This window comes from Vulpes vulpes, chromosome 7 (genome assembly GCF_048418805.1).
Source record: "Vulpes vulpes isolate BD-2025 chromosome 7, VulVul3, whole genome shotgun sequence".
Lineage (NCBI taxonomy): Eukaryota > Metazoa > Chordata > Mammalia > Carnivora > Canidae > Vulpes > Vulpes vulpes.
The window spans coordinates 31,965,063-32,108,044 of NC_132786.1; the positions used below are offsets into that span (position 1 = coordinate 31,965,063).

The 142,982-nt window shown below is 45.4% G+C and overlaps 3 protein-coding genes, 2 long non-coding RNA genes and 1 pseudogene across 13 annotated transcripts; 2 read left to right on the plus strand and 4 right to left on the minus strand.

Moving 5' to 3' along the window:
- Positions 1–2,866: 2,866 nt before the first annotated feature.
- On the minus strand, positions 2,867–20,494 carry PLPBP (pyridoxal phosphate binding protein). Of its 2 annotated transcripts, XM_025993581.2 has the most exons (8): positions 20,274–20,494; positions 18,014–18,121; positions 17,902–17,937; positions 16,999–17,074; positions 7,785–7,919; positions 5,908–6,050; positions 5,349–5,447; positions 2,867–4,231 (listed from the first exon to the last, which is right to left on the minus strand). In XM_025993581.2, exons 1-8 carry the CDS (start codon positions 20,370–20,372, stop codon positions 4,100–4,102), a joined length of 828 nt encoding a protein of 275 aa, XP_025849366.1. In that variant the 5' UTR covers positions 20,373–20,494; the 3' UTR covers positions 2,867–4,099. The 2 variants fall into 2 exon arrangements, with proteins under 2 accessions (XP_025849366.1, XP_025849367.1); XM_025993582.2 differs by lacking the exon at positions 5,349–5,447 and having other exon boundaries at positions 20,274–20,473.
- An 88-nt stretch (positions 20,495–20,582) lies between these two features.
- On the plus strand, positions 20,583–22,317 carry LOC112916121 (uncharacterized). Its single transcript, XR_012002560.1, has 2 exons — positions 20,583–21,031; positions 21,118–22,317. It is a non-coding gene; the product is annotated as an uncharacterized lncRNA (long non-coding RNA).
- Positions 22,318–25,366: 3,049 nt separating this feature from the next.
- ERLIN2 (ER lipid raft associated 2) lies at positions 25,367–42,616 on the minus strand. Of its 8 annotated transcripts, none has more exons than XM_072763528.1 (13): positions 42,495–42,589; positions 41,529–41,652; positions 41,199–41,320; positions 39,852–39,933; positions 38,642–38,688; positions 36,478–36,539; positions 36,211–36,336; positions 32,380–32,453; positions 32,153–32,211; positions 31,513–31,604; positions 30,605–30,694; positions 28,853–28,932; positions 25,367–28,460 (listed from the first exon to the last, which is right to left on the minus strand). In XM_072763528.1, the coding sequence occupies exons 3-13, from the start codon at positions 41,303–41,305 to the stop codon at positions 28,266–28,268; spliced, it is 1,014 nt and encodes a 337-aa protein (XP_072619629.1). In that variant the 5' UTR covers positions 41,306–41,320; positions 41,529–41,652; positions 42,495–42,589; the 3' UTR covers positions 25,367–28,265. The 8 variants fall into 8 exon arrangements, with proteins under 8 accessions (XP_072619629.1, XP_025849369.1, XP_025849370.1 ...); XM_025993584.2 differs by having other exon boundaries at positions 41,803–42,509; XM_025993585.2 differs by having other exon boundaries at positions 41,529–41,655; positions 41,803–42,505.
- Positions 42,617–72,202: 29,586 nt separating this feature from the next.
- ZNF703 (zinc finger protein 703) lies at positions 72,203–76,562 on the minus strand. The gene is made up of 2 exons (XM_072763529.1): positions 76,140–76,562; positions 72,203–75,116 (listed from the first exon to the last, which is right to left on the minus strand). Exons 1-2 carry the CDS (start codon positions 76,380–76,382, stop codon positions 73,569–73,571), a joined length of 1,791 nt encoding a protein of 596 aa, XP_072619630.1. The 5' UTR covers positions 76,383–76,562; the 3' UTR covers positions 72,203–73,568.
- Positions 76,563–97,386: 20,824 nt separating this feature from the next.
- LOC140599488 (glyceraldehyde-3-phosphate dehydrogenase-like) lies at positions 97,387–98,394 on the minus strand (annotated as a pseudogene).
- A 34,815-nt stretch (positions 98,395–133,209) lies between these two features.
- Positions 133,210–140,350, plus strand: LOC112916271 (uncharacterized). The gene is made up of 5 exons (XR_012002561.1): positions 133,210–133,272; positions 134,085–134,127; positions 135,751–135,861; positions 136,611–136,719; positions 139,740–140,350. It is a non-coding gene; the product is annotated as an uncharacterized lncRNA (long non-coding RNA).
- The last annotated feature ends 2,632 nt before the right edge of the window (positions 140,351–142,982 follow it).

Sequence of the window (142,982 nt, forward strand, 5' to 3'; positions counted from 1 at the left end):
CCTACAGTGGAGGGCCTTTCCCTGCCCTCCCTGGTTTTTAAGTGATTTTGCTGTCAGGGATGCTTTTCTGTTTGTTTTTCCTTCTGACACTATCTCTCTGGAGAGTTTCTGGTCAAGAGAATTATGTCGAGGCTGCAGATTGCAAGAGAATTGCGCCTAATGGGGAACAGACAGACAAGACACCTTTCAAGTCCAGCCAAGTTATCCCCCCCTCTCCCAACTTCTCATCTTCCCTTCTTGGCTTCAAAGTTGGCCCTAGTTTGTGCTAGTTTCTTTGGGACAGCTGGTGGGTAAGGTCACACATTGATTTTATTTTGGAGATTGGCAGCTGGGTCAGGCTTTGCTCTGGAGCTGGAGCGCAGGGGAACTGGGCTGGGGCATGGGTGAGGCAGGCGCTGGCAGGGAGCCCGGGGAGCACCCCCCACCCCAGCCCAGCTTGGAGAAGGCACTCAGGCCCTCAAGAGGTGGCTTCTGCTCCTTTGTGAGCTCAGAAAACTGCTTTTAAATACAAGAAAGGTGCCAAAAGACCCTTCCCCTTTGTCCCTAGCATATTCCATTTCAGCTTATCTGTGCTGGACTTTCAGGGAAAAGAGTGTTCGCTCTGGGGTCCCTTGGACACCTCAAGGGATGTTAGGGGAGGAGCTGAAGATCAGGGACCCCCAACTCTGTGGATAGCCACCCACCCACCCCCACAGCCACCACGCATGCACGGTGATGCAGACCGTGTGTAAAGGGAACACTTTCTTTACCTAGGTGCCTCTTGAGGGGAGAGGGCAGATTAGCGAAGCTTCTTGGTGGACAGTTTGGATTCTTTTGCCCTCAGTCATCAGGCTGATGTAATAGCATTCAACTGATTTCATGGTAAAGACGGTCGCAGGTCCCAGAGCAGATCGGTTCCAATTGCAGCGCTGTCAAGGCCACCTTATCAAGGCCTTCAGGAATTGGCGGGCGAGTCCTTCCCGTCCAGAGCTTTGGTGGAAAGCACAGGGCCACTTCTTTTCAAAAGGACAGAGGTGTCTTGGGTGTTAAGGATGTCCTGTGTGACCTCATTTCTCCTGTGTAGCAGTGGGGAACAAAATCCCCTGCCAGCCTGGCTCGGGGAGGGGGGGGGGGAGGAAGGGCGCAACTCTGCATGATCTGGGCTTCACAGCTCAGCCCGTGGGGTAGTTTGAATCTGGGGGAGGGATGAGTATGTTAGGGAACCAGGATGACAGGAGGAGAGGTTAATCCACCCAGGCTGGGTTTAATTCTCTCCTCCCTGCTCATCCCCACTGCTTGCGGTTTCAGAGTTTGTTCTGCATTAAAGATGTGTCAGTTCTCAACAATTACAATAGACTAAAAACATACAGTTCTTTTACGGTAATACGTTTCTCTTAACTTAAACCTATAAATCTAAGAATGTGCCACCTACCAATTATTACAATCCCGAGACAACAGAACATACCAGTGTGGGGCAGTGAAGCTCTGGACTAGGAGTCAAGAGCCTTGAGTTTATTTCTCGCTCTGCCATGAACCCACTCTGACCTCAGAAAAGGAGCACAGAACCGTCTCTGGGACTCAGTGCCCTGTCTACAAAGGGACACCACCATGTTGCCAAAATCACCCTACCAATTTTTGTGGGGGCAAAATGAGACAATATAGGGGAGAGTGCTTAATGGGCTGGTAACGTTTAAAAAAGGCAAGGAAGGGGCAGTGTATGTTTTTAGTAATTAAGAGATGCAACAGTTGGAATCTATGAGGAAATTTGCAAGGACAAAGCGTTGCTGGATCACTGGGAGCCTTTGAGCATCTGACCCTTCTAAGGATGACAGGCTGGCACCGGGCAGGCAAGGGCCCAGGCTGCGATGGAAGGGGCCCAGAGAATGCTAGGCCACATGGTGGGTCTGCCCCAGATAGCCGCTCCTGTGACTCAGGGAACTTGATGTGGGTGCTATCACATCTGATGAAAACGTGGGAGTATTCGGACCTGCTGCCTCTCCCATATAACAAATCAAAGTCATAATTTTGCTCACTTTTCTCTCTGCCAAAGGCCCATGCCCGCTGTGGGTATACTGGACAGACCTACTTTGGTTTCCTTTCCTTATCTGGGTTTGATTCACCTTCCCCTGGCTTGCCTCCTTCATTGTTCCCAATCTCTAGGCACAATCCAGAGAGTTCTTTATTAAAAAGCATAGACCAGGGCAGCCCTGGTGGCGCAGCGGTTTAGCGACACCTGCAGCCGGGGGTGTGATCCTGGAGACCGAGGATAGAGTCCCACGTCAGGCTCTCTGCATGGAGCCTGCTTCTCCCTCTGCCTGTGTCTCTGCCTCACTCTGAATAAATAAATAAATCTTTAAAAAAAAAAAAAAGCTAACAATCTTTAAAAGAAAACAAAAGCTTAGACCAGTTCACCTCTCCCAAAGTGTTCTGCAGCCACCCTCAGACCCCTGGTCCAGTTAGCAGAGAAATGTGCTATCTGGGGGAACCTAGTGTCTTTGCAAGAGGCAGTCCTATCACTTGGAAAAATCGTGTTCTCTTTGGCCTCCTTTCCTGCCCACTGAAGGACTGAGACTCAGGGTGAGGGACCCCTCCCAGGAAATCTGGCCCCACAGGCTAACCAATGCCGCCACCTAGGGGCCGCTTAAAATAGAGGTTCTTGCAGCAAGAGGGAACCTTCCTTTTAATTGCTAAAATATGGACATTTCATTTTCTTGCCTTTAGAAGTTCAGAATTCCTCTCTCATCCACGGTGTGCCTTTGGCTGCATCTATGACCCAAGGGAAGTCTTCCTCTAAAGCTCGGATGGCACGGTGTCAAGTGACAGGCACAGCTGCTACGTGTTGGCTCCAATACCCTGTTCCTGTTAGACTCACTCATTACACCAGGTCTTAGAAAATAAATCTTTTAATTGCTTTATAATTGGCACAGATGGTATAATTCAAATTCACATTTTTATTTAATATACTCTGGAACATCATGTTAGAGTTCTGACTGAAATAGTTATCATAACTGTTTTAAGTTTTACAAAATTACATTCAGCAGCAGCAGCAGGTTCTGAAAGTTGTTTCATGAAATTAAAGACTGGGGCTTAAATAAATAAGGAAAAAGATATCTAGGAACTAAACAACAGACTGAAGTCATCTGTTATGAATCTGAGGATTGTGCTTTCTGGTTTTCGAGTATCTTGCTACTTTATTAACAATCAAGAAGTTACAAAATTTTGGCTTATCAATGTAGCAGGGGAGGGGAGGTTATAGATGTGCCTGGGGAAGGGTCGCAGGGATGGGAACCTCAAAGCCAGGCCTTGTCGAAACTGCAAACCTGAACTAGCCTTGAAGCAATTTCTGGGGAGCTAGGAGATTCACTGGTCTTTGATGAGAAATCACCATTAAAAGGATAATGGTGAAGAAATCACAGCCTTGACTTCCTGTCACTGAGAAAAAGCTCAGAGTCCTGTCTCTTCAGGAGGATGTGAGAAAGGCCCAAGCCCATTTATGTTACCCCTGTGATTTTCAGGATCAACACCACAAGGTGGCCAATGCCATAAACTCTTATCTGCAATGATTTGGGTTTGGAGGGGTACCTGTACTGTCATTCCAGAGTAGAGACAGTATTTACTGGCGGGGAGGAGTGGGGGGTGGTGGAACTGGGGCCAGCAATCACTTCGCTCCACGGCAATAAAGACAATTACTCAGGAGGGGTTTGTAGGAGAAAATTTTCTATTAAGGGGGATGAAAAATGCGAATCCCTCTCACTTTGGTGATTACAGGCATCAGTGGCCACATTTTAATCTGGGAAAGGCATTCATGGGTTGGTTGGTGTTCCTGGGCAGGATTCAAAACTGAACTCGATGGCTGGCTACTGATATCTGTTCTGTGGAAATGTCAGGATTTCTCAAATCCAATCCAAAACTACTATCTGCAGTGAGCTTGTTACGCCAGATCCTAAGTACAGATGGTTCCTGTCAATACACACGGTCATCAGCATGCTCTCTCCAGGTTACAAGGAGAGTGTTGCTGTGCTGTAACACAGGGGACATCAAAATGTAATTCCAGGTGAGTGCATAGTTAGTCTTCCTGGATGGGCCCACGGGATGGGAGCCACAGCTGTTTGTGCTGGGCTCAGTGTGCTTGCGCCACTTCCACTGGGGTCTTCAGGTCTGCAGCGGACTTGTCTAAGGGAGGTTTCTTGGAGTAATCTCGCTCTCCAAAAATGGTGCTTCCTACTCGGACATTCGTAGATCCTACTTCAATCTGTGGGAAAGAAGAGAAAGCATCAAGGCCTGAGTTTAAAATAATGCAGCCAACGCTGAAGCTGTGCCTCTCATTCTTCCATGAAAAACGATAACGGAGCAGAAGAGGGTCACGGGGCAGTGGTTAACCTTGGGGTCATCCTACGTCTTGGGTGTGTTTGAGAAATAAGCATTTCCTTGGCTGTCACCGTGATTAGGGAATATGAATGCCATTTAGTTGGGGCCGGGGATGTTAGATGTCACACTGCATCTTACAGCCCACATCCCTTTCTAATGTTCCAGGGTTAGGCAGGTGAAAAAACCTTCTCTTGATTGTTTGAGCATGGGATCTAATTCCATTTTACTTATAAACACAAAGTATTTTTGCACTGTTCTCATATATGTGATTTCCCAAGAGTGCAACTACTGGATACACAGAGTGAAGTTTATACTTTCTTTTAGCACTTATCAAGTTATTTACTAGTCCTGAAAAACATATATTTGAGGTGCCAAAGCAGCATGCCTTTATCAGTATATAGTTATAGCCATTGCACTCATAGTGAAGCTACCCATAAGATTAACTTCAGACTTCATCATTATGACACTCACATATCCACGCCCAAACATTACACAGTGCACTGCCTTTTCAAAAAATTATAGTTAAGGGCTGCCTCGCTGGCCTAGTGGATAGAGCATGTGACTCTTGATCTTGGGGTCATGAGGTCAAGCCCCATGGTGGCTGTAAAGATTACTTAAAAATAGATAAACTTAAAAATATTATAGTTTAATCCCCCCCTTTCTTTTTAGGTAATCTCTACACCCACCATGGGGCTTGATGTCCCGACCCTGAGATCGAGAATCACATGCTCTACTGAGCAGGCCAGCCAGGCACCCCTTCTTATTTCTTTAGAATCCACTTATGGAATGATATTGAGTTTTAAAAAGTTATGTGTCAGGCTATAATTTCCACACATTTCATTTCAGAAAAGCAGGGAGTGGGGGATGTTGGAACAGTTGACAGCAACAGCCCTATTGCTATGATGAGGTGTTTCAAAGTTTTTTTTGGTAAACCCACTTTCTGCTGTGGCCTTTGGGACCCTCCCCTCGAGGCAAATAAAGGCACCTGGGAGGACACTTACTGCATGCTGGAAGTCCATGGACATGCCCATGCTCAGCTCCACCTGCTCAGGAGGGACACTCAGCTTTTTACACAGCTCCTCTCGGAGGGAGAGTAACACCTGACAGACAAGCGTGACATTTATTTTATTCCTGCCTTCTCTAAGGATCTTTAAAGTGGCTGAATCTGAACATCTCTGCTGAAGGTTACTGATTCCTCATTGGTTTCAAGGCCTGCCAAAGTTTCCAGAAGTTATCCAAAGAGTTTTTGAGTACATGGTTCTACTTTAAAAAAAAAAAAATCAAAAAATGATCAGCCGATGGAAATGAAGAAAAAAACTCATTTTCTCTGAAGACTGTGTTTTAACCAGGTTCAAGTGGGGCTGAGAAAGGTCTGTAGGGTTCTGGAAATCTATTTTCTCCTTTCCTTATGAGAAGAGTTCAGAAGAGGGTTATAACCCCAGACAGGCAATATCTGGGGTGTCTCTGAAGTTTATTACAACAGCCAGTCCTGCAAAAAGCATTTCGCTAAGATGCTTCCTTAGTGCATGAGCAATCCCTCCCACCCTCGGACCCCAGTACCTGGAAGTCCGGATTTGGTCCTTGACTGAGATCATGTCCAAAGCTTCCTATGGTCATCAGCCCCACAAATTCCAGGCTGGGGCACTTGGCATTTATATGTTCCACCATGGATACTGTCTCTGAAGGCAGAAGGCCATGTTTACCTTCACAAAAAGGGACAGAAGACACTTGTACCAAACTGTTTGACCTGGCCAGAGGAAGGCTTCACTTTCATCCCATCCTGATAACAAAGAAGGTGACTTTTGGGCAAGAGATACGTTTTTGGAAAAAAACATATCAAGTCCTACAGAGTAACTTTATTTTTGAAGTCTTTGTCTATGTTGCTTCCCTTCTGGTCAGGTTCTAAGTAATGATCATCTGAATCTCAGTGATCTGAGCTGAGAACAGCTGGAGCAGAGGGAAAAGAAAAAAGCATTGCTTTTTCTTGGGACTCCAAGAAGACTCATGTAGCCAAAATGCCAGATTCACTGGAGGATTCTTTTCCTAGCTCTGATTTCGTTAATTTATTACAACTGTAAATGTTTTATTTTTTAAGATTTAATTTATTTATTCATGAGAGACATAGAGAGAGAGAGGCAGAGACACAAGCAGAGGGAGAAACAGGCTCTATGCAGGGAGCCTGATGTGGGTCTCGATCGTGGCACGCCAGGATCACACCCTGGGCTGAAGGCAGGCACTAAACTGCTGAGCCACCCAGGGATCCCCACTGTAAATGTTTTAAAATGAAGCATATATCACACAGTTTTCACTATGCATTTGCAAAATGTAATGGAACTTGCTAATTAATAACTGGAGGAGGAATTTGCAGCAAATGACGTTATTGTTATGCAGTTATAAGGAATACTGATATTCTCTTTCCCTCATTTTTCAAATGGACAGGCTATGAACATCCACTTTAATCTTTAATTATAGTAGATTACAGCTAATTATCAAGAAATGATGTCACAGACTTGACCTGCAGCCAATTTCAGATGTACCTATGCTGACAACATAATATATAATCTAGGTGCACGTACAAACAATGATAATTGTTAAAATTTACAGAACACTTATATGTCAGGCACATGTGCCAAGTCCTAACAGCTTTTCACTTAATACAATAACCATGGGGTAAGTACTCTCTCCATTCTAAAGATGAGGAAACTGAGGCACAGGGAGGCTCAGTACCTTGTCCAAGGTCACACCACTGGAAACTGCACAACTGGGATTTGAACCCAGGAAACCTGGCCTGAGGGCCTATCTGGAAAACAGTGTGCACCATGTTCCTTCATGTTACAGTATGGTGAATACTGGTGCTCTGCTGGTCGTAAGCGAATGATTGACCTGTAAATACTCTTAAGAAGTGCTAGCAAGTAAGCTGTGCAGGGTTCTCTGCCAACAGCTCTACCCACATTACCACTTTCAATCCTCCTGACACCCTCTAATGTAGGCACTGTTATGACTATCACTGTCCGCCAAGGAAACTGAGGTAGAGAGAGGTTAGGTAACTTGCCCAAGGTTACAATGCTGGAAAGTGCTGGAGCTCAAACCCGAGGTCTGATTTCAACACCTGAGTATTACATGTGTAACTCTGCCATCTCTTTTAGGAGTGATGGACTTTTGGGAATTTTCAGATCTAAGTCACAGTCCCCTTCCTGGCTCGTCCTATTCTGGGCCACCAAAAAATTAAGAATTAAGAAACCACGATATATGAAAGAATTATATGTGGACTGGCTTAGACGTCACTGTGCCATCTAGATTCTACAGGAAACAGTTTTCTTAAAGGCCTGTGATTTCCTTCTAGAACCTTAGCTATCACATACTCAGGCTTGTCATTCTTTCTGACCTTCAACCATCCTACGGGAAGAAAAATCTACAGTTCAGGTCTGCTCACTTACTCTGCTCTCCGCTGGTGTTAACCTGGACCATAACCTTTAACCTTTCGGGAGAACCTTTTTTCTGCCACGAACTGTTCACTTTGTCTGCCAACTTCACAGAATCCACTGTTTCCAGCATGAAGAGATTGGGGACGGCTGTAATGAAAAAGAGGCAAGGTAATTCTTCACTCACCCTACTAGCAGCAAGAAACACACAACCAGTCTTTGACTTGGTGGCTGGGAGAACAATTTCCCAGAAAAAGAACAAGACAGTTAAGTCTCAGTCCTGCTGAGACTTATGTGACAGTTTCACTAGATGTCGGTTCCAATGTGGGCCCGCTGCTGTCTCATCAGAAAGGACCAACTGGAGAGACAGGCTGACATACTGCAACCAGGCGGCACACGCACCCCTGGGCTTCAAAAGGCTGGTAATTGTGGAGATTCCTAAGAACATGCTTGATGGGACCAAATCTCAGTTCACACTGTGAGAGCCGGGGCAAGTGACAAAAAAGGAAGGATAACCAGTGGAGGCCAAAGTGCTTCCCTGGCATGATAACGCCATGTTCTGAAACCATGGAATGGGGGTGCTCTTATTCAATAAGGACATTGGAATGACCTAAACATTGACAGCTACAGGAGCCGCTGATGTCAGCGAAACCATCTCCTTTTCCAAAGATGCATGTGACATGAAGTGTGTCTTGCTTGAGATACATGATAATGAAGACAGAAGCGGCAACATCAGCAGCCTGCTCTGATCACTGAGATGCCCCAGGCAATTTGCTAACCCCTGTACATATATTATTGCTTTTTAATCTTTACCATGGTTCATGAAGCACTATTTTTACCTCCATCTTACCAATGGGGAACTGAGGCTCAGGAAGGCTAAAGTTTATTCAAGTTTACAAAACTAACAGATATTAGAGCTGTGATTTAAACAATGGTAAACTGACACCATATTTTTAAAAAGATTTTATTTATTTATTGTGGGGGGGGGGGGGGAGGGAGAGGGAAAGCAGACTTCCCATTGAGCAGGGAGTCTGACCCAGGGGCTTCATCCCAGGATCCTGAGATCATGACCTGAGCTGTTTAAATAATTGAGCCACCCACGTGTTCCATGACTCATATTCTTAATGCTGAATTTGAGCTCAGACTACTTCACTTAAAAAAATAAAAACGTTTTTAAAGAGACAAGAGTAGATGTGCTTGGTGTAAAAAAAAAAAAAAAAGCAACATGCAATAAAAACTCAAAGCCTCTGACCCTAGAAATTCCCACTATTACTGTTGGGATGAGGATTTTTTCCAGATCTATTTTAGTGTATTTCCACCCAATCAAATACACACACATCCCAGATATATAATTTCCTGGTAATTTTTGAAATAACAAATTGGATCATACTAAATTTTTTTCCCCTAAATATCTTATTAAGATCTTAGATCTACATCCAACGTGGGGCTTGAACTTTTATAACCCTGAGATCAAGAGTCGTGTGCTCCTACCGACTGAGCCAGCCTTGCTCACAGTAAATGTTTTATGGGTTGCTTGCTTCCAGTTAGCAATACATGTTATGTTAGAGATTTTTTTTTTTTTACATCAGTACCATAAATCCACTGGTACTTCAACAACTGCAACATTCCACAGAATAGATGATCACAATTTACTTACCATTGTTCTTATTAATAGACATTTTTTCTTTTTTACTACAAAACCAAAGCTTAGACACAGATCTCTGTGCACATATACAAGTTGCTATAGGACAGCAAGAATTGAAATGATTATAGAGGAAGTACAATTAAAACTGTGTTAGATACTAGAAATCCAAAAACGCCCTATCACTTTAGAATCTTCCTGGCAAAATGTGGAGTGCTCATTTACTCATGCTCTCAAAACACTGGATATTAGCAGCCTTTTAATTTTTTGCAAACCTGTTTGGTGAAAAGTAGAACTTATTATTGTATTTTGCATTTCTTTTATTAAAGGTAAGCATTTTTCATTTGATTACTGGCTGTATATTTTATCCTTATAAATGGCCTATTCTTAGTTTTTCCCTGTTTTTCTTATAGATTAAAAAAATACATATGGTTCTTTATGCATTATGGACATTCTTCCCCTTTTAAAAAGTATTAACTACCAATCTGTGCTTCTCTTTTGCTATGACTTATAGAAAGCTTTAATTTTTGTAAGCAAATGTGCTAATTGTTTCTTTTATGGCTTCCAGATTTTATTTTATTTAGAAAGGCCTTTCATCAGTCTGAAAAAATAAACATATTTTCTATATTTTCTTCTAATACTTTTATAGTTTTGATATTCAAGTTAAGATTCTTTAATTTAGCTAGAATTTACACTGAGGAAGGGATTCTAATTCAATTATTTCTTTAATAAAAAGCTGATTGTCTTGTTGCCATTTATTAAGTATATATAGGCTTCCTACTTCCCCCATATCTGATATGAAACAGCTTTTATTTTATTTCAGTTAAAAAAGATTTTATCTATTTATTCATGGGAGACACACAGAGAGAGGCAGAGATCTATGCAGAGGGAGAAGCAGGTTCCATGAAGGGAGCACAATAGGGGACTTGATCCCGGGACTCCATGATCATGCCCTGAGCCAAAGGCAGATGCTCAACCATTGAGCCAACCAGGTGTCCCTTGAAAAAGCTTTTAATAATAATATAGTAGACTTCTGCTTCCCGACAAATTCAGGGGTCATATTTACCCTACCTGAACAACCAAATGGACAAAATACATGAAACCATGGTTTACAAGAAATGGGTATGGAAGACAGTGACCTCTGAGGGATGAGAAACAAATAAAGTGAGCCCAATTGCCCCAGGTTACTGCTTAGAGTTTTTAGAATGTGGTGCAGGGAAGGGGAGCACAGGAAGAGCGTGGACCCTGAGTTGAGGACATGACTGAGAATCTGGAAAGTAGCTAGAGTTCACAGGGCAGAATTTAGGAGAAGAGACAGCTGCACACAGAGAGATCACTGGTGATTTGTGAAGGGCTCCCCTCCAGAACTCAGCTGGGTATGGATCAGCACGTGCATGTGAGGAAATCAGCCATGGCTGAGTATAGAAATATTTGAAAGGATTAGAAGAAACAGTGCCGGGGATCCCTGGGTGGCTCAGCAGTTTAGTGCCTGCCTTTGGCCCAGGGTGTGATCCTGGGGTCCCGGGATCGAGTCCCTGTAATGGAGCCTGCTTCTTCTCCCTCTGCCTGTGTCTCTGCCTCTCTCTCTCTCTCTGTGGGTATCTCTCATGAATAAATAAAATCTTAAAAAAAAAAAAAAGAAGAAGAAACAGTGCCTGATGTTCATGGAGGGCATGGACTAGTGCTGATTCCCACCAGATAGGCTGGAATGCTCAAGATTCATGGGGTACTGGGCGTAGAGTATACAGAGGGTCTTGTCTCAGTAATGGGGAATTATTAACCCTAGACTGAGCTCTGCTGCAGTCACACCAACTAATCTTAAAAGCAAGACCTAAAAAGATCACACTGTTCCCAATAACTGTGTTCCAAACAAAGCTCAAAAATGTTTATAGGAATATGAAAATGACCAGCTCCCAACAAGAAAATTCACAATGTTTGGCTGTCCAAAAAAAAAAAAAAAAGAGATCAGGCAAAGAAGCAGGAAAATACGATACATAATGACGGTTAAACTACTCCAGACTGTCAAAAATAATAGAATCAGTAGATAGCACATTAAAAGTTATAACTATCCATATATTAAAAATTATTAAAAATTATAGAGAAATAGAGGATATAAAAAAAGACTCAAACTAAACTTCTAAGTATGAAAACTATAACATAGTAGGAGATGAAAAATCCACCAATGGGATTAATGGCAAATTAGATAATGCTAAAGAAAAGCTTAGTTACCTTGAAGAAATTACCCAAAGTTAAACACAGAGAGGGGAAAATAAATCATAAAAATTAAAAGAGCATCAGTGGGCTGTGGAATCATCTCAAGCAGATTAATATGTAATTGGAGTCCCAAAGGAGAAGAGAAGTGGGGGGCATAAAATATATGTGAAGAAACAATAATTGAAAAAATTCTAAACTTGATTAGAACTGCAAATACCAGATCCAAGAAGCTCAATGAACCCCCAAGTACAAGAAACGTGAAAAAAATTATGCCAAGGCACATCATAATCAAATCACTCAAAACCAGTGATAATGAGAAAAATCTTAAGTAGCAAGAGAAAAAAAAACATGATATATACAGAGAAACAAAGATAGGATGACAGCATATTTCTCACTGGAAACAGTGTTAAGTGAGACAGTGGAGCAATATTTTTAAAGTACTGAAAGACAAAACTGTCAAGGTAGAATTCTATAGTCAGTAAAAATATCTCTAAAAAATAAGGTGAATGTGCAAAAAAAAGTTCAATGAAAAAGAATGAAGTTGCATCTCCCTCTTCCTTAGGCTACACATAAAAATTAACTCAGACCCAAAGGTGAGATTTAATACTCTAAAACTCTTACAAAAAACAGGAGTAAATATTTGTGACCTTGGGGACATCTGGCTGGTTCAGTAAGTAGAGCATCTGACTCTTGATCTCAAGGTTGTGAGTTCAAGCTCCACATTGGGCACAGAGATTACTTAAAAAAAATTCTTTGTGACCTTGGATTTCTTAGCTATAGCACCAAAAGCAGATGCCACAAAAGAAAGAAGAGATAAATTGGAGATTACATTAAAATGAAAAATTTCTGAGCTACAAATGATACCATGGAGAAAGTAAACAGATAACCCACAGAATGGGAGAAAATATTTGCAAATCATATATGTCATAAAGGACTGGTACCTAGGCTATATAGAGAACTTTTACAATTAAACAATAAAAAGGCTCAATTAAAAGCACACACAAAGGATTTGAATAGACATTTCTCCAAAGATGTACAAATGGCCAATAAACACATGAAAAGATGCTCAACTTCATTTGTCATTAGGGAAATGCAAATCAAACCACAATTTCACATATTTTTATTACTCCACTTTATCTTCTTTGCTAACTTATTAGCTCTAACTCCATTGTGTCATTTTTTTTCATTGTGTCATTTTATTGGTTGCTTTATTCTATTTAATTTTTTTTTCCTATTTAATTTTTTAAGTAAGCTCTATGCCCAATATAGGCCTTGAACTCATGACCCTAAGATCAAGTTGTATGCTCTACTGACTGAGCCAGCCAGGTTAGCTTATCGGTTGCTTTATTTTTTAATTTTTTAAATTTTATTTTATTGGTTGCTTTAAAGCTAAACTCATACACAGTCTACTTAAAATGGTGTCATTCTTCTTCATATGTAGCTTAAGAACCTTATAATAGCATACTTCTGTTTCTTACTTTCCATTTTGTATGCCATTGTTTCAATGCATTTTACTTTTTCATATGCTATAAATCCTATAATACATCATTATTATTTTTGTTTATAAAACATATTATACTAATAAAACAAGAGAGAACAATTAGTGAAACTAAACCTAGTTCTTTGAAAAGACTGATAAAATTGATAAACCTTCAGCCAGATGGATTAGGGAAAAAAGAGAAGAAGCAAATTACCAACATCAGGAATGAGTTGACATCACTATAGATTCTACAGATATTAAAAGGATAATAAAGGGATATTACAAACAACTGAATGCTCATAAGTTCATTGCTTTAGATGAATTGGGCAAACTCCTGCAAAACATAAAGTAACAAAGCTCACCCAAGAAAAAACAGATTATGTAAATAATCTATCAATAAAATTTAAATTATAGTTAAAAACCCTCCTACAAAGCAATTCCAGGCCTCAGTGGTAAATTCTACCATGTAGTTAAGGAAGAGAATACCAATTCCACATAAATTCATTCAAAAGGCTGAAGAGTTGGGAATACTTTCCAGTTCATTCTATGAGGCCAGCATTATTCTGTTATCAAACCTAAAAAAAAGATATTACAAGAAAGTGAAAGACCAATGTCCCTTATGAATGTAGATGCAAACATTCTAAGCAAAACTTGACAAATCAAATGCAACATTATAGTAAAAGGATACTACTGCCTGACCAAATGAGTTTATTCATAGGCAAGGTTTAACATTTGAAACTCAATAAATGTAATTCAACATGTTAATAAACTGAAAAAGAAAAACTGTAGGATTATTTTAATGTATACAGCAAAAGCATTTGACAAAATCTAACACTGATTCTTGATTTATCAAACTAGGTTGATCCTCAGCAAACTAGTACAGAAGGGAAATTCCTCCTTCTGATAAAGGACACCAAGAAAAACATGCATGCACACTCTTAGCAATTCTATTCAATATTGTATTGGAGGTATTAGCTAGTATAATAAGGCAAGAAAAAGAAATAAAAGGCATCCAGATTGGAAGGGAAGAAGTGAATTGTTCACAGGTAACATAATTGTCTATGTAGAAAATTATATGAAATCTGCAAAAAAAAAAAAACAAAACCCCTCTAAACTACTGGAATAAGTAGAACTTAAAAAACTAACAAGAAACTACTAGAATAAGTAGAACTACTAGCATGAGTTTAATAAAGTTGCAGGATAGATGAATATACAAAATATACAAAAAACATACAAAAATCAACTATTATATATTAGTAACAATCAGAAATTGAAGTAACAGCTCAATAATAGTATCAGCAGATAGCATCAACATAAGAAAAAGTTAGATATAAATCAGACAAAAGATGAGAAAATCCTGCACAATGAAAACTACAAAATATTACTGTGAGAAATTAAAGGAGACCAAAATAAATACTAAACTATACCTTATTAATGCGTTGGGAGATTCAGTATTTTTACTATGCCAATGTTCTCCAAATTGATCTATGGTTTCAATACAATTCTAATCAAATACCTAGCAGGATTTTTGTTTTGTTTTGGTAGAAACTGATAAATTGGTTTATATGGAAATGCAGAGGATCTAGAATAGCCAAAAGGACTTTGAAAAAGAAGAACAAAGTTGGGGACTAACACCACTGATTTTTTTTTTTTTTTAAAGATTTAATTTATTTATTCATGAGAGACACACACACAGAGAAAGGCAGAGACACAGGCAGAAGGAGAAGCAGGCTCCACGCAAGGAGCCCGATGCAGGACTCGATCCCGGGTCTCCAGGACCACACCCTGGGCTAAAGGCGGCACTAAACCGCTGAGCCACCCGGGCTGCCCCAACACTACTGATTTTTAAGAATTATTATAAAGCTCCAGTAAATCAAAATAGCATGCTACTAGTATAAAAGATAAACAGAACAGTGGATCAAGTAAATAGTCTTGAAATAAACCCATGGATAACTGATTTTTGATAAAGGTACAGAGGAATGCAATGGAGAAAGGACAGACTGCCCAACAAGTAGTATTGGAACAATGAGATATTAAAGAACAAAAACAACTTAGAATCATACCTTGAACCATATACAAAAATTAACTCAGAGTGAATAATATATGCCTAATATAAGACCAAACACTATAAAAAATTGCTAGGAGAAAATCTGTGTCACTTGAACCATAGGAAAATATGTTTGAGACACAACATAGAAAGCACAGTCTATGAAAATCTAAATTGATAAATTGGACTGCATCAAATTAAAAACTTCTGCTCTTCAAAAGACACTGTTAAGAAAATGAAAAGACAAGCAATACAGTGGCAGAAATTGCAAAGCATGTATCTGATAAAGAACTAGTATCCAGAATATATAAAGAATTCTCTCTGAAAGGTAAAAAAATCCAATTAGAAAATGGGCAAGACTTTGATAGAGGCTTTACTGAAGAAGGTGAACAGATGCAAACACGTGAAAAGATGTTCCACATCATTAGTCATTAGGGAAATGCAAGGACAGCAGCACATACCTACTAGAATGGCTAAAATTAAAAAAGATTGACCATGTTAAGTGTGGACAAGGATGTGGAGAAACTTGAACACTGCTGGTGGGAATGTACAATGGCACAACCACTTTAGAGGACAGCCTGGCAGTTTCTTCAAAAGTTAAACATACATGATGGGTATAGGGCTTCAGTTCTGAGAAAGGAAGAGTTCTAGAAGATATAGTAGTGATGGTTGCAAACAATGTGAATGTACTTGATGCCACTGAACTGTATACTTAAAAATAGTTAAGATGCTAAACTTTGTGTTATGTATATTTTATCAGAATTATAAAAAATGTTAAACATATATTTATCATGTGACTCAACCATTCTACTCCTAGGTATTTATTCCAAAAGGTAAGAAAAAGTCCAGAAGTGCCTGGATGTCTCAGTCGGCTAGCTCAGGTCATGATCTCACAGTCGTGAGATCAAGCCTTGCACCAGGCTCCAAGATCAATGTGGAGTCTGCTTGTCCCTCTCCCTCTGTTCTCCTGGCTTCTCCCACCCCAGCACGCATGCTCTCTCTCAAATTAATAAATTAATAAAAATCTTAAAAGAAAAAGTCCATATAAAGATGTTCATGACAATTTTTCCCCCTCAACTCCATAACAATTTTGTCATAGCCCCAAATTAGAAGCAACTCAAATGTCCATCAACAGGTGAGTGGGTAAACAGAAAGGAATGAACTACTGATACATAAATCAATATTATGAGCCTTAAAATAATTATGCTGAGTGGAAGAAGTCAGACAGATAAAAGTACATATTTTTATGATTCCATTTATATAAAACCCTTAAGGTAAACTAATCTTTCCCCCCCCCTATTTTAAAAAGATTTTGTTTATTTATTTGAGAGAGTGAGAGAGCAGGAGCAGGGGGAGAGGCAGGGGAGACATGAGGAGAGGCAGAAGCAGACTCCCTGCTAAGCAGGGAACCCGATATGAGGCTCGATCCCAGGATCCTGGTATCATGACCTGAGCTGAAGGAAGATGCTTAACCAACTGAGCCACCCAGGCACTCCTATAGCTTTACATTTAAAGGGAAAAGGACAAAAATGTCTCCCTGGCTAACTGAAAAATCTTATGAGCTACAATTCCTTATAATTCATTTGAAAGACTACCATATGATACCTAGCATCTTCACGTAGGGTAGGTTTCCAAGTATAAACAACCCAGTCAATGGTGAATTCATTCTGTTGTTGGTATGAGGTTTTACTTTATACTAAGAATTAAAATTTATTTTCCCCTAAAACTCCAGAACACAAAAGGTGAATTAGGACTATTCTAAAACCTGTTCTCTTTTCCATAGAAAGTAGTATAAGTAATATAATGATAAAGAGATTTTGTCTTCATATTTAGAAATTTATCTTACCCATCAATTTGTTGACATTTTGTTTCTGTAGGTGGCCAATGAAGTGCCATTTGATCTCAGGACACGAAGACAGAATCTGAAGAGAAAAAGGTAACCATGTTTGACTTAGAATTTATGAAGGCCTTGCTGGCTCAAATTCCTTACACACACCCTTCTGACTGTTCATGTCTATGCAGAAACCACTACCACCATCTTTAGCCAGGCTCTTAAGTGAGAAAAACCTATGGCTTCTACTCTGTTTCTCTTCCTTGTTCCCATCACTTCTCTCCATCTTTTAGATATCATCCATTAAAGATGAACTGATTATGGGGCATCTAGCTGGCTCAACTGGTAAAGCACATGACTCTCGATTTCAGGGTTGTGAGTTCAAGCCACAACTGGGTGTGGAGTCTACTTTAAAAAAAAAAAAAGGATGAACTGATTAAAGCGTTCAAATCTCAAAAGGATCCAGGAGTACAGCAAGCTCCTAAATCACCACATCCAAAAAGCTGCAAAAGAGAAAACTACAGTCTTAGTTTTTTTTTTTAAGATTTTTAAAATTTTATTTATTTACTCATGACAGACACAGAGAGAGAAAGAGAGAGAGAGAGAGAGAGAGGCAGAGACACAGGCAGAAGGAGAAGCAGGCTCTATGCAGGGAGCCCGACGTGGGACTCGATCCCAGGTCTCTAGGATCGCACCCTGGGCTGAAGGCGGTGCTAAATCACTGGGCCACCGGGGCTGCCCGTCTTAGTTTTAATAGAGAAAGAAAATCTATCTGTGCAATATTTGGAGCTCAAGGTGAATGTGGACATTTCTACCGCCAGTTCACCCTGCTGTAAAACTCAACCACCAAAGTGGGTGTGACTTTCAACTGAAGGCCTAAGATTAAGTACAAACTCAAGAATTCAGATATCCACTTACTTTAGGATTTGATGCTTTTTCTAGCAGTTCTTGAACCTAAAGGGTAAAAACAGAAGGAATCAGAAGTCTGGCCATCATGACTTTTCCAAAGGCAGACTGGAAAAAGGCTTACATAGTTCTCCCCAAAAGTGCGCTGGCCATGACAGTAGGCTTCAATCACCATTTCCACAGGTTTGGTTTTGCTGACTGCTACTAGCCGGGGCTGGACGGCTGGAAGATCCTGCCAAGAGGGAAAGAGCCAAATGAGTGAACATTTAGGAATATTATTCCAGTAAGTTCTATAAGATGGATCTCATAGACTCAATCAGCACAGGTCTTCACTTGACATTGGGTAAGCTCCATTATTCCAATATTGGAGAGAGACCAGTATCAAATAATGTTGATCAGATGCCTTTCAAATGCATAGCATCCAAATTTAGTGTGTTAGCTACTTTAATATCTAATCTCTTTCAGGTAGGTAAGTAAAAGCAGTATTTCCTTAAAATGTGGTCTTTGACCAACTGCATCAGCATCATCTGGGTACCACTCCAGATCTACTGAATCTGAATATCTGGTGTTGGGAGTCCGAGAATCTGCTTTTTAAACAAACTCTCCAGATGATGCTCTTGCATACCATGGTTGGAGGTTTAAGAAGCACTTCATGAAGGGAAGGCACTACTCTCTGACTAGAGGGGATGCCACTTCTGGCTTTCAAAACCCCAAAGTTAAGTTTTGGAAACCTATTCTGGTCCTGGCATAGTGATCAATATTGCCCCCCACTCTCAAAAGTGGTCTGTGTAGGGCAGCTATGTAATTTACTGTTCATTCTAATCAAGAACGAGTAGCAGAACTGAGGCAGGGACATCAAAAACTCTGGACTCAGGATTAGACCAATATGATGACCCCCCCACTCCCTCGGGGTTTACAACAATTACATAAAAAGCAGAGCTTCTCTGCATTCTGCTTCAACCTAATCTATACAGACGCATTAAGAAATCCACCTATCCTCATGCAGCTCGGTTTTCATGTATGCCATCACCCTCTGCTATTTTTACAGAACCACTGTGTTTTCTTTTCTTTTTTTCCAAAGATCTCTATTATTGCATGTGTATAAAACGAAGCAGAGACTCATTTTTTTGAGAGGGCAGCAATGATATACTCATGGTGATTCCGTAGACATGAATGAAGGACACCAGACACAGTGGGTCCTTCGTTCATGTGGATTACTTTACTGCTTAGAAAGACCCACAAGTAAACAGGCTTAAAACAGTCATAACTTCATGTCTCTGAACACATGGAAGAAACCCTGAATGCCCTTTTCTTATGATTGTGGTGACTAATTTTATGAGAATCACTGTATTTTCAAAGGCCCTGAGGACTCAGAGCCATTAGCAAGACGTTTCCTCTTCCTTCTCAGGGATGCATTACCAGCCTTTATGAGACCATGTCATAATTTCTACCACCGTGTTGATGAATTGATGATTTCCAGAGAAAACTGAACAGACAACCCACCTGCCTGAGGAGCTTTGCTGGGAGAACCTCCCTGAGTGAGGTTTGTCAGGGAAATCCCTAGCTTCTCTTGGAGAATCCCTGAGAATCATAGAACATTAAGGCCAGCAGTGAGCTTAAAGCAGCCGGAGCTTATTTTACTGCCTATGGCAGATGAGACAACTCAGGGCCAGGGTCGCTAAGTGACTTAATTCAAGATAACATCTAGTTCGTAGCCAAGCAAAGACTCTACTAATAAAGGTGTTCCGCCCCAGGAAAGCATTCTGAGTTCTGACATTCCGAGTTTGACCTTTTTGTTCAGTTGTGTCTCACTCCACACCATTGAGCTTAAACCTACAGTGAGAGGAGTAAACACTGGCCCTCGGTCTAATGAAATCTCAAGAGGAGATAAGGGGAGGAAAGCGTTCCTGCAGACCGCCTGGGACGGGATGTCAGCTCGCCCCTGCGAGGGAGCACTGCCAACGTGCCGGTGCAGCGCTGTCTCCAGAGCGCGGCCAATCCGCCTCCGCTCTCCGCTACGAGCGTCTGCTAGCTGTCAGGCGCTGCGCACACGTGATCCGGGAGACCTGGCCTCCTGTAGGTGTCCCGGAGGTGGATGGGGCACAGGGCCGCGCGGCGGCCGTCTGCTAAGGCTGCGGAGCCCGCCACGGGAGGGGCGGGCAGCGGTCGCGATGCCGGGGGCCGGTCACTTCCTCGGGTAGTGGATGCCTTCAGCTCCAACCGAGCCAACCTCCAGAAACCCCTCGCTAGCCTTCTGGGGGCTCCGCCACCTGCGCCGCCGTCCCTGCGGGAGACCCGCTCTGCGTCACCGTGACGACCCACTCCTACGCAGGGGCCTCCCTCCTCAAAGCGGCCGCCCAGCGTCCCCGCGCCTCCATTCTCACCCGCGGCCGCCGCGCCACCGCCTGCTGCACGCGCTCGTTCACGGCCCGTAGCGCGAACCCGACTCCCAGCTCCGCCGACATGCTGCCAGCTCTCCACATCCCCCGGGACCGACCCGCGCGGGGACCCCCGCACCCCCAGGCCGAGACCGCCTTCCGGTCCCGCCCCGCTCACGTCTCGTGGGGCCCAATCGCCGCTCACCAGCCAGTCGGCTCACCCAATCGACAGCGGACAACGCGGGGGCGGGACGGGGGCGGCAGGCCCCGCCCCGCGGCGGCAGGCCCCGCCCCGCGGCGCGGCCATCTTGGGGAGGACGCCGGGGGCCTGGGGCGTGGAGCCCCGCCTGCCGTGGTTCCGCGCCCCCCGCGCCGCCCCCCGACGGGAGCCTTCCGCGTCCAGCTGCCGGAGCCGCCCCCACCGCCGCCCCCGCGGGAGCTTCCTCCGAAAGGCCGCGGCCTATTCGGGGGTCCTCGTCTCTACAGACGTCCCGCAGATGTGCCCGTCGTCCCGGCGGTCAGAGAGCCGTGAACCGAGACGTCCGCGCGGGGACCGGGACTCGAGGCTGCTAGGGCGGGAGACACGGCTCTCAGTGTCTCCTAGGCGTCTTGGAGGAACCGGTATGAGAGAAAAGAACGCTTGTTTCTCAGGAAGGCGGCGTGGTTCAGATGTGTGGTCATTAATCCCCGTGGCCCCGGAGTCCAGGGCTGCCCAGGTCGCGGTGCGCGCCGGAACAGAAGGCATCCCCGACAGGGGCATAAAAGTAAAACATTTCAATGGGTACCTTTAACCCAGTATCTCCAAAGTTAGGTCTACTTAATGAGTCTTTTTTTTTTTTTTTTTTTTAAGGATTTTATTTTTGAGTAATCTCCACACCCAAGTGGGGCTTGAGCTTAACGGCCGAGGTCGGGCGTCGCCAGCTCTACCCATGGAGTCCGCCGGCCCCGGAGACCGCTTCATGGTACTTGCTTACAGCCCGCCTCGGTTCGGGACCGCGTCTCCAGAGGTCAGCGCCGCCTGCGGCCCCGCCGCCTCATCCCGGAGCTCACGCAGAGTTGGAGCCTGTCAGTTTAAGCATGTCACGTTCACCCAGTCCTTCCTCTGTACATCTCTTCACACGATCCTGGTCACTCTAATTCCCTTTGCTCCTCCCACCACTGACTTGCCGCCCAGCACCTTTCAACTCGGGTACAAACCGACAGGCTACTTCACATTTTTTTTCTTAGAGAGCTGAGCAAGTGGGACACGCGGGGTGTTGCGAGGGAGAGAACCTTTACCAGGCTCCATGCCCAGCACAGAGCCTGACGCAAGGCTCCACCCCAGGACCCTGAGATCAAGCATGACCGGAGCCGAAATCAAGACTTGGACGCTTAACTGACTGAGCCACACAGGTGCCCCTGTGTTTTTAAGAAAACATCTTAAAAACTATAGATACCTCATCAGATCTAAAGGATGTACCCACAATCTAGGAGATACGTTATTATGACATCAGCAGGGGGTCTTCATTTAATAGATTTCATTTAATAGGTCAGTTGTCTTCTTTGACTTCTAAGGTCAACCTCCTTTCATTCCCCATATTCTAAGTGTGTGTGGCTCCCAAGAAGGCATCAGAAGAGTGACTTAAAATTTCAAGTTAGTAAGGATAGTGGTGCCAAGATTGGGCACTGGTGTCATAGAATTGACACACACTGAATCTTGGATTCCTCACTAAACTGTGATCTTGGGTAAGTTACTGAAGTTCTCAATTTTTCATTTATAAAATGGAGTCATTCCCTTCTGAGGTGCAGTGGTGATCAATCAAGACAGCATGTGCAACACACTTAGCAGAGTGCTACCCCAAAGCAAGTGCAAAGTTTCAATCAATGTTAGTTCCTCCACCCTGCTAATCTATTCAGTCTACATATCTACATAGAGGCGTTTCTCTGTAAAGGTAACTTGGGGAGAGACCAGCATGAGTAAGACAGGCTTTTTTTTTTATGGTGGATTTGTTTCTAAGATGCTTTTCTATAACCTTAAGAAAATGAAGTAAAGATAAAAAGATCAAGGTGACCCTAGTCTCATTTCACATTTTTCAATGTCTTTCCTTCTCAGCTATGCTTTTGAATGAATCGGATTCTACTTTTTTCTTAGTTTTTTAGTAATCTTCTCTTCCACACTCTGGGACATCATCTAATTTAACACTTTCCTACTAGTCCTTGAAAAATGAAGGTCCACAATCACTTCATCACCTGTACTATCTTCAAATTGCTCCAACAGTTGGCAAGGGCAAAGAGGGAAAGAGATTAAAAAGCCAAATACCCAGAAGAACAGATTTTATAAAGAATTTTATAAAAAAATTATACTTTTACCATAAATGTCATCAAGCGTTTAAAACATTCACCTGTCATCTGAGGCCATGAATAATGAGAAAAACATTCATGGATTTAAAAACTGCTTTCTTCTGAGTTTACTGTGATTCTTTTGGGGGATTAAAAAAAGATAAATAGAAAATTATAGTTGCCTGATTACTTGGCTCTAAAGAGAAGCGGAGAGATAATGCCCATGTCCCAGTTTAAATGAATTGAGGTAGAGAAGCCATGACAACAGTCGCTTAGCAAACATACTGTCACATTTGGCTTTTGGTTTGTTTGTTTTTTTTTCACATTTGGCTTTTGAAATGTGAATACAGATTCTGGAATCAGAGACCTGGGGAAGACCTTTAGAGATCATTTGATCTTTCATATAGAAAGAATGACATTTAAACCATCCCAAACAACATAGAATCTCCCCCATTTCTGAAGACAGAGAAGAAAATGTTATCCATGCTAATCCCTGGATTTATTTTCTATTTGCACACAACTACTGATTTCAAATTTTAGCCAATCTTAGGTGAAATTTTTAAAAATACTCTATTTTGCAAACTAATTTCCTCTTCATTGGTCTCAGAGGAGCTTGAGAAGACCTAGCCAACTCTTATGCAATTTTTATAAATGTAAAGTCATTAAATTCCCCTTCTGCCTTTTATGGGGTCAACCTATGGGCTTTGTTTTTTACTTTTTAAATTTTGGTTTTAACATGTTTTGCTAGCCTCCTCTTAAAAATTTTCCCCCCCAAATCGGAGCCCAGAACTGGGAATTCCTTTTAAGAGGGCCACCATACCTGCTTATTTGTACATATGACATTTCCATAGATGTATGCATTCTCCATACATATTGGCTGCCTTCCAATATTGTTCCCTTTTCCCTCTCTGCGCTGTGCAATATGAAATCTTATCATCACATTTCTTTGACTTCCTACTTAGTGGTACCCACTTAAATAACTGTGTGCTTTCTAGGCTGTTTCCCCAAATGACTGAAAACATACATGCCAGGCCCACTGCTAACCCCCTCACATGAAGGATTTCATTTAATCTATTCAACCCATTTTATAGATGAAGAAACTGAAGTTCAGAGAGGTTAAATAATTTAAGACCATATACATAGGAGGCCACCTGGGTAGCTCAGTTGAGCCCCTGCCTTTGGCCTAGGGCGTGATCTTGGGGTCCTGGAATCAAGTCCCACATCGAGGTCCCTGCATGGAGCCTGCCTCTCTGTGTCTCTCATGAATAAATAAATAGAATCTTAAAAAAAAAAAAAAAAAAAAAAGGACCATATACATAGGAAGTGGTAGAGCTGGGATCTGTATCATGGCAGTTTAACCCCAGGAACTACATTCTTACCTATTCTAAGTTCATATTATTTGTGTAGTGGCTTTCAAACCAATAGAGGAAATTTGAGACACCATTAAAAATCTGAGAAAGGCACCTGGGTGGCCTAGTGGTTGACGATCTACCTTTGGCTCAGGTCGTGATCCTGGGGTTTTGGGATTGAGTCCCGCATCAGGCTTCCTGTGGGGAGCCTGCTTCTCCTTCCACCTACGTCTCTGCCTCTCTGTTGTCTCTCATGAATAAGTAAGTAAAATCTTAAAAACAAAAAACCCCACAAAATCCGAGAAAGCTGGGCTAGGGTTACAACATTTGGCAAATAAATTAATACAGGATATTCAGTTAAATGTGTGGGTCACATGAAAACATAATTTTTCAGTATGTCTCATGCAATATCTGAGACAGATACAACTTTTAGACAGAAACAACTTTTAGTTGTTTCTTTTTTTTTTTTAAGATTTTTATTTATTTATTCAAAGAGACAGAGAGAGAGAGAGAAGAGAGAGAAGAGAGAGAGAGAGAGAGGTAGAGACACAGGCAGAGGGAGAAGAAGGCATCATACAGAGAGCCTGACGTGGGATTTGATCCAGGGTCTCCAGGATCAAGCCCTGGGCTGCAGGCAGCACTAAACTGCTGCGCCACCATGGCTGCCCCAAGTTAGTTGTTTCTATGAAATTCAGATTGAACCAAGCATCATGTATTTTATTTGGCAGCCTTACACTGGGCAGCTTACCAGAGCAGAGATGGACTTTTTTACTTAATTGATATAAAAATGAGTTTTGGGTCAACTGAAAGGATCTCTACCCTAGAGGGTAATTGCAGAAGTGAATGGATTCTTTAAAATAATCAATTTCCATAACACCTATCAAGAATCATGCCATGTTTACAAATTAATAATTTATTGTTTCTACATTGATAATGGGGATATTCATCAGAATATATTTTTAGGGTCATCTTGTACTTAACTCACTGCAGAGGGATGTTTTATTTCTTTTTATCACCTATCCTAATATTAGCTATTGCTGAATTTCTCTTTAATAAAAAAGTAGATGCAAAGACTTTATTTAGCAAGACTGAAAATAAAACTAAGATATAAATTCTCACCTTTAGTATTGTCTAAAACAATTCCTGCAGCTATCAACACACCCAAGGTAATTAGTCCAGCATATGAGAGTGATTAATAAAACATTTTGCAGTTACAAAGGGGGTCAATTAAACTCTCGAGGCTTTGAAAGTAGAGTTAGTCTGACTAGTCAATCACCAGTTTACACAAAAACAGAAATAAAAAGAAATGGAAATACAAACAGAAACTGATTGGCTATTACCTCTTTTCTAAGGAAGCAATAGAAACAGTGGCTCAAACCCTACTGAATAGAACTAAAGAAGTAGCAGTTAAGTTCACAGACACAGAGCAGCCACTAGCCAACACAAAGGTTTATTCTCAACTGAGGATTGAGGTTTATCTTCAAACTTAAATTGATCAGATTGCTAGTAAATACTTGATCTCATTTTCACAACTTACTCTCTGTAAATGGCAAAGTTATCAGTGCTGAAAGATACACAGGCTTATAGAAATTACAACAAACTATTTAGAAAACAACTTTTTTTTTGGGTCAACACATTGCCAAAATTCTTTAAATTATTTTTTTCCCTCCTTCAACTTGATATGACCACAGATTCCTTCAAATTTTAGGCTTATAAAAATTATTAACAAACTTTGGCTTCCTTGCAAATATTCTGTCCTTATATTAAAAAAGTGATTAAAAACAGTACTGAGTATGAACCATTTCTGTGAAGTTTAATGAGAAACATTCAACCAAGGTGACTTTTCCTTGAAAAAAATCCTACAAAAACTGAATTTTATAAACAGTTACTTATTTTGATAGAAGTTCCATTTACAAATAGCAGCCATGACTTTATTGCCTACAAAAGTGTAGGCTGTCACATTTTACATGTTTAGAATTCAAATGTTTTAAGATCAGATTTTCCAGTAAGTGCTGAAGACACAAAGTCACACAGACTGGTTAGTTGTCCCATGCTAAGGAAACTGCTGACTTCCATGATTTTACTATTCAGGCAGATACAGATAACCAGTGAATTTAAACTCAGGGATACTACAACATATTTTTTGTTCAAAGAGGAAGCAACATTAGCATTGATGGGGTCAGGGGCAGCAGGATTTAATTTTATTGAGGCTCTTGTGGTTAAAGTGTATCTAGTGCAAGGGACAAGCTATCAGAGGATGTTAGTATTAGGCTTTCAAGTGAATAACCTGAGCAAACGTGCTTTACAGAAGCTGAGATATCCTTACTTTTTATTCAATTGAAGTAGTATTTTCTGAGGCCTAGGCAACAAGGCTCAGAGGAGAGGGAGCAGACAAATATGTAAATTGGGGATGCTGGACATCATGTGTCATGTTGCTCCTAACAAGTGATTAATGGCATTGAGACGCGAGGAGCGGGGAGTGTATCTTAATAATAGATACCCTATGTTGGCCTTGGGGGACTGTCTTCTGCAAGCACTTCTGAGCATGTTAAAATCCATCATTCCTATGAACAGTTGGTTGCTTGCACTAAGTGTGACCAGGACCAGTGGTTTGAAATTCTAAGTCCCAGATATTTGAACAGAGAAGGGCAACAGTTGAACGAAGAGGAGTTAACATTTTGTTTCTACTTAAGCAGGTTGAATACTCCCCAAACTCTTGACAGTCCTGGTGCTACTCGGGAGCAAGCTGGGCCGAATTCTGGGGCCACTCAATAAACCAGAAGTCTGGGCATGGGACTAAAAATGAGGTGGGGGATCTGTGCCAGAAAGTATCATTCATAGTATCACTGAGGGAAAAGGGGTACAGTGGTAGGTTTTTTTTTTTTTTTGGTGGTGATGGTGTGGTGGGGGGCAGCTAATAGCAAGGCCAAATCCTAGGCCGGTTTGTCATGGAGAATACCAATATGCTTGCAAGTTAAATGGAGATAACCCAACAATGTGGTACACAACTCACAATCTACATAAGCTGGACACCACTATCCCATTCACTCCAATTTCAGGATATAAGAAAACCTTTCTCTCATGTTTCTCCTCCTCCATCCCAAACCTCCCAGAGTGATGTAAATTTTCCTAATTAGAAATGGGAAAAAAGAAAAACCTAAAACATTGGAACAGATTTTGATGCAGCCCTTCTAACACAGGGACCTGGGCATGAACTCTTGACGTGTACCCTCACAGCTGTCTCTGGAGATCTGGCATTCAATCTGACGCCTGTGTGGCGGTTGGTGCCCTAGATTTAAAAAAAAATGTGCTATTTAGTGGGCTCCCTTTTTTATCACTGTCAGACCATCAGCATAAGCTCTGAGCAGTAAGACTAGGAGATCTTTCAGGTGACCTTCCTCTGCTCCCAAAGGAGCTCTTCAACATAGAATCTCCACAATAAGATGCTAGATCTCAAGGAACATATGTAGTTTGCCAGGCAGGTATCATGGTGTCTGAGAGATGGAAGATCTCACTTCAGCAGCTAGTAAGACACTTGGGTTATTTGTTCCTATCTTCCTAATGCTGAGTGGAATCAATGAACAGATTCGAGAGGGGGGAAAACCCCCCCAAAACCCCAAATCACAGAACAAGTGAAAAGTTTTAAGAGTTATGTGGTGGTGCCCAAACCCTGTCACAGGAATGTAGTCAAAAACCACCGCTCTTTGAGCCCTGGGGCAAGGAGAGTAGCGTGTAGAAAAGCTTGCAAAACCTAGCACCAGTCCTTCCTTATGAGGACTCGACAAAGCGCGCTTCTGAAGTAACTCACATATGCAGACAAAAATACCAGCAAAGCCAAACGTTCTCTGCAGCTGTTCTCCCCAGCTCTGCTGGCAGACTCACAAGTACACAGTTGCTCAGTTTCTGAGTCTCACCCACAGGCATCTCCTACCTTAGAGGCAGGGGTGAGAAAATTGGACCACAATTTCCCAAATCAGGGAAAGGAAATCACCCCAAGGCCACGCCCTCTCCTCCCACTCTGTAATGATCAAATCCCTACTTAAGCCAGCTTCAAAAGGCTAAAATTAGTGTCTGGAAGTCAAAGGTCAAACCCACGGTTCACCAATCTTAACAGAAATCATCTAACCTGCTTACCTGAATAAGACCCCAAATCATCAATCCCTGCCCTCCCTTCCCAGGAAGGGGAATAGATTTAAATCCATTTCTTCTTTTTTCACCACAGAATGTGGAAGAGAGTCAAAGCAGGTAGTGTGGGAGGGAGGAGCATCCTGGTTCATTTAAAAAATAAAGATCTTTTTAAATGTCATCCGAGGCTGTATACAAAAAACTTTCAATTCTCCTCAGGATCTGCATCCAAGGACTCATCATCCAAAATCAGCTTGTCTGCTAGCCCCTCAAACTGCTTGCCCAGACTGCCTGCAGAGTCCACGAACATGTTCGGGATGTCTTTGCCAAAGTAAATCTTGCTGTTGGAAGCAATGGCTCTGTACTTCATCAGCTGCAGATATTCAGGGGTCAGCTTCAGCTGTAAGAAACAAAGGAGAGAAGACTAGGTGGAGCCAGATTCAAGAAAACTCTGGGTGGTACCCTTCGCTTTTTACAAGGAGAGGAGTTCTGTCAAAGAAAGGTGCCCTCTCTACTCTTTCCGGCCTCTCTGTTCTATTAGTGACAGGGTACTAATGGGTTTGCGAGGTTATAGCTGCCAGTTTTCAGAGTTTCTGTGTTTCACACAATTAAACTTCTGTCGAGGCTTGGCTAAGGGAAGGGGCAACACCTGTCCTGCTCAGCACACTGCCATCACTTCTGGCCAGGAGGGGCTTCGGTGGTGGTGGTGGCCGTGGGACATCGGGAGCTCTCAAACAACATTAGCCCCACACCTAACATACCCCCTCTTTACCAGGCAGTACTGGGCTTTACCTTGTTGGCTTCGGCGAGCTTCATGGCAGTGTAGCACTCCGCATCAGCCTTTGCCTTCTCCCGGGCCAGAAAGGCAGCATCTGAGGGCAAGAATGCAGTGAGTGCAGCACAGAGGTCACCAGACCACTGGGCCCTGGGGACTCCCCCCAATTGCTTGTGCTACCATGGGGAGGTGCTCTTTTTCCTTTGTGCTTTGGTTCTCTCTTCTGTGAAATGGGGAAAGAGGCATCTGCCCTCTTTCACAAGTCGTTATGAAAATCAACCACGACAAAGGGGTGCTTGGATGGCATCTCCCTGTGGTGGGGGCTGACTACAAGCACGTCTGTTGCCGTGCCCAGCAGCATCTTTGGTGGCAGTCTTGAGAAAACACTGCCGCCAAGAGACACTTCCTGTTTCCACATGCTTACTCCTCTTCCTCTCCCCGTCTGGGAGGACAGGGGTGCAGCCTGGTCCCCACGTGCATTTTCAGAGCTCTCCACCTCATCCCTCTAGTGCTGCAGGGCAGAAGCGCAAGGAGCCCACAGGCGGCTGCACCCACAACTGAATGCCACCAACAGAAAACAGCTCGGTCCCTCTCCAACTTCATTGCCCTTTTGTCCCCCATCAGTCATTTCAAAAAGGTTCTAGGTAACAGTGCTTAAGCTGGCACGACGCTAAATAAGAGATATACATGCCATGGTCCAGACTGACACCCGTCTGGAAGAAGAGCTATTTCAACTTCGACTATGCATGCAATACACTTCCTTAATCTGCGGAGACTAGCTTTTTCTGTCAGGCTGAAGCAAAATGTTTGCTACTTGCTCACTTGCCTTGGGAATGAGGCCAGCCTCCTGTGAGTAGTATTTGTAGCAAAGAGCCTGGGAAGAGCCGCCAGCCGTGGGTGGGTGCTGGCTGCACACTCTCCGCATGACCCTGGGTGGAAAGAGTGTGCAGCCTGGCTGGGGTGTTGACTGCATGCGGCCCATTCAAGTGGCCTTAGCACCTGCTTGCGGGTTTTTATAAGAAATACAAATGTGTTGTTCTGCTAAGAGCTCCCAACTAAAGAGCCCCTGACCTGTAAACTAACTCCTGACTGGCCCCCTCACTGGGCCCCCACAGACCCTGAGAGTCCCCGTAGTGAGTACAAGTGGACAGAGCAGTGCTCTGGGCTCTGAGGTCCCAGTTTGAGTCCTAGAATTTGCCTGATTTAAGGCACCACATGAAGGAGAAGGTGAGTGGCAGGAATGAGCTGAGGGCTTAGGGGCAGGGAACTGAAAGTGAATAATACACAGAAAAGCCAGCAAAGATGACACTTGAGATGTTTCTTTCACACCTGCCTGGGTATCCACTGCAGGGGATGCTGAGCGCAGATTCAGGCCACAGCTGTGGTGTTTATAGACTTGCAAAGGGGCTAGGGAAGGCACAGGGGCCTCACCTCTTCCTTTGCTTCCTTTGCTTCCAACGCCCTGAGACCCTTGCCAGACAGCAAGGGACTGAGACGATTTCTTTTCCTTGGGCCTAACACGAGCAAGTTTGGCCACACTCAGTGGACATCTGCTGGATGAGTGAATGCCCTCTGAAGTGGAAAACTGATTGCCAGCCTAGCCCTTATTCCCCCCAAACTCAACTCAAAGCACAGAGAAAAAGTGATTTTCTAAAGAAATCATCACATCTTAGAACAAAGATGAAAGAGTGAAGGAAAAGGCTCTCCCACCACCTTGCCACAAGATAGGGTCTGAGGAAAACTCCAGCATTCACTTCACCTGTGCTCACCTTCAATTTCAGAAATCTTCTTCTCGGTCTCCTTCTCCATCACCTTCTGCCCATAGGTGATTTCTGCGACCTGGGCCACTTTTTCTGCCTCTACAGTAATGAAATTGAGAAAAGGCTCAGAGCACTGGTATTTCAAAAGCTGGACTGAGTTCCACCTTTCCTGAGTCCCTGATGCAGGGCGGTGGGGAAGCTCAGAGGGAGAACCTCAGAGGGGAACTGCGGTGGGCACACGTGGGCTGTGCCAGTGTGCACGGTATGATGACACCAGCACAAGACAGTGAACGGGGAGACCTGGGCCCTCTGGCAAAAGTGGGGAGCAAGCCCTAACCTCCCTCCTAAGTCACAAGAGTATTTCTCCCCAAGGGATAGTCTAAAGAATAAGATAAGAGTTTCTTCCTGCCATGTCACCTTGGGAAGCAGTAGTAGTTAATAATCTAGTGTAGTGGTTATGAACCAAGTTCTGGACAGAGTCCCTGGGTTTGAACCCTGTTTCTACCACTTACTTGCCATGTGACATTGTGCACCTTATTTAACCCTCTGGTCTTCGGTTCAATAAAATGAGGTTAACGATAGTACCTACCTTACCTCATGGCTGGGAGAAGTGAGGTACTTCATATTTACATGTGCTTAGAAAAAAGTACATGACTCGTGATAAGTGCTCAATAGGTGCTGGCCATTATTACTATCCATTAAGAATTAACATGAAAATTTCCGTTCATTTCAGAGATAATGGGGAGACTCAAAACTCACTGCCCCTGGCCATGATCTGACGACTTCAGCTTTGTTTCTGGGCGTATGAATGCCCCTCTTGTACCTGGCAAGGGTTTGGAGGACCTGGCAGCTTCCTGCCACCACACCCCCGCCCCCAACCTTTGCCCTGAAAGGAGGTCACAGAACCACATTCAGACCGATGAGGGCCTTCTTCCGCTCCGTCTCAGCCTCCTTCTCCACCACCTTCTGTTTCTGGGCTGCAATGAGAAGTTTCGTCTTCTCACTTTCCCTGAAGGGAAAAAAGGTATGCAGCTGTGAGGCTGCCATGGAAAAAGCTTCCCAGGACCTTCACTGTCCCCCGGAGAAGCCAAACTTTGCTGCAGAGAGGCAAACTGTGAGTTCTTACTCTCTCCTGGAAGGCTGTTGAATGTCCCAAGTAAAAGCAGATCTGTTGCAGACAGTAACATGGCTCTCTTTCTGCTCCAAAATAACTCATTTGTGGGAAATAAAGCATAATTTACCTTGGTAAAATGCACCTGCCTGCTCACTTAACCACCCTTCCCTCCCATCTTCTTTGGCATGAGCCATGAAACACAAACAATGCCCCCTGGCCCTTTTAAAAGCATCACTGCTTGAAAGGGCTTCTCCTGTGGCTCTCAATCACCGCTATGGAGTCCAGGTGATTGTCCAACACACTAGCTCCATCTAACTGAGCAATGGGCTATAAAGAAGACTCAAGAAGGGGAATAAACACCTGGTACAGCTTTGGTTCACACTGGGATGGGATGGGGTGTGGGGGAGAGTGGGGGGCATAGCTTGGGTGGAGGGAAAACTCACATCAACTCGTAGTTTCTGCGGATCGCCTCAGGTATATTGGGTTTTGTCACCCGCACAGCCTGGAGAAGGATAAAAATAGCACTGGATGGGAAGGTGAGGGTGGTAAGGGACATAAGCAGTTCCCACTTGCCCTTGGTTTTCCTGCAAAGAAAGGACATCCCTTGCGGGGGGTGGATGGGTACAGAATCCATCTTCCGCAGGAGGTTCTCCACTGTGGCAATGCTTACTTGGATGACAAGCCCGGGGGCCATGGAGGTCAGGTCCTGCTGTAGAGCCAGCTTGAGGTTTTCATCAATCTGATCTGGAATCAAGACAGACAGAAAAGGTTGTCGTTACACTTTTTAGGCAGGATGGAGGAAAGTATGGGGGTAGAGTACAAACTAAAACACATGCTCAAGAATGCACCTGACAGGCAAAAGGTCTTTCTGAGGCTGTGTGCTTATCAGAACCCAGAAATCTAAAGATTCCCTGCACATCTTTCAAAACAACACACCTCTACATTAGCTGGATGTGAGAGTAAACTTTTCTTGTGGCCTCTAGATGAAATCACCGAGGTTGCTGAAAATATCAACCTTGCCCAAAAGGAAACCGAGCTTTAAAAAGAGAAAGAACAATTCTTGCACATTTCTAGAGTCAGGCGGCAGCCTTTCCCTAGACAACAGCAGCTAAAGAGAAGGCAGGCACCCCATTTTCGAGAGGAAGGTGGAGTGGCTATGGTAGGTATTTTGAAGAGACCCAAACACAAGAAATGCAGTCATTTTAGAAGTTTCTAAAAGAAAAACAGATGCTGACGTCAACAAAAGCCCCAAGGAAGACTATTTCCATTAAGAACTCCCTCAAATAACACAGGAGGAAAATGAAAATTTACGGTTCTGGAAACGAGCCTGAGTCTTCTGATGTGTCGTTTGCTTTGGCCCTGATTGCTCTGTCTGGAATGCACGTGAGAGTCGTTTCATAGGCAAGTGTAGGAAGAGCTCTGACTGGTGCCCAACCCCCTCACCCCTGCCCGCTGTGATCCTGCAGCACCAGAGCTTCCCTCTCAGCTGGAACCTTCTCTTTCTGACCCCCTGCCTGCCAGGTCCTCGGTAAGATCCTTGGCGACACTGAGAAGACTCCACAAAACCAGGCTGGGACATTCGACTGAATCACCTCCTTCACTGTCAGCTGCCACCTGCTTTAAGTGGCTTCTTGGTCACTTGTGCCCAAACAGGAACCTCTGAGGAACCGCAAATGGTTCTTTAATAGATGATCTTTAATAGATGCCCAGACCAGACTGAGGCCCATGGAAGTTCAGCAATGTGCTCAAGCTAGTTCGTAGCCAAATAATACACTGTTTAATTACTATGCCTTAATTTTTAGGGCTTAAAACAACACTATCCTCGACTGTTATCTCAGTAAGCAAGGGATTTTAACGTTCTCATGCACTGGATATCCTCTCACAAGCCTCTTAGCACAAGGGAGAAATGGCCTCACAAAGTAGCACCTCAGACCTGATACATGTTTAACAATTTGACAGCTGTAAATAAACATTACATTTCAGATTTTCTATTTTAAAGGGGATACCAACCAAACTTTGAGACATTCTGTGCCTTCCCTAAGTTAATAACAAATAGTCATTTATTAGACCAAATTACATCTGAGTTAAAGCAGCCGGATGCCTGTGGTCCTGGGCTCATAACTTTCTAGGAAAATCTGGAAGAAATATTTTGCTAGGTGCTTTATTACCAAAGTAATATTGGTAATAAGTTGTTTGTTTATACATTATAGTTATATAGATAAATCCAGATTAGGTTATGTTACACAAAAAGGTTGATGCAGATCAACTTCTGAACAAGAACTATGTAATGTTTTTTATAAAATGGGCAAGCGGATGCATCCATGTAAGCACTGATGAGAATCACACAGTAATGTGGGAAGTCAGGGCTGTGAGTCCTGAGAGGGGAGAACTAGTGGAAAACTTCCCATATTTCAGGAATCGGATTAGAGACGTGAATTCCTCCTTTATATACACAGATTCTAAGCAAGACAGTGTTTGCTTGCAAAACTTAGAGAAAAAAAATTCAAAGCAAATACATTTTTCCAGCATCTCTGTACAAGAAGCTTCACTAAGCTACTAAATTTATTTCTCAGGCAGTAAGAAGTTTCTTTTTTTTTTTGTTAGCTTTTTTAAAGCTTTTTTTTTTTTTTTTTTTAAGATTTTATTTATTTGTTCATCAGAGATACAGAGAAAGAGGCAGAGACACAGGCAGAGGGAAAAGCAGGCTCCCTACAGGGAGCCTGATGTGGGAGTTGATCCTTCCTGGGATCACTCCCTGAGTCAAAGGCAGATGCTCAACCACTGAGCCACCCAGGTGCCCCTTAAAAATTTTTTTTTTAAGTTATCTTCATATCCAACATGGGGCTCAAATTCATGATTCTGAGATCAAGAGCTGCATGCTTCACCAACTGAGCTGGCCAGGTACCCCGACAGGAAGAAGTTTTCTAATGCAAAAGAATCTCATAGTTTCATTTTTTCATGGAAATTAGAGTCCTTTGTCTTTTGTTGTTTCAAATGCTTTAAAATATTCATTTAAAAGTTCTAAAACAATGGCTAGAGAAATCTAATGCTATTTTATAAAATGCTTTCAGTTTGAGGTTAAAAAAAAAATAGCAAATTGGGGCACCTGGGTGGCTCAGCAGTTGAGTCTCTGCCTTGGGCTCAGGATGTGATCCTGGGATCCAGGATTGGGTCTCCGCATTGGGCTCCCTGCGCGGAGCCTGCTTCTCCCTCTGCTTGCGTCTCTGCCTCTCTCTCTGTGTCTCTCATGAATACTTTTTTTTTTTTTTTTTTTTTTAAGATTTTGCCTTTTTACACAGGCAGAGGGAGAAGCAGGCTCCATGCAGGGAACCTAACGTGGGACTTGATCACAGGTCTCCAGGATCACAACCTGGGCCAAAGGTGGCACTAAACCACTGAGCCACCAGGGCTGCCCCTGAATAAATAAATTTTTAAAAAATAGCAAATTAATGAAATTTTTCTTCAAAACACATTGAATCCAACCCTGTACAGTGAATTTAGACTCACTTTCTACTGCAGAAAAATTAAAAGTGATTCTGATGATTTCTCAAATTGGAAACACAGTGCAACAGGCTAATGGAGATCGCTGGCAGTACCGGGGTTCCTCCTCCTGTCTACTCTGTGAAATGTTCTATCAGGGTCCTTTTGAATGAAGATTCTTGGGAAAAGTCACTGTCCCGTCTTAATATCCAGAATAGTTCTAGTACCATTTACTTTTAGCACTGGCCACTAGAAAACTTCTGGCAGCAAGCGCCAAAATACATAAACACTAAAAACCACCGAAGATCTGTAACAATACTGAACTGTTTCTTTGCTTGCTGCTAAAGTCAGGCTATGTTGACTCTGACTGGCAAAAAGGTCAAAAAGTGTTTACTTAAAACATATGGATTCTCTTAAGTGTTTTCCTATTCATTTCTACCTGTATAGGCTTAAAGAAACTAGGAACTTTAAGAAGTTATGGTCCCTGTCCCACTTCTAGAATTAAATGTGAAGCCTACCATCCTCCTCACCTTTCCTGGGTGCCCTTCATTCAGCGTGGCGTACGGAGAAGCACTCTGAAGCAAGAGCCAGGGGAGGCAGGTTCTAGCCTCATTCCTGCTACCAACTAGCTTTGCAATGTTCTCTGTGGGCCTCAGTCCCCTTATCTGAAGATGAGGCTGTTGGGCTGGATAATCTCTAAGGTTCTTCTAGAACAGACCCTATCTTCATTGCAGAAGGCTGTTTCAGGGACAGTAGGAACACCCTGCCTTCCAGTCCTCTGATCTGGGCCAGGAGTTCTCTAGTCCACCGTGATCCCCATGCCCAAAGCTCACCTGCTTTCACAACCTTATGCCACTGTCATCAACGTTTTCTAGGAATTCCGCATGTAACCTGTTCCTGAGCACCAGGTTCTCTGACATTTCCTGTTCCCCTGAACCCATCCTCCCCTAGCATAGCTCAGAAGCAGGCGGTGGGGGAAACAGCTGCTGAGGCCTGCTGCGGCCACCAGAGGCCTTCTTACCAAAGAGCTCAATGTAGACCTCCTGAAGCGTGTGCACACTGCAGAACTGGTTCAGTTCATGGTGGATCTTGTTGAAGATGAGGGCCTTGTCGTAGTCAGCAGTATAGTTCTTCACTATGTCATACACTGTGAGGGAAGGAGGGATTGCGGAGTAAGAAAAGGCAGGACTCTCTTGCTCAGACCCACCCAGCAGCTCTCCCTGCCGGCGGGTTCGGGGACATGCTAGGCAAAGTAAGCTGAAGGTGAAGGTCAACTGGAAAAATGTACCTGCATTGGGGACCAAGAAGTTCACCACTTCAATTCGGTCAAAGTAGATCATTACACCACCACTGTTGGGGGAAGAATGAACAAAGAGGTCACCAGTAGGCTCTGGAATATAGTGCAGTCTCTGGGTGATGGCATAAGGTGTGTGACTTGGCAGCAAAGGAGCAGCAGAGTTCATGGGAGGCCAGAAGCCAGGATGGATCTCCAAGTAGGAATCTTCTGAGCTTAGAGAAAGAACACAATCTCCCAGAAAACCACACCTCCTGGGGTGCCTGGGTGGCTCAGTCAGTTAACTGTCTGCCTTGGGCTCCAGCTGGAGTCCTGAGCCCTGCATCAGGCTTCCTGCTCAGCGGGGAGTCTGCTTCTTCCTCTTAGTCTGCCCCTTCCTCCTGCTCATACTCACTCTTGTGCATTCTGTCTCAAATAAGTAAAAAATAAAATCTTAAAAAAAACAAACAAACAAACCACACTTCCTAAAAATATCTCCATGAGGAGAAAAGTGAAACTTCTGGGGTGCCACTAAGAAAAGAATAGTTTATATCTTTTGAATCTGCAATGCCTTTTGATTAAAGCAATCAACTGAAGGGAAATGTCAAGGAATTCTCAGAGCTTAGAAGGCCACAGTGGAATTTTATGGTCACCATTTCTCACTTTGTCTTCACCATGACTTTGGTTCAGCACTTCCCCTTCCCTGCAAATATTCATTATAGATAATTTTAAGCAGACAGAAATATTGAAAAAATAGTACATCTACTGTCCATACACAAACACCTATATTGAGCAATTAACAATTTTACCTTACAGATCTGCATTTTCATGCTGAACATTTCAAAGTTCCAGTCATGATACTCTTCCCCCTTAAAATATCAGTAAGCAACACTCACCAAGGAATAATGACATTCTCCTATGTAGTCTAACTCTGTTCCCAAACCTAAGAAAATTAGCAATAATTCCTTAACAGCGTCTAATACCCAGTCCTTATTCCAGTCTCCCCAATTTTCCTGTTATGGGCTGAATTGTGTGCCCTTCAAAAATCAACTTGCTGAAATTCTAAATAAAACCCCCATGTGACTGTATTGAGATAGGGCCTTAAGGTAGTAATTAAGGCTCCATGAAGCCATAGGTGGGGCCCTAACCTGATCGGCCTGGTAAAGGCAAAGAGGCAGACACCAGAGATTTTCTCTCTGTGTGCATGGAGGAAAGGCCACGTGAGGACACGGCATAGTGGCCATCTGCAAGCGAGGAAAAGAGGCTTCACTAGAAACCAACTTTGCTGGCACCTTGGACTCTGAGTTTCTACTCAGTCTGTGGCACTCTCTTATGGCCACCCGAGCTGACAGTCCCCCTGTGTCTTTCATAGATGGTATTCTTGAACCAGGTTCTAATTAAGGCTTATCATTGCTTTGTTAATGTCTTTCATGTCTCCTTTACAACCCAAAGCTCCTCCTTGTGATGCAATCAGGCCATTTGTCCTGTGTGATGCCCTAATCCTGGATTTGCCCTCCTTGAATGTTTCCCTGTGGTGGTGTTTGTTACTCTATTCCTTTTTTCTTTTCTTAAAGATTTTATTTATTTATTCATAAGAGACACACAGAGAGGGGCAGAGACATAGGCAGAGGGAGAAGCAGGCTCCCTGTGAGGAGTCTGATGCAGGACTTGATCCCAGGACCCCAGGATCACGCCCTGAGCTAAGGGTAGATGCTCAACCACTGAGCCACCCAGGTATCTCTCTTACTTTATTCCAATTTAGATCTTTACTTTCCAATCAGACTACCAGACTGGTGTTCTTTCCAATCAGACTACCAGACTGGTGTCCAGACCCCCCAAGGTCACCCTCCACCTTTACGACATTCTCCATAGCTGGTTATGCTAAATGTACCTTCTTCTATCAAGTCATTTATCTGCTAAAAGCTTCTGGTGGATCTTCACGTGTCACAGAAAAAGCCAAAACTTAGCACAGCATTTAAGGCCCTCCCAAACCTGTCTACCTTCTGTGATTTTCCCTACTGCACTGCACTGCCTAGTCACATTGGCACCTAGCGAGCCAGAAGGCAGGGAACTTGGTGGAACCGCCCAGAAGGAATGCTTCTCTTTTCACAGTCTATAACTGTAGCCAGATGGCCCTCCCGCTGATGCAGGCTTGACTGCTTCACTCCAGGCACCTTACCTAGTTCCGCATGGCACGTTCTTCACCTCATCTGTCTGCAGTGTGGTCTAGAAATAGAAGAGACATAAAAGGATGTAAGATGGGCAGTGCTGAGCAAAGTAACTTAGTTTTGGAATCCCAAATGGCCTGGTCTTTGAGGTTAACTGGGTTGAGCTTTGCCCTTGTTAAACATGAACACTCAGCCTAATCTTTATTTACACAGAGTGTGAGGCCCAGACGAACAAAGGTACGTAAGCCCAGCTTCACTGTAAGTGAATCATCACATGAAAAAGCTGAGTAAAAATGGTTTAGTGAAAACAACCCTGGATTAGGAGGCTTAAGACCCGTCTTTACCTCTGCTATCTTCCTTTACTAGTCTCAAAACAAGAGGATTCTGTATTTAACCTGGCTCAACCGCTTCTAAGAATTACTGTTAGACTCCTGAGATCCTGGGCATAAATGCACTCTGAAAACCATCAAGCACAGGAAATGGCAGAAGAAATGAACGGAGAATGCTGATGAGGTGCTCCAGGATATTTTCCTGGGTCAGTTTAAAAGTCATTTTCTAAATCTCCTTAACCCTTGTAGCTGGACATACTTCAAAGATGGCTAGTCTAACTTAGCCAGGCTTTAGATCTATCATAACTAATCCTACTCCTCCTTCAAATGTCATTTCCCTTCACCAAGTCCAACTTTCCTTTCCCCTAACCCCCCAAATTATGTTTACATCTATGAAGTTCAAATAAGAACCAGCAAAATTACTGTGTTTCATTTCCATTTATCTTGGTAGCCTGTGATTTAAATACACAGACACACACATCCTACTTCACCTTCTATACATTCGGAACTGATTCTTCTCTGGCTCTACCTTGAAGTGAAAAAATAATTCCCAGCTGGGAGTGATGGGCCAATGCAATGACCCATTCAGCTATTTCAACAGTCAAATAAAGCTCTAGAGTATGTGGTTCATGGAGCCTCATTCTTTATATATATATATATATATATATATATATATATATATATATATACACACACAAACACACACACACATATATATGTACATATACATAAACATATATATCTACAGGACATAGATCCTATCAAGGAATCCTGTATATATGATTCCTTGAAAAGGCATTATACTCATGTAATGGGAAATAATTCCAAATCATGTGTTGGTAAACACCCCAAACCTGCAGTGGCTCAAACACACCCTACACACCGAGTTTACCTGCACAGACTTATATGAGGTGATGAAAGGAAGCATGAGATGGAAACCTGGGCCGCTGGTAGAAGTCAGGAGGGCTCCACCTCTGCAGAGGAGGAAGAGAGAAACAGTTTAGCAAGAGGTATTGATCACAGCAATACTATTTGCACTGACCTTCTCTATAGTCCCATACATGTTTCATACAGTGACACGTGCCTGAGCCATGTCCACAGACCCCTTCCTCTCAGCTTGACCCTCATATTATAGGAAGCCTGATAGTAAAACATAAAACCATTATTCATGCTTTTGCAGCAGAAAAATAGGCACATGGGCTAGGTGGAATGAAGACAGCAGGATCTCCGGCAATCCTTAACAGATGAGAAGTTTCACTTGGTCATATCCATTGAGTTTGCGGCAATCCATGGGGGCGGTTAAGTCCAGTAATACAATTATCCAATCAACTGCAGTAATGTTGGGAGTCCAGGGGCACGAACAAGCAAAAGAATAATTTTCAGAATGCTTTAAAAAACATATACATACTTTTTTTGGGCAGAATTATCTTTATAACCAAGTTATGTGTAAAGGGTAACAAAATTAATGCCTTTTTTGGGGACATATGAGCAGAATGTGGGGAGAAATAAAGCAGAGAGTGGAGCCCAATGAGGCTTCCAGAACTTGCTATTGGCAGTCCAGGAATAGGCATCTTGGGCATATATAAAGAGGAATTCATAAAGACTTAAAGCAAAAGACTTGGTCATGGAGGTTACTGGAAGGAAAGCAACCCAAGATTTAGAAGTGCTTCTTTGCTTTGTATTATAAAGAAAAAAATACACTATTTTTTTTTTTTCAAAAAAGAGAGTAACAAAATAGACAAGTGATACAACAGGTTCCTTTCTTGTAAGAACTACTATCCTAGGGTTTGCCTTGACAGATATATGTCAATCTGCAGGATTCTTTTTTCTTGAAATGTTAATTTTAATGAGTGGGTACAAACTAGTGGAGCAGGCCAGCTCCTCAAGTTGCCATCATGAACTGGTGCTCACTGGAGGTAACTTTGTGGCACCAGGATGCCTGCAAGGGATATAGGAGAAAACAATGTTTCAGGGATGATCTGCAAGCACTGGTTTCCTTCAGATTTTGTCTCTAAATCTCTATACACATTTATGGTTCACCATCCATGGCATCGATGTAAGATTAAGTTTTATAAATGTATATGAGTGTGGGTGTACACCTGTTTCCATGGTCACTGACACAACAGCTCAATCTAAAAGACTCCTCTACTCAATATTCACAGATATCCAATAGAATCGGCCAGTGACTAGGAAAGTCACTTAACAGGAAGTTGCCAGCTTCTTCCTGTCTCTTCCTTACCTGTAATACACCCCAATATGTCCCTCTTCTATCTTGTGCACAGCTGAGAAGAGAGATGCACAAAAGAAACTGGTAGCCACAGCCACAACTGCTCCCAACTGAGCCATCAGCGAACCTGTATCCTAGGGAAAAAGACGCAGGGAAATGTGTGTGGCCCGACATGCAGGAGAAAAGCCGCGACAGGAAGAGCCCCTCACTAAGCTGAGCTTCCTGGAAGTGGCTCAGACCCAGCCTGTTGAAGCCTGAACACAAGGCTACGCCAACTGGCCTCATCCTGGCTCTCAGGCAGCGTTCCCACTCCTTCCTTCACTGTGGGATTATATTCCCTACCTCCTTGAGGAGGCAGTGGCTCCAGAGACAGCCGGGCCGAGAGAGAAGCGGAGCCAACTGGGCAGCGTTCAGAACACAGCCTTCCCTTCCTGGGGACACGAATGTGCTGTCACTGGAGTCACTCCTACTAGTAAAAGGGAAGAGAGGCAGCTGCAGTAGGTTGCCCAAATTACAGAGGATGTCAAGCGACAGGCAGTTGTGGCTATGTAATTCTGGTCAGAGAATTGCCTGCCCGTCCTAATTGCCTGCCACTCCAAAGGAAACCATTATTTACTCCTTTCAGATGCTGGGGCGACAGAGGCAGCATGTGAGCAGAGTTGCACGGTGGGGTTCTCTGGCCTTCCGTCCACCTTCCCAGTTATTCCTTCGGCTCTAAGCAGGGGAGGGCTCTGAATACACCCGCCCGTACACTCGACTGGCACTTTGCACCCGACGGGCCCCCAAGCCCAGGGTCAGAGCAGAAGAGGGCTCCCCAGGGTGGGAAGACTGGGATCGCGGGTCCCAGTGAGCGCCAGCGCCAGGAGGACGGACAGCTGGCGTCCAGACTCATTTCCCGGGCCCTGAAGGATCTGGAAAGACGATGGCAACGGAAGAAGTTCCCAGTCAGGCGGCCCGGGGGCCCCCGCGCGGGGCGTGGATCCTGCCTCCCGGGGCTAACAGGACTCGGGCTCGGACATCTGCAAGGCGCTTCTTTTACCGTGACGGACTCCAGCTACCGATCTGCAGCTGCGTCCTGTCTGCAATGCCCCCCTCCCCTCCCCGCCCCTTCCCTGCCCTCCCCCGACAGAGGGTCGCGCGTCCCAAGCGCTCTGGGGCTCGCGGGGAAGGGACGGAACAGAAAGGGATGGCTTTCTCGGTCCTGACGGAGGGGGGTGGCTCGGCCCGGGGCCCGGGAGGACCGCTCAGAAGCTCCGGCCGGGAGCCGCAGCTAGGCCCAGCGCGCACTAAGGGGCGGGGGCCGCGTACCAGGCTGTCCCTCCAGGCGCTCCGTACCCGTCCGAACCCCAGGGCAACCGTAGAAACCGCCACGCCCTCCACACGCTACTTCCTTCCGGGCCCGTCGCTCTGATGACGCCATTAGTTCACGCGAGAAGAGCCCCCACCCTTAGTGCGTCAGCCCCGCCCCCGCGCTCCGACCTGTCAGAGTCCGCGCATGGGCAGCAGGCGGCGCCCGCGGCTGGGTCCGGCGGGTCAGGACCCGGGTTTAGGCTTCCCGGGTGGGGACGGTGCGCAGCCGCCTGGAGGGTGGGTGACGCGGGGGAGAACGCTAGTGGCCGCGGTGCTGAGTGACTGAGGGTGTCGCTTTCCGAAGTTCCAACTTCGGAATTTGCTCCGGATCCCTCCCCGCCCCCCCCCCCCGCCCCCCGCGTGTGTTGTTTTTCGGAGCAGGTACCAGCGAGCTGCAGCCCTTCTCGCCCTCTGCTCGCGCTTTTCTACGGCGCGGCGGAACCTAGCACATCTTTTAGAGCGTGCATTAGCACCATGACCTCGTTCATCAACAAACAGTCCCTATTTGGGATTGCCCTTTATGCTTTTTTTTTTTAGGATCCTTGGCCTTTGAGGTCCTCACGGCACTATGTCAACAGCTGAAGAAGGAATTATTCCAGTTTTAGCAGAATCTTGAGCTCAGTGAGGCGCGAGGGTGACAGTGGATGAAAGCCTCCTTGGCGCTTCCTTAACCATCAGGAGCTTAACTGCCTTTGTAACACCGGCCAGCTTACTCCGCCCCCGGGCAGGACTGTAAGCTCCTTGAGGGCAGGGGCTGCGTCTGCACTTCCCGTGCTCAGTAAGTGCACACTGGAGGCACAGTGGCGTCAGGAGCAGGATCCTGACCTCGAGTGTTCTGGTCTGAGGGCTTCACATTGTCCGCAGCCTTGGCTGTTCAGCAGCAGCACGCTGGGGCATTTCTAATTCAGCTGCTGAAGTTATTTTTGTTTGCAGGAGAGAAAGTGCACTTAATTGCAGCCCTCAGTAAATGAAAAGCTTTTACACAGAGAAGATGGCAAGATGGTGGTGGTAGACAGATTTAGGACACAGGGAAAGGAAAGCATAGGTTTTCCAGGCGTATCTGCTTGGAATTCACCCTGGGTTTGCTCTGGATGAGTCTGTGCTGGGATGCCTTGGCATTGAATGGTGAAGCCCACACGTGGCTGCCTGGTGCTGCTGCCTGGGCACTCGGTGTGCCCACCTCGGTCAATGAGGGCTCTTGTCTTAGCCTGTGGCTACAAATCCCCCCTCCTCCCAGCTGGTCAATCTCCTGATGGATCCTTTCGGGACCTAAAGGCTTTTTGTCTAGGGGCTCAGTGACATAATTCAGCTGGTCGCACTTAATACGTTTATTTAATAGTTGAGTGAATGAGTCAGAAAAATGGAAATATTGAGGTTTATCAGCCCAAGCGATGGGCCTTCATGTGCAGCATCAAGGATTTGAATTAGTTGTAATTTAAGAATTTCCTGACTGTTAAACTTTGGCATGAACTATGAGTGGAAGTTGTGGGATTCTGTTCTCAAGAAGCTTTTTGCCAGGCCTGAGCTATTTAACTGTGGCATTGCCTAGAGGCTGGGGATGAACTTCAGTAGATGGTCTAGCATTTCTGAAAATCATTTTCTGAAGGCCCCCTGTGATTTTTCTGACAATATCCAGCATTATCAAGCAGCAGGTAAGCCTGTGATGATTTGTTTAACAAAAGTGTTTAAAAACCCATTTTTAAAAAACAACTTGTGGTAAAAGAGTTGTGGTTAAGTGTAGATACTCCACAGTCAGACTGCTGAATTTGAATCCTACCCCTTCACTCCACTCCACGCCTCCTGTTAGCTGTGTGACCTTGGAAAATGAATTAATCTATCTGTGCACCAGTTTCTTTATCTATAAAATGGGGGCAATAATAGTATGAAACTTCTAGGACTGTTGTAAGCAATAAATGGCTGATGAAGGAAAGCACTTACACAATGAGATAACACTTCACACCTATCAGAATGGCTAGACTCAAAAAGACAAGAAATAACAGGTGCTGGCCAGGATGTGGTGAAAAGGGAACCCTCTTGTGCTGTTGTTAGGAATGTAAATTGGTATGACCACAGTGGAAAGCAATATGGAGGTTTCTCAAAAAATTAAAAGTAGAAATACCATATGATCCAGTAATTCCATTACTGGATATTTATCCAAAGAAAATGAAAACACTAATTTGAAAAGATACATGCACCACTATGTTTATTACAGCATTATTTACGATAGCCACGATGTGGAAGCAGCCCAAGTGTCCATCCCTGGATGAATGGTAGTGGTGTATGTGGGGTATATATATATATATACACAATGAAACGTTATTCAGCCATAAAACACAATGAAGTTTTGCCACTGTAACAACATGGATGGACCTAGTGGGTATTATGGTAAGTGAAATAAGTCAGACAGAAAAAGACAAATACCATATGATTTCACTTATATGTGAATCTAGAAACAACAAATGAACAAACAAGCAAAACACCAGGCTCTTAAATACAGAGAACAAACTGGTACTTTCCAGAAAGGAAGTAGGTGGGTGGATAGGTGAAATAGGCAAAAGGGATTAAGAGGCACAAACTTCCAGTTATAAAATAATTAAGTCATGAAGATGTAAAGTACAGCATAGGGAATATGGTCAATAATATTGTAATTATGTTGTTTGGTGACAGATGGTGACTACACTTATCATAGTGAGCACTGACTCATGTACAGAATTGTTAGATCACTGTTGTGGACATGAGACTAATATGACATTGTATATCACCTATACTTCAAGAAAAAAAGCACACACAATGTTTGGCACATTTTAAGTCTACAATAATGTTAGCTGTTGCTGCTTTAAATAGCAAATTCCTGTAACATGTTCTTGTCTGTTTGTGGATTTGGATTATTAATGTGACAGAAGGTGAGGGAAGGATAAGCTTAAAGTTATGTGGTATTGAGTAATAACCAAATGAAGGCTTATCAAAAGGAGAGATAAGGGACTCTGAAATTCTACTTCAACAGATATTTATTTACAATACAAATTTCGAAGCATTATCTAGTGCTTTCCACGTACCAGGCCCTATGCCATTCTCATTTTATATGATCTTGAGGTCAGCCCTTTGAGATCAACTCCATTTTAGAGGAGGAAGTTAAAGCTTGGAGAAGTCAAGGGATTGCCCAAGACCACAAAACTTGTATATTGCAAAGCAGAATCCATGTGATCCCAAGTCTATTTCTTCCTTATAGTAAATGAATGGGAAAATAATGATTCAACTTAAAACACACACACACGCGCACACACACGCGCACACACACACACACACAGAGTTAGCACATTTATCTCACATGTAACCTTTTAGGAATGTAGACCAGTGGTGAGAAATTGCAAAACTTTAAATTGGACCAGTTTATTTTGCAGTTGTGGGTTGGAGCAGGATAAAACGTAGTCTCACCCCAACCACCCACATCTCGCTCTCTCTGGATAGCTGTTTGTTTGATCCTCTTACTAAGCTTGTTGGTGAGAGAGCCACTCCAAAGAGAGAAGAGACTCCCTTTTTGCACAGTTAGAGCAAAATTATTAATAACCAGGTTGGCCCCAAAGGAACCAGGCAACTCTTAAAATCTTGGGTTTCATCTGTAGTACAAGATTGGACGTTGCTGGAAAAAGTTTTTGATTTTTCTTCTTTATGCTCTAAAACAGAAAATAGAGGTCTTCTTTCAGGACATTGGATCCCAGTAAGATTTTGGTGAGCTTGGGAGAAGAGAAGTGAAGAATTATGTCCTTAATAATCATGAAGGGGGTTACTTACAACATTCCCCCTCTTATTTCCAGTTGGAAAAACCAGGATTGGTTCCTTTTAAGAACAAAAGGATATTTACCTGGGGCTGATAATATTTTCTTCAAAGGAGTTTGGTAAAGGGATCAAAGGGGATTCATGAAAAAAAAATGGAGTTGGAAGTCGGTTGGAAGTCACCTAAAGATAATTTTGTGATGATATGTTTTTACAGCTTTATTGAGGTATAATTGGCCCCCAATAAAGTGTATATAGAGTGTATAACTTGATAAGTTTTGACATATGTATACACCTGTGAAACCATTACCGCAATCCAGATAATGAACACATGCATCATGCCCCCACATTTCCTCATCTCCTTGACAATCTCCCCCTCCTACCCCCTCCATGATCCTGCAACCCCCATTTTCAAGCAACAGCTGATCTTATCACTATAAATTAGTTTGCATTTTGTACAATCTTATACAAAAGGAATCATACAGTATGGACTCATTTTGTGGGGGAGGGTATGTCTGGCTTCTTTTTATTTTTTAAAAGATTTTATTTATATATTAGAGAGCAAGAGAGTGTGAGCATGTGAGAGAGAGCACAAGTGGTAGAGAGTGCTGAGCAGGGAGCCTGATACAGGGCCTGATCCTAGGACCCTGGGATCATGACCTGAGCCGAAGGCAGCTGCTTAACCAACTGAGCCAGCCAGGCATCCCTTATTTTACTTTATTATTTTTTTGGCCTGAATAATTATCTAGAGATTCGTCCAGTCATTTCCTTTTACTGTATATCAACAATTCATTCCTTTGTACTGTTATGTAGTACTCCATGGGCCAGCTATACAACAATTTGTTTACCCATTCATCTGTTGATGGATATATACATCGCTGCCTGTGACTTTAATACAATCCATTTATGTCACTCGTGGAAGAACAGAAGGCAAAGAGGAAGAAATATCCAGGGCAAGGACTTGGTCAAGGTCCACAGTGCATCTGTGGAGTGAGAGAAAGCAGCCTGCTACTCTGGGAAATGTCCAAGAGGCCTGGTGATTTAGGGTGTGTAGCTTAGCCTGTTTTGCCTGGGATGGCCATCATTTTGACATCTCTGAATCCATAATAACATTAGGAATTTTGAAAAAAAAGATCATATGCATTCTTGTCTGCATGTATTTATCTCTATATATCTTTGTTTCATTGATAGATTCCTTTTTGCAGTAGACAAAGAGGTACCTTATATACTTGGTATGTGAATCTCAGAGGATAAGGGAATCCGCGTTCCTACCTAGGCCCCTCTTTTTCCACTTGGATTCCTAATCTCATCCCTCCTGTCTCCTTGGGGACTGAGGGTTTTCCATGATCTCCTCACTCCACCATCTCTTTGGATGTGGGATGAAGATAAACTAATTGTGTTGCAAACTGAAGTCCTAGTTCCCCTTGGACGTGTTCCTTCCATGAAAGACGTCACCATGCACTCAACCATGCAAGCTAGATGCTCAGCCTATCTTCATCTGCCCTGTTCACTTAGTTACAAAGTTCTTTTTTTAAGTCATTAAAATAGTTTTTATTATGTATAATAAACTACACTAAAGAAGAAATCCAGAGAAAAGAGAAAGTTCTTTACATACAATGTCCATTTTAAACAGTTGATGTTTGTTACCAAACGTTCCATTTCCCCCATCCTTTTAATAACATGATTTTCTTTTTCTTTTCTTTTTTAATCCTCAAAATACATTTTTCTTAGTCATTAGGTGTGAGTACAGAATACTTATTAATTAACCTCACAGTAGAGAAGCCTTAGACACACCTTTCAGTGATAAAAGTTAATACCACCAGTAACGGTACAAATTAGCATATGGTGCCTAACAGTAGGATGCCATGCAAAGAATATTTGACAGATATTATGCTAAAAGATTGTAAATTAGTCACAAAGTTCTAATTGTTCCTTGACACCTCACCCTCCTCTCTGTACATTTTCCTGGTTCTAGGTTTATCGTTTCTCATGGATGGATTATTGTAAGAATCTGCTGTTAATGATTTCACTACTCTACCATGTAGCTTACCCTTAAATCAGTGCATCTTCCACACTGCACTCCATATGATCTTTGTGTACCTTTTCTGCTTACAAACCTGATCATCGGGCACCTGGGTGGTTCAGTAAGTTAAGCATCTGCCTTCGGCTCAGGTCATGACCCCAGGGTCCTGGGATGGAGCCCTGCATCAGGCTCCCTGCTCAGCGGGGAGTCTGTTTCTCCCTCTGCTTCTCTCCACTGCCCCCAGCTTATGCTCTTTTTCAAATAAATAAATCAAATATAAAAAAACCCTAAAACCTGATCATATCGAGAAAAAGCTTCCCATGTCTTAGCTAGCATGTGTGATCTTCAATGAGCTAATCCCCTACCCACACCTCCAGCTTTTTATGATCTTATTCCCTTGTTTTTTTGTGTATTTTACTAGACCAACTCTTACTCATCCTTCAAGACCCTTCTAAATGCTGTTGCTTTGTGGTGGAATGCACCCTGTGCATTCTTCTCCTACAGGACACCCTTCAATATGCTGAAGTATTCTGGTTAGGTCAGTATGTGTCACAAGAATGTAAGTATATGCCACAAGAATGTAAGCCTCTGGAAGGCAGGGGATTCTTTTTATTTATGTTTGTGTCTCCCACACCCCACCCAGAGGGTCTAACCTAATTCCTTAGTACATAAGCAGCACTCAGTAAGTGCTTGTTGAACAAAATAATAAACACCACATGACCCTTTGGGACATAAACGGGTGCTTTCAGTTACGTGAACTCATCTGAACCTCATAATAGTCCACGAGGATAGTATGACTATAACCCCATTTTACAAACAAGGATGTGCAGGCTAGATGGGGAAGTCACTTCCTCACGTGATTACCGATTCTGTACTCCTCCTTCCCCCACATTTGTGAATTTGGAAAATGTCAATGTATCAGGACAGAAATTTAGTTCAGTTCAGTAAACTTTTATTAAACACCTACTAACTGTGAGCTAGTGTTGAAAGCATGGAAGAGTGAGAGAGGCCACCTGTGCCTGCTAAGGTCCAATGAAAGGTTTCTCAACCCTGCTGCTACTAACATTTTAGGCTAGATGGTTCTTTGGGGTTCTTTTGTGGCGAGAGGGCTATCCTGTGCATTGTTGGATGTTCAGCAGCAACTCTGGCGTCTATTCCTGGATGCTACTAACAACTGTCTTTCTCCCCCATTCCCAGCTATGACAGCCAGGTATGTCTCCAGACATTGGCAAAGGTCCCCTGGGATGGTGGTGGTGGTGGTGTGACAAAATTACCCCTAGCCAAGAGCCAGCTGATAGCAAGACTCAGAAACGGGATCTGAGAATGAAAGCAAACTTTTCCAAGCATTCCAAGCATGACAGATGTTGTGGGGATGTAGTTCTGTGTAGGTTAAGAGGGTCTGGGGAGTGGGATTTGAAGGGAGAGGCTCTGAGTGTGGACTCAGGGAAGCAGAACCCAGGAGTCAAGGATGGGGGGCAGGTATTGCTGATGGGGTCTTAGAGAACCTATGAAGATAAAACCCCCTGGCTGTGGGCTGGGAGAGGTGGAAACATTTGTGTATATGTTGGAAATGTAGATCTCAGCTAACTTACTGAACCGAATTCCAGAGAGGGAAGGAAGATCTACCTTGGGGAGAGGCTGGGCTGTAAATCCTAGAGGGGAGGACTTTAATGCCCCTTAGAAATCAGGGCTGAAACACCCGTAATGTTTGTCAGTCCACATTTTAGTGGTTCTTAAGTAAGTGTGCAGGGTGTGGGGGATGAAATATGGCAGGTATTTGATTTAAAAAGCCTGTACAGATTTAATGTCCTGATAAAATGTATTAAATCTTTTAAGGTTTTAATGAATCTAGTATGTGTTTCATAAATCAAGAACTCTGCTAAGCCGTCTCCTAGTTTAATAAGAGTAAACTAGGAAATTGCTCTGAGCAGAAGCAAAATACATTTATATCACATTGAAAAGTAATAGAGTTTTAAGCTGAGGGGGTCTTTCTGGGCCTTTTAAGCTGTTTGCTTATTACATTGCTCCAACTCCTTCAAATATTAAACCCCAGGCAAACACGTGCTTAACCGTATCAAGATGTGAACTAGCACAAAGGTAAAGATTATTTGTAAGAGGGCAGAAAACAAAGCCAGAGTTTCCTTACCATGAGACCTCGGAGAGAGTTATTTCTGCACTGAAACCAGGCTTTGTGTATCTGGGTTCAAGGTGATTGGTTAAAAATCATTTTTAACTGTTATTAAACCTGTTTTCCTAAATTCCCTCACTCCTCCAGCCTCACCTCCTCAACACATTTGGAGGATTGAAGTGGTAAATGTGTAAGATACTTCTAGAATTTTACAGCTCACTGGGAGTGGCTTGTTAAGGCTGCTGGTCAGACTGTCCAGAGCAAGCATGCAGAAGCGTCTTCCCCTTGTCTTAAACCCAAGGGCTATAGTGTTTGCCTTTGTTCCCCTGCCTTCCTTTTTGTGGTGAACTCCCCCAGTCCCATTGCTCAAGCTCCCGCAGGGGTGGGGAGGAGGCTCATAGGGGTGCAGGTGGAACAGATGGGTCTCTGTGAGTAGGCTGGAGATCGAAGCTTCCTTTGTGGACGGGGCAGTTTCTGGGTGAGACGGGTGGTTCAGGGCATTTTGGGTTGGGGGTAGGGATGGAGGAACTAAGTTGGAGCTTGGGGGGGGGGGGTGGGCACTGGGACATTCCTGTGCACAAAAGCTGGCAGGGCTTGGGAGCTCTGCAGGGGAGGGAGCCGGCCCCATAAAGCTCAGTGTGGAGAAGCCTGTCCAACCTCATTAGCTGTCACGGGCGACAATACTGATCTGGCAATAAAGGCGATTCCAAACCTGTTGGTCATTAATCACCCGCCTGACAGTTGCGAATGGAAGTGGAAAAACCTCATCCCCCTCTACACTTTCCCTCCTCCCCTGGCCCAGCTCCGGGGTTTCGAGTTACTTCCCGGTATATATGGGGTTCGCTGCTGGGGGCTGGTTTCTTCCCCCCTTGGCTTTTCAAGGGACTCTTCCAGTGTGGAGAGGCCACTGGTTGGCCAGAGCCTGGCAGATGGAGGAGGAGCGAGGAGGAGAAAGGAGGTGGCCTCAGAGGTCGGCCCTGGGCTGTGACCCCTCTGGGATCCAGGGTTGGGTCTTGGCAAGCCTGCGGAGCTGGGGAAGCTTGTCGTCAGCACTCTAGCCTCGTCTTTCCACACCCTCCCCCTTGTTCCCTGGCACTCCCGTCCCTCCCTCCTTCAGCCACTAAGTGCCAACATATTTCCCAGTATGTTTCCCTTCCCCCTTCCTGCCCCCCACACTCTGTTCCCAAAAAAGCAGGTCCTGTGCTCAGGACAAGCTTTCATCTCAGTCCTTTACCTCCTACCCTGAATGTAAGCCCGTGTCCCTCCCAGGAGGCACGGGTACTGTCAGCTTCATCCCTAACAGTGGCAGGTGGTGAATAGTGACTTGCTCGGTGATAGCGCTACTTGGCGCGCAGAGGTGCAGTCAGCGGGTGGGTGGGAGGACTGGCCCAGGCTGCACTGGTGCCCCTGAAGGTGGCTGCTGGGAAGTGCACCTTGGTTGCTGGTCTGGGTTTTGTAGGTAAAGGGAGGGAAAAGGGGAGAAAAAGTGATGTGCATCTACGGACCAGACCAGCTGAGGACATATATAGCCGTGAAGTTCCTGGCATGCTCTTTGATGCCCTTGAGCCAGGCTGCCTTTTAGAGCGAGGAGGTGTAACTTCTCAATTTCGGGGGTTGTGGGGGCAAGAGGGGTGTGAATAATTAGCCAAGAATTTCTGAACTGGTAGCCTGAATATAATTGGTAAACTTCTTGGCTCTTGGAGTGGGCAGGCACAAGACAGAGTAAACGGAATTCTAACCACCTGGAAGGGGGAGAGAGTGCCTCAGTGGCCTAAAATAGTCCTCTAGTTTCCCCAGACTTTTCTGATTCCCGTGTGTACCGACTGACCCTGGCTGTGCCCACATTTGTTGGTGCTGCCTGTTCCATCCAGGGCAGGGGCCAGAATCAACTGTCCAGAGTGCCGATCCATCCAGACAACTTCGACAAAGACAAATTCCTATGACAAACTAATTGAAACAACATGGAAAAAAAGGACAGCCATAATAATAGTTTTTAGGCCTATTTTCCAATTTCCTTTATACACTTTTCTCTTTTAATCTCTGTTTTTCCCCCTAATAGGATAGCTGTTCTTACCTCCAGCTACACATTAGAATCACCAGAGGAGCTTTTGCAAAATAGTAATGACTAGGCCACATTCCCTGATACTCCAATAAAATGTGGAAAAAGAGGTGGAGCCTCTTTTCGGGCCTTCACGTGGAGTTATTGATAAAAGCTCTTCAGGTGATTCAAGTCTCAGCTGGGCTGAGAACCACTGGTGTAATATCTTTAAGCTCATCATATCAATTCATACCCCAGTACCTTTGCTTCTGAGGTTTTCCGTGCCTGGAATGCCCTCCCCCTTTCTCTCTGACTGATGGCCAACCAATGGGAGCCATATGTATCAGGCACCACTACTGAACAGTGCTGATGTCATTCAAAAGAGAGAAGCAGCAAACCATGTCCTTAATACACATGCAGACATAGTGTTTCTTTTTAAAGACAAAACAGTCCCATGCAAAATATATGTGCTATAGGATCTCAGAAGAGAGAGAAGTCAAGGAGGGCTAGAATCATTAAGGAAGATTGTATTGAGGAAGGGGCCTGGGGCTGAACATTGATAGGGTGGGTAGGGTGTGGGGAAGGGACAGCAGGGTAGGGGACTTTAGGCAGAGGGTGTGAGCAAGTGAATATTCCGGAGGCTGGAATGATCCAGGCAGGTGCTGGGGAAAAGGACAAAGTTTGCTTGATCAGATGGAAGGCTTGGCCTCCTTCCACCTATACCTACCCCTGCCACCACTCCTGCAGCAGGACGGTGAATCCCATGTGGCCAAGTATCCTTGTGTACTGTTCAACTGCTTTCATGTGTGTATGTCTCCTTCTAACCATCAGATCTGTCAGCAGCTAGAAGGCAGGGACTATACTTCATCGAAGTTGGGACCTGTCATTCAATTCAGTTTAAATCAATTCAACTAAGTTTGATTCACTATATATTTGACGAGTGCCAGCTATGTGCTTTTGCGATTCAACTAAATAGGTAAAGACACTGGCCCTCCTGAGCCTGGATGCTAGCAGGGGCATACAAGCAACAATAAATATAATAAATAATATATAGATACATTATATAGTATAGTGAAAAGTGGTAAATACCACAGAGAAAAGAATAAAAGGAACAGGATAAGGGGATCAGGAATGAGTGTTTGTGAGTGAGTATGCATGTGTGCCTAGGTGTGGAGTTATCACATGGAAGGTATTAAATAGAAGGTTAGACTAGGTCTCTCTGAGAAGGTGAGAATTGATCAAGAGCATGAGGGAAATGAAGGAGTTGGCCACATGGACATGTAGGAGAGAGAAGTTTTCCAGATAGAGGGGACAGCTTAGAGCAAAGCCCCTAAGGAGAGGGGCGCCTGGGTGTCTCAGTGGTTGAACATCTGCCTTTGGCTCAGGTTGTGATCCCTGGGTCCTGGGATCTAGTCCTGCATCTGGCTTCCCTCAGGGAGCCTGCTTCTCCCTCTGCCCGTGTCTCTCATGAATAAATAAAATCTTAAAAAAAAAAAACACCCTAAGTGGAAGTCTGCCTAATGTGCCATAAACAATGGTGGTGGTGGGGCAGCCCCAGTGGCCCAGTGGTTTAGCGCTGCCTTTGGCCCAGGGTGTGATCCTGGAGACCTGGGATCTAGTCCTGACTCAGGCTCCCTGCATGGAGCCTGCTTCTCCCTCTGCCTGTGTCTCTGCCTGCCTCTCTCTCTCTGTGTGTCTGTCATGAATAAATAAATAAAAATAAAAAAAAAATGGTGGGGAGGCCATGTGGTAGAAGGGTAGCTGGGAAGGGGGCTGGCTCATGTGGGGTCTCAGAAGCCATGCTATTGACTTTGGCTTCCACTCCAGGTGAGATGGGAGCCCTTTCAGGGTTTCAAGCAGTTGAGTAACATGACCTGACTCTTGTGCTGCTGTGTTGAGGACAGAGGATGAGAGTTGGAGTGGGCTGGAAGGCAAGGATGGAAGCAAGTAGACCTACTGTGGGATTGATTGTGCCCCACACAAGGCTACACGCAAGTAACTTGGTGAAAGAAGACCATCAAAGCATTCACAGGCAAAAGCTGCACATTATTCTTGTATGCTCATTAAGAGCTTTATTAGAAGATGCATGTTATTTAGATTTTTGCCCTGACCGTCCAGCTTATTCACCAGGCTTGGCTTCAAAAGGCATTTTTCTCACCTAGTCAATACATAAAGATTTGTCATTGTCATTGAAGAATGTGACCGGCTTTGGAGATGGTTTTCAAAGAATGCCAAATTATGTAGAGCAAGGTAAGGTATTAGAATAAGTGTGTATCATTCCAAAGTAACTGTTTCGAATGGGACAGTATTTATTTTGATATCGAATTCCTGCTATGTTCCTTAGAAAATTCTATTACTTTATAGTGTTTCTCCCGTATTTCCTCGACAAGTGAGCAGAGGCTTGGCGCTGAGCACACAGTATGCTTAGTAAGTACGTTGTGGATGGAATTAAGCCCCGGGCATGCTGGTTTGTGCTAATTTGCATGGCAGTATTAGAAATTCCGTTTGGATTTCCAGATCCAACTAATTTTAAGGGGGCAAACTACCTTTTTTTCCCCCGCAAGAGAAATAAGACCTGCATATTTAAGAGAGGTCCTTTCCCTTCCCCCCTTGAAAAGCCAAGGTGACCACTTTCCTGTGATTTTCTTACAGGTCCGTTTAAGTGAATGAGCAGCCTGGAGGGTAATCAGTTTGTCACCCAGCAAGCAACTCTGTTAAGTGGCCTCTGTGAGCCTTAGTCACTGGGAGAGCATACGGAAGAAATAGAAACTGCCATCTTTGCCCTCATGCTGCCCCCAATCTGTGGAGAAAAACAGGAACCCCCAAAACAATAGGACACATGTAAAGACATGCTGGTGGGTGATTAGAGGAAAGGCGACTCTTTATTACCCTGTTTGTGTATCATTTTAAACTTTTGAATTTATTATAATATCCATTATACAGCCCTCATAAGAATTCTCTGACTGAAATACAACCATAAACTATGACAGCTGGAAGGGGCTTTAGGGAATAAAGTGAGCCCTTTAATACAATCCCCTCCCTCTACCAGGAGGAAACTGAGGCACAGATGTGTGAAGTGCTTTGCCTTGTGTGGCAGCTGAGAGGGGCAAGAAGTGGAACCCAGGTCCCCTGGATCGCCCCTCAGCTCCCCCTCAGCTTCTAACTGTCAGAGTGGGGTTGGGTTATAGGATCCAGGTAGAGGGAGCATTTAATGAAGGTGGGGGAGCAGCCTAACTTGTTAGGCTTGGTGTGGGTGGTGGGGGGTGGTGCGGAGTGGGGCAGAAAAAGCAGCTAGTGGGAGGATCTCTACAGTTTGTGCTTCCAAGAGGAGAGGCCCCAGGCAGGGAAGATGTGGTGGCTCATGGAAAGGCTTTGGAAGGTTGGGTCACAGCAGGGGCACCCGTAGGCACAGAGTCATGAGAGGAAACATTAGCTTTTAATTATTATTTTCTGAGGCTGACCCTACCACAGCTAGGATGGCAGGACCTGGGCGATCCGGGAGGTCAGGAATGCCTGACAGAATGAAGGTCAGCAGCGGGCTGTAATTACCTAGGGCCTCTGTGATGAACAGACCTCAGCATGGAGCATTTCAGTACTGGCCACTGGGCTGGAGCAAAGACTCTAGAGCTGGGACACCCACGGAAGAAAGTTGCCTGTTCCTGCCTGCGACTCAAGCCTTTCAGCCTATAGTGAGGGCCAGCAGGGGTGAGGCTCACAGAGCCATCCGGGCCTTCCTGTGGGAGCAAGGCCTGAAACAGGTTGTCCAGCTGTCCTGCCCTGTCCTGGCTTCAAACAGAGAAGAGCAACAAAAGCAACAGGACCCACACTGATGGTTCCCCCAGGTGTTCTTGCCGTGTTCAGAGGGCCATAGGGTGTGAGGCAAGTTAGGGTGGATATGGTGGTCCTGGCCTTCTTCCAGGCTGGGAGGCCCAGCGGACACTGCTTGCCATGGCGGTACAGTGGACCAATGTCTAGGGCTTCCAGGCCTATCGGTCCCTGGGTTGGGCCTGCTACCGTGTGTGGCTTCCTGACCAGGGCATTTAGAGTTTATCAGCTTTTATCAAACTTTCACATACATGCAAATATCTGGGGATCTTGTTCAAATGCAGATCAAGAGCCGTAGGTCAGGCATGGGCCTGATGTTCTGCATCTCTAACAGACTCCAAGGCCACAGAGTGGTGATGTTGGTGATTTTAGGGCCACACTTCCAGGAACAAGGCTTTACAGGGGGAGGTAATGGCAATTCAAATTTTCAAAGCCCTCATCTGGATAATGGCCTTGCTAGTTCTTTCTACCTTTTTCTGCCTTTTCTAGACTTTTCGAGCTCCCGACTCTGAACTGACCTCTCCTCTGAATGCTGGAGGCATTCACCCACTTTCTGTTGCTCATTTGGCCCTTAGCATCCACCATTCAGGCTGTTCTTGTGTGTCCGTTTGCCATTTCCCCAACTGGAGTGCTGGCTGCCTGGGTTTCACCTCCTTCTCTGTCCCCAAGAGGCCAAGCCACAGTCTGTGACTATAGCCAGACTCCTGTGTTGATCTGCCCTATTGGAGCTGACATCTCCTTTCCTGTGCCCTTGGTCACCTTGCTCAGTTGGCCCACAGAACTCTCACTGGGCCAGTCTCTCTGTCCCTATTGCTGGGGACTCTTGTTCTAGAACAATAAGATGGATTCCGTTCCTCTCCTAAGAGAGTGTTGAGTTCCGGAATGGGGGTAACAGTTCTCTCTTGGCAAAGGAGAAGCCGCCCAGTCAGGCGGGCCAAGGGACCATTGATCTGAGTCCAGTGAAAAAGTGGCTTCTCGGGAGCCCTGGATCCAGGCCCACTTCTAGACAACTTCTTCTTTCAACTCTCTTTCATGTGTTTTCACTTCACAAACATGCCAGTTCCCAGCTGCCCCTGAGAGACAGCAGTGATGGTGGTGGGTGGTGGTGGGGAGACCACAGCAGTAGTCAGATGTGCTAGTGGGGTGGGGAGGATATAGTGGGAGCTGCCACCGTATCCCGAGACTTTCCTGCTGGGGACTGAGGTCATATTGCAGGTCTGTGGATACAGTCCTATGGACTCACTCCACCTGACTGGTGGGATCACATAGTTACACGTATTAAAACAGAGATGTCCATGTAGGGCAAATTCACACACCAACATCTTATCCCCTTCTTCTGCCCTTTATCTCTCTCTCTCTCTCTCTCTCTCTCTCTCTCTCTTACACACACACACACACACACACACACACACACACACACAAATACTTAACCAATTAAATCTGTTGAGCGCTATTTGCAGATGATGGTGTGGAATTGTGCTGGACTTGTGTCCGGCCTCATTAAATGTCAGCATTAACAATACGGCGCTTGGCAATCAAGGCTGCTCTGTGGCTGTTAGTCATTAATCACCATCTGACAGTCCTGAATTGGAAACGAGGAGCCTGTTCACATGTGCTTGGTGTACCTAGTTACCCTCTTGGTAATCAGTCTCGGAAAAGTTTTCTTTGACTCCCTGCCTGCAAGGGCCTCTGTCCTGGCAAGGGGGCAGGGGGTCATTAGGCTCTGCTTGCCCTCTCCTCCTCCTCCTCACTGGGAAAAGAGGTTGAGGTCCTAAGAAAACAGGGGGGTGGGGAAGGAGCATATTGTTTTTGGCCTACTCTTTCCCTCTTAGGCCTGTTTTATGTAGCCTTGTTTTTATATTCTGGCCCAATAGCCAGGAAAATTCTTTTTCTCCCTTAAGAAATCCTGAAAGACAGCAGGGAGGTCGGTTATGTTCCAAAAGCTGGTGGGGTAAGTTTGCAAATGCATCCTTTCCAAGCTTCTCAGGTGTGGACCTCTGTCTGCTAGATGGGGATGCTTGGCTAATTTTGGGGATTGCTACCAGTGATGTGGGTCTGAATATCTGCAGGTCTTCTGGGTCCCTTTGCAGAATTGAGAGCAAGGCCTAGTTTCTCCTTGGGGTCCATTCTTAGTGCCTTATTAGTTTATTTGCTTATTCAAGAAATATCTGTTGAGTGCCTGCTACATGCCAGGCACAGACCGGACACTGTGGGCACAGCAGTAAACACGGGGCAAGTTCCCTCCCTCGTGGTGGTAGCTTTTCATGGGTGAGACAGGGATCAAATAGTGAATTGGTACTGTGGCAGGGTTGCTCTTTGAAGGGAAGTCCTCTGGCCCTGCATTCTGGCTGCCAGGTTCTCCCTGGGGGTACCAACGCTGGAGCTGCCATTCCTGGGAAAATGTTCATGTTCCAAAACTTTACTGACCTGGCTCCTTCCCACCTCTTGATAGTCTGATGTCCTATTCCTGTCAGCCCTGCTCTGTCTACTGAGGTATGGGCTGTTCCTAAACAGGTTTAATGAACACCCATGTCTTTTTTTTTTCTTTTTTTTATGAACACCCATGTCTTAAGAGGGGTGTCTTTTCCCTCTACTCCATTCACAGCTCATTTTTATGATTTTTTTTTCAGGACCTTGTTCCTTAACTTCAAGAAATGAGTCATAATTGGGGGGAATTCCAGCCACCATGGCAAGTTGGCAGATAAAGGAGGTCACTGGCTGCCCATACCCCAGTGGGTGTCCTCTGTCTGCCTCTAGGGTTTGCCACTATAGCCAAGGCCCCCAGAGTGACCCCTGTGCCCCCAGGATCACCTCTCCTGTTGTGGGCATGGGGAGACCAATGAGAGAAGGGAAGGCTTCTGGAGCATCTGGTCAGTGGGCCACTGGTAAAGAGTGTACATCTTTTTTCTCTTTCCTGATTGTTCTTTTGTCCTCCTTCCTTCTTTGCATTTTATCTCCCAGGTCTCTTCTCTCATCAAACTAGTGACTTCAGCTGGAAGATGTTGACATATGCTTAACCTCTTTAGCTCTTTTCCAATGAAAAGAGCTGGAATTTGGCAAGTATTTATTGTCGGCCTTGTGCCTGGCACTGTCCTAGGCACACAGGGGCCATAAGTCTATGTAAGAGACCCTTCTTGCCTTTAAGGAACTTAATGGTCCAGTGAGGGGTGATGAGGGGTCCTCACATTCAGAAGAACTATCAGAGAGATAAAATAAGGAGCTCAAGGGATTTGGAGTAAGGGGAACTGCAACTGATTGGGGTAAAAATGAGACCAGTGACTTTGTGAGGGGGAATAGGCTTATTAGGAGGAAGGAACAACAACTGAATGCAAGAGCTGGATGTTTAGAAAACAGTGAGTTTTCATGTTTGGCTCCTGGGAAGCTTCCGGCAGGGGTGGGTGGGAAGGTGTTGGAGCTATTCTGTGGAGGCCTTGCTTCCTAGGCTAAAGGCTTGGCCTCGATTACATAGTGGCGAGCCAATGAAGGCCTATGAGTTTCCAAGAGTAAGAAATGCATTCTCCTGTATTTCATTAAAATATTATCTTTCTGGAAGAGACAAAGCTGGGTCTCCCTCAAGCTTCACTCTTGGGCAAGAATCTTGTAATTATACATTAATTTGTGTCATCGTTAGTTCAATTTCTGTCTCCATCAGCAGCTAACTACACCACAGCTCCAGGAGCTAGAGAACCTCAAAACTTGGCCCAAGAGCATCCCTGAAACTCAAGGGAGAGGTCATGTCAGGCCCAGACCGGTCTGCAGTCTCCCTCTAGTTTGCCAAGATGGTGGTTGGTGCCCTGGGTGGTGAGGTGACTGAGCAGTCTCCCTCCGCACCCCTTGCTTGCCTTCTCCTGCCAGCTCCTCCCCCTTCTGGTTCTTCCAGGGCTTGGGCTGAGTTACTGAGCTGTTGTCCTTCCACGGAAGCACAGCTAACTACAAGGGGAAATACCTCCATGGCAGGAGCATTCAGCTAATGTTCAGGTGTGGATTTCCCCAGCTGAGACACTCTTCCTTCTTTACCTGGCTGATCCTGCTCAGCTTTCAGATCTCAGCTTCACGGTCACGTTCCCAAATATGCTCTCTCTGACCTTAGTTCTAATCAAGGGTTCTTTGTTAGACCCTCTCAGGATGCACCATAAAACACTCTGCTTTTCCTTCATTTCTACTTCCACAATTTATATCCTACATTGATTTTAGTTTTTTCTTCTTTTTTTTTAAGATTTTATTTATTTATTCATAGAGACACACACACACAGAGGAGTGAGAGAGAGAGAGAGAGAGAGAGAGAGAGAGAGAGGCAGAGACACAGGCAGAAGGAGAAGCAGGCACCATGCAGAGAGCCTGACGTGGGACTTGATCCAGGGTCTCCAGGATCGCGCCCTGGGCTGCAGGGGACGCTAAACCACTGCGCCACCGGGGCTGCCCAGTTTTTTCTTCTTACTAGTCTGTAAGCTTCATGAAGGCAGGGGCTGTGTGTCTCTGCTCATTATTGTATGCCCAGAGTTGAGCCCAGTGCCTGGCAGGTAGAAGATACTGAGTAATGGGTACTGAATGAATGTACTTGATGGTGTTGGGTCCATGTGGGGGCTGGAGCAACTGGCCACTGACTGGGCCATTGGTAAAAGGTAGGATTGGGCATTTACTCAGTGGTCTGGGGGTGGGTAAACTATGGGATTTTTTTTTTTTTTACTCTCTTTTTCAGAAGGAAAGGGAGAGAAGAAAACGTGGGGTGAGGACAGTAGGTATGGCTTAGTATTCTTGACAACCCTCTCTCATGGCCTGGGCCCAAGGACTCTGCTTCACAAGAGATTGTGCGTGATGGTATTGGTTATAGGGACCCTGCTTCTCCTCTGATAGAGTCCCCAGAACTTGGAGTCTGGCTTGAAAAAGAAATCTGTGGGATACTCCAAAAAGAAATAGCGTGTTCCTGACCCCAACTACCTGTCGCTGGTCTGTTCCTGAAGGATTCTGATCTTGGAAAGTCTAAAGAAGCTTTGGGCACCATTCTTTCACCCTGAGCATGGGTGAGCTGTAATCTGCTGGGGGAAATAGGAATGCAGAAGAGGAAGGGAAGAATAGAGACAGACTAAAGCAGCGCCTGTTTGAAGTGAGCAGCAGAGGAGAAAAGTCAGTATTGGGATGGCTGGGAGAACACTCTTCTTTCCTTCTTTCCCCTCTTTTGGGGTGCTCTCCCCACCAAGCGAGGTTGAGGGTTGTGAGTGAGAGCTGGGAGAGGCAGAGTGGAGGGCAAAGCCCTCAAGACTCGGGGGTGGGAGCTCTATATCCTACTGGTGGTTCTCAAGCAGGGCTGAGACCACCCCCAGGGGCATTTGGAGTTGTAGGGGATAGTTTGGGTTGCCTCCAAGATTGGGGGTTGCTACAAACAAGTAGTGTCTTGAGACCAAGGATGTTAAATCTTCTGCCCTACACTAGAGGGTCCTACCCAATAACGAATTGTCTTGCTCCAAATGCCAACCATGCCCCTCTGAGACACATGGCAAGATAAGCGTGGAAAGACAAGGACTTGAAGGCTTTATCTCTCTGGGGCCATAGAGTCCATGGAGAAAAGGTGGACAGGCCTGCTCTGCCCATGGAGCATGTGACATGGAACTCAAGGAGCGCTCAGGGCACTGTCCTGTCTGGTCCCTCCCAGCCCTCCCTTTGTGGCCCTCAAACCTGCAAAGCTGTCCAGTGGGCCCTGTTTGCTCAAGCCAGGCCTCACTCAGCTGTGATGGTTAACTTTTTCCATATGCTGGGACTGCTCCTGCGTCAGAAAATGAGGGAGGATGGGGGAGAGATGTGCCGCCAGAGTGGTTGCGGGTGGAGGCGAGGGGTGGCAGCAGGAATGTCCGAGGGTTAGCGGGAGAGGTTTTTTTGGGGGCATCCCTGCGAGGGGGAAGTGCGGGGGGAAGTCAACAGCAACACGTTCTAGCCTGTTGGGAGGACGGCTGTTGGCACCAGGAGAAATCCATCCAGCGGAGCCAACCCTCATTAATCATCCGGGCGGCTGAACTGCCAGCTCCTTTCAAGATCTTTCAAGAAGGGTTTTCACCCAAAATAGAGTTGAAAATGTGCTGGGCCCTACTCAGAATCTCATCAGTCTGGGCATTATGGGAAGTGTCAGGCAGGCTGTGACAGACAAGGCCTACTCTGTTCAAGGGGTCCTGACTCCCACGGCCTGTCATATCAAGCGCCTGATCAAATTTGACAGCTTCATTTGTACCTACAGAATAGATAAAAGGGGCTGTTCATTGAAACAAATGGAGGGGAAGGGGTGGGGGAGGGAAGGGAGGTGAGAGGGAGTGTGTGTGCGTGTGTGTATTGGGGGGAGGAATGGCCCTGGGGGTGGGACAGAGGGGAGGGTGATGCTAGAGCAAGGGGTGCAAAGTAGGATGCTCTCCAAGAACATTTGTTCCAATACTCCCAGAGAAGGGAGATGGGGGGGGGGGTGGTCAGGGAAGACAGGTGAGTGTCAGGAGGGGGATGGGTGTGAAGGCCCCACCTACCACTGGCACCCTCAGAAGGCTCCTGAGACCCTTTCTGTGCTCGGGTCCCTGATGTTGTATCTGGAGCCAGGCAGGTGGACCCTGGGGGGCAGGAGAGCCCAAGGAGGATGGCTATGACTGGAAGAGCCCAGCCAGCATATGGGATGCATGTTTCAGTTCCAGCTCTTGAGCTGAGTTGTGCGGAGCCTACCTGCCCTCTGATGTGGCCCCTTCACTGGGCTTCACTGTGCTCTGTGTGCCTGAGGCTGCTGCCCTGCTTTGACGGGGTTGGTGGGTGCCACACCTGTGCTGGCGGCACCCCCCCCCCCCCCCCAGTCACTGACTCCCTAAAGCTCTCCTTGCCTTTGTGCTCCCTGCCCGTGGAAGCCGGTTGGCATGAGCTGGAGGGACGTCCTCTAACACATTCTGGCTTTGGGCTTTCTCAGGCCGCCCCACTGGCCTCAGAGACCTCTCCCCTTCTTCCTTTGGGGGCCCAAGGGGAACAAATGAATCCTTCCAGTGCCTGGGGTCCTCTGAACAGCTGGCAGTTTTTGTGAGTCTCCTTCACGTGTTAATGTCATGCCTTATTTCACATTATGAGTCTGTGTTTGTATGGCTTTCCCTACTAGATTGTAAACACTTTGATACAAGGGGCCATGTCTTATCCAGCTACTCTTTGATAGCAGTTAGCACAGGAAGTAGGCTTTCACGAAATATTTCCACAAGTACAAGTGCACTGCAAAGTTCAGCTGTAACCATCAGGAGGTGAGCCTGGGATCAGAGGATTTAAAGTTCTTTTCTGACCTTTAGAGGAGAGGGTCTGAAGTTGGAAAGGCTCTGGCTATCCTGCCCTCACCCATCTATGCCTTTGGGAGATTTAGAGAAAGTGCCCCCTCGCTGATACAGCTGGGCCAGGTGTCATGGGTGGCCACAGGGACCTCATTTGCTTCCTGGGCCAGATGTTCTCATGCAGGGCACCAGCCTCACAAGAGAACATGGAGGCTCCTTGTGGCTGGAGTATAGGTTTTGGGCATCAGATAGACTTGGTAGGGACCTTGCTTCTACTGCTTACTGGCTCTGTGACCTTGGAAAAAATGTGTTCAATGACAGACTCAGCCGCAGAGAATTGCTGCCAGGAGTTAATGACATCTTGTGTGGAAAGTGCTTAGCACAGTGCTGGGCACACAGTGAGCACTCCATCAGTGTTCAAGAGGGAAGAGGGCCGTGTCTGGTCCCTGTTGCCCAGAGCTTTTTCATTTCAGCTAAGAGCACATACTGTGGATGGCACTTGTTTGTCAGTGACCATTGACCATTATCACTTTCAATCAATCCTTACCTTTTCGTGAGTTTCACAGATGAAAGCGTTCCTAGAGTGCAGTCCAGGGAGGTCCCTACCCTTCTTGTAAGGAGGCCTTGTTAATATGCTGCCTCTATACTCAACAAGGTGGTTCTTTGCAAGCTGCCTGACGGAGATCTCAGGACTACAAAGTATGCAGAAGGTCACAAGTCTCTGACCTTCAAGGTCCTCGTAGCTCTGAGATGTCCATCCTAACTGTAGTGAGGCCATGCTTGTCTGGCTAGGGCATTCCATCCCCGGAGGCACTGTTTTCTGTAATTTCAAATGTCAACTTTCTCCAGGTGAATAGAGCTCAGTGGGTTTGGCAGGAGTTTGTTTGTTGAAGCCTGAGGAAGCAGGGTGAAGGTAGCTGGAGGGATGGAGAGGAGAACTCAGTCTTATTCATGTATGGCCGTCAGCAGACGTGTGCTTTCATCTCACACAGACTCAGCTTCCCCTGGTGTAAACTGAAATGTGGAAGGCGGGATGGAAGTTGGTCAGAGTACCCAGGCATGAGGGAAGGTCAGCAGCCTCCTGTGCTGGCAGTTAGGAGGAGCCTGGTGATCAGTTCTAGTTAGAGGAGTCTGAACAGATGACCAGGAGTGACACATGGCATTATGGCCTAAAACGTGTAATTTTTGAGGATTCTTTGGCTCTTCCCCCTCTGTGACTGAAGATGTTCCTTTGTTAGTGGGTCTGATCAATTATAAGCAACCCCGTGATGCTTTCTGATGTGTCATCTTAGTTAGACCAACCTGGTTATCTAACAAAATACATATCTAGGTACTTCTGTGAAGGAGTCTTGCAGATACGATTGCAGTTCCCATCAAAAGGGAGGCTGTCTGGGGGGTGGACCTGACCTAATCAGGTAAGCCCTTTAAAAGATGGGTTAGGCTTTCCCTGAATTTAGAGATTTCAAAGGGCTCATGCCAGTGGTTTCAGGCTTGGATCTTCCCTGCCTGCCCTAGAGACGTACAACTTGCTTGGTTAGCCACCACAGTTGTGTATACCAATGCCTGGCAATAAATGCCTTCCTATATTACTGGTTCTGCTTCTCTGCTCAAACCGGGACTGATACAGAGATCCTTGTCAATGGTGGCTGTGCGGTATAAATGAGAAGCAAGTCTTTGTTGTGGTAAGCCCTGAGGATTTGGGGTTCATTTGTTACCACAGTGTAATCTGGCCTATAATGACCACCTACAACAGCATTAATATAGAGCTCTTGGTCCATCATATGTTTTAGCTTGCACATCTGCTCCTTGAGGCCAGGCCAGGCCATGTCCCTCCCATCTTTTTAGTTCCCAGAGAAGACCATGGGACCTAGTATGCACTGGGTGCTCTACAGAGTAGAATACATTACAATGTTTACTGAGTGAGTCAAAGCCACTGCACTGAGCAGCATCTCAGCTCCTGGGAAGGAGAGGCAGGACCAAGGTAGTTGGCACTACATCTAGCGCAGTTCCAATCCATGAAGGGACACTGGCCAAAACGTTTTGATGGGGGCAGATCCCCATAGTCTATCCACCTGTAGCTTCTAGACTCCCTTTGAAATAAAGTCTGAAGCTATTGGCTTAGTGCAAAGAGTTTTATAATCAGAAATGTGTTACAATCCTGGTTCTACAGCTCTTTGACTATGAGACTTTCAGCAATTTACTTAATCTCTCCAAATCTTGTTTTTTCTCAGCAAAAGGAACTAGAGGTTTGTTGTAAGTATTAAATGCCCTGTACATATCATTATATTTAACTGTGCTATGGTGCACTCACAATGATGCTTCCTGAGAAACCCTGGGTGGGCCTGGTCTATTGCTTCTGCACATTTGTTTAGCAGTCCTTATATTTGAAATTATCAAAGTAAAAAGGAAGAGCATGATCACACTATTTCTCTATGGATTGGGTATAAACCTACCTGTATGTAACTCGCACTACACATGTGCACACATTTATATGTATGCATACCCAAAAGAGCGACCGGGACATAGGGAATGTGCATTGACATCTTCCAAATTACTGTTTGCATTCTAAAATCTGGCTCTAATTTAAACTTGAGACAGATCATTTTATCTTATGTTCCAAAGAGCTGTAGAGATACCCACTGCCCACTCAGAGCAAAGGTTCCTCTACCCCTCTGTGGTTTGATTTTTATCTACTTTTCACTTCTCTTGCCAATTCCATCTTCCAAAAGCAATTGGCTGTACATTACAAAAAACATGTGATTCTTTTCATAGACCTTGGTTTAACCACATGAGATTCTCCACATTATTTTAATTTTAAATAATGATTTCTGACCCACTTAAGCACCCAGGCAACCTTTGAAATATGTGCATCACCTGAAACTCAGCATCTCATCAAATTAAAAAAATATTTTCATAACTTATTTTGTTGGAGTCACTTCTCTGGGTGAAAAGCTCATATTACAGTATTTTTCTTCTGTACACTCCACCTGAGCCCCCATCATTGAGGTAAAGTCACTAAGTTTCTTTCATTGTCCTGATAGGAACTTTAGAATTGTATTTGGAGGCACCTGGATGGCTCAGTCGGTAAGGTCGTGATCCTGGGGTCCTGAGATCGAGCCCCACATTGGGGCTCTCTTGTGCTCTCTTTCTGTCAAATAAATAAAATCTTAAAAAAAAAAAAGAATTCTATTTGACTAGGGACTAGTGACTGAGAAACTCACAGAATATTCCAGTTAGAAAGGGCTTCAGGATTACAGGGCCTGAGAGCTTCATTTCAGAAATAGAAAAATAGACTCAAATTAAGTGACTTGCTCAAAGTCACACACAGTAATAAGTTTCAGAGCTAGAAGAAAATCTCAGTTTTCTAACTCCCATTTCTATGCTCTTTCTACCGGATATGTAATGACTAGATTTTCTGGGGTTACCTGGACAGTCCTAAAGTTCACCGGAGTCTACTTGTACCATTTGTCTGTATTATAAAGTTTATAAAATACTTCATTTTTATAAAATACTTCATCACTTCATTTTCTCTCAGCCAATACGCCCAATTTCTTCTCTTCTTCTTCTTCTTCTTCTTCTTCTTCTTCTTCTTCTTCTTTTTAAGATTTTATTTATTTATTTCAGGAGAGGAGAGGAGAGGAGAGGAGAGGAGAGGAGAGGAGAGAGAGCGAGAGAGAGAAGGTGGAGGAGCAGATGGAGAGGCAGGCTCTGTTCTCAGCTCAGGGCTCAATCCTATGACCCTGAGATCATGACCTGAGCCAAAATCAAGAGTCAGATGCTTAACTGACTGAGCTACCCAGGCGCCCCTCAACTTCTTTAAGAGAAAGTGCTCCCAGTTCATCTATGATCCAAATCCACTGACAGCTTTTCCTGTTTTAGGAAGTGTTAATAATGCTGGTGATATACCACCACCCTGGGAAAACTTGGAAAGGCACTTCATTTAGCAAGAAGTACACACCATTTCCATACGTGGAATGCTCTGTGGAAGGTGCAAGCCCACTAGGGAGAAAGCAGGTAGAAGGAAATCCAGAGGTGCTGTATATAGCGTTAATGAAGCCTGTTCCTTGGTCTGCTTTAGAAATGGAAATTATGGGCTCAGGGGCTCAAGTTCCAGCTCCCTTCTCCCTGTGGAACCAAGGTCTCATCATCCATTTTTCAGCCTTCAAAAAAGGATGGGCCTCCAAGGAATTGGGGAGCCTCCCAACAGGTGGGGGCAAGGTCACCCACATCAGTCCCCAGGGTCTCCCCCTCTGGCCCCTGCAACCTGCCTGTCTAATCTTCACAATTAGCACCGTATCATATCCTGTCCTCTTCTCCACTGTCTGCCCAGGACGATTCAGCAGTTTATTAGATCAGCATAAATGCAGTTATATGCAGTGCTCTTGTCTCATGGGTGTGTCTTGTCCCTCCAACTAAATCAGACAAGAATTTGAGTTTTCTTGAGTTTTCTCCTGTGTCTCACGGCATCCAGCATCATGCTGGGCATATCCCCGGAACTCTGCAAATTCTGTTTCCTTAGATGAATGGCCGCCTTGAAGTATAAATCCCCAAATAGTGGGGCCCTCCTTTCAAGCTGGCATTTCTCTATTTTTGTCCTTAGATACATCAGTTGTCAAAACATTAAACATGCAGGTGGAAAGAAGTAGATATCACTCTTGGTCCCTCTACCTCTTTTGAAAAGTTGAAATCAGCCACTGGGCTCTATCAATTAACCATCATGCCCCCAGCTTCGCTGCCACCACCCCCTCCCCCCAGGGGCACCTGGACCTGGACCCGTGCAGAGGGGTGTCTGTGTGGGATGTGTGTGTGTTGCGGGAGGGGGTGGTTTTGCTTCAGTTCTCTGTTTTGGGCCTGGCCCCACCACTCCCTTCTGCAGCCTCCCCCTCCTCTAGGTGCCTCTCCTGTCCTCAGACCCAGTGGCCTGACAGCTGGTTTGGGGCTGGCCCGGGGGAGAAAATGTGGGCATGCCGAGTGTTACAATGGGATAGGCTTTGTCCAGGGGCCAGGGTGCGTCTCCACTGACCTTGGATGGGAGTGACTGGGGACAACTGAGGGGAGGCAGCTTCCTTCCTTCTCCTGGCTGCAGGGTTTTAATGTCTTCTTTGTTGGTCTGGGCCCCTGGAGACTGCCCTGAAGGGAGAGACTTGAGGCTGGTCCCTCCCTCCCGGACAAAATGGTGCATGCTTTTCCTGTTTAAACAGGGCGCAGTTGTGAAGTGCCCTGACTCTGCACACACCAAGGCCCGGCAACGGCTGCAATAAATCAATAGGAAAATAGAAGCTGCCAGTTAGACTAAACAAGTGCATTTGCAAAGACGGCTAGCCCTCATTAATCACTCTGACAGTCCTAAAAACACATTTCCCCTTTAATGACTGTATTTGGATAATCAGTGCTTTTTCCTCCTCAGTCAGAGTTTGAGTAACAGACAGCTGGTGTTATTACAGCCATTGGGGAGGGAGGGCTGGGATTAGGGTCTGCGGAGAGCCATCCACTGGAGGTCTCCTCGAACCGGGTTGGCTGCAAAGCTGTTGTTATACAATAATGAGGGGGGCTTTGTGCTGCCATTGATGGCTCCCGGGCAGCCATGTGCAAGTTCCCCCCAAACCTTGACACCCACCTGCATTATGTGAATACAAAAGCTTCATGTTGGGTTTTACGAGCTTTGGCAGATTTAACTACCCCCCCACCTCCTGGCTGGGGAGGCAGGAGTTTCTCTGGCAGCGAGGTAAGAAGATGGGTCGATGTGATTTGGCTTTGTTTCCTTTAGGTGACTTTGGCTTTCGGGAGAGAAAGTTTAAAACCTAGCACATTCCTCTTTATAAATGATGTAACACATTAATGCACAGCACATTATGAAAATGGTAATTCAAACCCATAGTGCTCCAAATTAAACCATACATTATCGGATGCACTCAACCATCTATTTTGCAAAAAGACAGGATGAATGAAATCAAATCAAACAGAACCGGAGAGCAGCTTCCCCTACAGAATGATTAATAAAGTGTAGAGCCTCAGGATTATTGCAAGACGAATTCCACCGTAACCCAGACGTACATCAGGAGTTAGCTCCTATATTGAGAGACACGTCATAGTATGCTGGGGAGGGCAAGGAGATGATGGACGCCCCATGCCTCCCACTTGGGCTACGGATTTCTCAGGAGGTGAGCTGGTGGGGATGACTGGCAAGTTAAAAATCTAACACCGCGCAATTTCTGTTTGTGTCAAACCTGTATCTGAGGGTGAGCCTCTCCTCTCCCTCTCCTCCCTTCCTCCCACTGCTGCCCACGAGGCCACAAAAATAACCAGGCAAGAGGTGTGAAAATCTGACCTGGAGCCAGGAACGTCCAGTGTCTCAAGTTCCAGCTCTGTGCTTCCACCCTTCCTGGTGCCTTGGGAACACAGGCCCCATTTCTGGCGCCTGGGAGAGATTAGAAGGAAGAAGGGGAGGAGGGCTAGGAAGAGAAGGAGGTGGAGAAATAGAAGGTGGAGGTGATTCTCAAAGAAAAGAGTTGCTGGATGAATTAATTATGCAAATAAGCAGTTGGTTGGGAGCATTATCTCTATTAAAACAGCAACTTTGTTTAATGAGAATTTAGCTATTGAAAGTAACCAACTCCCCACGAGCTAATTAAAACAGCCACATTTCTTAGGAACTGGCACCCATTTATGCTGAGGAGGGCTCACATCTCACGGTAAGAACTGGGACACTCCAGACTACAGTGCTTGCCCTTTGATGTCACAATGGTAGTTGAGGGCACCCCCGGTCCAACTAGGCAAATGGCATCCTTCCTAGTCTGCAAAGGCCACCAGTATATTTTCTGGGGAAACTCAATAGTCAGAGAGGTCTAAGCTCATGGGGAGCCATGCAGCTCTACAAACGTGACTTTTGCTCTACAGAGAGTTCACTATGGGAGACAGTGAATCTATTCTTTTCTCTATCCCAACAAGAAATGAACCCTGGAGTCCTTAGCTAGGAAGGTCTGAAGATGGTAGTTTTTAACAAAGAGAAAAGTTTAAGTCTTCCTGCAGAGGGAGCAATTGCCATCAGTTTCAGCAGGCATTAAAAAAAAAAAAAAAAAAAGGCATCTGAAGGAAAGGGAACTTGAGAGGAAGGGAATGTGACCAACAGCAAACCACACAACAGAGAGAAAAAACAAAGCAAGTCGCAACATTTCAGGTCTTTTAAAGATTCTAGCCGATTTGAACTTTGAGAAATCGGCTAATGATGATCCCCCAGAAACACCCTGAGCTGGCCCCAGGGGCTGGCTCCATCCCATTCTCCCCGACTCCCCCACTGGCCCCCACGAGCCCAAAGACACCAGCAGCTCAGGCCCCTTCCCCTGGGACACATGGTGGCAGAAGCAGCCTGACGTTCTCTGGCCTAAGGAAGGAATTTTGGTCAGAAACAAAGAGTGGCAAAACTTCAAAAAACCCTAATCCACCTCCCCGCTCCCCCAGAAAACATCTAACGTTGAGGTCTCGTCAAGTCCCAGGGCACGTCCCGCGATTCTCCAGCCTCCAGCCGCGCGCTGTGGCTGGTCCCTCCCCCGCCGCCTTCTGCGCTGACCTCGGCTCCACCTCTACCGACGTTTCAGGGGCCCCCGGTTTGCAGAGCGCGCACTGCCCGCCAGGTCGCATCCTCACCGAGAAAGCAAAGCAAACCAGCAGCGCAGCAACGGCTCGCCGGGCGCGGCCAGGAGGGGGCGGGCAGCCCGCCTCGACGTGCGCCCGACACGTGTCCGCCGGCCCCTGCTCCCCTCCGGCCTCGGCCTCGGGGAACCGCCTCGCACGGGAGGTCCCCGGCCCCGCCGCGCATCCTGGCAAACGGCGCCCGAGGATGCCCAAGCCTGCGCCAGCCGCGTGACCGAGGGCGCTTCGGGGTCCCAGTGACTCCGCGCCTTCTCAGCACCACCCAGACCCCGTCCAGAGAAGGCTCGGGAGGCACCAATGCCTGGGGTCGACAGCCCAGCGCTGGCCTCGGGGAGCCCCTGAGCCTCGCAAAGCACCAGTCCCTGCAGGCGCACGAACTCTTTGGTTTCAAGGCGTCTAAAAGGCGGCCAGCAAGAGGAAAGCAGGCGCGTTTCGAGTGGGCCGCGCGCGGGCGTCGTCGGGGCCGGCGCCGGTCACGCATCTTCCCGCCACTAGGTGGCGCCGGAGGCACGCCGACTTCGCATCCCTGCAGGGCTCTGGGGACGGTGCTGGGGACCGTCCTGGTGCAGCCAGGAGTCTGAGCCCCGCGCCCCGGTTCTCTCTCCCAGCCCCTCGTGCCTCGAATCCAGGCCCAGAGGAAAAACTGCATTTACACACTCCCTCCACCCTGTCCCCAGGAAATGTCAAGGACTTTGAAGTGAGCCTGGGAGCTAAATAACCAAGTGGAAAAAAAAAACCCATAAAGGCGGTTTTATGTTATTTGTAATGCGTTGGCAGAAGTTCTGTGTTTTTTTCCTCCCCCCACCTCCTTTCTTGAGGAAAGGCATTAAACTCGACCTTGAACGGAAATCTCAGAAGGAAACCATAAGGTATTTAAACAAGAATAAAGGAAGGACATCTGCTCAGGTGTCTGGAAGTGGGACAGTGGGTGAGGCAAGAGAGAAACACACCACGGTGTGAATATAGCCAAGTATTCCATTTATTAACAAAATAAGTCTTACCAAGGGAGAGCTCTGTTCATCTCAAACAGGCCCCACCCCACCCCCACCCCCCCACTGCTGCATAAGACCAGGAGGGAGGGAAGGTGTGGGGAGAAGACCCAGGGTCGGAGTCTTCAATCCCAGTCACTGAGGGAGCCCACGGAAGCCCACGGCCAACTTGGGGATTCTGTCGGGTCAGGCCTGGGAGGGGGTGATGGGGCTACTGTGATCCATGTCCTCCCCAACTGTCTCCCAATGGAGCTACCAGGGTTGTACTGCCCTCTGATATTGCCAATGGTCTGCTTTGGAGGGATCTAGCCAAGAATCACTGACCCTACCCCTACCAGCAGGAGAGGGACCACTGCCCCAGTAATGGAGAATAAAACGTGACTATCAATGCACTTTGCAAAATATAAAGAGCAAAGTTTTATACCAGCAGGACCTTCTAGGGCTTTTAATTGAATAAGATGAGCCCTACAGGTCCCCCACCAGCAGGCAGTGTGACTACCGGATGTCTGGAGCCATGAAGAGTCTGGAAGGTAGAAAGGCCTCTCTCTTGGGGTGGGGGCGAGTCTGCTGGTGGGGTTGGGGCTCTCAGTGCTCAGAGCAAGACAGAGGAGCAAGGCTCTAATTTTGGGGGCCAGGGTACAGACCAAGGGCCCCAGAAGGAGAGGGTGGCAGGGGAGGAATCACAGAGCAGAGTTCTGGGTCAGTAGAATGCGCAAGACGTCTTGCCACCAAGGCAGATCCCTGCACCCCCCAAATGCTTTACAAAAAATATCTCCTCTCTGTTACTCGTACAAAGGATAAAACAGAACCTCAAATGTAAGGAAACAAGAAGAAATGAAGGGGAAAGAGGGGGAAAAGAGAAGGGAGAAATGTAGTCTTAACCGTTAGGAAGCATGCAAGAAACGCCCCAGGAAGGGAAAACAAATAGAAGCCCAGAACCCCAACTCTCCCTCCTCCCCCTAAAACCAAACCAATAAAAAAAAAAAAGCAAAAGCAAAACAAACAAAAAAAACCTTATATCTAGGAAAAAGAAAAAAAATAAAAGAAAGGAAGAGCGGTGGGGAACATGTGGTTATTTGTGTGATTAATATTATTATTTGGGGAACACAGACTTTTTGCATACCATTGACTCGTGTGGGCCGTTAATGCACTTATATTCCCAGCTTGTAAGCTAACATTATAGTAAATAAATACACAGTCCGGTGGGGAGGGTCTGGGCGGGGAGCCCCGGCAGGGAGAAGCAGTAGTGGAGGTTGGCAGCGGCGAGGCGGCAGGGGGGAGGAAAGGAGAGGGAGGGGGAAAGGAGGGGAGGGTGGGGGGAGCAAGAGCTGTAGTTACTGGTATCCCAGTGCGGAGGCTGAGGCTAGTCTCTGTCCGTACAGCGCATACGGTGAGTAGTAGGGTCCGGCTGTGGGGAGGGAGGGCACGGCCAGGCCCCCAGCTGTGGATAAGTGGCTCTTGCCATAGGGGTGGTACCGGCTCAGCCCCAAAGTGTGTGGACTCCGCAATGACAGCGACCCGGGGCTGCCCGGGGCGGTGGGCGGGGGGAGGTGCAGGTGGCAGGAGGCGGCGGCCGCGGCGGCTGCGGCGGCGCTGCCCAGGCCCGAAGCCCCGGGGTAGGCGGCCAGAAGTTTCTCGGCGCCCGGCAGGGCCGTGTGAGTCCGTAGGTGGCTGAGCAGCTCCTCTGAGGTGGCGAAGCGCTTGTCACACGGCCCGCTGGCCGCCACCCAGTTGCAGCTGTGCGGCAGCGGTTCGTTCTGCAGCATAAAGCCGTAGGTGTAGAGCGGGTGGCCCGGGAGCGCGGCCTGGGCGGCGCTGGACGAGAGCGCAGCGGGCTGCAGCGGGTGCCCGGGGTACACCAGCGGGTAGCCCCCCGCCTTCAGGCTGGGCCCCGCGGGGTCGTGCGCGCTGCAGGTGGAGCAGCTGGAGCCGCCAAGGTGCGAGGCGCCGTGGTAACCTCCCAGGCAGTAGGGGTCGCGGCATAATCCCTGCAGGAAGGAGGGCGGGGAGGCCCCGGTGAGCGGGCTGGAGCTGGGGGGCTTGCCCGGAGGCAGGCCCAGGCCCCCCGACAGCTGGCCTCCCACGAGGCCAGACTTGCTAGGATCCAGGCCAGGCACAAACTGAGACGGGTAGCCGGCGTAGGCGCCCACGATGGAGCCGTGGTAGCCGATGCTGGAGGGTGGCAGCGGGAACACCGAGTGGCCCGGCTTGTAGGGGGACACGGGCGCCACGTGGCCGGCCCCCACCAGCGCCGAGGGCGGCTCGGACTTGCGCCCCGAGGCCCCAGCCTCCGCGCCACCGCCGTGCGCGCTGGGCTCCGCACCGCTGCCGCGGCTCACGGCCGCAGCCTCCGGGCTGGGCTTGGGCTCCGGGTCTTTCTTGTCCAGCTCCCCCCCGCCGCCGCCGCCGCCGCCGCCGCCGCCGTTCTTGCAGTCAGGGTGGTGCGGGGAGCCGCCCCGGGAGCCGCCGGGCGAGGACGACGACGAGGACGCGGAGACGGGCGCTCCATGCGGGGGGAAGGGCGTGCAGGCGGCGCTGGGGACCCTGAAGCCCGCCTTGTCTCCCGGGGACAAGGAGGATGCGGAGGAGGTGGACGACACGGAGGAGGAGCCGCTGTCTTTGCGGGAGTCGCCGCCGCCGCCGGAGCCCTTGGAGTAGGGCTTGAAGCTGGACTTGTCCTCGGCCGGCGAGTCCCCCAGCTGCTTGAGGGCCGCGGACGCGGACGCGGCGCCGGCGCCGGGGCGCCCGGGGTCCTTCTCGGCTCCCAGCCCGTTGGCCGCCGCGGCCACCGAGTTGAGCTTGGAGGAGGGCGGCGGGTCCGGCTTGCCGATCTGCGAGCAAGTCTGGGCCAGCAGCGCCAACGGACTCTTCTTGGCGTCCAGCTGTGGGAGACAGCGGCAAGGGGAGGGAGGAGGAGGTGAGACCGGCAGGGCGCGGGGGCCCGCAGCGCGCCTGGGGAGCCGGGCCGGGGGCGCGGGCGCGGGCGCGGGCGCGGGCGCGGGCGCGGGGAGAGGGTCTGAGGGCGAGGGCCGGGCCGGGCGCGGCGCGGCGGGGCGGGGCGGGGCGGGCCTGCGGGGTGGAGCTGGGCTCGCAGGCCCGGGATGGGTCCGTCGGTCCGCTGCGCCCCCGAGCGCGGCGCAGGCCCGGGGAGGCCGGGCGGTGGAAGCGGCCCACCAGGGGCCGCCGCGGGAGCAGGTGACTGCGCTGCAGCGGGGCTGGGGGAGGGGCTGCGACTCGCCCCCGACCCTCCGATCTCCCCCTCCCCTGTGCCCAGGAGAAAACTTACTCCTCCAGTTCGGGCAACTTCGCTTGGGACGGGTTTCTGGCGCTGGCGCCGCGCGGCAGGAGCCGGGACACGCGCGTCCTAAAGCCGGGGCTGCCGGGGCTGCCGGGGCTGCCGGGGCTGCCGGGGGCGCTCTCTCGGTGGCCCCTCCCTCCCGGGGAGGGCACCCAGGGAAGTGGGAGGAAGGAAGACCTGGGCCCGGGAGTGCGGGGCGAGAGCGCTCCGACCGGCTGGGACAGAGGCGGAGCGGGGCGGGGGCGAGCCGGCCTCAGAGAGACCGCGCGGGCGTCTGGGGGCTGGGGGCGGGCAGGAAAGGCCCAGGCGAGACCGCCCTTGGCCTGGAAGCCGGGTGCCAGACGCAAAGTAGAGGGCCCGGTGGAGACTCCAAAAGCAAACCCGATCCAAGAGAAAACACGAAGCTCTGAAGGGCGAGCGTGGAAGGGGCAGCCTTCCACGGAGAAGCCTGCGGAGAGCCGGGCGGACTCCGCTCCCCGTTCCCTCGGTCCCTCCTCACCCCGTCCGCCGGCCTGGCCGGACCTGGGCGGCGCAGGAGCCCCGGGGCGCAGGGCGCGGGGAGTAGGGCCGCGGGCCCGGCAGCGGCGGGCGGCGACGGGGGACTGACCTCAATGGGGCTGACGGGAGTGGAGGACAGCGGCTGCAGGTACTCCGGGTGCAGGAGGTGGCCGGTGTGAGCGCTCAGCATCTTCAGGACCCTGATCGGGAGCCGGTTCGCCTGGCGCAGGGGGTCCGCCGGGGGCAAGAGGGACACCGCCGCCGGCACCGCCGGCCTCTGCCCGCCGCCGCCGCTGCCGCTGCCGCTGCTTTCGGGTGTCCTTGGGTTAGATCCAGCGGGCGAATCGCTCATTTGGAGGAGGCAGCGCCGCTGGGGGGGCGGGGAGGGAGGGGAGCACCGGGGAGGCGAGCTCCCGGGGCGGGTGGGCTCGCTCCGCAGCGCCGAGCGCGGTGCAGCAGTCGCGGCGCCTCCACCCCTCCTCCTCCTCCTCCTCCTCCTCCGCCTCCGCCGCCGCCGCCGCCCCGCCGCCCCGCCGCCCCGCCGCCGCCGCCGCTAGCCCGGGCGAGACACACAAAAACCTTCGCCTTCCCCGAGCCGCACGTCAAATAGCCGCGATCGGCAGCCACACTTCAAAGGGATCGCCGCGCCCGCCCAATCGCAGCTCTCGCCGGGACCCCGGGGCGGGGAGAGCGGCGGGCGGAGGCCGGCGCCGCCGGTGGGAGGGGAGACCCTTAAAGGGGCCTCGCCCGCCGCCGCCGCCGCCGCCGCCGCCGCCGCCGCCTCGGCCTCTGCCGCCGGCCGCGCTCCGCCCCCCCCCCCGGCCGGGCCGCCCTGGCCCGGGGTCCCAGAGAGGACGAGACTTCCCCGGGGCCCGGGACCCGGGACTGCGCGCCCGAGCCTCCGCGGGCCGGCCAGTCTCTCCCCTCTGGCTTCACAGCGCCGGGGGCGGGGGGCGCTCGCAGGGGCGGGGCGGGGCGGGGCGGGGCGGGGGGGCTCCGCCGCGGCCGAGTCCAGCCTCCCCCGGAGGCCGCCTGGGGGCGGGCCGCGCCTCGGGAGCTCCAGCCTAGCTCCAGCCTGGCTCCGGCCTGGCTCCGGCTCGGCCCGGCTCCGGCCCGGCTCCCTTCCCCTAATGGGCTTCTCCCTGGCGTGAGCACTTGGAAGCGCCCGAGCCCTGGAGGCGTCCACGGCCCTCGGGACGCGGCGTGGCCGCTCCAGCTACTTTGAGCCCGTCCGGCCCGAAGCCTGCGAGTCTGAGGACTCCCTTCGGGGGTGAGATGGTCGCGACCGAGCGCGGTGTCCCAGCTGTGCCCGCAGCCCGGACTCGCCCGGCGGCGCTGCCTGCAGATTTGTAGGTTCGGTCTTGGGCGTGTTTCAGGTTTCGTACAGGGTCTGTTTGGAGGCGCGCAACTCCCTTACTGCATCGCGCCTAACTGCTGTTTGGGGGGATCCAGGATCGCAGGAGGGGCCAGTATCCCATTGGAGGGGGGACTCTCTCTCTCTCTCTCTCTCTCTGCTGCACGTCGATACCGATTCCAGAGATGCGCCTTCCCATTCCCATCTTTTCTTCTCGTGGGGGAAAATGCACTAGCTTTTCCCAGGGACATTTTGGAATAAAAACTTTTTGTTAAAAATAACAATACCCTCCTCCAACCGCCCTCCCTCCGCCTTTTAGATGAAGTGTGTATTGCCAGCTTAGCGCTTGGCAGAGATTTTACAGAGTCATAGCACTGACATTAAAGTTCCCGGTTGGCGGATCCTCAGAAGGTGAAGCTGGTCCTTTGTGCGCCGGCCTCTAGGGAGACCACTTTCCCGTGCTCTCAGCGGCCAGTGGAGGCGCGCTGGTGTCACTGCCTCCCTTCGAGTACCACTTTCCCAGACCCAATCCATCACTCTGATTGTCAGGCCTGTCACTTGGGGCATATTGCTTTGGGACTACCCGTCCCTGACTCTGCCGCGTGGATCTACGCCTTGAAACAACATGAGAACCCAAGGTGGGGGTAGGTGATTTCAAAGGGGTTCTTCGAACAGAAAGAAATAACTATCACGGAAATAACAAATAAGCATCCCGTACATTTATCATGCTCAGTAAAGAAGACAGCAGGCACCACTCCCAGGCCATATCAATCATACAATCATACACTAAACTAAATGTAGTCTCTGCATCCCTGCTGTTTTTTTTTTTTTTTTTTTGGGCAGTATGCATAGGCCTCTTAGAGATTACACAGGCTCTTCCTACCCCGGTTTTAATCCTGGTAGAGTCAGGTTGACACCAATGCTAAGGGATGCCCTGGCCAGGAGATATCTTTCATTTTGCAGCAAGAGAGGGTACAAGGAGTGTGTGTGTATGGGGGGGGGGGGGGGCAATCCCATTTATCTCTGTGTCTCCCCTGCCCTTTCTCATGCCAGCCTCTGTGCTTTCTGACATCATTGCCACTGCCAACACCACATTTACAGGTCCTTTGCAGAGCTGCTGCAACCTACAAGGCTGTTTGGCCTTGGGGAGATTGCTACCCAGACAGAACAGAAGAAAGCCTTATGGACTGGAAAAGGGTGAGACTCCATAGGCACCCTAGAGGAGGACTAGCTGGGAAGAGAGAGACCCAGGAGGCAGAGAGATGAAAGACTCCTTCTTGACTATTGTAACCAGCCCAGCTGTGAAAGCCAGCCAAGAAATCCTTCCAGGACCCAAGCAGATGTGTGTTAGGGATGATTAATGGGAAATCAGTTGGGAGCAAAGGGGAGGGGAGAGAGAAGAGGAATTTAGAAGGAAAAGAGGAGCAGGGGGCAGCAGAAAGGAGAGAGGGGAGAAGAATAGAGGACGACAGTATCTATTTGGAGAGGAAAAGAAAAAAAGGGTAGTAGTTGAAAGGAGAAAGGAGGGGGTGAGGATAGAATGATCAGGTTCTGGGCGGAAGGTGAGCAATTTGCCTTGGTAGTGATATACTGTCCTTACCAAAAAAACCCAAAACAGAACAAAACAAAACAAAAAAACAAATTGGGGCACCTGGGTGGCTCAGTTAAGAGTCCAACTCTTGGTTTTGGCTCAGGTCATGATCTTAGGGTCCTAGGATCGAGCCCTGCATCAGGCTCTGCACTCAGCACAGAGTCTGCTTGAGATCCTCTCTCTCCCTCTCCTCCTCTGCCCCGCCCCTACTCCTGCTCTCTCTCCCTTCCTCTCTCTCTCAAATTAAAAAACAAAAAAAACAAAACAAAACAAAACAAAAAAAACAACCAAAACACCCATGCCCTTAGGTCATAGCAATGATCACAGATAGAAACAGTGGATGCCTGACAGCACTGAGGTCAGACCAGGCCTGTTTTCCCCTCTCCTAGAAAGTGCTAGCAAGGGAATAGGGACAACTTTCCTTTTAGGGTGCTGGTGAGAGCAGCGGGGCTCCTCTGGCTAAATCCACCCAATTGCCTTAGCCAGGCCAGAGGCCTAATTAAAACATGACTAGATGATTACTACAATCAGTATTTGACATTCACTTAGCTGAAATGCTAACCTATAGAGTCCTAAATGGGGGCTCCAGTGGCCTACAGCAAGGGCAGTTTTCAAAGGAATGGCTTGTCACTTGGGAGAGAATAAGGCTCAGTCTTCAGTTGGGCCATATTTATTGAGGGTCACCTGTAGGCAGAGCATGGTGCTATAGGGGAGTGGTTGAAAAGCCCATGCAAGATGTTGTGCAGGGCATCTGGCACTCGTCCTTGCCTTGTGGAAGAGTGACAGATGTATGGTTAAGGAGCCTCCCTCTCTCCAGGGCCTATTCAGATTGCCCTGGGAATGAGCAGCACCATTAAGATAGGATGCGGCGAAGGAGAGGGGATGCCCCATGCCATTGTGTTGAAGCATAGCCATTCCATGTGTTGGGCACTCCATAAGCATTAGGTACTGTTATCCCTATTTCATATCCCTATCCCTGAAGGGGATCCCATATCCCTAGGATATCCATATCCCTATCCCTGAAGAGAGCGAAGCTGGAGGGGTTAGTCCCTTACCCAAAGTCACTTGACTGGTGAGTGGTAGAGCGGTCACTTGGATTTGGGTCTCTCAGAGCCAGGCCTTTGAACCATGCTGCGGTGGGCTGAGGCAAGGCAACCTCCCTTCCCTCTTCCCCATGTGTAAAATGTAAGAGTGGCCTCGGAGTCAGGAGGCCAGAAGTGGACACTGTGTGGCCACATGTTCAGTGCTTGGCACAGGAGAGTTCCGGGTAGATGATGGTGATACATCAGCTGCATCTGTGGGGGCTATTGCTCGAGAAAACAGACGTAGCAGCAACTGGATCCGGAGCCTCAGCACTGGGGATTGCCACCCAAAACCCCAGCTGTCCCAGAATTTGACCAGAGTGGGAGTGCCCCTCCCCCAGCCTCCAGTCAAAACGTGTCTTTTTAAAAAATGCACCCCCCCAAGCCATTAAGAAAATCCTTTAGGAAATTCTTAATATTTATAGTTTTTTTTTTTTTTTCCACTACTTCGATTTACAGAAAATTCATCACCCAGGAGAAAATGCCTGAGTCAGGTTGAGAGCTGGAGGTAGTGGATTTGTTGTGTGGGGTTAATGTGGAGTTTTCAGTTTTCAGTCCTTGCAGAGCCAGAATTGCCTGAATGATCGCCTCTCTCTGCATAACACTCAAACCCTAATGGCAACAACGTGAAATAATATCTCACTGGGTAACTATTTACATTTTTTTTTTTTTTACAAGCCGTAAGAACTCTGAAAAAGTCTGCCTCATAGAGGACTTGGTCTTCCTCCCTGGCGCTTAATATCTTTCAGCGGCTGGCAATTACTGCCTTGGCCAGGAGCCCTGGTTTAGGGCTGCATTTAGGGCCCTGGGAGGCACTTCCGCCGTCTGCCCCATCCCCAGCTTCAGACACAGCCCGGGGCAGGAGAGGGCCCGAGGGGCAAGAACAGCTCCCTCTTCTGTGCTCTCACGGTTGTACTGTGTCCTGGAATTACACTCATCACTCAGTATCGGCCCTCGTTTGTTTACTTGTCCGTTCTCCCATGGGACTGTGACTGCTTCTGAATTGTCGGCCGCCTGCTTGTGTTCTTACTGCCCAGCAATAGCATCACAGTGGCCAGCTCCAGGAGCCAAGCACTGTCGCAGGTCCTTTGCCCACAGGATCTCATCTAATCCGCACAGAAGCCTGAAGGCATAGGTCCTCTCCTATCCCATTTCATGGCAGAGGACTTGGGGGTTAAGTCACTTGCCCAAAGTCTCAGCGCATGAGAGGGGGGTGGGGTGAGATATGAATCTAGGGCAGTCTGGGTATCCTGAGTGCCCCGTGAATGTTTGCTGCTGAATGCACGAGAATTTTACCTGTGCAGGGCTATTTGTTTTACATCTCACCTCATTGGATTCCCAGAAAGGTTCAAGGTGGACAGTGTGGTGTTTTTCAAAATGTCAACTACATAAACATGTGAAAGTATCTTTTCCCAAATCCGTGTTTCATCATTCCCACCTCCACCCCCACCGGCCCCAACAATTTTCTGAGTTATTTTGGGCAGGTGTTTTCATCTCTTTGGACCGATGAAGAACAGGACACTGAGGGTTTTATGGGGAAGCCTCAAGTCACACAGGGAATCACTGGCAGAGCGCTGGAGAAGAGGCCCCCTGGTTCTCCTATCAGGGCCCACTACAGCCTAGATGGGGAGGTAACTCCTTTTGATAAAAGAGGGAGGAATTAACTACTTTCCTCCCCCTAGAATTTCCTTTGGAGATGTGGTGGGAAGGAATGGACAAAAGGAAATGTAGGCTGGAGCTTATCATCAAGCCCTGGTGTTTGATCCGGGTCCTTGAGCAGGGTGCTTTGAAGAAGTGGTTTCATTTATCTCCTATCAGCCCCCAGGGAGATAGGCAGGGCTGGCCTGGGAGAGCAGTGGGAGTAGGTGTGCTTTTGAAGCTCTTCTCGCTTCCTCTGCCCCGCCTCTTACACCCCATACATCCACCTCAGCCCTGGGCATTCACCCTTGACTACTTTGTTCCTTTGAGCCTCCAAATTTCTTAGAGATTTCTCTTAAATTGCAAATCCTTCTGGGAGGGAGGAACCCTATTTTAATAGTCAGCCAATGCCTCAGTTATGATTAGCAGACAGTAAGTATGCCACCCAGGGTAATAAATAACATTTACTGAGCACTTACTGAGTGCCAGACACTGTTCTGAGCTCCTTGCATGAACTCATTTAGGTGGGCACTATTATTATGCCTGTTTTATTGGCGAGGCAGTGAGGTCCAGAGTGGTGAGGTAATTTGTCCAAGTTCCACAGCTAGAATGTGCTCAGACCAGGATTCAAACCCAAGTAGTTGTTTCCGGAGCCAATCTACTGTGTGCGGGGCTGAGGGGAAGGAGGCCCTATAGCGGGGAGAAACTGAAAACAAATGCCTTTAGTTGTTTCCCAGAGCCCTGGTCTTCTCAATCAGGATTTCCCTTTCATCTCTAGGAAGGACAAGATTGTGGACAGGAAACAGAGGCAGAGAAAGAAGTGAGGGGAACATTCATTTAATTAATTAAACTGGATTATATTAATTCATTCAATGACTATTTATTGACCACTTGGTTGGCACAGGTTTGAGGTGATCCTAAGGTGGATAAGGACCAGAGCAAGGCTGCATGCACATTCCACAGCTTCTGAAAGGCAGGGCAGCCCTTTCTTTTAAAAAATATTTTATTAATTTATTTGAAAGGGAGAGGGAGAAACAGACTCTCTGTTAAGCAGGGAGCCCAACGTGGGGCTCGATCCCAGGAACTCTGGATCGGGACCTGAGCTGAAGACGGGTGCCTTACTTGTGTGGAGTGCTATCTGATGCCTGACTGAACCACCCAGCTGCCCGAGGCCTTTCTTTTGAGAGGAAGGATCTGTGTGCTTCTTTTGCAAATTAAAAAAAAAAAAAAAATGTCAAGAGGGCTAAACTTAAATCCGGCTTAGTACCCCATAGTTTAGTTACCCACTGTTCTTAAGTGCATTTACTCAAAGTTAAATTCAGATGCACTAATATTTACCGAGCACCCTGGGGATGCCAGTATAAACTGTCCTAGGTGTGTTCATCCACTGTCTCATTTAGTTATAAGGGGAGTTCCAGAGTAGAATGAAGGCCTCTGAAGGGGAAGCAAGGAATGTGTCTGCTGGCACACCCTGCTCCTATGTGCTGAGCTTCCACTGGCTGGAACCAGTGGGCACCACAGGCCCTCCTGAAGATCTCCCTTGGTCTGTGGCAGACTGTGAGAATGATGTTTCAATGATCCTCCACTTCTGGGGGTTAAGCCTTTAAACTTGCCAAGAGCGTGCATGCCTCCAGGCTGGACTCGCCACTGGCTAGGATGTGCAGCTTCAAACTCATTTCAGCAAAGACAATTAGAGAAAAAGGGGAGAGCTGCTCAGGCAGTGGCTCAATTATCACTGGTCGTATTTGATGAAACCAAATTCCAAGATGTCAGAACAATTTCAAGGAGTCTTTATTTCGGTGGCCCTCTGCCAGCCTCTGCTCAGAGAAGGAAACCTAAGAGGCCAGGTCCCCACTGAGCCCTTGGCCAGAAATATCCAACCCTAGTGGTCCATTCAGAGTGGGGATTTACATAATGAACCCCCTCTGAAAGTGATTTAAATTATTTTTTTTATTTTATTGAAAAATGCATTTATTTATTTATGATGAAGTGCATTCCCATGGCACCAAATTCCAAAGCTGTGAGAATGTACAGTGAAAATACCTCCCTCTTGCTAGCTCATTTCTTTCCCCAGTGCATCAATGCTATGAATTTATGGGCCATCCTTCCAAAGATCTTTTGTACATATACTAGCAAATATGTGTATATTCTTTCCTTCTTTAATACACAAATGGTGACATATTTAAAAAATTATTCTGCACTTGCTTTTTTATTTTTATTTTTTTCTTAAAGATTTTATTTTTCATGAGAGACACAGAGAGAGAGGCAGAGACATAGGCAGAGGGAGAAGAGGGCTCCCTGCAGGGAGCCCAGTGTAGGACTTGATCCCAGGACCCCGGGATCACACCCCTAACCAAAGGCAGACACTCAACCACTGAGCCACCCAGGGGTCCTGCACTTGCTTTTTTTTTTTTTTTTTTTAAATTTGATATATTTTTGAGATTGCCTCATATCTATCTATCTATCTATCTATTTATTTATTTATTTATTTTGCCTCATATCTATTTATTTTTTAGTTTCCTGGCATTGTTACACAGACATGCCACAGTTTATGTGACTGTTCCCCTACTGGTGGACATTTGGATGGTTTCTAGTCTTGCCACTGCCTGTATATACATAGTATATGGGTATATATAGAATATATATCATTTTCCATGTGTGCTAATATGACTATAGGGTGATATTCCTAGGAGTAGAATTGCCAGGGCAAAAGCTACAGGTGTTCAAAACAAGCTCCCTTTAAGATGGTTGGGAGGCGGGGCTTAGAGTGAATTAGAAGTTCAGCTGAGGGACTCAGGCAAGGAAACATGGAGGACATCTCAGGGACTTGCTGGTCATATTCATTTGGAGAACCTGAAAGGTCCATTTCCATCTTTGGATTTATTTATTTATTTATTTATTTATTTATTTATTTATTTATTTATTTATATTTTTAAAAGACTTTACTTATTTATTCATGAGACACACACACACACACATACACACACACACAGAGAGAGAGAGAGAGAGAGAGAGAAAGAGAGGCAGAGACATAGGCAGAGGAAGAAGCAGGCTCCTTGGGAGAAGCCCGATGCCAGACTTGATCCCAGGACCCTGGGATCACAACCTGAGCCAAAGGCAGATGGCTTAACCACTGAGCCACCCAGGTGCCCCTCAATCTTTGGATTAAAAAAAAAAAAAACTAAACAAGCATGCTTCTCATGACCCTGCCTTCTCCCCTTCCCACCTTCTCCTTCATTTCATAGGAGAAAAAGGAGGAGAAGAATATTCAAGTCTGGCCTAAAAGAACCCAATACAGCAAACTTTTGAAAGAGTAAGCCTCAATAAGAACTCTGTATCTTCTAGACCTTCCTTGTTAGTGCTCACCGAAAGGCAAAAATTTGTGCTGAAGACAATACAGGAAATGAGTTTGGTAGCATCAGTTAGGTTTATTTCTAGTCCTAACCATGAATTTCCAGAAGAAGGCCTGTGAAACATGGCAAGACGTCAAATCATGAAATCAACAATTTACTGTTAGTCCAGTGCTCACCAAAGCAGGTAGATAGTTTTAATTTTCATTTTATTTTTTATTTTTCAAGGTGCAAAAGGGTATGTAGGTATGATTTCTCAACAAGGGTGTAGCTTTTTATTGCCAAGACTCATAGCAGAAGCACTACCCTGGTCCCCTCACTTCCAGGCCTAGGCCTGGGCCTCTTCAGGTGCATAGCTGAGTCAAAGCTCACTTTTTATTAGTAACCTTGACCCAGTGGCAATGGGAAGAACCATCAGGACCAGGCAAAGTGTTGATAAGCTTTTGAAATTCGGATAAATGTGCATTCCAAGATGCCTAAGGTAAAATTCTAACATCTTGAAGAACTTTTCTCAGGCATCCTGAGGAACCTCTTGCATGTCTCCCAGGGCCCTGTCATGGATAAGTTCAACACAACCACTTTCTGCCACACCTTCTCTGTCTTTCTCATTAATTTCCTTAAATGGAGAAATCAAATCAATAAGGAAATGATTGAACAAAACAACAAACAACCCAAGCAGCCAAAGCCAGAAAAACTACAGTAGTTCAAAAATCACCAGTAGACAAGTAGACAGTGTCCTCTTCCTTTTGTTCATTCCCGTTTGAAGTCAGGCCTGAAGGGGCTCTCAGAGGTTCCTGCCCAATCTCGGTGCTGGGTGAATTTTTCACCACTGCAGTCAACATGCATAATGACAATCTTATTTATGACAGGAGACATGTTTTAAAACAGTTGTTTTAAAACAACTGACAGAGCTGCAAGATGGAACACGACAAGAAAGTGCGATTTTTTTTGGAGGGGGTGGGGCGGGGGGATTGGCTGCTGGCACAGGAGGATGGTATTTTCCTTATTAAAAGTTGGAATTCATCCTTTATTTCTGGAGCAAGTCAAGAAAATCATCAAGGAAGAAAACTAGGGTAGGAACATTGCATAATGACAGTACTTGGAAGCCTGGACGGTTGGGCTTGGGCTTGCCCTTGACTTGCTTCTTATTGGGCTTTCCAAAGACACAATGCTATATGCAAGTATACAGGCAGTTTGGGGGCCAGAAAGAGCTGAACTCTGCTCTCCAGCCCCACATCCCCCTGTTCGATGGATCTAGACAACTCAACAAGTGTCTCTGAGGCCCCAAGATACCTGCCCTTGACATGATGTTCACAGTCCAGGTGGAGGATGCAAGTTGGACACTCTCAGAATGGCGAGAGAACAGTATTGGCTTTATACAGATGGCTCTTTTCCTGTGCGTTAAGGGAAGAGAAATAAAATGTTCTCTCCCGTGTTTTAGGAGAAAACTCTTTCCTAGGGCCAGCATGGGAAACTGTGATCTCCTTCTTAGAGTTGTTTCTCCCTGTGAGTCTAGAGGGAGAATCACAGATGCTGAAACCTTACCTGGTTTGACTCTGACCCTACAGGAAAAGAAAAACAGAGCAAAATTAAACACTGCAAAAATTAAGAGCAAAGAAAGGAAAGTAGGGAAAAGTTCATTCTAACTTGGATGAGAAAGACGTTACTGTCCTCACTGTAAGAGTGAATTTTAAGAAAGTATCTGAAACTGGTAATGGGACCCAGGGCATGGGAAGGTGTTGAAGTACTCCTGACATCTTTTTAGAAAGCTTTTGTTTGTTTGTTTGTTTGCTTGGGGCCTACGTGTGATGGGGAAGCATTGATCAGAAGCAGTCAACTGTGTTGAGGGATCTTTGACTCTTTCTTTCCTTGGTTTCTGGACATGATCATGTTGACATGGGATCCACTGGGTTAATTCAACAAGCTCATCTCTTTTTATTCCGACAGTGATACAGCCCAGGCCTGCGGGCTGCGCACCCAGGAGCCTGCTTATACTCAGTTGCAGGACTGGGCTCCCCCTTGCCCCTTTAGCTCAGACCTGGGCAGGATGCATAGTTAAAACATTGACCACTTCTTCCTTGGGGACATGGATGCAGACCTTCTTAGAACACCCCTGCCCCCTCAACCACTGTGCAAGCAAAGCAGGATATTGGTTTCTTAAACCTCACTGTGTTTTGCCAAATCAGAGTGTTAATACCCCCTCCTCCCCCACTCTGCATGAATTGGATTACTTAAAGCATCTTTCCAGAGACGTCAGCAGTTTAATAGAGGCAATAAGTCAGGGCTGCCCTTGTGTTTTATTTTTCTGCCAGTATTTAGTTAATTAAAGAATGCAAATTAAAACACCTTAATTTATATAATATCAATACCAACGCCTTAAAACATTTGGCATAACCACTCTGGCACGTCCCTTACATAAACTCTTCAGAGCAGTGCTAATAAAAATGAAAAAAGGTTGTAAATCAAATTTAATTTATTCATCTTCTGTTTGGTACAAAAGCATATGCCAAACTCTAGTAATTTATGAGCGCGTCATAATAATAGGCATTTTTGTTGGGTTGCAAATGACAAAAAAGGTTTTTCTGAGGGATGTGTGTTTTAATTGTCTTTAGGTGCAGCTGTTTTCTGGGCTCTGATCTCTAAGATTTATATTTTTACACCCCTATCGTCAGAAAAAAAAATAGATTTAGATACCGAAAAGCACAACGAGCCTAAAAACATGGCAACATCCGCTCACAAAGGCACCTGCAACCGTCCATATGTAGATAGACACATACACCATCCGTCCTATGGAGTATGGATCTTCAGGTGAGATAAAAGGTTGGTGATTTATATCCGATTTCTTAAATATTCCATTAAGAGGATTATCTCACAGGAGGCTCAGATACAGACAGCGTCGGAAGGGATTTGGTGCGCAGCTGCTTCCTTGGAAGCCTTGGAGATGAACTACATGTACGTGAATGAATCGCTGAACAACCATTTTCGTCTTTCCCCGCCTTTGTTGATATATTCCTTCTTTGTCTGGTGGATCTGAGCATAGAATACATTTTATTCAGTCTTGGAGGAAGAACAGTAGGCTCCATTCAGGGGTACTGAGGGATGGCGTGTTCTCCCTGCTTCCCGTGGCAAAGCTCCCTGTGCAATCGTCCTTCTCAAACTCCCTTGCTCACCCAGCTTTCGGCTCTGCTCTGCTCAAACAGGTCTGGGGCAGGTGGGAGAGTTGAGAGAAGTTTTGGAAAAACCTTCTCCACCCTGACCCCATCCTGGAAAACCCAAACAAATTCACACATAGGACACTCTAGCCAGTCCCTGGCCTCCCTACTTGGAAACCCCAGCACAATACTGTGCCCTATTCTGTTATCTTTTAGCACCAGCATTATGAGCTGGGTGGAAGAGGTAGGATACCGGGGATCCCCACGTGGGGAAGTGATGGGCAGGAGAGGCAAGTGGCATCTTTCTGTGACCGTGACAGCTGTGGGTCCTGGGCTGCCACGAGGGTTGTGGGGAGAACGCAAAACCCCAAAGAAAACACAGTTCGGTGGTTCCCTTTCTGATGTTAAAAACAGCCATACACCTTTTACATTGCTTTAGTTTGGAGCTAATGGGATGCTCTCCCTTGCCTCAGACTCATTGCAATAGTGAGGTAGAAACTTACACTCTTTCAAGTAGATGCTTCTTTTTTATGGGGGGGGGGTGGTTACCAAGGAAAGCGAGAGAAGGTCTTAGAAAAGTTCACTGCCTCCAGCCCCTATAACCTCCCAAGCTCCTCTACCTTCCCACTCTGTAGTGTCCCATTGGGTTATGGGAAAAAACAGAGTCTGGTATGACAGATAGGCCAGCCACTCAAGGGGCCCCCTGAGCTCTGCTCTGCACCAGGACGGTGAGGATTGGAGTCTCAGGGCAGCGCTGGAGGGAGCACTGTGGCCAGTCCCTCAGGGTGTCCACAGATACTTCCCCACGTGCAATCGTGGGCGGATTCTCTCCCTCTTTTTCTTGCTACATGTCATCTTTAAAAGCTAATTTTGACCTTTATTTATACCCCTCCTACCTCTGTAAAGATATGAGGTCGCTTACAATTCAAATAGCAGATACAGTAAAACCTGAAGCCGTTAACAGAAAAGTAACAAGATCAGAGCCAAGTACAAAAGAGGACCGGGAGGAAGAAGCAGAGTTATTATACCAGAGGGGGAAGAAATTTAGATTAAGGAAAGCTAATGCAATTGAGAACAAAACCCAGCTCCTAACTCCCTGGTAGCGTGGTGGGCGACTGCCAGCTATTGTAATAACTGTAGATTATTGTACCTCAAAGGCAAGTTTAAATGCCCACTGAGGGTTCACTGGCCCCATGAGCTTGGTCAAGCTCCTTCAGCTCTCCAAAGAATCTCTGTTTCCTCATCTGTAAAGTGAGGATTAACTCACTCATCATGGGGCTTTTATGAGAATGCATTTCAACAATGGCAGTAGCTCTCACTTAGATAGCTACTCTTCTAAGTGGTTTATTTTATTTATTTGTTAGAGAGAGAGAGAGAGAGTGAGAGAGAGAGGGAGAGAGAAAGCGTGAACAAGGAGAAGAGGCAGGGGGAGAAGCAGACTCCCCACTGAGTGGGGAGCCTGATGCAGGGGCTCTATCTCAGGACCCTGAGATCATGACCTGCGCAGGAAACACTTAAATGACTGAGCCACCCAGGCAATTTTTATAAGTGTTTTATGTGGACATTTTAAACATCTTTTAACACCTCTGACATTGCTACAAAGGCATTGTGTCACATATTATTTCACAGCATGTTCTTCTTTCCCTATTGGATCTAACATCCAGGTGCATGGTGGATTAGACATGTTATTAACCCATTCAGCCCTCACACTAACTTTACGAGGTTGGTGATCTTTTTGTCCCATTTTACAGATGAGGAAACCAAGGCATAGAAAATTTAAATGACTTCTCCAAAGGCTGTAGCTGCCAGGCAGTGGAGTTGGGAATGTGATCCCAGGCTATCTGACTTCACTGAGACACTATACTGTTTTTCGACAACCATTTCAGCAACATGCGCTTTAATGAAATTTCAGTGTTGGGCACTGGGAGCATAAGCTGAAAAGATGCGTACTTGCCCTGGAGGACCTGACTCCACTAGTCCATGTAAACAGGCCACATCTTGCACTACTCAGCGCATCAGTGGAAATCTACCCCAGGCATAGAGGCAGAGAAGGGAGGGATGATTAGTTTCTCTGAAGCCACTGTCCTAGGGTTCAGCTTTACAGTAGCAGCTACCCCTCCAGCACGTTAGGAGAAACACATGTTTTCTTGGCTCTGAGAGGAATCTTTTGGGTGGATTTCCAAATGACAGGCGTTGGACAACTTCAGTGAACGTGTTGGAATAGTGGAGAACAAAAAGCACAGGGGTCTCAGCTGTGGCCATTTTAAATATATGGACACTGGAGGAGAGCTGCGGGGCAGCAGATCTTAAGGGAGCATCTTGCTCTCAGGAAGGTTTAGAAGTGGCTTTTGGGGCGGAGACTATGCGAGATGTTTGGCTCTCAAAGTAAGACTAGAGGCTCTGTCCTTGGACACTCATAACAGGAGACTAAAAGGCCAGGCGAGGACCTGAAGAGGGCAACAAGAATTAACCACCTGCTTGGAATAAGAAAATGTAGCTTCCAAAGGAATGGGACAATCATCTCTGGGATGCAGTGAGGTGTGGTGAAGGAAGGAGCTGACTTGGAGAAAGGGTATCTGAATTTGAGAAGTGATTTTGCCTCTTGGGACCACATTCCCCTTTGAATCTCAATTTTATCATCCGTCTAAGAGGGCATAAGGACAACACACTTATTACCTCACACAGTTAAAAGACCAATTAAGATAATATACGTGAAAGTGCGTTCCAAACTAGATAATGCTATGCCATGTGAATTATTTAATACAGGGGAAAAAGAGGAAAGCACACGGGAGGGGCCTTGCCCCCAGTCGGGGGCAGTCACTAAAGAGGCTTGACTTAGAACTTGAAGCTTCTCCTGGCTGGGGTCTCACTGACCCCCCCCCTGCCCCCAACCTCCACCTAGTGAGTAAGCTTGGAGTTCTGGGACTCTGTCCTCTGGGTGAGGGTGGGGTCCCTGCCCCCCCCTTGCCCCCCAGCCCAGCCAGCAGCAGGTGAGCAGACCTCACCCAGCAGCAGGTGAGGAGACCTCACCGGGCACGTCTTCTTCCCCACCCAAGTAAAGTTCAGCAGCCAGGAAATCAGAACTTAACAACACAAAGCAAACAAACAAAACCAAAACAAATCCATTCCGACAGAACTTCCCTGATAAAGGACATTTCCTAGTATTTCAAACAGCATAAAGCCTGTATTATGAAAGCCTCTTCTGGACCAAAGGAGAACGGGCTGCAGGTCCGGCTGGGCCTCAGCCCCCGGGGTCTGTGGCCCCCGCCCTGCCCCTGCGCGGGAGGCCCGGGCCCGGGTGCGGGCAAGGGTGCGGGATCTGGAGGCCTGGGGGGCGCCGCCCGCAGCCACTCCAGGGCCGCGGGAGCCCCCTCCGCCTTTTCTGGCCTTTCCCGAGAGCGAGCAGGAAGGAGGAAGTGGGAGGAGAGGAGAGGGGAGGGGAGGGGAGGGGAAGGGAGGGGAGGGGCGGGCGGCGGAGGGGTGCGGGTGCGGGTGCGGGCACAGGGCGGCGGTGGGGCGGGCGGACCCCGCCGCTGGGGGTCCCGGCCCCCCCCCCCCGCCCCCGGCTGCAGACCAAAGTCCACTTCTGAGTTACTCCGAAAATGTGCTGCGTCCCCGAGGCGCGGGCCGGGGCCGCGGGGCGCGATCGCGGGCCGAGCGCGGGGCGGCGGAGGGCGCTGTCAGTCACCGGGAGCCCTCCGCGAAGGGGCCCGTCAACTTCCCCTGCCTTTGAAGTGGCTGGGATGGAGGTGCTCAATTAAAAGCCCATCAGTCTGTAAGTAAATCAACGCCTATCAGGCTTGTCACATCAAACAAACGATTATTACCCCAGCCCGCCCACCCCATTAATCTGGCTGTTCCTTCTTGACGGCTCAGGGTCAGGGCACCGTAAATCCTGCACTGGATCGCCGCCACCTGGACCCGGATGAAAGCGCCGGCGCGGCCCCGGGGCCCCGGAGACCCGGGGCCCCGGGGAGGGGACGGGGGGGGGGGGGGCGGGGACGGGGTCTGTGGCCGGACGGACGCGCCAAGACGTGACACGCGGAGTGACCGAAGGGGCCGGGTGCTCAGAGAAGTGCGGAGAGAGAGCCCGAGAAAACAGACCAAGAACGAAGTCACTAGAAGAAGAGGCCGAAGTGATTGAGACAGGTGCCATCAAGACTCACCCAGGACGTGGGGAACGGATGGCCGCTCCTAGAGGACAAGGAGGTGTTCGGGATGGCATTGCTCAGACACTGGGTTCTCCGCCGCAGTCAGAGTGAGCAAGTAGGCGGTGGGCCCCCCAGCTCTCCTCTCATTCCCACCGGCGGCCCCCAAATATCCCTTAGCCAAGGGAAAGGCGGTGGGGAGGGCGCAAAAGCTCAGGGCTCTGCTAAGCGAAGCCCTGGGTGGTGGGTCACAACTCGGTCTTCTGCAATAAAAGGATATGAGTGAACAAACTGGACCGGAGTGTCAGGTTCTCATCATTCTGCCGAGCGGGGTCCCCAAGAAACACTTTGCTCCAGCGCATTTCTTCTAGGCTCTGTGAGTTGTTTTGTAGATTCGTTAGGCTCCTGAGATCAAACTCTGCACACCATCCCCACCCCCCACTGCAGACCAGAAAGGCCCTGTAGTGAGAAGAGCTGAGACTGCTGTAGTTTGGACTCGACGGAGGAGTGGGAGGTGAAGGGCAGGGGAGGAGTCAGCAAGAAGCTCGATCTTCCAGCAGAGAGGAACAAGGCCTGCTTTTGAGGGAAGGAAAGAACAATCTTTCCTCAAATGGCTGTTACAGAGCTGCCCCAAGGCATAGCTCACTCTGACTGGTGAAGTTTCACATTTTAAAAGGGCCGTCACATGCTTTCCCCATTGATAGAATAATACACCAAAGAAATCAAGAGATGGAAGTGGAGTAGGTGAGACTGGACAAGAGAACTTCCTCTGACCCTATCATGGAGCTTGACTCCCAGTCTAGGTGATTTCTTACTAGATGAAGAAAGAAAATTCTAAAGAATGAAACAGGACCTCAACTGACACCATACGCAAAAATCAACTAAGTGGATTAAAGACTTGAATGAAAGACCTGTAATCCTTGAAACTCCTAGAAGAAAACATAGGAAGTGAACTCCATGACCTGGATTTTTTGGATTTGACACCAAAAGCAAAGCAATAAAAGCTAAAAGAAGCAAATGGGACTACATCAAACTAAAAAGCTTCTGCACAGCAAAAGGAATCACCAATGAAAGGATGCACTACTGGATGGGAGAAAATATTTGCCAGGCATATATCTGGTAAGTGGTTAATATCCAAAATATATAAAGATTTCAGACAACTCTATCACAACCCCTCCCCCCCCACACAACAAACAAACCTAACCAAACCAACAACAACAATAAAAAGAAAAACCCAAACTATCCAATTAAAAAATTGACAGAGGAACTGAATAGATATTTTTCCAAGGAAAACAAACAAATGGCCAGCAGGTATGTGAAAATATGTTCAATATCACTAATCATCAGGGAAATGCAAATCAAAACCACAATGAGAGATATCGCCACACTCTTGTTAGAATGGCCATCATCAAAAAGACAAGAGATAGCAAGAGTTGGCAAGGATGTAGAGAAATGGCAAGCTGTGTGTACTGTTAGTGGGAAAGTAAATTGGTGCAGCCTGTATGGAAAGCGCTATGGAAGGTTCCTCAAAAATAAAAATAGAACTACCAGATGATCCAGCAATGCCACTTCTGGGTATGTATCCAAAGGAAATAAAAACGGGATCTCCAAGAAATATCTGCACTCTCATGTTCATTGGAGTATTCACAGTAGCCAAGATGTGGAAACCACTTAAGTGACCATCAATGGATAAAGAAGATGTTATATTATATATATAATTATGATTATTAATTATATAATTATATGCATGCACACACACACGGACAATGGAATATGATTTAGCCACAAGATAGAAGAAGGAAATCCTGCCATTTGGAACAACATGGATGCACCTTTAGGGCATTATGCTAAGTGAAAAAAATGATAAGACAAATAATGTATGATATCATATATACGTGGAATCTAAAAAAACTGGATTCATAAAAAACAGAGACTAAAATGGTGGTTACAGGGGCTAGTGAAGTAGGGGAATTGGGGAGATATTGGTTAAAGAGTATAAATTTCCACTTATAAATTCTAAGGGTCTAATATATAGCATATGAAAATGCTGTTAATTAACTATTGTTAATACAGTTAAAATACCGTATGATATATAAGTCTATCACCTTGAATTTAAACAATGTATTATGTTAATTATATCTCAATCAAACTGGAAAACAAAAAATTCTCAGACACTCAAGACATTTATATTCATCCTCATCCTCCCCAGGATTGCATAAGAACTGCTCGCTGTAATTCCTGAGGACAGGCCACCACCACCACTGCCACATGGTTGGTCCAGTGTACAGGGTTTTTTCCTCAACCCAGCTACCCATCACTCCATTGCACACTCATTCATTCCATCATTAAGACCTGGCAGTGCAGCAGCATATTCCATATTCCTCTGAGTTGATAGACATGTTGACCCATCCAGAGTGTCAGTGATACCTTTCACAGAGATGAGGAATGGTATACAGATACCTTAGACTGTGGGAGAATTATCTCCTTCATATTTTCACTCATTCAACCAAAATTTGGTATTTATCAGTTTACAGGTATTTAGTATTTACAATTTACAGGTTCTCCTCTAAGCCCTGGGGATACAGCAGTGAATATGATGAGCAGAGTTAAGAGACCTGTGGAAGCTTTTACAAAGAACTTGGGTGTTTGACCTAATTTTTATTTATTTGTCATGCATGCACTCATTACAGGGTTATTTGCTAAGCACCTACTATGTCTAAGTAATGTGCATCACAAAGAGGCAAAGAAAAATCAGAAACAAATCCTATCTTCTTGGAAGAGAAGTAAGACACACATCATGAATAAATCAGATGCGTTGTTTAAATTGGTAGGGGCCATAAGCCAGGAAGACAGGAGAGACTTCAGAGAGGAAAGATAATTTATCCTGGTTACTTCTTTCTTAGTGAAAGTCTGGAATTAAGAAACACGTTTACTGTTCAATCATGGCAATTTTTAAATCTATTCTGTAATGTAGTACAGTGTGGGTTTAATGTTTATTGTTATTGTTATTGGTGGTAATGACATTGTAATTCATTGTCCTTGTAATTATGGACACATCACAACACCCCTCTCGCTGAGGCAGATGTTAGGAAACTCTGGAACTTGATTTCAGGCCTTGTCAGGAGTCGGGTATGGTTAAGAACTTCCAGAAATCTGAGACGTGCCTCTTACAAGAGGCAGAGCAGTGCAGAGGTTAAATGAGTAGGCTCTGAAACCAGACGGCAATTCAAAACCAGCCTTCAAATGCCGACACTCCGGCTTGCCTGTTGTGAGGCCATGGGCCAATCACTTGAACTCCCTATGTGTGTTTCCCCATCTGTTAAATTGGGGTGATAACGGTACTGGCTTCATAGGGTTATGTGACAATTAGATGCATGTGAAGCATTCACAACAGTGCCCAACAGAAAGTATATACTCAATAATGCCTGCCATTCTTATTGCTCTACCTCATTCAGAGTGATCTCTTGAAGGTACAACCAGCACAATGCTAGGAGGACACTTATTATATTAATGCATTGTTTTAAATGTATTTAAATATCCCTGAAAGTCATTTATATTAATTTTACTTTAAAAATTCTTCCTGAGTTCAGCACGTGGGGTTAAATATTTGAATAATTTGTTTTTACTAAAAAAATTTTTTTATTCACATTTAATGTAGTATTTGAAATATACAACAAAGTATTTGTATGCATCATGACTGTAAACCTAAAGTGTCTGTATACTTATTTGCTATCCCATTCCATAGCTTCTCCTTCACAAGTGGCCAGTCTCCTGAATTTTGTGTTTATTATCCTTTTGCTTTTTTTTAAAAAAATAAAAAAGTTAGGGATCCCTGGGTGGTGCAGCGGTTTGGCGCCTGCCTTTGGCCCAGGGCGCGATCCTGGAGACCCGGGATTGACTCCCACGTCGGGCTCCCGGTGCATGGAGCCTGCTTCTTCCTCTGCCTGTGTCTCTGCCTCTCTCTCTCTCTGTGTGTGACTATCATAAATAAATAAAAATTTAAAAAATTATTAAAAAATAAAAAAGTTAAAATATAACATAAACAATAGTAAAATGTAAAGTCTTAAGTGCATAGTTTGACTGATTTTTACAAACTATACACTTATGTAACCATACCTAGATCAAGATGTGGCCTGTGGTTGGTATTCTAGAAGCTCCCCTCATGTCCCTTCCCTGTTAATTTTTCCCCCAGTCCCACTGCAAAGTAACCACTGTTTTGACTTACATCACTATAGGCAGTTTGGGAATTGTTAAGCATGCATTCTCATGTCTGCTTTCTTCCCGTCAGCATGATATTTGCAAGTTTCATCCATGATGTTGTATGCATTAGTAGCTCATTTCTTTTTCATGGTTGAGTGGTATTCCATTGTATGAATAAACCATACAATTTGCTCATTCATTCTACTTTCTGTTTGTGTGTGTTTCTTGCTGGGTACAGTATACTTTATTGATGGTAAATGACAAGGTAGGGCTCCCTAAGTCCTTCCCCTTTTTCAGGGGGTCTGGGAATGGAAACTGTAAAGGTTGGGAGATTCTCAATGTGTTAGGCGATGAATTGGGGGAAGGACACCCAGCAGCTGAAGGCTTCTCTCTTCTTCTTGCTTTTTTTTTTTTTTTCAGAATTAGAAAATGCTTTATTTCAAGGAATTACAAAAATGTAGTGAAATATAGGGAAAGGATGTTTGCTATAATCTGGTGTCACAGAAGAAATGGCCACCTAGTTTTGCTTTCCAACTACACACACAAATGGGGATCTCATTAGTTAAGGTAAGACATGATAAGATCAAAACTATAGCTCACTAGGTACTGGACTCCCTCATTTGATCTAGAAATCATGAGACAGCTGGTAACAGCATCCCTTGAGCTGTAATATCTACTTCAATGCAAAGGTCCTTCGTTTTATTTAGGAATTGTATACTAGTTTGGCTGCAACCATGTCTTCCACTGCCATTCCCAAAGACTGGTGGTCTGGGGTGGGGGGCTTTTATTCTCTGGAGGCCGTGTGAACCATAAGGTTGCTGTAGCCAAATTCATTGTCATACTAGGAAATGAGCTTGGCAAAGTGAGGGCATTGCCAGTCCCAGCATTGAAGGTGGAAGAGTAGGTGCCGCTGTTATAGTCACAGGTCCTCAGTGTGGCCCATGATGCCCTTGAGGTTGCCCTCTGATGCCTGCTTCCTCACCTTCTTGATGTCATCATATTTGGCAGCTCTCTCCAGGTGACAGGTCAGATCCACAACGGACACTGGGGGAGGGGGAGGGAAACAGAAGGTCATGCTGGTGAGCTTCCCATTCAGCTTGGCATGAATTTACCCATAGCCTTGGTGGCACCAAAGAAGGAGGGATGATGTTCCGGGGAGCTCCTTGGCCATCATACCACAGCTTCCCAGAGGGACAATTCATGGTCTTCTGGGTAGCAATGATCACATGGACTGTGGTCACAAGGCCCTCCACGATGCCAAAGTTGTCATGGATGATCTTGGCCAGAGGGTCAAGGAGTTCATGGTATAGGAGGCATTGCTGAGAATCTTGTGAGGGAGTTGTCACACTTCTCATGGTTCATGCCCATCACAAACATGGGGGCATCAGCAGAAGGGCAGAGATGATGACCTCTTGGCCCCACCTTCAAGTGAACGCCAGCCTTCTTCATGGTGGTGAATATCCCAGTGGACTCCACAACATACTCAACACCATCATCACCCCATTTTATGTTGTTGGGATCTTGCTCCTAGAAGATAGGGATGGGCTTTCCATCGATGAAAGATTTCCTGTTCTCAGCCTTGATTGTGCTATTGAATTTGCCATGAGTGGAACATACCAACAAATGTAGATCATGTAGTTGAGGTCAGTGAAGGGGTCATTGATGGTGACAATATTCACTTTGCTAGAGTTAGAAGCAGCTCTGGTGACCAGGCACCTAATATGGCCAAATCTGTTTACTCCGATCTTCACCATTGTGTCTTGAGGGATGTGACTGGCACCACACCGGAAGTGGCTGTCTGCCAAACAGGGAGGAGCAGAGACCCCATTCATTCTATTTCTGATGGACATTTGTGTTGGGTATAATAGGAGTGTAATTGTTGTATCTTAGGGTATTTACATGTTATAATAAATACTTCTAAAGAATTTTCCAAAGTGGTTATACCAATTTACATATCCACCAGCAGTGTGTGAGAATTCTAGTTCCTCCATATCCTTGACAACACTTGGTATTGTTAGTTAAAAATTTATTTTAGTCATTCTGGTGGGTATAGTGAGTTCTCTTTATATCTATTTTAGTTGCATCTGATAATTTTTGATGTTATCTTTATTGTCATTCAGTTAAGAATATTTTCTAATCTCCATATATATTGCAAATATCTACTCCCATTCAGTGACTTGCCTTTTCTCTTTATTAGTGGTATTTTGTTGTTATTGTTTAAAGCTTGATATTTTAACATAGTTTTTTTTTTTACATTGACCTATGGGTTAATTAGAAAAGTATATTCCTTAATTTCTAAACATCTAGGGATTTTCTAATTATGTTTCTATTTTGAATCTCTTGTTCAATTTCACTGTTATCAGAGAATATACTCTGTATGATGTCAATCCTTCAAAATATACTCACAGACATATGTTAAAATCTCCAACTATACTTGTAGATCTATATTTTTCTCCCTTAGTTCTGTCAGTTTTCGTTTTATATATTTTGAACTATGTTATTTTGTGTGTACAAGTTTAATATTGCTATATTTTTTTCTCTTGAACCAACCACTTTATCATTAGGAAATGTAATGTAATAAAACTATTTGCCTTAAAGTTTACTTTGTCTGATACTTGTTTAGATGCATGAACTTTTCTTTTGAGTAATCTCTTCTTGCTGTATCTTTTTCCATCCATCCTTTTAGTTTCAACCTTTTCCAGTTATCAGTTGCTGTATGATAAAGCACCCTAAAACAGTGGCATAGACCCAACAACTCAGTGGTTTTGTGGGTCAGGAATTTGGACAGAGCTTAGCAGAGATGCCTTATCTCTGTTTTACAATGTCTGGAATTGTGATTGGAAGGACTTAAATGGTTGGGAACTTGAATCATTGGAGATTTTTTTTACATACACGTCTTGTACTTGGATCAGGATAACTGGAGACTGTGCTCAGCAAGGACTGTTGCTGAGTGCCTGCCCATGCCCTTTCTATGTAGCTGGGGCTTTCTTATAGCATGTAAGGCTCAGGGTAGTCAGACTTCTTACAAAGAGGCTCAGAGGTCCAAGAATGAGTGCTTCATCAAACAAGGCATAAGTTGCATAGCCTTATGACCTAGTCTTGAAAATCAGTGTTAACTTTGCCACACAGTATTGGCTGGAAGAGTCATAAACCTGTCTAAATTGGGGTGGAGAATTAAACTCCCACCATTATAAGGAGAATTGAAGGATTTGTGGCTATGTTTTAAACCTGCCACATAGCTTTTTTCCCCCTATACCCTTATGTTTAAGATGTATTGCTGTATAGGATACCTCATTTCATTACTCTTTGCTTTATGACACTTTGCAGATATTGCATTTTTTACAGATTGAAGGTTTGTGGCAACCCTGTGATGAGCAAGCCTACTAGTGACATTTTTTTTCCAACAGCATTTGCTCACTTTGTGTTGTGTCACATTTTGGTAATTCTCACAATATTTTAAACTTTGATGTTATCATTATGTTTGCTATGGTAATCTATGACCCCTGAAAGCTCGGATGATGGTTAGCATTTTTTTGCAATAAAGTATTTTTTAAATTAAAGTATGTACATTGTTTTTTTTAGGCAATTCTATTGTATACTTAATAGTCTACAGTATAGTCTAGACATAACTTTCATATATACTGGGACCCAAAAATTCATTTGACTTGTCTTATTGAAATATTTGCTTTATTATAGTGGTCTGGAACTAAATGCTCAATGTCTCTGAGGTATGCGTATAACATATCATTGGGTTTTATTTATTTTTATCCAGTCTCACAATCCTTGTCTTTTAATTGGGGAATTTGGTCCATTTATATTTAAAATAACTACTGATAGTAAGGTTTAAACTTATCATCTTACTATTTACTTTGTATTTTTTTCATGTGTTTATTAATTTTGTTCTTCTTTCTTTCCTTTGGGTTAATTAGGCATTTAAAAATTATTACATTTCCCTCTCAGTTAGCTTGGCATTTGTACATTCTTTTATTATTCGTTAGTGATTACTCCAGAGATTGCATCATGTATCATTGTTTTGTTATAACCTATCTTAAGTGAATACTTCTATCACATCTGGACAATGCAATAATCTTATAACATTTTAACTCCATTTACTCTCCTCTTGTCTTTTGTGCTATTGTTAGCATATATTTAATTCCCTATATACTTTGAACTCCATAGAATATTAGTATTATTGTTTCATACTGTAATATTAACTTAGATTTATCCATAAATTTTACCAAAGGGTGCTGTTCTCCTTTCTTGAATTACTGTGTTTCCATCTGGAAGTACTTATTTACTGCTTGAAAAAATCCTTTTAGTGTTTCTTTTAATGCAGATATACTAATGATAAATTCTCTTCATTTCTGTTTGTCTAAAAATGTCTTTATTATGTCTTCACAAATGAAGGATATTTTCACTGAATATAGAATTTTAGGTTAACAATTACTTTCTTTCAGCACTTTAAACATTTCCTTTGACTGTCTTATGGTTTCCATTTTTTCTGTTGCTTAGTTGTTAGTTTTATTTTAGTTCTTTAACAAAAAATGTGTCACCTCCTCTCCCCCCTTCCTGGCCTGCCAACTACTTTTAAGATTTTTCTCTTTGGCTTTGGGTTTTAGCAGTTTTTGTATGATTATCTAAATGTGGTCTTCCTTGTATTAATCTTGCTTGGTGTTTGTAGAAGTTCTTTATTCTGTGGCTTGATGTCTTTCAACATTTTTTTTGAAAATTCTTGATCAGTATTTCTTTAAAAATTGCTTTTATCCCATTATCTCTCTCTTTACCATCTCGGACTCCAATAATAAATATTCTGGATGTATTTACCATGCCCCTAGACCTCTTATGCTCTCCTCCTCACCCCTTATTTTTCATTCTTTTTCCTCTATGCTTTATTATCCTCTCTTTGGCTACCTCTGATCTGATTTGAACCCATCTGTTAAATTTTTTTTAAATATTTTATTTATTTATCCATGAGAGACACAAACAGAGAGAGAGAGAGGCACAGACACAGGCAGAGGGACAAGCAGACTCCATGCAGGGAGCCTGATGTGGGACTCAATCCTGGGTCTCCAGGATCAGGCCCCGGATTGAAGGCGGTGCCAAACCGCTGAGGCACCAGGGCTGTCCCCTATCTGTTAATTCTTAATTTCAATAACTTTATTGTTTTAGTTCTAGGATTTTTCTTTTGACTTTTCCCTTAACAGATACCATTTCTTTATTTGAAAAATTATCTTCTCCTTTATTTTCTTGAACATATAAATCATAGTTACTTTAAAGTCACTATTTGATAGCTCAAATTAATAAGTATCACTGTTTTTTCTATTATTTGTTTTTTTTTCCCTTTGGATTTTGAGTCATTTGACCCTATTTCTTGGCATGCGTGGTAATTATGTTTCTAAGATTCATCCATGTTGTTGCAAGTAGCTGTAATTCATGTATTTTTACTAATTTATAATATTTTAGTGTGGATTGACCACAGTTTATTTCTCTGATTGTCTTATTGATGGTCATGTGTCTAGTAGAGTAATTTAAAATATCACTCATTTTTAGTTTCTTGAAACCATTTAAAATAATTAATTCTGCAGTTACTTTGAGCCTAGAGAGCAAGCCAGTACAATGTGTTTGGACCACACTGGCAATGGACCATTTCAATAATGTGAGTACTAGAATGTGCTGTGAATATGATTTTTCTATTATGGCTTTACTCTGTATCCCCAAAGAAGCCCATTAACATTTCAGAGCAATTTGTTTGCAGTTGCTTTGGCCATGTGGGTGGGTAGTTGGCTTTACAATGGACACACAAAAATCAGGAGCTGGACTGGGTCAGTTCATTCTCTGTGGAGTGAAATGAAGGGAGCATGATAAGACCAGATTTATTTAGTCATTCTCTTGAAGGAGCTATGAATGTAACTGGAATAAAACCTTGGGAAGCTAGTGCCTGTTCACGCTTCCAGTCTCATGGGAAACTGTTCCAGCTCCAAAACACATGTACATTATCTGAAGTCCTTGAGATAATTATTCAACATATCTGGATGCCCCTGAGTGTTTTGTTGGAGCATGGGCATATATAGTGGAAGCAGTGTGAAGAAGTGGAAAGAATGCAAACTGCATTCACATTGACCTAGGTTTGAATCCTGGCTTCGATATCTACTAGATTTTTTATTTAAAAAATCTATTTGACCTCTTCATTTTCAATTTTCTCATCTGTAAGATGGACATGCTGATACCTTCTTAACTGGATTCTAGTGAGCATTACATGCCAAATTGTATGAAAGATGCCTAGTATAATGCCTGACAATATCAGATGCTTAATACAAGATGGCTTTGTGTTATTGTCATCACTGTCATCATCATTATTATCACCACCACCACAATGAGGAAAGCTTTGGACATGAACATGGCTCTGGGCTTCAGAGGAGGCCCTACAATCTTTGCTATTATGCTCTTCAGTGTGTCAAGTTTGTGCCCCTATGTAAGTTCCTAACTTATTGCTGTTTTCCAGGGTTTGGCCATTATAGAGGACCTTTTCTTCAAAGAGGGAAGGAGAAAGATTCTAACTAATTAGGAATGGGGTAGTCAGATTTAGGGCAAGGCCTACTGTAATGATTAGCCAAATGCCTATGGACTGACAATCAATTTGAAGAGGAAGACAGGTTACATAGCAATCTGCACTGGGGAAATCCACACATAGCAAGAGATTTTCATCAGTGCTACAGGGCTTAAAGCTGTCACTGAATTCAGCTGACTTTTAAATACACTGACAGATGATGTACACATAGGCTAAGAAGAGAACAAGTTTAGGAGCCTATCAGGTCCTAGGGAGATGAACTAATGATGTGCCATCAGCTTGGTTTTGTGCTCCAGTTGAAGTTAGAAGTCCACAGAGCAAGGTCTGATCAATCAGCTTCTAACATAGCTCTAGTTCATTTGTTGGATTGTTTATTTACAAAACATTATTTATGAATATCTCCCATGTGCCCAGAACACTATGTTAGGTGCTGTGGGAGATATAGAAAGGTGTCTATTTATAATTTATTTATCTATTTACATACCTATCATCTATCCTGCTATAAAGGACCTTTAAGTTTGGTGAGTTCCTTTATAAGATTTATATATATGAAGGTAGCTATAAAACACAGAGTAAAGTGGTAAGGCTATATAAGATCATAAGAGATGTGCCAGTTAATTTCATGGGTGTTCAGAAGAGCAAGAGAACACTACCTATAGGTAGATGGTGTAAATCGTCTTGGCTATTCCTGCTGCTCCAATCTCAAACTTCTCCATGTCACTGCCACCCTAGTAATTCTAAAACACTACTTTCAGCCTGGCCAGCTCTTTTTCAAAACCCTTAAATGATTTTCTGTTTCCCACTGAACCAGTTTCAAAGTTCCTTTCAGATTGTTCTATTATCTCTGGCTCTGCAGATGTAATTTCTTCCCTCTCTTTTGGGATGGGTTTGGCAGTGTGGGGTTTGTAGATTGCTTGCCCTGGGTTTGGCCTTATATTTTGTGACTTTGGCCTGAGTGCATCTCCTCTTGGGGATGTGTCGGTGAGGAATTTTTTCTTGTTGATATCTTGGGTTTTAGGATAATTCTGTGTTTGCCTCTGCCTGGAGCCCTGTGAGTTGCTATACTGAGCTATAATGAATTAGGTTTTTACCTCAAGAGGCAAAAGGCTTTCACATGTGGCCTTGGAACTGTATCCTGAGCTGATAAACATTCTAATTTCTGGTTATGGATAGCCTAAGCTTTACTGGTTCCTGGTTTTATTTATTTATTTTATTTTACTTTATTTATTTTTAGAGATTTTATTTATTTATTCATGAGAGACATAGAGAGAGAGGCAGAGACATAGGCAGAGGGAGAAAGAAGCAGGCTCCCTGTGGGGAGCCTGATGTGAGACTCCACCCAAGACCCCAGGATCATGCCTTGAGCCAAAGGCAGACGCTTAACCACTGAGTCACTCAAGCATCCCTGGTTCTTGGTTTTAGGTAGACAGCCCAGGTCATGTAGTGAGGTCATAGGGTTTTTGACCTTGACTTGGCATTAAAACCCCAGCCACCATGGCTTGTACTTTATTGAAGTGCTAGAAGCTGTAGGTGGATCACTTTCTAAGTCTGTATCTTTGGCCCTAACCTGACCCCTGACCAAATTCCAGAGCTGTAGGCTCCTATATCCAACTGCTTATTGGTCAACTCTATTTGGTTATCTTATGGCCATGATAATCTCGATTTAACAAGGTCAAAATGGGATTATGGAATTGATAATATATGTATGTGTTAAACACATCACCATGGCATATATATGAGTAAATATTTATTGAGTGCCTATTATAAACTGCCACTTTAGTGACTGTTGTCCTATCATTGTCTGTGAATGTTATAGGTAAATGTATGACACAGCACATATATGTATGTAGAGCATAGTTATTTTGATTAATGAGATATGCTTTGCTTTAGGTACTCCAACAATCTCAAGATTTGTAAAAATGTGTTTTTTAGATCATAGAAGTCCTACCACTAAGTGCTTCCCTTTTCATAAGTGCATAGTTCTGTTTTACTTGCTGAGAGGGGGAGCAGCTCTCAGGGCTTACTCCCTACTCCAGAGTTTGAAAAAGTGTGGTTCACCCACTAACTATGTGTGTCAGGATTGCCTAGGGTTCATTTTTTAAAAGATATTTTATTTATTTATTTGAGAGAGAGAGAAAGAGCATGAGAGAAAGAGAGAGCCTGAGAGAGAGAGAGAGAGAGAAAGAGAGAGCACAAGTAGGGGATAGAGAGAAGCAGACTCCCTGCTGAGCAGGGAGCCAGATGTGGGACTCAATTACAGGACCCTGGGATCATGACCTGAGTTGAAGGCAGATGCTTAACCAATTGAGCCACCCAGCTGTCCCTGCCTGGGGTTCTTGTTAACAAGACTGCTTTTTGAGCTCTCCCAAGCTAAACTTTCTTAGGATAGGGCTAAGAAAAGCATACTTTTAACAAGTTCCTTAGGTTATTCTTTTTTTTTAAAAGGTTTTTTAAAGGTTTTTAAAATTTATTCATGAGACACACACACACACACACACACAGAGGCAGAGACATAGGCAGAGGGAGAAGCAGGCTCCATGCAGGGAGCCCCAACGTGGGACTCGATCCTCGGACTCAAGGATCGTGCCCTGGGCTGAAGGTAGGCGCTAAACCACTGAGTCACCCAGGGATCCTTTCCTCAGGTTATTCTTACCCTAAGTGCACTGTGGTTTGAGAACCACAGCCCAAATCCCTTTTCTCTTTTGGCAATTCATCTAAAATATTTCTAGAAAAGACTGTTCCAGGGAGCCCAGAAAAGAGGGAGCTGACTCACAGCCATTCTTTTCCACACTGAAGATGTCATGAAAGCCAGGGCATCTGGTTTGGCCACATTTGCTGCCTGCACACATCCTGCTGAGCTGTACCATTGGACTCTCTACTTGAACTTTCCAGAACTATAATCACTACTTTAAAATTTTTTCAGTGCTTTTCGTCTTGTTGGTCTAAACACCTAAATATCAGCAGAGGATGGTGACACTTAGATATCATTATGGGTTGACCAACTGTTCTGGTTTGCCTGAGACCAAGGGGTTTTGTGGCATACACGAGTTTTCGTGCCCCAAATACAAAGGTTCTGGGCAAACTAGGAAGAGTTGGTCACCCTAGCAGATGTGTCTTCTATGTCAGTTTATGAGTGGGAACTAAATGCAACAGGAAATAATAGATTCAACTAGTATGGGATGAAATGTATTTGGAGATTAGACAGATTTGCAGTGTGGGATTGAACGGTTCATGATGTTGAAGAGTGGGCAATTTCTCTCACCCTTTAATAAAGGTTTTGTATTCATCATGTTGTATGGTGTGGGCACTCTCCTTCCAATTCCTGTTGTATTTGACAGCAGTGATGGCGACACCGTTGGAGTGAGGAAGTTTGTTTCTTAACTCTCAAATGAGGCTGTCCTTTCTGACGTAATGAATTGTTTGGTGCCTTGTAGGCTCCTAAATTGTTATGAGAGTAAACAAAGTGAACAATTTGTTAGAGGGTGGGGGAATGTGGTGGATAGCACTCTCCGTTCTCTGATCAGAAGTCTGTGGTCAGATCTGGTGGCTGCTCTCTCTGCTGCCCCTTTTAGCATGTCTCTAGTTGGGACTACTTACATTAAGCAAGGAGATCAGTGCCTAGTGTCTACATACTTTTAGGGATTCATGAACATATTTTAATTTTTTTTAAATGATGAGAAACAGTTTTTTAGGTTGAAGAAAATGTTTTGATATATAATATTAATACATTAATTTTATAGCAATGTAGTCATTAAATATAATTGTAATATAAATATCTAAATATGCATTTAATATATTAACATATAATGGAAAATCATTATATTAATATATAATATATAATTATATAATATGAATGCATTTATTTTTATAGCAATATAGTCATAAAGTAGAATTTTAAATTATATGAAATAATTTATATATAATTACAAAATTTATTATTATATAAAATGCATTTATAAAATAAAATTTTAGAATACAAACATTTATTTATTTTTAAAAGATTTTATATATTTATTTGAGAGACAGAGAGAGAGTGTGTGAGAGTGAGCATGAGAGAGAGAGAGCACACGAGCAGTGGAGAGGGACAGAGGGAGAAGCAGACTCCCCACCGAGCAGGGAACCTGATGTGGGACTTGATCCCAGGATCCTGGGATGGTGACTTAAGGCAAAGGCAGACGCTTAACTGACAGAGCCAAACAGGTGCCCTAAAATATAAACATTTAAATACACATTTTAATAGTTAACTTTTTTTAATAGAGGAAAGGCAAAACATCTAGGTTTGCCTTTCCATGATGTGGCCCTACTCCTCAGGATGGCAGCTATTTGCCACTGTCCACTGGGCAGAGGAAAAAGCCTTCGGAGTAGCCAACCCTTGAAATGAGGCTGGACTGAGGCGAGAAGCATGGAGGGCGTTTCCAGATGTGGGTCTGTGAGAGAACAGTTGAGTCTGGGGGACACAAGACATGTGAACTCTCTAGAAGGTGAAGGGTCTGTTGAGAAGGAATGCTGGTTGGGGTTCATTTCTAGACAGACTAGACCAGGAAATGATTTGTGGTGTCACAGCGGATGCCCCCTGGTGCAGTTTCCTGGTGTACTGTGGCAGGTGCCCTATTGTTCACTAACATCCATTCTCCTCTCCCTTTAGTGGTAACCTTGTCTGGTGCATTGAATTGTATCCTTTGGAAAGATATGTCCAAGTCCTAACTCTTGGTAGCTGTGAATGTGACCCTGTGTGGAAATAGTGTCTTAGCAGTATGATCTCCTGTTGAAGATGACTGGTCTCTCTTTCTCTCTCTCTCTTTTTTTTAAAGATTTTATTTATTTATTCACGAGAGACACACAGAAAAGGCAGAGACGTAGGCAGAGGGAGAAGCAGGCTCCCTGTGAGGAGACCAATGTGGAACTTGATCCCAGGACCCCAGGATCAGGACCTGAGCTGAAGGCAGACGCTCAACCACTGAGCCACCCAGTCATCCTGATAGTTGGTGTCTGTATAAGAGGAAAAGAAAGGAAGGTTGGATCCTGAGACCCAGAGGCCATCTGACAGTGGTGTCAGAAATTGGAATGATTCAGTCGCAAGGTCAGAACACTAAGGATTGTCAACGGCCACCAGAAGCTAGGGAAGAGGGCAGGGAGGGTCTCTCCCTCAGAGCCTCAGTTGGGCTGATGCCTTTATTTTGGATTTCTGGTTTCTTGAACTGCGAGAAAATAAATCTCTGTTATTTAAATCACTCAGTTTGTGGTACTGTGTGATGGCAGCCCAAGGAAACCAATATATGCCCCCCAATTGTGCTATGCATGTGGCCACTCAAAATAAGACTACATCTCCCAGCTTCCCTTGCAGCTAGGTATTGAAGTTCCTTACTACTTGGTTCTAGTCATTGGGACGTGCACTCCAGGATTGTGTACAACTTTCCAGTTACACCATTAAGCATAAGGAAAAAATGGTGCCTTGCCTTGCTCTTTCTGCTTTCTTCTGGCTGGAATGTACACAGAACGGTGGAGCTCCAGTAGCCAGCTTAAATTACAAAATGGAAACCACATGTTGAGTCTGTGAGGGCCTCAAGGAAGGGCTTGAAGGAACCTGGAGCCCTGATATTGTGGCTCTGCCTTACTGTCCCGGATTATTTACACTTCAATTCTTACATGCAGAGGAAATGAACTATCATGGTTAAGCCACCATTATTTTGACTTTTATTAGAGCAGCTGAATGTTTTCTCTAAGGAATACAGTTCTATTCCAGAGTCCTGCTTTGTTGCAGCCCCTGTCAGATACTGATATTTGAAAAGGACATCTGGTCTTACTGTCAATAGGACCAATGTTTTGAGTTTTTTTTTCTCCTTCCTTGATGATGGGAACAGACTGCATTTAGTTGATTCTCCTCCCAATCCCAGACATAGCTTCTCCATCCGATGGGACACATGTAAGCATGGGTCAGGGCCAGGAGGAAGATCATTGCCAGGATAAATCTCCTCATAGGGTTTGAATATACAGCCTTGACCTCATAATCATTCACATTTATCAGGCGCCGCCTTTCACTCAGCAGATTCCTAGCTAGATTTGGGTGCTCTGGCACCCCGTAATCCTGTTCCTATCAGAACAGGTAGGGCAAGGAATAAGCTGCTTCCAGTAACCAGCTCTTCTTTTCTGGGAGCAGAAATGCCCTTTATGGTGTTAATCTTGCGTGTGTTTGTTTGTTTGTTTGTTTGTTTTTTAAATGGTCCCTTTCTATTTCTGCATGAGAAATGTTGGCAAAGCTTCTCAGGGTAAGACCTGTGCAGTGCATGCGCACACGTGCAGGAGTGCCTGCAGGAAGGTGAGCAGTGATGTGCAATGCGATGAAGAAAGATTCACCCTTTCCTGGCCTTGGCACCGTTTAATTCTCAAGACAATCCTGAGAGGTAAGAATTATTCTTTGTATCTTACACATGCAAAACCAATACATGCATAGCTTGACCGCCAGTGAACAGCAGAGTCAAACATAGTTTCTACATTTGCTTTCAATGAACTTTTCCATACAAACGAATCACATCGTTTGTTATGACTGTAAAGCATTATGGGAAAGTAGAAATTCTAGAAATTTTTGCCTAATCTGATTATGGAACTGGCCACTCTGGAAATACAAGCAGAAAAGTATCTTTGGGGACCTGTGTTACTTAGGTTTTTCCTCCACACAAAGTTTACTTCTGCCTCCTTGGCCCTCCTCATCTTCTTGCACACTCAACAGTGACAATAGCAATCACACGCCTCTGGTTGTGTTAGAGAACATGAATTTCCAGACTCATGAAGCTGGTGAAAGTTTTTGTTCTAACCTAATGATCGTGTTTGTAATCTGTTTCCTTGTTTTCTAGAATGTCCGTTCTTTCAGTGGCAGTACTGATTTTGAAATTAACATTCTAGGCTCTTTTTATCCATAAAAATCTTATTTGCATTAGCATAATTTCATTACACAAAAGCTTGAATTTGCACGTGGGCCAAGTAAAAAGGGAAGTTTTTTTTAAAGTAACGTTAACTTCCTAGTTAAAAATGAACAACCTAGAATAGCATTTGAGTGTGTTGCCATCTTCTCATTTCTCTATAATTAACGATATGTAATATCATTGCGATGAAACTTTGTATTTTATGTCACATACACAAAGGAGTCTGTTTCTATAGATGGGTTTAGCTGTGTGCTCATGCACCACACACAGACTTTTACACACTCATACACATTTGGCTCCCCTCTTTTCCCTTTTTACTTTATGATAAAGACTCCTCTCTTCCTTCTTCTTCAGCTTGCAAATTGGCAGTGAGAGAATGAGAAGTGCTGTCCCTCTCCCTGGGGCTGACTTCACTTTGCACCAGTGTTCTCATGTCCCAGGGAGAGCTGGAGAAACATCACCTGAGTGTTTCGTGGGGCAATGCTGCCCTCCATTCCCATTGTGGGAAGAGGAACTCTGGCTCGGCCGAATGTCTTCTTGATGTCTCCTGATGGGGCAGCCCCCAAAGCCTGCAGTTCTTCCTTCTGGGGGTCATTAAGTTTAGAGGGTACAATGTGATCTTTTTCATTTTGCCTTCCTCACCCTTGCAACCCCTCCCTGCTCACTTTCAGAATTTCAGAACAAAGCTCTTTGGGGAATACAGTAAGTGTTGGGAAGGAAAACGGATACTATTGATTTTTAAAAACAGATTTATTGGGGTGCCTGGGTGGCTCAGTTGGTTAAGTGCCTGCCTTCGGCTCAGGTTATGATCTCAGGGTCCTGGGATTGAGCCCCGTGTCAGGCTGCCTGCTCAGCAAGGAGTCTGTTTCTCCCTCTCCCTCTGCCTCCCCTGCTTTGTGTTCACTCTTTCTCAAATAAATAAATAAAGTCTTTAAGAAAAATAAAAAAATTAAACAGATTTATTGAGGCATAATTTACATACCATAAAATTCATCCACTTTAAGTGTATAGTTGAATGAGTTCAGTAAACTTATACAGTTGTACAATCATCCTTATGTTTAGTTTTAGAACGTTTTCATCACCCCCAGGAGGTTTTAGAACATTTTCATCACCCCCAAGGTCTCCTGGTGCCCGTTTAAAGTCAGCCTCCACAGCCACCTGTAGTCCCAGTCAACCACTGATCTACTTTATTTCTATAGACTTTCCCTCACTAGAAATATCATGTTAATGGGACCATTAAGTAAACATTTACTCTTTTATGCTTTGCTTCTTTAATTTAGCCTATTTTTTTTTTTTGAGATTCAACCATGTTGTTTCCAGTTACAGTACTTTCCTTTTTACTGCTGAATAAAACTATTCCAATGTGCGATTGTACTCCATTTTGTTTATCCATTCATTTGTTGATGGCTGGCTGGCTTTCTTCTGCCTTCAGTGAATAATGTGGGCTATAAGCATTAATGGCTATAGCAAATAATGTTGCTATGAACCTGGGTGTGCAAGTGTCTGTTGTGAGTCTCTGCTTTTACTTCTTTTGGGTATATACCTAGAAGTGGAATTGCTGGATCACACAGTAACTATGTGTTTAATTTTTTTGAGGAATCATTGTACCATTTTCTAGAGCAGTGCACCATTTTACTTCCTACCATTAATGAATAGAGGTTCCAATTTTCCTCTGTCCTTGCCAACACTTGCTATTTTCTGTTTTTTTTAAACATTTATTTTATAATAGCTGTCAAATGGGTGTAGAGTGATATCTCATTGGGTTTGATTTGCATTTCTCTACTGATTAGTGATATTGGGCATCTTTTCATGTGCTTATTGATGGTTTGTGGAACTTTTGAGAACTGCGTACTCAAATCCTTTGCCCAGTTTTGAATTAGGTTTGTTGTTGTTGAGTTGTAATAGCTCTTTATATGTATTCTGAATATCAATCTTTGACCCAATACATGATTCGTTAATATTTTCTCCCATTTTGTAGGTCTCTTTTCACTCTGTTGATAGTGTCTATTGATGCACAAAAGTTTTAAGTCTGATGAATTAAGCTTATTTATATTTTCTTTTGCGGCTTGGGTTTTTGGTGCCATTGCCAAACCCAATGCCATGAAGATTTCCCTCTGTTTTCTTCTAAGAGTTTTAAAGATTTAGCTCTTTTGTTTTGATCTGCTCTGAGTTAATTTTTGCATATGGCATAGGTAAGTGTCCAACCTCATTAATTTGCATGTGGATATCCAGTTTTCCCAACAACATTTGTTGGACTGTTGAATGGTTTTGGCATCTTTGTCAAAAATCATTGACCGTATATTCTAGGGTTTATTTTTGGACTCTGCATTCTGTTCTGTTGGTCTATATGTCTGTCTTTATGTTGGTGCCACACTGTTTTGATTATCATAGCTTTGTAGTATGTGTTGAAATCAGAATGTGTGAAACCTCCAATCTTGTTCTTCTTTTTCAAAATTGCTTTGGTTATTTGGGGTTCCCTGAAATATCATATGAATTTTAGGATAGATTTTTCTATTTCTGCAAAAACAGTGTTGGGATTTTGATAGAGATTTGATAGATTTTGCTGAATCTGTTGAATACTTTGAGCAGTATTGTCATCTTCCAATTATTATGTCTTCTAGTCCATGAGCAGGAATGTCTTTCCATTTTTGTATCTTTAAAATGTTTTCTTTTAAATATTTTTTATTTTTTTTTAAGTAATCTCTACACTCAACGTGGGGCTTGAACTTATGTCAAGTGTTGCATGCTATACTGACTGAGCCAGCCAGGCACCCCTGTATCTTCTTTAATTTCTTTTAGGAATGTTTTGTAGCTTTCAGTGTACAAGTCCTTTGCCTGCTTGGTTAAATTTATTCCTAAGGATTTTACTCTTGTAATGTTATTGTAAATAAAATTGTTTTCTTAGTTTCTTATTTGGATTGTTCATTGTTAGCTTATAGAGGTGCAACTGTTTTTTTCTTTGTTCCCCTTGTAACTTTTAAGACCTTCATTTACTGTCATTTGACATCTAGAATTTCTTTTGAAAAATTTCACCCGTTCTGATTCCCATTTCTTTATATGCACTTGCTCCCTCCACTTCCCACCTTGACCCATGGAATTTTTATGGATAATTCTCTTTATCTTGGATGTTCTGAAATTTCATAATGATGTTCCTCAATGTAGATCCCCCGCGCCATTCATTATACTAGTCACTCAGAGTGTCCTTATTCCTTTAGTTCTGGGAGATTTTATTTGATTTTTCCACTAATAATTTTCTTCCTGTGAATGTTTCTCTTCTATCTTTATTAAATTCTTATGCTTTGGATTTTCACCCTTTGGGTTTATACCAGGTTTTTATATGTTCTCTAGCTCAATTTTCTACTCTATTGTCATTTAGTTTTAATTTATAGGGAATTTCCTTAACTTTTAAATTTAGCCCTTTTGAATAATGTTACTTTGGTTCTCAATATTAATTTTTAAGAGTTCTTTCTTATTTTCAAGTTGGGCCTTTTGAATAGCATTATACTCTTTGCTTTATGGTTGAAAATCATTGTGTCTCTTGAGGATATTATTGTTTGGTCTACTTTTCTTCAGAATTCTTTTTTATCATGTTTGTGTTTGATTGTATCTTCTATGAGAAGGATTTCCTTAAGAGTCTGATGATCCTCGGCTCTCTGTTCACACTTCAGTGGAGGCTGTTTGTGTGAAGGCAGAGGGACTTCACTGGGGAGAGTCCAGATCAGGTTGCAGTGACCCTTTGCACTACATCTCTCCAGTGTCAGTATGTGGGGGGTCTTTTTTCCCATCCAGTCTCCTGCTTCTGAGTCCTGTTGGTGTGTGTGAGGGTGTGCTTGGCTGCTTACATTTTAGAAACAGTGCAGGAAAGGGTGGAGGGTTGTATGCCTCACTATGTAAAGAGTAGACCTTCACTGAATTCCCTTATTTTTACTCTATTCCTAGCTACTGTCCTTTGATGAACCCATCTGCCTGAATTCAGATGTCTTTGGTTATTTTTTTTTTTTTTCTTCAGAGAAAAGACTTCCAGTTTCCTTGGGTAATAGGGAAGCTAGATGCTTGTGCTGGTGAGGACTCTTGGGAAGTCCATGCACTCCTAATACAGACTTGTAATTACTTGCCTTCCTTCCACCTTGGTTCTAATATCCACAGGCTTGTTGGCTGAAAGTTTGCATACACCACATCATTTTGAACATTTTGGCTTTGTATTTAATATCTGGTGGGGCAAGCCTTCTCCCACCCATCTGAATTTACTTGGCTAGTCTCAGACATTGATTTTTTAATACAGATTTTTAAAAAATCACTGAGTATTTCTATGGAGTTATACAAATCTGTACATATTTTATGATAATTTAGTTTCTCAAATAATCCTGTTGGGATTCTAATTGAATTCCTATTTTTTAAAAAATGATTTTATGTATTTATTTGACACAGAGAGAGTGAGCAAGCACCTCTAGTGCCTTGTAAGGGCCTGGAACATGTTAAGCTTTCAAAAAACCCCTGTTAAATAGAAATAAACCTCTGATTCCATTGCCTATGCTCTCCCTATTACACCATTCTGTCTGATTTGTACTCAGATCGCAGAGCCAGCTGGTAGCAGAACCAGAAGAACTCAGGTGTCATAACTCACCACTCTGTACTTTTTATACCACACTTATACTGTAAAACAATTCTTAGCAGTTATACACAGTCCAGCATAAGGGCTGTGCCAGTGTGAATGGAAGGTGATAAAGTCATGGAAGTCAAAGTTGTTTTAAAATCCCAGAGAAATATCTCTGCCTAGGTCAATCTGTCCCATTCCTAGAACAAGCTCCCGTGTGGGTGGGCAGGACGGGCAGGTGATACCTCCAGTTCGGACGGGTACATTTATGGTAGGGCTGAGGGAATATTATCAAGCTTATTTATGTTTTCCCATAGGAAGAGCCATATTTCAATGGCATGAATATGAGTGCAAAAGTAGGATGGTTTATCTGCCACGTCTGATCCATGTGGAGTTTCAGTAATAAAGTTTATTAGTGCCCCTGATTTAATATGACACATTTCCAGTGCAAATTACTCTGAGATCATCGTGTTCATAAAATATGACAGAAATCTTTTAAGTGTGAGCATAAGTTCTGAATTAATTTAATAACCCAGTCTGGAAAAAGGCATGTGGTTTAAAACATAACATTATGCACTGGGCTCTTACATCTCTCTTCCACCCACCCCTACTTCCCATGCCACTTTGGAAAAGCCCTTCTTTATGTCTTGGGTCATCTGGCCTCTTGTCAGAGCTCAGGGTTTTACCTTTTCAAAGAGGTTTGAAAAAGGACGTGTTAGTGTGGCCAAGGCAAGAGGGTCCATTCCTCTGGACATTGGGGCTCCTGAGCACAGCTGGTTTTACTTCTTAATAGTTCCTGCCCCATGGGGATGGACAGGGACTGATGTGAAAATGGTTCTTAGCCTCTATGATTTATGCTCTTTAGTGGGCTGGGAGGTGGGTGGGAGAGTGAGCATGGCATAGACAGGACGTTAGAGAGGCACAGTTGCGAGGAGCATGAAGAAAACCCCCCTCCATCTTTCCAGATGGAAAAAAAATTACAGCAGCAGGACACATGCCCCAACTCTCAAATGCATATAAAATCACTGCAAGTTGTAAAATATAAGTCATGGTTCTATTTATCTTGTGGCAGGGTAAAAAAACCAAATGAACAAACACAATTTTCATCAAGATAGAAAACAGAAATGAAGACAAAGCATGAGCTGTTTGGTGTAACTTGACCAACATTCAGCCTTCTGTCTTGGGCATGGACCTATGACTGCCATGGCAAATAAATCTGTAACCCACACTCCCTACTCCTGCTCAAATATTTTAGGGCTTGGGATGGATTCCTTGCTCACCAACTAACTCACTTCCTGGGTAATCCTATTTTTTTCTGGGATCTCAAGGTCTCCCTTTTTCTTGTCCAAATAGGCTGAGAAACAGGACCAAAGGAACTCTGAGTCCTCCTTAGACGTGCCCTGAGGTAGTCCTTTGTTGTGTTTCCTATTTTGGCATCAAAATTGTGAATGGAAGGGCCACCTGAATGCCCGGTGATTAGACTCCTTCTGACTGTGGTGCTTCCAGCACTAAAACAGAGCAGCATGTTCCAAATGATTAGCATCTCAGAGGTGGCTGCCCACAGCTCCGAAGGGATGTCATCTCACCGTCCTAATTTTGCCCAAGAGGCTCCATGGAAGGTAAATTTTCTTATTTCAGATTTTCCTCATCACCCCTAGAAATTGCCCACAGCAAGAGTTCTAAGCAGGTTTAGCAGGACACCTCACACAACTCCTTCTAGGGAGAAGCCAGAAGAGTGATAGTAGCCCCCCTTCAACAAGGGGGAGCTGTGGGAGGAACCTTCCTGGCTGAGGAAGCCACACTCCACAACCACACACCTGACTGGCTTCTGGTGCTGAGCCTCTTCCTCCTCTGTGCCTTGGTCCACCTGAACCCCCTGGCAGGGTGCCTTCTGCTGATTTCTGAAGCTTTCCCCTCCTTCAGAGAACAACTGGAGTCCCACCTCCTCCATAAACTCCAAAAAGCAGCCAACAATGATGCTTTTCACTGGTCTCCCATTGTTATTGCTTAACATAGACATTTGGCACTTGGTGATATTCCAGTGAGCTTTTATACTGTGTGTTGTCTTATTTTGTTCTCTAATTATTTCCTGTGGGTGAGTCTTGTCTGATCAGCCAGGCTATAAATGCCAAGCCCCATCCAAGGGCTCGTAGTGCTGGGAGGGAGTGAATTCATGGGAGAAGATCAGAGTCTGGTTGTGGGATGAGAGTCGGGGCTAGGGAAGGGCCAGCCTTCCTGAGGAATGAGGTGTACTCTCGGCTGGGTAGGGGCTGAAGAGCCCCGAAACAAGGAAGGGCTCTCCTCTGGTTTCCCTCATGCTTCTTCGCTCCCTCCACACTGGGGACAAACAGACCACACTCCCATCTTTTCTCAGGACCCTCTGGCCTCTGGGTTTTTCTCCTGCTTTCTCCCTCCTGCTACAGCACTTGGATCCCCCATTTCCTTCCTCAAGAATCAGCTCCAATGGCATCTTTTCCTGTACACAAAAAGCTCCTTAAAGTTGCTTCATAAGTATTTTTTCAAAATTGAATGAAGTGCCAATGTGCCAGGAGCTGGAGATACAGAGAGGAGTGGGATATAAGCTTTACCCTTAGGAAGTCTGGAACCTGGTGGGTGAGACAGACACAGAAACAGTGACAACACAATGTGACAAGCATGACAGTGGAAATGAGAGTGGCGAGCAGAGGTGGTCCAGATGGGTAGCTGACTCTTTCTGGAGTAAGTGGGGGCGGGGCCTGGTCAGGGAAGACCTCATCAAGGAAGTGGCAAATGGTTAGGTTCTGAAGAGTGGCCCAGGTTCACCAGTTGGATCGCCAGGTGGGGGGGGGGGGGGGGGGAGAAAGGTATTCCAGTGGGGGAGGCTGAGTACCACACACAGCAGGAGGCAGCATGGGTTTGGGAGGCTTATCAGGTGTGGTTTGGGGTCACTGTGGCACCAGGTATGGGGAGAAGGGGCGGGTGAGGTGGAGATGAGTCTGGAGTAGCTGGCAGCAGCTGGATCGCAGGTTTTTATAACAACAAGTGTGGGTCCTGTAGTTGTAGGACATGTGGAGGCCTTTGAGGGCTTAAGGAAAATTATGTCAGGAAGGTTGTAGCAATTCCGTAAGGGAGTAGTGTAGTGACACACAAGACAAGAGAGGGAAGAATCTTAAAAAGCAGTGGTATGGCAATAGCAAACATTTGAAGGAGGTTAGGTTACCTGAGGAATGAGTCCTATCAGTGGGTGTGACAGTGAGGAGCTTTCTGGTGTCCTCCAGGGGAGCTGTTCCCATGGACAGGTGGGGGCAGAGACAGTCTGCAGTGGGCTGAGGGGGGATTGGAGGGCAGGTGGGGAGGGGGGAAACCAGCTTGGTAAAACCAACTTGACCAAGAAAGGGAGGAGAGCTATGGGGGTGTTAGCTAGAGACCGCCGTGCCTGGGAAGATTTCCTACACAGGATCTGTATCTGCTCCACCTCTGGAGGTCATCTGCTGCCCCCAGTACCTATCACAGTATCAGACACATAGTAGATATTCAGTCATGGTGGGAAGGACTACTAAATGCATCACGCACATTTCCTGGAAGAGGCTGAAGCAACATCACAGATTTGCTCACCAAGGATTCTTTGCTGTCTAGGGGTGTTCTGGGAAGCAGTTGAAGTCATGAGCTCTGTTCCCAATCACATGCTTTCCTGAAGCACGGAAGGCAGACCGCCAGGGTGTCAACACCTCAGGTCACACCACATAATGCAAAGCCTAATTTGACTTTCAGGCTGATGTCAACATTTTGTTACCTTGCTGAGAAGCCCAGCTTGAAGACTACATTAATTTACATTTGCCTGTGTTCCAACCATGCGTTCCAGCTCACAGCCTCAGGGCAGACACTGAGGTAGGCATTTCCTGGATAGAGGAGACCCCCTTCCTGGTATGCAGGAGCTGGGTGTGCTTTCAGAGCTCTCTGGGAGAAGTTTCACAAGCTCACCTGGTAGGGTGAACCCACTTAGAACCAGAGAGCCAACCATGGGAGGAAGATCCTCCTTCCACCTGCCTTTCTCTCACCATGAGGTGATGGCATTGTGATGCAGACAGCATGGTTATGGGCTCCCCAGTTTAAGGACTGCCCTTTCTCAAAGTTAAAATCCTTTTCCATGGGGAATTGGACAAATACGTCCAGACTAGAATGTGGGGGAACAGGATTCCTGCCAAGTTGGTCACAGGGAAAGCTCACTGGGCTTAGTCACTGTGACACCCACCCAGGTCCAGGTGGAAGAGCCCTCCTGAGAAGCTGTGCATGTTTCTAGGGCCTTGGCTCCTCACCTGTGAGCTTTGGGTGGACATGGGTGACAAGGAAGGATGCGGTGGGGTTAGGAGGTACACTGTCGCCCATGCCTGCCCCTCTCTCCAGCATCCCAGCCTTGGTTTTGATCACTATTTGCCCTCTTTCCCGTCCCTCAAACGTTGTCCTCATGGTCTCATCTCTTCTTCCCTAGCTTCTCTTCCTGCTCTTAGCGCCAGCAGCATGGATAGCTCCTTCCTTTGTATCTCCTGGTCTAGCTTTATGATTTTTATTCTCATCATTTTTTTCATGTGTCCGCCTCTATCTTTGAGCTGTGAGTTCCTTCCAGTGAGGCTCTGGGTCTTATGTAACTCAGCAGACCCAGTGTTAGCACAGTGCATGGGGCCCAGCACGCTCACTGAAAAGGTGGATGGATTTATAAATATGTCACTGCTTCCATTCTTCAAGGCCCATTTCACTTTTTAAAAAAAATTCATTAAAAAAATAAAAAAAGATTCATGTATTTATTTTAGAGAAAGAGAGAGTGTGTGTTGAGGGGAGGGGCAGAGGGAGAAGGGGAGAGAGAATCTCGAGCAGACTCCATGCTGAGTGTGGAGTTTGATGTGGGGCTTGATCTCACAACCCTGAGATTGTGACCTGAGCCGAAACCGAGTCCATGCTAACCCAGTTGAGCCACCTAGGTGCCCCATGGCCCATCTCACTTTCTATTGCCTCTGCCGATTTCTTCCAGACCAATGATCACTCCATTCTTACCATTTATTCAATAAACATTTATTGAGCACCTAGTAGTATTTGGTACTATGAATAAATTTGACTAGATTTCTGTCCTCAAGAAATTTTATGAGTAGTTGAGAATAGAGGTAGGTTAATCAGTAGTTAAGTGAGATAGATGCTGTTACAGAGAAACAGTCACAGAATAATAAAGGCCGTTTTTAATAACCTTTGAAAATTTATTTTAGTAAAGGTTTTATCACTTTGGTGCTAGAATAAAATTTTAATGGAGCTGAATGTAAAACCCTGAATTTGCTATTCTGTTGCATCATAGATTAAACATATTTTTTCTAAATTAGAAAATAATGTGCTCATTATAGAAATTCAGAAAAACATAAAAGTATAAAGGGGAAATAAAATTATTAACCTACACTCAGAGATAACTACTGTTAACCTTTTGGTGTGTGTTCTTACAGCCTATTTATTATCTCTCTATAACTGTCTTTTTTATTTTTTATTTTTTTGGGAAAATAAAACACAAAGCTGGCATCCTGAAAATTTCATTCTTTTTTCCTCTTTTATTATGAATACTTTATTATGAAATATTATGAAAAATATGATTATCAGTAACTATGCAATGTGACTGTGCCATGACTAACATGAAAACTATTCTTATTACTTTGGCTTTAGACTGTTTTCAATTTTTCTTTATTTTAATTAGCAGGAAAATCTTTGTACAAAGTTGTGTGTTATTTACTTATTTTTTTCCTTTTGGGCTATTCATCTTTTTCCTATTGATTTTTTAAAGCCTTTTTACATATTAGGAGCATCTGTCTTCTGACATAGGTATTAAAATATATTTCCTGTTTGTCTATTAATTTTGCTTAGTATCAGAATTTGAAAGCCAGATCTTTGAGGACTTTACCTCTCTCATCTGAAAAGTGAGGAGACTAAAACCAACATATTTAAGTGATTCCCAAATGGCTCATAGTGTTGGGAGCAGAGCATGCCTAGAACTCTTGGTTCTGGGCTTTCGACATATTCTTCAGGAATGCACCAGTACTGACCATATATCACTGTTCTTTGCTTTCCAATGGCGTCATTTGTGTTGGTTTTGCCTTCCTATATGGAGGGCAGGGGTTGTTTCCTACATCTGTTCTCTACCCCATCTGGTTCCCACCCAACCGCTTCCCCTGTTTCCTGCACATTACTTAGCATGTTGCTAACAGTTTGGCGATTATTTAAGCATACTTATTTGTTATAGTACCCTAGGATTTTTATTTTTATTTTTTAAAAGATTTTACTTATTTATCCACGAGAGACACAGAGAGAGGCAGAGACACAGGCAGAGGGAGAAGGAGGCTCCCTGCAGGAAGCTTGATGCAGGACTCTATCCTCGGACTAGGATCACTACCTGAGCCAGAGACAGACACTTAACTGCTAAGCCACCAGGAGTCCTTACATTGGTCTTTAAAAAAAAAATATTTTAGAGACACCTGGGTGGCTCAGCTGTTGAGCGTCTGCCTTTGGCTCGGGGCGTGATCCTGGAGCCCTGGAATCGAGTCACGCGTTGGACTCCCTGCATGAAGCCTGCTTCTCCCTCTGCCTGTGTCTCTGCCTCTCTCTCTCTCTCTCTCTCTCTCTCTCTCTCTGTGTGTGTGTGTCTGTCATGAATAAATGCATAAAATCTTTAAAAAAATATTTTACTTATTTGAGAGAGAGAGAATATGAGCAGGAGGGGCAGAGAGAGAGGGAGAGAGAATTTGAAGCAGACTCCACGCTGAGTACAAGCCCGATGCATGGCTTGATCTTATGATCCTGAGATCATGACCTAAGTTGAAACTAAGAGTCCACTGCTTAGTGGACTGCACCACCCAGGTGTCCCAGTACACTGGCTTTTAAAGAGTTACCAATAATAATGCATAGCATCTCATTTGATGCTCACAACAAATCTGTGAAGAAGGCAAGGCCAACATCACCAACCCTGTTTTATAGAGGAGGAGGTTGAGGATCAGAGAATTTAAGGGACTTGTTCAAGATCTTACAGCTGGACCATGGCAGAACCAGGACTGCAGTAAATCTCGTTTGATGGGGGACTCTTAGTTCTCTCTGCTATACTAAGTTCTCTCTCCCGTAGGCTCCCTTGCTCCTGCCCTAAATGGGACAAAAGACAGATGGGCTGAAGAGGTGGAAGCCAGAGGCCTACTGTTACCTCTTTCCATATAGGGAGCCAGGATCATGGAGCTAGGGTCTCGACTGGGTTTCTGGATCGAAAAATCTGGAACCCATGATGAGGAACCAATTTCACAGTTATAAAACCTGCATTAAACAACCTCTCTGTTCTCCACTTCTCCAGCCCCTGGCACCACTAACTTCCTTTCTGTCTCTAGGGATATACCTGTTCTGGAGATTTCATATACATGGAATCACACAATATGTGACTTTGTGTTTGGCTTCTCTTATTGGCATAGGATTTTCGAGGATTATCCACCTTGTAGCATGGGTCGTTCCTTTTTCCCTTTCTATGCCTGAATAATATTCCATTGTATGGATATGCCACAACTTATTCACCCATTTATCTGTTGACGGACAGTTGGGTGGTTTCCACTCAGCCTGGGTTTTGAAGGACAAGATCCCCCAGAGCCAGAATCACTAGGTTGTCAACCTAGTGACAACCTTTTCTAGATCCTATCCCAATCTCTGTTTGAAAATACTTTTTCTCTAGGTAAGAAGATGGAACTCCTCTTGGCTCCAGGGGGACATTCTGAGAGCTCAGCTGAGGAGCAGAGGTGTCAAGGCACTGAAGGGCTCCCGTTTTGGGGAATCCCTAGGTTCCTGGTATGGAGGGCTGCAGTGATGTTGTGGAGACTGTGGGTTCCATCTCGGCCCAGGGCCACCCTTCTGATCCCCGCCTGCAGTCTCTCTCCTCTACTTCGTTAACAGCTTCAATTAGCCCATGAGCTGGAGATGCTTCATCAGCTGCCTGAATCGGCAGCAAAATTAAGCCGTCATGTTTATGAACTGCCCGGCGAGTTCTGGGAGGAACTTTGCATATTTTACATTTAATAACTTGCTTCTCGTTTTTATTTATAATGTTAATAATGATTTGGGGGGTGCTCTCGGAGAGTGCAGGGAGAGGGAGACTTTGACACAGAGATGGCAGGACACGTGGCAGAGGGATGACTGCTCTTAGCTTATCCTGCTCCTGATCCGCACACTCCCAACAGGTGTGAGGGGCAACACCTGCCCCCCAACTCTCCCTACCCGCCCCCCCCCCCCCCAGGCAGCTGGGGCTTGGGGAGCTTTCCATACTGTTCTTTCTCTGGAGGCTGAATGGTCAGGAGCCAGGGAGGAGTCCTGATTGTGTTCGGCAGCCTCTCTTGGCCTGCTGTTACTGTCTCCCTGCCCTGATGTGGCTCATGGGATCCAGGGGTGCTCGGCAAGCTTTAGGAGAGCTAGTCCATGTAGTGGGCTCCCTCTCACCTCAGACCTGCCCTGCTAGCTTCTCATATGGCCTGTCCAAGGGTGGAACAGGTGCCAGATTGGGTGAAGGAAATAGGGTTTTGCTCTAGGAAATGTTTCATATGGTGCCTGTTATTGGAAAATGTCTTAGCATCTTTCCAAATGAGTATTTTAGTGATTGTTTATTCTGGATATGAGAAAAAGAAGGTCCAGAGAGGGGCTAAGTGACCTTCCCAGGTGGCCAGCTAGTGAGCTGTAGCACTGGGGTTGGATGTGGGGCACCGGAAGGGCACGGGTTTCCCATTTCAGGGTGGGATGGTGGGGAAGCTTGGCCTCTTAAATCTGCCCAGCCTGGGTTCAGTTCCCAGCTCTGCCTCTGAATGTTTGTTTGACCTTGGGCAAATTATTTTGCTTCTCTGAGTCTCAGGATGCTCTGCTGTACCACTGGGAAAATCAGAATCTCCATTTTACAGGATTGGTGATTTACCCAAGATCATGTTTGTGAAAGATTCTGTAAACTACAAGTTGCCATGCATATCATCATTATGGATTGCCTTCTACTGAGAAGCCTCCTCTGGCACATGGCGTTGTTGGACAGACTCTAGAGAAGGGGTTTGTAACTTTTTTCAGAAAGGGCTAGTAAGGGATGCCCAGTGGCTTAGTGGTTGAGCATCTGCCTTTGGCTCAGGGTATGATTCCGGGGTCCTGGGATCGAGTCCCTGATCAGGCTCCCCCTTCAGGGAGCCTGCTTCTCCCTCTGCCTTTGTCTCTGCCTCTCTCTTTGTGTCTCTCATGAATAAATAAATAAATAAATAAATAAATAAATAAATAAATAATTTTTTTTTAAAAGAAAGGGCTAGTTAGTAATGATTTTAGGCTTGGCATGCCTCACAGTCTCTGCAGAAAGACTCACCTGTGCAGGTGTAGTTGAAAGCAGCGTTTGACAATATGTAATTGAATGGGTGTGGCTATGTGTTAAAAGAACTTTATTTACAAACACAGGCTATGTAGGTCACAGCTTGTCAACTCCTGCTCCAAAGCAGCATGTTCCCAGGGCTAGGAGCACTGAATTCAAGAATGCAGGGCTGTCTGGAAGGAAAGTCCCCCGAGACACACGCACTGTACTGTAGTCTGGTTGCTTCACAAGAACACTTTTTTCACCTGCAAATTTTCCCTACCAAGAATACAGTGTTAAAAGCTCAATTACCCATGGCCTTGTGTGGGCTCCTCCAAAGGGAATTGCACAGACCTGGTCTCTATACTTCCCAGAGCTTGGCTCAGCTTCTGCACAGAAAGAGGGAAATAATCATATTCACCTTAGCTGCCTTCATCTGTGATGAGCAAGGAAATGCCCACACGCCAAAGATTTTTTGGTTGGAAAGATTGGCCTATTTTGCTCCATAGCTGGCTCTTGCCTGGAAGTTTCCATTGCTATTGTCCCGGAGGATAAGGGAGGAGCAAAGGGCAAGGAAGAGGAACCCAGAAAATGCTAATAATGGGGTAGAATGGCAGCCAATTACTTTGAGCTCAGTGTCACAAAGACACCAGATCTAATCTCTGCCACTTTACAAGGTAGATTGTGATTGCCATCTTACAGGTGGAGTAGCAGAGACCCAGACAGGTTAGTTACTGCCCACGGGCGTGGGAAGGGTGGGGAATCCAGATTAAGCCGGACTCTGATTCCCAAGCTTGTCATCTTCCCACGATGCCTCACAGCAAGGCAGATTTATTGGGTCTGCAAAATTCATCAGAAATGCATCCACCTGCTCGGTGCTGGCCCTCGTCCTGCGGGGCCAACGTGAGATGGGGAGTGGTAGCCGAGGGAACAGTGTGCACTGAAAACCAGGAATCCGAGTCTGAGCTCTTGCTCCTTAATTGCCTTTTGACCTTGGGCAAGTTGCAGATACTTGCTGGGCCTCGGTTTCCTTATCCGGGCCCTGAGGTAGTCTTGCCTGCACCTTCCAGCTTATGATCCTCAAAGCTTTCCTGCAAATAGCCTGTGGTGGCCAATACATTCAGTTTCTCTCCGTCTGGCTGCTCCACGGGAGGGAGGAGGGAGGGAGGAGGGAGCAGCAAAGCAAGGTCAATCAATTCTAGCCAAGACCAAAGTCTAAGAGATAGGGCGTGGCGTGCTGAAGGATGATGGCTGGCAAAAATCATTAGAAGCATCTTTCAACAATCTATATGCCGTTATCGATCTTGTTATAGATCATCTTACATTCCTCCCCTACCTTTCTTTCTTTCTTTTTTTTTCCCCCCAAGATCTTCTGGATCAATACAGCAAGTGCATTGAGACTGTAGCAACACATTTAAAACCTTATAAAAGGTTATTTAGTTGCTAACAGTGCAGTGGTTTCTGCAAAGCCTGCCAAAAGGTTACAGCTTTTTGGGGATCGTAAATTACAGACGACAGGAAAAAAGTAAGTGCGGTTTTCTTTATTGTCTCGATGATGGATGGACTCCTGAACAGGGCAGAAAATACATCATATCACCTTTAATGGGTGTGCATTTCTGCAGCCATAACTCACAATTTTAAAATAGAGAATGGTGAAATATGGCGTTGTATATTCCACTTGTGACATATTTATGAGTCCTTGCCTTCTTATAAATACAGTGATTGCTATTTCAAAGCACCATGTCAGGTATGAGCTGAGCACAAACAGCTGGCGCGGCTGAAAAATTATAGCCAGAGTGGACGTTTTCAAAAACTCTCTCTCGCAGCAGTAAATTTACAGTGTTTGCACTAACTGTTATTAAAACCAAATCCATATCTTGGCAACAGGAATCCATTGCTCAGTAACAGCTGGAGTGACAGTGTGCCCCGGCAGCTGGGGTGAGCTCTAAACTTGGCCGTGGTGCACTCGGGAGGGGGGGAAAGGTCGTGGGCCTCAGATGGAGACCAGGGGGGCTCCGTGGCTCCTGGGTCCTGAGTCCAGGCTGGGGCCCCGTCTGGGTCTGCCTCTGTCTCCTGCACGCAAGCATGCTTGCTACTTCCAGCTCTTTCCCTGGCCTGGCCAGGGAGCCTCTCCCCACAGCTTTCTGTCTAGGACTTTGTACCTCTCACCCCCACTCCATCCCCGTCTCCGCCTGGTGAGTCACACTGGTGTCTGGAGAGGGAAGCAGGGGAGCCGAAACCAGGGACGTGCTCCGTGCACAGCCCATGGGAGGAAAGACAAGGGGCAGTGTCCAGCGGGGTGGGATTGTGTTGGGGGAGGAAGGGGGCGTGTGTGTGCAACTGGCTGTGGGGGAAAAACCCCACAGCAACTGAAAGGCCAGATGGCTTATGCAATAGTAACAATTTTCAATTCAAGCAACATTTGTCTGGCAGGGATTATGAGCAAGGCCTAATTTCAAGGGCTGGAAATACAAAAATAAATAAATAAATAAATAAATAAATAAATAAATAAATAAATAAATAAATAAAAAGCGGGGAGGGGAAGACATCTTTTTCACTCTCAGAGAGCTTACAGTCTCCAGGCTGCTGGAGACTCCACTAATAAGACCACACCTTGCATAGTTTTGTGTTTTATGCTTCCTAAGTCCTTTTCTTCTTTGATATTCTATTCGGCTGTTTCAGTAAACTGAAGAAAATGTGTAAGTGCATGGACCAAACTCCAGATATTATGTTAAGTAAAAAGAAAGATACAAAAGAATACATGTGGTAGGAATCAACGTGTATAAAGTCTAAAAATGGGGAAAACTGATCTGTGGGGAAAGAAGTCAGAAGGGTGCTTACTTTCTCATGTTATAGGTGAACTTCTCAGATTGGGCCTGTTTACCAAAGAGTGGTTCTCAGCCTCTTCCTGGCAGCAGCAGATTTCCCCTCTTGCTCACTAACACACCATCACCGGGAACCCAGATATGAGCAACCCAGAGGCTCTGCTCATGCACAATGGGTGAGTAGGGCACCCTGCTTCTCCCAGCACCCACAGGGGCCTCCACCTCCACTATGGGCATGAGGTCTCCAGAGAATGAGGTTTGAAAACCAATGGTCCAGTGATTTCCTACTCTGGCTTTGGCAACCTATTTGGAACATTTATATTGATATGAAAGGGTAAGTATAAAATTGACACAAAGATTTGGGATTAACTATATATGCTCATTCTTTCTTTCTTTCCACCTTTGCTGAGATCCTTCTATGTGCTGGAAGGACGTATTTGCTACAGCTGTGCAGGAGGCTGGATCTTGAAGGCGGCCATGATGTGGTCCTTGTTTTCAGGAATTGGCTGATTGGTAGGGTGGCCACTCTGTTCTGGCAGCAAGGACAGAGGAAATCTGCTGGGACATAGCAGAAGAGGGGTTCGTGGACAGGGTGATGCTGATACTAGATCTTGAAGGACAAGTACAAATTCCCCAGGGGCAGCACTGAGGGGCAGGGAAAAGGAGGAACAAGAGTCCAGGGTGCTGGCAGCATGGTTTGTGAGGGAAGGGTGGCCTGAGAAACGTAGGGTGAGGGCATCTTTTGGGAGATGCTGTCACCCTAAGGATTAGGCTCACCTGTTAGCGAAAAAAGTTCTAGAAAGTTTTGCACAGAGGCTAGATATCGTCAGATCTGGCCTCTGCAGCATATGGGAATGAAGGGCAAAGAGCTGCCCCTGTGAGAAACTTCTGAGTGGGAGAGGCACGTTGAGTGGTGGTGATCTCAGAGGAGACTGCAAGCCCTAAGATCATATCCACAACCAAATAATAATCAAACAACAACCACTATTCAAAAAGGTTGGAAAAACTTGAGAGGTCCAATCCAATATCCCTACTTACCCACACTTTTTTTTTTTCAGGGAGCTAGTTTACTTGGTGTGTGATTTTAAGTTACTATTTTTTTTTTTTAATTTATTTATGATAGTCACAGAGAGAGAGAGAGAGGCAGAGACACAGGCGGAGGGAGAAGCAGGCTCCATGCACCGGGAGCCTGATATGGGATTCGATCCCGGGTCTCCAGGATCACGCCCTGGGCCAAAGGCAGGCGCCAAACCGCTGCACCACCCAGGGATCCCTTTGGTGTGTGATTTTAATAGAAATATCTGTTCAATCATAAAACAAATGCTTGCTTCTTGTAAGAAAACCAGACGATGGAGATAAGAAATAAGTTTGAGATGCGCTCCAGGCCAACGTTGGCCTTGGTATTTGGCCCAAATCTGATATTTGGCTTCAGTTTTGGGCTTGGCCTTTGGAGGACTGGGTAGTTGATGCCAACTCCAGCATCATTTCTGGCATCCCTGAACCTGCATGTGATCAAGGTTTGTGGGACTGCATCGTATCTAATCACAACAGTGGTGATACGAACAAGGTGTGGCATTCCCGTTTATTAATAGCTAAACATTTGTTTTCAAACAGAGGCAAGCCCTCTAGATATAACTTGTAGTGGGAATCCCTTTTGAGCTTTATATGTTGAAACATTATCAATCAGTTGAAGTACAAATGTGCATTTATTATGGTAAGAGCGAAGTGCTACAGTAACCATGAGAATGAAAGTTGTTAATTTTATGCACAAATTTATGAACTTTTGAATAGTTAAATAAATAGGGGAATAGCTGATGCCTAATATGCATGACAGGAGACAATATGTTAGCTAGACGACTTTGGGAAAAAACATATCCTGATAACCAATAATTTTATGAAAATCTAAAAAATAACAAGACAAGAAAGTAGATTAGTGCTGACTTGAGTGTTTGTATTCCCTCACAGATTCATACGTTGAGACCTCAACCCCTAATGTGATGGTATTTAGAGGTTAGGCCTGTGGGACGTCCTTAGGTCATGAGGGTGGAACTTGGGATGAGAGCCCTTATAAGAGACCAGGGGCCCAGCTCTTTCTGCTGAGTGAGGACACAGTAAGGAGGTGCTGTCTGCCAACCAGGATGAGGGCCCTTGCTCTTGGACTTCCAGCCTTGAAAACCATGAGAAAGAAATGTTTGTTGTTTAAGTCTCTGGTACTTGGTGCTAGCAGTTGATGAAGGTAATTAGATTGCCATTAAGTCTCATTTTTAAGAATTATTTATTGTAATAACATTCATGACATTAAAGCAACCTTTCAGAACTGTTTTAACTTTGAAATGTTTATGTCTCTTTAGGCCGTGAGTTTTTCAATGAAAAGCCTTATCTGAGAAGGCTTCACATCTTGTGAGGATGAATAAGAGGCAGGACGGCAGCTTTACTACCTTAACGTTTCAAAAGGAAGAAACATGCCAAAATCACATACAGCGTCTATGATAAATGATCCTTGATTCAGATGTAACAGAGGATATGAGAAGAAGGAAGAAAAAGGGAAAAATGAGACGCTCCCTTCAAAGTATGTGGCTTCTTCTCTACCTTGGCTGAAAGTGACCATCTCCTCAGGGACACGGATGCGCAGGGAAGGGATGGTGGACATCTCTCTAAACTCATGATCTGGTAACAGGGTTTCTGTATTCCATGTGGGCCCTCGAAATTTCATGGTAGTCTTAAGCAAAATCGTGGAAAGTTTTAATATAAAATTATGTGTAGGGTTTGGCCTGAATCTTTTTTTCCTTTAAAGATATTATTTATTTACTCATGAGAGACACATAGAGGCAGAGACACAGGCAGAGGGAGAAGTAGGCTCTCTGTGGGGACCTGATGTCGGACTCAATCCCAGGACCCTGGGATCACACCGTGAGCCAAAGGCAGACAGACAACCACTGAGCCACCCAGGTTCCCGGTTTGGCCTGAATCTTAACCCTAGACCACTTGGCATTCAGGTAGAATGTACCTCTCAATATAATGCACCTTGAGATATAAGTTGAAAATCTGGGACACCTGGGTGGCTCAGCAGTTGAGTGTTTGCCTTCAGCTCAGGGCATGATCCCACGTGGGATCAAGTCCCACACGGGGCTCCCTGTGAGCCTGCTTCTCCCTCTGCCTGTGACTCTCATGAATAAATAAATAAAATCTTGGGGATCCCTGGGTGGCTCAGTGGTTTAGCGCCTCCCTTCGGCCCAGGTGTGATCCTGGAGACCTGGGATCGAGTCCCACGTCGGGCTCCCTGCATGGAGCCTGCTTCTCCCTCTGCCTGTGTCTTTGCTCTCTCTCTCTCTCTCTCTCTCTCTCTCATGAATAAATAAATAAAATCTTTAAAAAAAAAATAAAATCTTTAAAAAAAATTGAAAATCTTTTTTTTTGTCCCCAACACCTAGTCTCTTTCCCATAGCTGACCAATGAATCTAGTGTGTTTTCTTTCAGACTTGTGAAATGTAGCTATAAAATCTTTTTATTTTTTTTTTTGCCACAATGGGAATGTATCATAGTTACTAGTGTCCAATAATTGGCTACTTACCATTTATTTATTTATTTATTTATTTCCATTTAGTAATTTAATCTAAATATCTCTCCATGAGATTGCATGTCACTCTATTTTATGTTTTGTGATGACTGCCCATATTCCAATAAATGGATGTGGCATTATTTATTTAACTGATCTCCAGTTAAAGAACATTCAGGCTATTCTCAATTTTTATCCATTGTAAGGAATGCTGCAATAAACATTTTTGTAGTCTTTAGTAAGTACTAATTATTTCCTTTTATATATATATGTGTGTATGTGTGTATATATATGCATACATATATATAATTTTTGGTATGTCTTGCCATATTGTCTTCTAGAAATATTGTATCAATTAATATTTCCACCCACAGTGTTTATATATAAGAAGCCTGTTTCCCTCACCAACACTGAGCATCATCTGCCTTTTGAATCTTTGCCAACAGGGTATGTGAAAAATAGTCTCTTGATATTTTAATATGCATCTTTTCTTATTAGTGAACTTGAACATCTTTCTGCATGTTTTTGCATTGATTACTTTTAATCATGGAGGAAATGATGTCATCCTAACTGAAGGAGAAAACACCAACCTAGAGGTGTGATAGTCTAGCCCTAGATGCTTCTCCATAGATGAAATGTGTGCTGAATACTCTGTATTGCTCTTTACAGCGGGCAAATCACTTTTGGGTCCTAATTTCAATTTATCCTCACAATCACCGTGTGAAGTATTTATGGTTATATGAACATTCCCAGGTGTGAAAAGATGGAGCTCTGAAGGGGTCAACTGACTGGCCTAACACATTATGAGTAAAAGAGTAGATCTGGGGTTTGATAGATTTTCTAAAGTTCAATCAATCTTCGTTCCTCTTGACCTCACTGTGTCTGCTACTGACAAATTCAGATCTAGATTCTTGGGCTAACAGTTCTTCTTTTTTAAAATGAAGATCTTATTTACTTCTTTGTGCAAGAGATAGAGAGAGGCAGAGAGATCATAAGCAAGGAGGAGGGGTGGAGGGAGAAGCAGCAGGGAGCCTGATGTAGGACTCAATCCCAGGACTCTGGAACATGACCTGAGCCAAAGGCAGATGCTCAACCACTGAACCACCCAGCTAAGAGTTCCTGAATAGCAAACATCGCCATCCTTACTGAGGACAGCCCTGTAAACACATAATCTCACTGAACCCGCATACCAAGGAAGAGCAGGTGCTCATGCACAGGTTCAGACGGGATGCTGACCATGGTCACACCGAGCAGGACCTAACCCCAAGGGCTCCCCGGGGCCCCTGCTTATGCGGTTATACCACAGAGCCCCTCATGCCCCCCAGCACCACGCCTGAAGAAACAGCCTTTCCACAGCTGCTAGCGAGTTCCCCAAATTGCAGGGCACCATGTGAGGCTGTGATGTTTATTCGAGGGACACAAGACAAATCAGGCTGTGAATTAGGGCTGAGGGCTGGGAGGTGTTGGCATTCTGGAAGATTCTTAGCATGGTATTATCTCCTGCGTCGCCGGAGGCTTGGCGTCCCTGGTGTTTACTCTCTAAAGGCCAGTGGCGTCCCTCAGGGACTCTGACAACCCAGAGTCCACTCCCCGAATTTCCAAATGGTCCGTGAGGGGGTGGCAGTGCTCTGGTCGAGAACACTGGGCCAGGGGACCCTTGCTTGACGGTGGTACGTGTTTCTATCGGCTGATGGGTTCGTGTGGTGTCTGGTAAGAATGGGGAGCTTTAGGCCAAGCCCCCGGCACCAGGTAGGGTCTGAGGAATGTTCTGCACAGGTAATGTGGTATTTCTGGGCCTTCCTTTGAGGCTGATCGTCGGTCACCCCCGGAGCTCCTGACGCAGCCTCTGTCTGCAGACAGTCAATAAACGTCGATACTCGCTCCTGACAGATGTCTGGGTGTCTGCCGTTCTGTGCTGGGCCCTAGCCCACGGCGACTGCTTTTGCAGGCCCGGATTTTTCTTCCGTTTTGATTGCAGGGGCCGAGGCAGGCAGGGGAACCACCAGCCCACAGTCACCTTGCTATAGGGAAGACTTTCAAATGGTTGGAACCCAAGCTCTGTGGGCTGGGCTCCTTTGAAAGGCAGCCCAGCCCTATTCTCCTGGCCATGGGAGCGGGCCCACTAGCTCCGTGGGGCCCTTCTGCCAAGGCCGTGGCATGCCCGGGGCTGCTGTGTGGGTTCATGCTGCAGCCAGGAAGCGCTGGGGCCTCTGGGGCGCAATCAGCAGAACTTCAGGAAACTCGAGGAGGGAAAGGCCATGAGTGGCTTCTTAGGGTTTGGCTCCTGGCCTGACCTGCCTCCAGCCAGCTGACTGTGCCCAGTGAACTGGCTCTGCGGGCCGACTTTCAAAGTCATGGGGGCAGCCCAGCAGCACAATTTAAAACATTGCTTGTCTCCAGTTTGCCCGGCAAGGAGAGTTCGTGACGGCAGTAAGAATGAACACGTGTGCCACAAAAGGTAATTCTGAAAACAGGATGTTCTTGATAATAGCTGGATTAGTAACACAAGGGAGAGTGTCCTGAGTTCCCCTTCCTCATCCGTGTGAACAGCAGTCTCTCTCACCTTTGTTGTTGTTTAGGGCTAGGCTGTGAGCAGGAAAGCAAGTGGTTTGTGCAATGATCCTCCTACCACATATTATAAATACATGACAGGCCTCCCTCATCCCCAGGGCAGGCTCCTGCCACTGGAGGGTGGATGGGGATGGTAGGTGAGGGAATTCTTTCTTTCTTTAAAAGATTTATTTACTTATTCACAAGAGACACAGAGAGAGAGAGAGAGAGAGAGGCAGAGACACAGGCAGAGGGAGGAGGCTCCCCTTAGGGAGCCCGATATGGGACTTCATCCTGAGACCCCAGGATTACACTCTGAGCTGAGTCGAAGGCAGACGCTCAACCGCTGAGCCACCCAGGCATCCCAGGAGGTGAAGGAATTCTTAATGGGCTTCTGGTGGTTTTGCTTCTGCTGCTGGGAGAAATCTGGGCAGAGAAAGTTTTCTGGGCCGAGGCACTTCTTAAGGGGCTTCTCCTTGGCAGGACTCTGAGGTGCTCTGGGGAGGAGCGGGGGAATTTGTGGGATCTTCCCATCCCCTTTCTGGGCTGGTCTTCATCCTGGACCTGTGTGTCATGTGTGCTCACTGCCCATCTTCTGGGACATGCCTTCCAACTGATATGCTCTGGGGCTGTTGAGGGGTACTCTGTGGAAGTGCAGCATGTTACGGATGTATGGGCATCTCTGTAAAAATCCACAGACGTTGAGCATGGAAGAAGCCAGACTTGGACTAAGACGTCCCTTAGTTAGCTGTCTTGGAACCCGATTACTCTCTGGCTCCAAGGCTTCTCAAGAAGCAGTGATGACAAATTTCAGGTGTTCCCACTGAGCAAGGTGGGGTTTATGATGCGGAGTGTGGTGTGGTGGAAAGAGTTTGGGGTTTGGAATCAACCAACCCGAGACCAATCACAGGAGGCCACCACTTAGTCACTCGGCAAATGGCCTGGGTTTTGATTTCCTTGTCTCTCAGAGGGGAGATAATAATACCTTCCCTGAAATGATTGCCTGGAGAATCAAGAGAGACATGTGAAAAGCCTTTGGAACCTGTAAAATGCTCTCCACGTGTCGTCTTTATTATTCTCTGCTCTTAGAAGATGAACTTTAAAAGTCTCTTTCAACTGTGATGAATTCTGTGATGTAAACTCTTCCTGGGACAAAGCTCTCTGTTCTTTTTTTCCCCACGAGACACTACAAACTCAAGAGGTGCGTGGAGTCCAGGTGCAACCCAGTGAGTTGACGCTCTTTTTTTGTTTGATTCAGTGCAATTTTACATTTTCCCTCTCTCTTTCTTCCCTTTGTTTTTGTTTTAAGTTGAACCGAACAGATCCTTAAAGTAACAGTGGCTCTGGGAAGAGCCATACAGGGCTCTGGCCCAAGCTGTGGTATCAGACATGAGGTCAGCAGCAGAGCAGCTGTCTGGGCAGGCTGCTGGAAGGGGGGCCACCTGGGTTTGGTGCTTCTTGATGAGGTGTTTCTCCAGGAATGACTTATGTATGCTAGGCGAAAGAATTGAGTGTTGAGTTTGGCTAATGCCCACTAGAGAGCTGTCATTACATCAAGGTTAGTTCATGACTCAAAGGATGTCTTGAATATCAATTGTTTCTTCCTTCTGTGAGGGGGAGGCATATTTTATCAGTCTTGTCGGGAAAGAGGGTAGGGTTGAGGCTTCGATATATAGATGGAAGCATCAGAGTGTAGTAGAAAGACTACTGGCCTTGGAGCCTTAAAACCTGGGTGGACTTGCACATCACTAACTGCCTGTGTGACTCAGTGGAAATCACTCAACCTCTCTGGTCCACAGGAGTTTTATATATATATGGAGTATAATAACATTTGGGGATAGTTATGTGTATCACGTTGTACAGTAATTGCCTTTGTAAACAATGAATATTTCAAAAATTGATGTGTAATATACATTCAGAAAACTGCCCACATCACCAGCACAGAGCTTGATGAACTATCCCAACCTAAATCCACTCATGTAACCACCAGCCTGATGAAGAACTATTGTATCACCAGACGCCTGGAATCCCCTCTTCGCCCTCTCCCTGCCACTCCCCAGCCTCCTCCTCCAAAATGAGTATGATCCCATCTCCTAACACCATAGATTAGTTTTGGCCATCGTCGTTGCACTTTACAAAACGAAATCATACAATGTGTACATTTTTGGTGTCTGGCTTGCTTTGCTTTTGAGATTCATCCACGTTGCCATAGGTAGCAGTTATGTATCTGTTCGCATTGCTATTATTGCTATTATTACAGCCCACTGTATCCACCTGCTGCTGGTGGAGATTTGGGTCATTTCTAGTTTGTGGCTCTTCTTCTTGGTGTTCTGTTGCCTGTATCTCTGTCTGGCATATACTTAAGGGTGGAATTGCCAAGTCCTATAGAGAGTATGTGGCTCCGCTTTAATAGGTATCGTCATGGAGGTTTACACAATGGGTGTCTTAACTTCCTGTCCCCCACCCAGCAGAGCCCAAGCTTCCACCTCTCCATGTCTTTCATTGTGTCCCGCTATCACATGGTGTTTTTTTGGTCGCATTTCCCCCGTGGCTGCTGAGGTTAGGCCCATTTCTGTACATTCATAAGCCATTTAAAAATCCTCTTTTGTGAAGTGCTTGTTTAAGTCTTTTGGGTCATTTTTTTGTTGCATTAAAAAATTTTTTTTGTAAGAGTTCTTATATTTAACTGTAATACATTGCTGGATATATTAATTGCACATAGCCTTCTCCTACTCTGTGGCTTGCATTTTCACTATTTCATGAACAGAAGTTTCTAATTTTAACATAGTTTAATATACCAATCCTTTCTCTTATTGTTAGTTTTTCTTTTTTGTGTTGTCCTTATGAAGTCTTTGGGGTATGAGACGAGCATCCTGGGGAAGATGTGAGGCAGCAGCATGCCCGTCAGGACACCTTCCATCTGATCCCAAGATGCTTGTGGAGCTCCACTGAGCTTGCAGGTAAGACAGGTTCTGGCTGGTTTGAAGAAACTGCTGGCAGATCAAGGCTCCTGACTGGAGTCAGGGGCTCAGTTATGGGTACCCAGGGCTTATGATTTTCAGGGACCTTGTTATTTGTTTACTTGATTATGGGAAGAGATAGCATTAGTTGGCACTTTCCAATGAAGACTGTGTTTCTAGAACCTCTGTGGAAATAAAATTTCTGGCTTGGTTTATGGTCCTTGGTCTAGGAATTAGACCCAGGAGCTTCTTATTGGCCCAGATTCCCTGTCAGGGGATCTACTGTCTTCCCAAAGCTTTGCTGAGTGAGTAAGGCCCATGTGACCCTGCTTCCCTTGTCACCACTGATTGGGCCAGATGTTGACATGGGAGCTAGGAGTATCCTGACTATGGGCTGGCCAAAGAACTATTAATGGCTTATGTGGATTGAAACAAAATGTTCTTCTCAGTCATTAAGATTCTCTTTTTGGGGCATATGAACCAGGGACCAGAAGGATGCTGTAGGCTGATGCTGGGACACGTGTGCTGAAAGGCCATGTAGAGATGAGGTGAGGGGAGTGCTTTTGGGACTTTGTGCTTGCTAAGTGTATAAGGAACTGGGATTCAGAGAAGCCAGTCTGGAGGGAGAGGGTATCGGAAGGGCCCAGAGAAGAGCAGAGAAATCATGCATGAGTAAAGAGAGCTAGAGAGCAAATCCCTGGTTCCTGTCTTTCTGGAGGCCTGATTCAATGCTTCCTGGTTTCCCTCAGGGCCTCTGTGTACCCTTGCAATAACCTCAACCTTTCATTTGAGCTCGTTTGAGTGGTTTCTGATCCTTGCAATCAAAAGAGTTTGGGACAAAGATACTCCAGATCAAAGGTAAGACAAAAAGAAAAGAAAAGATTTATGGCTTGTATTTCGTTCAATGAACTTTACAGAATTCTACTAAAAATTGATTCCCCTACAGTTTAGATCGCCTATCTTATTGACTAGAATTATGTCTGTGAGAATCACAGTGCTGCTCTTTAGCCATTAAAATGTTAATTCTGGAAAAGTGGGCAAGGAGATGGCATGGAGCAAGGACCTGCCTGTTCTCCATCCTGTAATTACAGCATGGCCCTACTGTGAAGGTGGGGAGGGGACAGAGGCCCGCCGAAGCCCCTCCGCTTCACATTCCTCACCTCTGGGCTGGGGCAGTGTACCTCATGGTGCTTCAGAGGATGTTGGGGTTTAAAAGCAGTTACGACCTAAATGGCCAAGAGTAGAATCATTAAATAAATTAGTGGTCTCCAAATAAGGGAGTATTTATGGAGTCATTAAAGGTGATGTCATTAAAGAAGCTTTTAATGATATGGGAAATTAATTGCATAATAATATGTAACATAAACTGAAAAACAGATGTAAAATATTTTATACAGTTTGGTCTCAACCATGTTAAAATAAACAAGTGAAAACTGTGAACAGTAGTCACACACACACACACATACGTATACTAGTTACACATATATTTGCCTTTGCTTTTTGGTATTTTCTATGATTACTTTTATAATCAGAAAAGAGGTTTAAAGTTAAAATACAAATGAATAAGCTCTTTACTTAGATTCTCAAAGTGTGACATGAGTCTGTTCTGGAATTTTCTTCAAAACTTTATTCTCGGTTCTCAAATCCTAAGCCCCTGCCCTTAGTGGATGAGTGTATCGTGGAAGAGGAGGGAACTTCAGCTCTGTAATTATAGGGCCAAGTTGAGATCTAAACTGTGGGAGAAGCGAGTGGTAACAAACTTTAGAAGTGCTTTGAGATCTCAGAGAGAGGAAGCTTGTCTCCAGGCACTCTGGCCAGGGAGGGCATTTTTGAGGATTTGGTCGAATGAATGGCCTGGCTGGGATTCAGTGGGACATGGGGCAGGAGAGAGAACACAGGGACAGAGTTGCAACAGCCAGCCTTCAGAAACCATGTGGGCAAGCACCACTGCTTTACAGATAATGCCAGCTACTACCTTGACTTGAGTACCCCCACACACACTCGATGTGTACACAGTGGAGAGGTGTGGCACAGTGGAAATTTTATTTACCTTTCACAACAGCCCAGTGAAGCAGATTTTATAATCTTCATTTTGCCAGCCCCCAAACAAGGCAAGGCAGTCAGTTTAGAGGGGGTAAAGAGCTATTGACCGGTAACTGACGGCAGGTCCAGAATTCACAATCACACCTTTTTACTTTGAACTCTGATGGTAATAATTGGGTATTGGTGCATATTGGGTCTTTCCCATGTGCCAGGCCTTGTATGGAATGCTTTTCCTGCTTTATTTCTTTTAAGGCTCACAGCAGTGCAATGAAATAGATCCTATTAATATTCCCAGTTCATGCTGAAGAATTGAGGTTTAGAGGAACTTCCTAATGGTCACAAAGGGAGTGACAGAGATAGCTATGGAACCCAGGTTGGTCTGAGGCCAGGTCAGAATTCTTACTGTGACTTCAGTGGTTTCCTCTGGATGGGGGGTACCCTACCCTATTCTGGCCCTGTACCCTACCCAAATGCCAAGTACAGGGTAACAACCCCAGCATGACCCTGGAGTCTGTAACTGTTGTTCCAATCCTGCCAGCCACTGAATGCATTAGTCAATGCATGCATGCATCCACCCATGAATCCATGTACCCACCCATGCATCCATCCATCCATGCACCCACCCATGTATCCATGCATCCATCCATGCACTCACCCATGCATCCATGCATCCATCCAAACCTGTATCTAATGTGGAGTGGGGAAATGGTAGACTTGGTGATCTCCAAGACCTCTCTCAGATCAGTGATTTTAGAAATTTGCTGACCTTTTGTCTTAAGTCCAGATCTTTGCTAAAAATTGTGAGGCAAGAGAGGGATGGAGGAAGCATATGCCTTTGGCTTGCCCTCATGGAGTTTCAGGGCAGAGTTCAGGGAGGTATGTGTCGACTGCCACTCAGAAAATATTTATATGATAATGAAGTTGACAGTGTGATACAAAGTTTAAATTCTGAGATCAGTGTGCATGGAGCAGGTGGAAAAGAATGCTCTATGTGTGTGAGTATGTGTGTGAGGGAGTGTGTGTGAGTGTATGTGAGCATGAAGGTGGGAAGCAAGTGTGTCTATGTGAGTGAGTCTGAGAGCATGAGTGTGCATGTATGTGGGTGTGGGCATGGGGGAGAATGTGTAAGTGAGTGTGTATGGGTGTGCACGTGCAAGCATCTGGGTGTGTGTGACAGTTTGCGACTAAGTGTAGGGGTCCTGTATCAGAGAGGAGCATGAGGACCTCCCTGGTCTCCTGAGAAAAGAGGAAGGAGGAGGGACGAGGAATGGAGAGAGAGAGAGGTGCCCAGGGAGCCCAAAGCTTAGAGCAGCAAATGGGTTGAGAAATGGCTCAGACTCTGGCTGAGATAAAAGATGGGGGTGCTCACTCCGGAGGTGACAAGGAAGGAGAAGAAGTGAGTGTGTGTAGGTGTGGAGGGTGTTTGCGTCTGTGGTCTCCTCTGACTTCGTGTCCAGGGAGGCTGGTGCCCAGTTTCCAGAAGGGAACCAGACTTCTGGGCCTGAGGGCTAATTGCCTCCATCAGACAAGTCTGGGCCTAGAGGAAGATCAGATGCCCCACCTTCCTCTGCAGGTGAAATCTGAGGCCACCCTGAGCTAAGGGAAGAGGCCCCCCTGATGGACTGGTGCCAAGGTGAGCCTCCTTAGCCCTGGATGGAGGGGCCCAAAACGAGGGCCCTTCTTTTGATACAACTTTCTGATTTACTCCAGACCTATATAATGAAATATAGCTATCTATTTCATTAATGGTCTTTATCAGAAAAGAATTAAATTAGTTCATATGGCCATGGAACCAAGGCCCATGTATTTACTGGGGTCTTTTTTTTTTTTTCAAGATTTTATTTATTCATGAGAAACGCAGCGACAAGCAGGCTCCCTGTGGGGAGCCTAACGTGGGACTCAATCCCGGGACCCTGGGATCACGCCCTGAGATGAAGGCAGATGCTCAACCACTGAGCTAATGGGGTCTCCAAACCATCAGAGAGGTGGACTGACCTCCCAGCCAAGAATTCCTTAACTTCAGGATGCTGGTCCTGGATATTTTGGTTTGATTGGGATGGATACAACTACAGAGAACCTTGTTCTTCCCTGCAGAGCACTGGGGCTATAGATATTCTGTCCTCGGGCCAGGAAACTGGATGTCCTGATTCCTTCGCTTCCTGTCCCACCCACTCACTGGACCTGTGTGCCTAACATCTGCAATCATTTGCAAAATACAAGTTCCCAGGCCTGGAGGCGGCACTGTTTTCTTTCCTGCACACATGCAAAGACCTTTGAGTCGGCAGCTCTGTTTTATAAGGTTGCTACTTCCTGCCCTTGCTTTATTACATCTGTTCTTTGGGGCATGGTGTTATAAATTGGGTATGTGATGATGTGTAATCACTAACTGAAAAGCCAATACATTTTCACTGTACCGGCAGCAAGACAAATAAAAGGCAAAATGAAAGGCTTGTGCTCTTTTGACAAAGGGAAAAGCACACAACACACATATGAAAGAAAAAAAATCAGGTTGCAAATTGAAAATGTTGTCATCTTTGGGGAGTTGTTTTCCTGGGGGCAGTCTGGCTTGTGTTTGCCACCCCTGGAAGTGGGGTGCCTGGTGGCTGGGAGGCAGGGAGGGTGGAGGATGCTGTTTTATTCCTCTTGGGAAACCACGTATTCTTAGACTTTGGGAACCTCAGGCAGTCGCCCTGGGTGCTTATGAGATATGATCCAGCAGCCTTCACTGGGGACCAGTGGTCTGTGGCGGGAAGACACAGGACAGAAAGAGACAGTGCAGAGAGAGAAAGAGAGAGAGAAGCGGACATGCTGGTATTTACATAGGTGTGTATAGCAGAGGGCTCTTCCTTTAGCAGAAGTTCAGGAAACTATCTTGGTTGACACTGATGTGTGTCGGACAGCGTGATCCATACAATCAGGCTTCAAATAAATGATTTCTTCTGTGTCTGTTCTGATTCAGAGCTTTCACACAGTAGGGATTGAAGCTGAGCTTGAGAGCTGATAGACAAGAAGTCCTCCTGCCCATTCATTTTCAATAAATGTGAGTATTCATTCATATTTGATTTCATGACCCTACAGAAGGATCATCTGGAATTTTGCTTCAGTTTGCTTTTCTCTTCTTCAAAGACCCGAGGAAAATATAATAGAAATAGAGCTTGGGGGTTAGTTTTTTGAAACATATTAAAGCAAAAGATAATAGGAATGATATATATTGTCAGTCTGTGAAAGGTGTTGCCAGACAAAAAAAAAAAAAAAAAAGAGAGAGAGAATGAGAGAGAGAGAGAGAGAACATCTGTCAGCTTGGTAACTAATTATGTACACGAAGTTAAGATGATTGTGAATGGTGGTAAGGGTTTCCCCTTTGTAAGGAGGATTCAACACCCTATGAACATCCTAGAAATCTGGGCTTCAGTAGTTTTTCCAACACGCTGATGTAATAACACTAGTACTAATAATAGCAACATAGCTACCGTACATTAGAGACCACCTGTATACAGTCCTGATGGAAGGTGAGAACCCAGTGCTATGACTGGGGCCCAGGGAGCTGGAGGGGCCAGGGGCTCTGTTGCATAGCAATAAAAATCTACCCTTTCTTGCGGCTCCCCATTTTTTCCTCCTGGGACCAGACCAGTTCTCAGCAGGTTAATTAAAAAAAAAATCATCTCATCATTTTTCTTATTTGTTTCTCTTAGGAGTTCTATGGGGGTAGATAGGAAAGGTTATCCTGTCTTGGGCGGTTGACTCACCCACGGCCCCAGGGCTAGGGGCAGGGCCAGGACCCCACTAAGGCCTTGCAAGGCCAACTTCCGGCTTCTTCAGGCCACACAGTCAGGGGCTGTGAAGGAGAGAAATGTCAAAACCACAATGCCAGCCCACGCTAGGTCATCTGCGTGTACCCCATCGTCATGACCATTTTCAGTTCTGGAGCATAGGCGCCTTGGCCGCGTTGGCACCTAAGAAGCCCAAAGTGTGACAGCACAGGGTTCCTGATGGGCTGGGGAGCAAGCCTGGCTCCTGTGAGGTTGACCCGTCCTTGTAACTAAACAAAAATAAGCAGCCCCGTGTCTGTTGTTCTGTTGTTGGATTCGTACGGGGGAACACATAGCACTTCTCTTAAGGATGCTCCTTCGCAATCAGAGGTCATCTTCTGAGATGAAAATGCTGGCTTCTTAAGTTATTTAATATAGACCTTCATTTGATTTCCTTACAACACCACAATTTACGTATCAATGTGCTATTTGAATTTTTATCATCTGTCTCCACTGCCCACTCTTCAGTCTGAATGCAAGATCTGTGAAGGCAGGTTTTTTGTTTTTTCCTTTTTTTCTCTTCTTAATTGAAGTATAGTTAACATATTATATTAGTTTCAACATAGTGTACAACATAGTGATTTGATAATTACATACATTAGGATATGCTCACCACGATAACTACAGTTACCATCTGTCACCACACAGAGTTATTACAGTGTTATTAACTGTATTCCCTATGCTGTCCTTTTCATCCCTGGGACCTATTTTATAACTGGAAGTTTGTAATCTCATAATCCCCTTCACTTATTTCACCCCTCCCACCCCCCTCCCATCCAGCAACCACTAGTTTCTTCTCTATTTTTATGACTCTGTTTCTCTTTTTTGTTGCTGTTTTGTTTTGTTTTCTAGATTCCACACGTCAGTGAAATCATATGGTATTTGTATTTCTCTGTCTTATTTCACTTAGCACGATTACCCTCTAAGTCCATCCATGTTGTCACAAATGTCAAGATTTCATTATTTTTTATTGCTGAGTAATATTCCATTATATATAATATATATATCATATCATATATGTATATGTGTATATATATATATATATATATCACACCTTCTTTATCCATTTATCTATGGTTGGACACTTGGGTTGTTCCCCTATCTTGGATATTGTAAATAATGCTGCAATTAACATAGCGGTGCATGTATTTTTTTGAATTAGTCGTTTCTTTCTCCTTGGGTAAATACCCAGAGGTGGAGTTGCAGGATTGTAGGGTTGTTCTATTTTAAATGTTTTGAGAAACCTCTGTTCTGTTTTCCACAGTGGCC

Coding starts and splice junctions, on each gene's coding strand:
- PLPBP (XM_025993581.2), bottom strand. CDS start 20,372: ATGTGGAGAGCTGGCAGCATGTCGGCGGAGCTGGGAGTCGGGTTCGCG. Junction 17,938..18,013: donor GCACTTTTGGGGAGAACTAT/GTAAGCCTTTTT, acceptor TTTACCCTTTAG/GTTCAAGAACTGCTAGAAAA. Junction 4,232..5,348: donor CCATGGACTTCCAGCATGCA/GTAAGTGTCCTC, acceptor TCTTTCCCACAG/ATTGAAGTAGGATCTACGAA.
- ERLIN2 (XM_025993583.2), bottom strand. CDS start 41,835: ATGCTGCCTCTGTCGCCCCAGCATCTGAAAGGA. Junction 38,689..39,851: donor CCTCATATAAGTCTGTGCAG/GTAAACTCGGTG, acceptor TTCTATTTCTAG/ACCACACTGCAGACAGATGA. Junction 31,605..32,152: donor CGCAGAAACTACGAGTTGAT/GTGAGTTTTCCC, acceptor TTTTCCCTTCAG/GGAAAGTGAGAAGACGAAAC.
- ZNF703 (XM_072763529.1), bottom strand. CDS start 76,382: ATGAGCGATTCGCCCGCTGGATCTAACCCAAGGACACCCGAAAGCAGC. Junction 75,117..76,139: donor CTCCCGTCAGCCCCATTGAG/GTCAGTCCCCCG, acceptor TGTCTCCCACAG/CTGGACGCCAAGAAGAGTCC.